Source organism: Wyeomyia smithii, chromosome 1, assembly GCF_029784165.1.
Source record: "Wyeomyia smithii strain HCP4-BCI-WySm-NY-G18 chromosome 1, ASM2978416v1, whole genome shotgun sequence".
NCBI classification, from domain to species: Eukaryota; Metazoa; Arthropoda; class Insecta; order Diptera; family Culicidae; genus Wyeomyia; species Wyeomyia smithii.
In genome coordinates, this window is record NC_073694.1 from 74,403,879 (window position 1) to 74,548,057 (window position 144,179).

At 39.5% G+C, this 144,179-nt stretch overlaps 3 protein-coding genes across 6 annotated transcripts; 2 read left to right on the forward strand and 1 right to left on the reverse strand.

Annotated features, from left to right (window-relative positions):
* Positions 1-19,891: 19,891 nt before the first annotated feature.
* On the forward strand, positions 19,892-117,394 carry LOC129722133 (obg-like ATPase 1). 2 transcript variants are annotated; one of them, XM_055675385.1, is made up of 6 exons: positions 19,892-20,051; positions 31,014-31,203; positions 32,242-32,298; positions 95,766-95,893; positions 109,956-110,131; positions 116,487-117,394. In XM_055675385.1, exons 2-6 carry the CDS (start codon positions 31,019-31,021, stop codon positions 117,138-117,140), a joined length of 1,200 nt encoding a protein of 399 aa, XP_055531360.1. In that variant the 5' UTR covers positions 19,892-20,051; positions 31,014-31,018; the 3' UTR covers positions 117,141-117,394. The 2 variants fall into 2 exon arrangements, with proteins under 2 accessions (XP_055531360.1, XP_055531364.1); XM_055675389.1 differs by having other exon boundaries at positions 19,892-20,047; positions 31,013-31,203.
* Positions 104,878-106,085, reverse strand: LOC129722145 (uncharacterized). Of its 2 annotated transcripts, XM_055675407.1 has the most exons (3): positions 105,679-106,085; positions 105,320-105,445; positions 104,878-105,262 (listed from the first exon to the last, which is right to left on the reverse strand). In XM_055675407.1, the coding sequence occupies exons 1-3, from the start codon at positions 105,827-105,829 to the stop codon at positions 105,126-105,128; spliced, it is 414 nt and encodes a 137-aa protein (XP_055531382.1). In that variant the 5' UTR covers positions 105,830-106,085; the 3' UTR covers positions 104,878-105,125. The 2 variants fall into 2 exon arrangements, with proteins under 2 accessions (XP_055531382.1, XP_055531372.1); XM_055675397.1 differs by having other exon boundaries at positions 105,320-106,085.
* A 20,590-nt stretch (positions 117,395-137,984) lies between the features above and the next one.
* On the forward strand, positions 137,985-141,447 carry LOC129717365 (ras-related protein Rab-10). Of its 2 annotated transcripts, none has more exons than XM_055667241.1 (5): positions 137,985-138,358; positions 138,424-138,584; positions 138,725-138,924; positions 138,984-139,073; positions 139,134-141,447. In XM_055667241.1, exons 2-5 carry the CDS (start codon positions 138,458-138,460, stop codon positions 139,329-139,331), a joined length of 615 nt encoding a protein of 204 aa, XP_055523216.1. In that variant the 5' UTR covers positions 137,985-138,358; positions 138,424-138,457; the 3' UTR covers positions 139,332-141,447. The 2 variants fall into 2 exon arrangements, with proteins under 2 accessions (XP_055523216.1, XP_055523217.1); XM_055667242.1 differs by having other exon boundaries at positions 138,021-138,358; positions 138,411-138,584.
* The last annotated feature ends 2,732 nt before the right edge of the window (positions 141,448-144,179 follow it).

A 144,179-nucleotide genomic window follows, 5' to 3' on the forward strand; every position in this document is an offset into this window, starting at 1 on the left:
GTGCAGGTTACCAAAAGAATTTACTGAGTGACTTAAACAATCCGTTCCACCATTCGATACTGCATAAATCCTTTATGTGATCAATCAAATTATGAAGATCGAAAATTGAGCGGCTCTAAAAAATAACAGGAGAGTTGTGTGCAAAGCCACGACCGTAAGGTTGAAGTAGAATACTTTTACAAGAAAGATAACCCGGTTGCTTGCGTGTCAGTCATTTTTTCTAGTAAATAAACGTTGACTAATCAGATCAATCGACTTCCGCGCTTCAACAAGGATTGAACATTTTCAATAATAGTTGCTTGTCATGGTTGGGGCTTGACAATTTTTAAATTTTGAGATGAATTTTTTTTGATGTCGTGCTCATGACTGAAAGAAAAGATAATTCAGTACGTTCTGAGACACGTAGATAAAATAAAATTTATAACTTTTACAAATTTAAAATATGAATTAACTCATTAGAAAATATTAACGCTTCAATCAAGTTTTTATTTCATCCTGAAAAAGACAATTTGTTGTTCATTTTAGTACCGGATAAGATGCCGATCACATCTTTGCGTTATCACTGACAGTGTGAATAGAATATTCATTGTGATAAAATAAACAGTGAAAACCTGATATAACACTCAAAACTAGACGGCTCACGTGTTGTCAAAAATGAGTCAACTTTTCATTGAATGCATTTACTAGTGCCCACTATCGCACAGAGACTGCATTTCACTAAAGTGCCTCACTGCATCAGCCTGCTATCGATGCTGAGATTCGCTGCAACTATTGCGCTATCCATAGCCATGCCACAGTTGTGGCCGCTATACGCTGCCATCGGTATCCACTGTCCCTGCATCAGCTGGCTCAGCTGCTATCGTTGCTGGAATCCGCTGCAACTAGTGCGCTATCCATTGCTACGCCACAGCTGTGGCCGCTTTCCGCTATCGCTGGTATCCACTACACTGCTGGTGCTGCTGCTAAGGGAGGACGACTGCTGTTGTCGCTGTCTAGAACTATTATGAGCGGCTTCGGCTGAAACAGGCTCTTATATAGGCCAAATAGCATGTTTGAAATTGCAAGGTATATGATTCTGTCGACCGTGCTTGGGAAGCAATCATATAACGACTAATCAGAGGTCGAATTTTACGTTTTGACAAGGCTTGACTATTTTCAATATTTCAATAGTGTGAATAACAAAATTACAATTATCTTCTTTTGGGAAGAATCTTAGAAGATTTTCCAATCTATTGCCGCAAGAACGAAGGAAATCCATCGAATACTAACCGATTTATTAACATTTGAAATTGGACATATTTTTCACTTTTTTCGGTTTTAGATTTCCATTTCCATCCCTATGTAGCCGAACTTCCTGAAAGAAGTATTCTACTTCAAAAATAGAATTGAAATGTATGAGCTAGTCCACACTGGGGTCTTTTTTACGCTGGTTACTTTTATGCGTTTTTTATACGTGACTTTTTTACGCGATTTCTTTTAAATAACGTGCGAATTAGTTTTCGGGTTTGTTTTTTAACAAAGAATTAAGTTTGTATTTGTATAAAATAGGCTATAGCTTATATCCAAATATTTTAGACTCATGCTAGGGGCAAGACACTATTGATATATTGCGAAATATTTTCAATATTCGATATTTCAAAATATTTATCGTTGCATTTTCAGGCAGCGTCTACCTATATCGCAACTCCTTGACAGCACATTTTTGTCGGAATCTGTCGGAGTGTTATGAATGAGACAGATGAACGATAAATATCGAAATATATCCACCAATATCTTTTAATATCACCGAAATATTTCTCTTAAAAATAAAGCCCTTAGGACTCAAAAGTAATTCTCTAAGGTTATACACTGGATTCCTTTTTACGCGATTGTTTCTTACGTGATTTTATTTTACACGATTTTTTTCACACTTGGCAGATACTTTTGTTAAAAAGACGCGATCTTTTTTGACACGATTGGTTCAAAATTACGCGACTTTTTTAACGGGATTCCTCTTTTGCGAAGGCGCATCAATCGCGTAAAAAAAGAATCCAGTATGCTCAAAGCATTATGGGTCAGAAACCTTCGGTTGTGCAGAAAAACTATTTAACAATAAAACTTCGCCAAACATGTGAAAAGGGCCCATAAAATTCATATGTAAACCACAATTTTATGTTTTTTAATGCATACAAGCTTAATCTACCCAAATAAGATTATTTGATTAAAAAACATTTCTTAACTCAGCAAGTCTTATTGGTGATGGTAGATTACGCTTGAATTAATTCAAACTCATGAAATTGTGGCTTGTTTACATATGGCACATGGGTTCTATAGAGATAAGTGACTTTTCACCTACGCACACTAGTAAACGTATAAACCCGTATAAAGTTGCTTTTGTTTCTTCCAACCTGTAAATCATCGTATCTCGTTGCTTCGACTTTTATCACTTTTTCATCATTTTTGGTCGATTATATTTAGCAGCTTCTTCCGATTTCTGATCACGAATTAGAAAATTTCTTCAAAAATAAGTTTAAAACATATAATGAGTGTTCAACTGAATTTTGTCCAGCTGCTAAAAACATAGCATTGCAAACAAAACAGCTATTTATAAATATTTTCCCCAACTAGTGGCACTACGTACGTACGTAAAAAGGTCTATTCAAATGTTTCGCGAGAAATGTAAGGATCTGATGATATCGATGATATCATAAAAAAATACCCTGGAAAAAAAGAAAAAAAGTAAAATGTTTTTTTTTAAGAAGCATGAATTTATAACAAAACATTTACTAAGAACGCCAGAATGGAGCAATTAGAAACAAATAACTTTCGAATCTAGAAAATGTTTCCACTCGCAGGATATACAGTCCCTCCACAATTATGGGTCAGCTACAATTATGGGTTTCTTTTACGAAAATACGTCTATTCTTACGAAACTAAGCAACTTCCATTACCCATGATATTTTTTTTTCAAACTCAGTTGTAACCTTATTTATACGATTGAAGTGATTTAAAGTTGAAATTTTCACAAAAAGTAGTAATTCTACTCGCTGCATTAAACGAAGTTACCAATAATTGAAATAATGTTACATTTTGCGGTGCACAATTGTGGGTCAATTCATATTTTGGCTATTTTTATTACTACTGAATAAAATAACTTATCAAGCTTTTACAATAATTAATTAACTTTTGTGATGTATTTTGACGATTTTATAGACTAAATGGTTTTGAATACCAAAAGTGACCCATGAATGTGTCTTTTGCTATGTAAGTGATATTTTTCTTCCCAATCGTTTCACACACATCAGCTGCAGTGAAACTAATTCTCGCGTAATTTTTCAACAGGACCCAAGTAACAATGACAGATTCTCTCCTCTCTCCCTTGTTTCGTTAATTACGTCGTCATTATAAATATTTGCCAAGCTTTCTTCCCCTTAATCGAGAGATTGTTATACTGTCTTGCTTACTATACATTGAGTGTTATGAAATATGGAAAATATAAAATAGTTATTGATCAAAGAGAAAGTAAACAAAGAGAGTATCCCAATGTTAGTCCTTTTGAAAAATTACGCGAGAATTGTTGATGGTAAAACATAGTAAAACATTGGTAGTTGATAATTTTTCTAATTTCGTATTCATTTTTGAAAATTCAGACAACACGTTGAATGACCCATAATTGTAGAGGGACTGTACACAGTTTGCTACGTCAATAAAATTAAAACAAGCTTTTGCTTAATAAAAAATGTCAAAGATGTTTACATTCATTGTGATTTCAAATAAATTGCAACGGCTAACAAAAATCTTTTTTCCAGTTACAATCGTTACAATCAAAGTGTAAATGTAGAAGCATCGAATGTATGTGCGTCACTGAACGGACAAGGAAGGCGAACCGTAAAATTTAGGTGCGCCTCGTCTATCGTACCGTAATATGCGTTTGGGCATAACAAGCAGCTCACATAACCTGAGTTTTCACCCATCATAATAATTACTAGTGCGATATCCCTCTATATGCGTAAAATTGAAAAAAAAATCGTGGTTGCAGAAGGGGAAGCCTGTTGACTAGCCTTTCTCGTCATTCTAACATAATTCACTCAATAGGGCGAGGACTATTAGTGTGGCACCCATCATGAAACAAGCCTTCGATAATCCCTTCTTATTACGACGAATGTTTATTGTAGAGAGGGGTTCGCATCAAGGTGCGCATCAAATATTTTGTTGCTTTTTTCCGTTGTGTTGCCGATTTCATAATTCTTTACAATTGATTACTATTGTTGTTATTCGTTGCCTTTGGTACCACGAACGGTGCGTCGCGCTAAAGGGCGAAAAGGGGCGTTCCCGGGAGCTGTTAATCATTTCGGTTGTTCTTGTTGCTCAGGCAGAAGCATATGGCGGATTGAACAATGAATGGAGAAATTACAGTTTTCATGATTTTTTGACGAAAGAAAATTTGAAAATTTTAGAAATTTTGTACTTAGTTACAGGGCGATAAACTCTATCTCATCGTATCCTTTTTTACGGTAACAAAAAATGCAAATGTAGTACCAGCTTTGTGTTTTTTTACCTTTAGCTTCTTTAATTAAAAAAAGCACTATTCTATGTTAATGAGTAACATTTGACAGCAAAGTTTGTTTATTGTTGTTGTGATATATTCCGACATTCTCTAACATTCGTTTCAAGCTATGTAATTATTTCTAGAACAGAGTCACACTGGGCCAAAGTTTTGTTTCAACGTTGATCACTAAATTCAACCACCCGGTGTTCCTTAATTGTATTACCAGCTGATGGCGCCGTTGCCGAAATACATTTTTTAACCTTTGAGCAAAACTTCCGATAAAGTATACTCAACAAGCATCAAGCAAATTAGAAAAAAATACAAGACTCTTACTCTTTCTGCTGCTTTGGCTTGTCAGCCCAATTTACTTTTGTTTAATAATACCAAACAAAATCCTACATTTAAAGAGGTGTTTAATTTCCTATTCATAAGCGAGCACACTTTCCCATAATGCACATGCCTTCCGGTTATTCTCATTCAAGCCTATTTGCCAACTCTGTGGGTGGATCCGGTGGGAGTTTCCACCCGAAATCTCTTTCCATAGGCGAAGGCCGGAGAATGCGTAGTGTGGCTTTACGGTCCACGAGTCTCTCGATAGGCCATTCGTGATCGCACACGTGATTAGATTTCCCCGAAGGTTCATTAAAAATAACAATTCTTGCTCCCTTGCTATCGAAAGCCAACTGTCGGCAGCTGCCAAACAGCAGTCGTCATGAATGCCTAATGAGACTCCGCCGGACTCATAGATCGTGCCCGCCGGCCTCATTTGTGTGCGCAGTGTTTTGACCCAAAGGGGGTTATTTTCCTACGCTACTGTAGCGCTCGCAAGAAACTCTAGTAAAAATAATCACCGGATGATAAGCGGTTACGAGCACGGAGATGTTTACAACCGCATGAAGCAACGAGAAATTACACTCGGTAGTCACTGGCGAATCACGATATTTGCAGCTCTCTAATTTGGCGATCAATGCACGCCGTCAAACGAGCGTTGTGGTGCGTATTGATTTCACGACAGCCGAGTCCGCGTGCTTTGGTTGTGTTACGCAAGAACTGATCAATTGACACGAAAAACAACTTAAATTAACGGATCTTGACTGCGAAACAACACTGCTGGTAGTTATACAGTTGAAGCTTTTTACTGCTGAAATTGTTTCAGTAACGAGGAGAGAATGAATTAATTATTAAACTAAATCCGGCCGGCTATGCTGATTTTTAGGCTAGCATTCGAAACAACTGGATTAATGTACTCTCTATACCCGATCAAACGGTTATAACAAACGGGTATTTCTGAACTTGAAAGAAATAACAAAGCCTGCAATATACTTGATATGCCAGAATAATAAAAAGTACAGAATTATATCAAATTCTGTTGTCATATTTATATTTATAACAAAATTTTTTATTCAATTAACAAAATATAGTACATTTTAACTAATTCTGATCTTTTTCTGCCAAAAACCTCACAAAACTTGCTATAATTTGTAATTATCAGTAGGTAATTTTGATAGGAATTTTGATATTTTAACTCTTAAAGAGCCCAAGTTTAGAACACAAGTTTATGCATAAAGTTCGTAACAAAGCCTGATGGAATCGTACTTGCATGGACGAAAGCAGACAGTTTTTTGCGGTGATCGTTTCTCTAGCTGTGTTGATGTGCCATCTGGCGTTCCTCAAGGCTCCGTTCTTGGCCTTCTTCTTTTTTGCTGTCATATCAACGATCTACCGACGATGCTGAAGTACTGCTCTATACAAATTTACGCTGATGACGTACAACTCTACATCGGGCGACTCGGCCCTTGTGTGCGCGAGTTAGTCAGGATGATGAATGCAGATCTCGAAAGAGTTTCAGCTTGGTCTCGACGAAATGAACTACATGTGAATCCAGTAAAGAGTAAAGCACTGTTAATCACAAGCCGACATCGCAGAACCTCTGTTTTGCCAACATCTGAAGTGACAATGAATGGAGAAACCATCAAATGGTCTAACAGTGCCAGCAACTTAGGATTTATTTTCCAGAGTGACCTGCAGTGGGAAGAACTGATTGCTCAACAATGTGGAAAAATCTATGCAAGTTTTAGAACGCTGTACTGCTGTACTTCCTCGGCGCCAACAGCCACCAAACTAACTCTGTTCAAGGCTTCGATCTTACCGCATTTCTTATTTGGTGATGTCCTCCATGTTCAGCCTAGCGCAAGCTCCTTTGACCGGTTACGTGTGGCATTAAACTGTTGTGTGAGGTACGTCTACGGTTTAGGTCGCTACGATCACGTGAGTCACCTGCAAAAAAACCTCGTTGGATGTCCCTTGGAGAGTTTCTATGCGCATCGATCATGTGTTTTCCTGTGGAATCTTTTGCGAACGGAATCTCCTGTTATACTGTTCCGTAAGCTTATCCACAGCCGTGGACGTCGGTTGCAAAACCTAGTGATCCCAATCAACAACACGGCTTGTTACGCCAGTTCGATGTTCGTTCGAGGTGTGGTAAACTGGAATTCGTTGCCTACCGCTGTGAAGCGTTCTTCGTCGGAAGCAAATTTCAAGAGTGGCTGCATCAACTTTTGGAAGCGTGTAATCTAAAGTTTTTACATATTATTAGATTGAGTAGGCTAAGAACAAGTTATGAATAAGTTTTTTATGATTAGTTCATACGCATGGTGAAAACGGAGGAAGCAAATTTCTAAAAGCTGTATAATCTTACGCTACTGGCAATAAACAAACAAACAAACAAAACATCAAGATTTGTTAATATCTTGATATTTTATACTGATCCGGTATATATTTAAATTGAGATTTTTATCCATCCCATTGTGCACTACAACACGTTCATATAAATTCCTGGTTCATTAATATTCAGAAACCTTAGTTCAACTTATTCATTTTTCTTGTTTTAAAAAGAATTTAACAATATCATAATGTAAATTGATACTTTTTCCTGTATGTAAATATTACTAAAATTATTGTCTCTGATGGACATTGATTAAAAAGAAATCTATCCACCTAACTTTTAAAAAGTGATCTTAACAACGGTTGAAAAATGTTTGCTGAAAACATATTACAAACAAAAAAAATACGCCCAGAAACCTTCAGAAATCAATCAACACCGTTTATTTGGTAAATTGATTTCCACACTAAAAAACGAATAAGGTAATGTATCATGATCGGAACAATCCGGAAATGTTTTGTAAGCAAAATTTCTCCATAATTAAATAAAAAAATATATCAAACATTCAGCAAAGACATCAAGCAACTTTTCCTGATTCTGTTCGGGAAGTTTCATTAAGATTGTTTAAGTATTACATTTAGTAAAACAGTTTTAATAACTTATCCACTTTCAAACACAATTTTCCCTTAAAATCGCTATCATGCCTCGTTTGCAAGCAGTGATAATTAAATCAAATGTTCCAAGGATTGCAGTATATCTATCTTCTTATCTTCTATACATATAAAAATGCAGTCCGGTCTGTCTGTCTGTCTGATCCATATAGGCTCGGAAACTACCGAACCGATCGACGTGAAAATGTGTATGTAGGGGTTTTTGGTGCCGAGAAAGGTTCTTATGATGGTTTGAGACCCCTCCCTCTTTTGGAAGAGAGGGGTCCCATACAAATGAAACACAAATTTCTGCACATCTCCAAAACTAACCAAGTAAATGGAACCAAATTTGGCATGTGAATGTTTTTAGGATTAACAAATATGTCAATAATGGTTTGACACCCCTCCCTCTTCTGCAAAGGAGGTGTCCCATTCAAATGAAACACAAATTTCACACAACTCGTGAACCAATCAAGCAAATGCAACCAAATTTTGCATGTGGATGGTTTTGGGGGTAGCAAATAAGACCATTATGGTTCAACATCCCTCCCTCTTCTGGAAGGGAGGGGTTCCATACAAATGAAACAAAAATTTCTACACATCTCGAGAACTAACCAAGTAAATGAAAACAAATTTGGCAGGTGAATGTTTTCAGGGATAACAAATATGTCCATAATATTTCGACACCCCTCCTTTTTCGGTAAGGGAGGGGTCCCATACAAATGAAACACAAATTTGGCACAAGTCGAAAACCAGTCAAGCAAATGTAACCAAATTTTGCATGTGGATGGTTTTAGGGGTAACAAATAAGTCCATGATGATTCGACACCCCTCTCTCTCCTGGAAGGGAAGGGTCCCGTACAAATTAAACACAAATTTCTGCACATCGCGAGAAATAATCAAGTAAATGAAACCAAATTCGGCATGTGGAGGTTTTTGGAAGCAAGCAATATTTTCATGGTGGTTTGACAGCTCTCCCACTTCTGGATGGGAGGGCTCTTATACCAATCACACTCAAATTGCTATGGTGGTTTGACACTCCTTCGTATTCTGGAAGGGGAGAGATATTTCAACCTGTTTTCCGAAAAACAGCTGAAATGATCGGGATGATGCGCAGGAGCCAAAAATCGACTTCAGACGCCATTTTTAAATTTAGGATGAAAAATTCTGGTTTTCAGGAAAACATCCGAACATGACCGAATACCTCCCAATATGGGTGTTTCCGGAACCACTTTGTCTCTAAATGCCATTTTAAAATCCAAGAGGGCGACTTCCGATTTCGGAAAAATAGCCTGAAGTGACCAAATACCACTCAAACTGAGTATCTACGGAACCAGAATGATGCAAGCAGCTAAAAATCGACCTCACACACCATTTTGTATTGTTAGATGACAGCTTCTGGGAAACAGCCTAATATGAATGAATACTACTCAATATGAATATATCTAAATCAAGATGATGCGTAGAATCCAAACTTGACCCTAGACAAAGTATTGTGCCGTGTCAAATAAATGTTGTGTGAACGAAAAAAATCGACCGTGGACATCATTTTGAATCCAAAGATGACCTTTTCCAGTTTCTGGAAAACATCCAAAATATTTGAATACCACCCAATATGGGTATTTCTGGAATCAGATTGATGCCAGAAAAACAGCTGAATATGACCGAATACCACTCAATGTGTATATTCCCAGATTCGAGGTGATGTACAGAAGCCAAAAGGATGTTGTCATTCCGATAAAATCAATCAATTCAAACGATTTGTCTCTTGATTTCAATCATATTCTATGGCCGATTCGTCGTGCATTTATTGCTTTTGGCAGCTTAACATAAAGAGATAGATGCTTAGTGTCAAAGAACAAAGAACAACTTGTAGAGTAGACTTCATTGTTCAATTTGGTTAACAACAAAACTCATGTTTATCACACATTTCAGAGAGAAAATTGCAGTTTAGCTCTCAAAAAACATTTGATTTCACATTTGTTTCTTTCTATATGCTTCTTATACTCTCTAATTCGACGTTTTTACGACATTGATGAATACAAAATTTTCTCAGCTTTTCAACAGCATCTTGTGCTAAACCTAGCTAAAGGCAAACATAACCGAAAACTGAAAAAAAGTGAATAACTCTGCAGTAGTTTAGTTTCGACCATATGCGTAGAAGGATTTTTTTTCATCAAACAGGGTCCTCTATTACCCCTTGAAGGATTTTGAGTGAGCTCCCTAACAGGCTGTATTTAAGGTGAAATATAATTTCGAATATTTCGTCTCAGTACACAGAAGGCACCATAGGCTGCTTAAAATAGGTTCCCTACCCTTACTTTACTTTTACTTTTAAGGCCACAGACCGATTATCGATCCAGTGCCGAATCCAGAATACGTCGCCATGTCCCTCGGTCTTGAGCTGCTATCCTCCACTCGCCCCTAACACCTATTTCGCGTACATCCTCGTCGACAGCACACATCCAACGAGTGCTATTCTACCTCGAAGTCGACGACCTCTATCGGGATTCCTGCTAAATATAGCATTCGCTTGACGCTCATCCGGCATTCTCGTTACATGCCTAGCCCACTGAAGCGTGCCGTGTTCTATCCGCTTGACTATATCGCCGATTTGTATGCCTGGTACACTTCATGGTTCATGCGTCTGCGCCAAACACCATTTTCTAGTTTGCCGCCAAGGATTGAACGCAAAATCCTGCGCTCGAAAACACCAAGAGCTCGCCGATCAGCCTCTTTCAGCGTCCATGATTCATGGCCGTAAAGAGCCACCGGAAGAATCTGTGTTTTATAGAGTGCAAGTTTAGTACGGACTAGCAGACTGCGGGACCTTAGCTGGTTACGTAATCCGTAAAAGGCCCTGTTTGCGGCTGCTATCCGCCTCTTTATCTTACGCCTAACCTCGTTGTCACATGTCACTAATGTTCCCAGGTAAATAATTTCGTCGACTACTTTGAATGTTTCCCCATCTAGCACCACCGCAGCACAAACCTCCGACGGACTACCACGCACTCTGCCATGCACCATGTATTTCGTTTTGGCAGAGTTTATGACAAGCCCTAATCTCGCAGCTTCCCTCCTGAGAGGTCCGAAGGCCTCTTCCGCAGCTCTACGATTGATACTAATGATGTCGATATCGTCCGCAAAATCGAGAAGCATGTGCGACTTTGTAATGATGGTGCCGCTTCTCTGCACACCAGCCCTCCGTATAGCACCTTCCAATGCGATGTTGAACAATAAGTTCGACAGCCCGTCACCCTGCTTCAAAACATCTAACGTCACGAACGAGTCCGATATATCACCGGCTATACTGACGCTTGATGTAGAACCTTCAAGGGTGGCACGTATCAGCCTAATCAGCTTTGTTGGGAAGCCATGCTCGATCATAATCTGCCATAACTCATTTCTCTTAACTGAATCGTACGCTGCCCTGAAGTCTATGAACAGATGGTGCGTCCGCAAGTTGAATTCTCGAAATTTATCGAGAATTTGTCGCAAGGTAAACATTTGGTCCGTCGTGGAGCGTCCCCCTCGAAAACCGCATTGGTACTCGCCAACAAAGGTCTCCTGCAACGGCCTCAGTCTGTGGAACAGGATGCGGGAGAGAATTTTGTACACGGTATTGAGAAGAATTATGCCCCGATAATTGCTACAGTCCAGGCGATGACCTTTTTTGTAGATCGGGCATATGAGACCCTCCAACCAGTCCGAGGGCAATTCTTTATCAGACCACACTCTCAGCATGATCCGATGGATGGCACGATACAGCTGTTCGCTCCCGATTTTGAAGAGTTCGGCGGGAATGCCGTCCTTCCCGGCTGCCTTGCAGTTTCTCAGCTCTTTTACTGCTTTCTTCACCTCGTCCATGGATGGTGGATCCACAGCTTGATCATCATTCTCAATAGTCATCCTGCTCCTTTCGACTCCACTGTTTCCCTCACCGTTCAACAGCACACTGAAGTGTTCCTTCCAACGCCTGGCCGCCTCTGCTTTATCGGTTATCAGGTTCCCCTCCCTATCGTTGCACATGACAGGGGCTGACACGTTTCGATTCCTGATTCCGTTGACCTTCTTGTAGAAGCTCCTCGCATCGTGCCTGGAGAAGCAACCCTACCCTAGGTTCCCTACCCTAACTGCTACAAAATTCTCGGGGCATCGATTTCGCCAATTTAAATGTTGAAGACAAACACAGCCTGTGTGCCAAAACGTTTTCGCTGCAAGATTTCCATTCCTAAAAGCTGGCAGCGAATAGAATACGCCGGCAACTGCTGAGAATCTCAGCACAAAAGAAAACGTAGGGCGTACCGTACAAATTTCCGTTGCACGGATTCAATTCTTGCAATCCAGTTTGCGTTAAATAGACTCTACACTACGTGGTTTGTTTCAAACACAGATCTAACCAGAATCGAAGGCACAGTAGATCATGAAAATCCGAGGCTACCTCGAAAATCGAACCGTCGATTCACCTCCTCTCATTGTAGTGTGACCAAAGGACAGAGCTGCATCGAACGTAACACCCGAACTTCGTATCTGGTTACCCCTTGTGAGAGGTTGAACAACCATAGTATAGCTGACCATCAATCACACAGTATTTCTGGATGCTAACTGTCAATAGATAATTGAAGCCCTACTTGAGAAAAGATCGACTAGTGGCTGGTGTTCAAGATAGTCTGCAGCATTTCTTTTTATCTCAAATAAATAAACATAGTCTGCAAAAAACATACGGCAGAAGTCTGTCAACATAAGAGATTCGTCATTTATGTACAACTCAAAGGACAGTGGTCCTAAATTACAGCCTTGCGGAACGTCTGATACACTCGAAAAATGGTTAAAGTACTGTGATGCAATCCTTACCTAGAGTGTTCGATTTATCAAATAGGACCTTAGCTATTGTATGAGAGCAGAGGCTATTCCAAGATACTTCGGTCATATTCTGTAGACATTTTGCAGTGAAATGCACGAGATTAGTAGCGGTAAAACGTTTTGGATGAGAACCATGCCGATCGATCGAGATATAGTGCTTACAGCTTACAAAAATGCATTACAAATAATTATCTCAAATACTTTTGAGCAAGCGCAAGTTATGATGAAACATTATCGATAATTGCCAGCTGGTAAAAAAAATACATCGTCTAAACCTAGAAATATTTCCAATATTCGATATTACAAAATATTTATTGTAGCATTTCCAGGTACCCGTCTACCTGTATTACGACTCCTTGACAGCACATTATTGCCGGAGTCTGTCGGAGTGATATGAATGTGACAGATAAACGATAAATATCAAAATATATCTACCAATATCGCATAATATTATCGAAATATTTCTCATAAAATAAAGTGGGGGCTAAAATAAAGTGGGGGCTAGGTCGAAACATCATATTAGATAGCAAATTCAGTAAGCGTATGAGTGATGTTACATTTTTTCAGGATGCAAGAAGGAAATCCATCAGACCTAAGAGCGAAAGAAGAAGAAATTTTGTCGATTGCAGCTTCCACTTGGCGCTTAGTTACCGTGCATGAGCCGCAATCAACGACGTTCCTGGGACACCGTCTAAACCTAAGCCAATCTCTGCAGTTGTAGCAGTAGAGCTTCAAAAAATCGATTGAAAGTGCTAAGCAAACAAGGCGCATTTCTCGTTTGTCGTGTTGACTATCACCCAAAAACATTTTTTTACTGTGTCCGTTATGATGCGCGATAAAGCAAATTCGGGAAGTCATAGCAAAGCGGTTTTTGAACGGTGACCGTGCTTGCACAATATTCAAATCATCAAGGAGATATCCTCTTAGAAGGATCGTATAAAATCCGGGCGGCAAAGACCTGCAAGGACACTGCAAGTCATCAAACTTTTGAGCAAGCATGTCTGACGAAAAAGGTAGGAAATATCTGTTGGATCTGTCCACAATAGCTCTATTGCTCCACCTACATGAATATTTTTGAATTCTTCTGAAACCGAAACATAGTCTTGGAGCCGTTTTCGTTCAAAAATGAATTCGTCTCTATCGATTTCTCCTGGATTCTTCTCAAGATCCAGCTCCTCAACAGGATCCAAAAGAATGTCGGGTGTTGAAAAAGTGTATTCCTTTGCGAGTTCATTAATCTGTTGAGATCTTGTGGCAATTTCCTGGATAGTTCTGTCAACTGATTATACCATTTCTCGTCTTAATTCTTTCTAATAGCTTAGTAAAGCGTCTGTAGCTCCTTTACCTGGCATTCTCTTCCTCCGACGAATACGTTATTGGGGTTCTGCGTTAATTTCTAGTTTAATACACTTTTCTTCTGCATACTTTAGACCACATTCCAACATATCTTCTCGCTTATCGGTCAAAAATTTATGTAATGCCTGTATATTCAGACCCTTTTTCAGCAAGTATTTCTGAGTATCGTTGATTTCAACTAGAATTGGAGCCCAAAAACCAAGAAACACAATGAACGTGTAAGACCGTATGACTAACAAAAGACTCCTGCATCTGATTTAGTGTTGATGTTCTCGCCAATATCAGTTGTTCTAGAACATCTGAAATCTCAATGAAAAAATGCGGTCTTTCCATGAATATATGTGCGGTCTTTCCACTGTCGAGATTCTTAATTCGGGAAAACCGAAGCCAACTATTTTCGCAAAAAATCGCTCCTTCATTGCGTGTTCCCACGTTGCATCGAATGTTTTCTGCGATCGAGAAACATTCAACTTCGACGTCAGTTGAATCACGAATCATGGTAAAATTGAAAATCGGTATTACGTTTACTCTGTCCGTGTGGATCACAAGAGCAGAGTGACGAGCACAACTACATGAGGTTGAGTTCAGATGGGTATGTTGACCGGTTCGGTGTTCGCAAGATTTTGGGGCCCCTTTTAGTGGTGGGCCTGGTGCGTACCGCACCAACCGCACCCCCCTAGCTACGCTACTGCTTGGATGTAAGACTTACAAGAAACGTGAAAATCACGGTGTTTCCGAGTCCCCTTTGAAAAAGTGGCTTGATAGAGCGAAAATTATACGTTTACGATACGCTGGTCACCAGTTCATTTTTTCTGATGGGAAACTATTTGACCTGAATAGGGTAACTCCGTAGCTGCAAGGTTGCAGAATCCGCTCAGACGAGCAAGTGGTCGTGGTGGGTTCGAGTCCTTGTAGAATCAGGCCAATTGGTTGTCAAAGGACTTCAACATCCCTAAAACCCTCACTTCAAGCTGAATACTACAGTACCCCTGTTGACTTTCCTCCTACCAAAGACAAGTCTCCCTTTTTAATAAACTGGTCCTAATAACGTATAACTAGTTCAGTTATACGTTATTTAGACCAGTTTATTTAAAAAAAATATTAAAATATTTTAAAAAATTTTAAAAAATTTTAGTGTCTTTTCAGGGAATTGTAATTATGGCGCGATATTAACCGTAGAATGGGACAACCGACCAGATGTTTACCTTGCGACAGATCCTCGACAAGTTTCGAGAACACAACTTGCAGTCACATCACTGTTTATTGACTTTAAGGCGGCGTACGATACAGTGAAACGCAACGAGCTGTGTCAAATAATGCTTGAACATGGTTTTCCAACCAAACTAATTAACTAATTAACTAATTAAACTGTTACGTGTGACTCTTGATGGTTTCACATCATGCGTCAGGACAGCGGGCAAATTTTCGGACGCGTTTGTGACGTTAGATGGTCTGAAGCAAGGTGACGGGCTTTCGAACTTACTGTTCGATATAGCTTTAGAATGTGAAATATGAAGGGTAGGCGTGCAGGGGAGCGGCATCATCATCACAAAGTCCCACATGCTTCTAGGCTTCGTGGACAACATTGATAAAATTGGTGTTAACCGTTGAGCAGTTGAGGAGGCCTTTACGGCTCTCTAATAGGAAATTACGAATTGGTCTCACCATAAACACTGCCAACCGGAGTACATGTACATCCTCCTGGTGGCGCTCTACGGTATGATTCGTGGACGTGGAAGGAGGACGATCGACGAGCGCTTGGGGTCTTCGCACGCGCTGGATGTATGCTGTCGACGAGGATGTCAGAGCAGCGGGTGTAAGGGAAGGCTGGAGAGGAGCAACCCAAGACCGAGTTTTGTGTAGATGTATTCTGGATTCGGCATAGGATCTTATCGATTTGTCGCCATAAAAGTCAAAGTAAGTAAGTATATTTTTCTTGTGTACCTTATATCACCTGAATGCTGTTCCCTGTATTTTTTCTTTGCCAAGAAGATGCTACGTATGTTTGAAGGATCTACGACTCTATTTCACAGATACACAACTGTGTTATCAAGTTTTAAACATAATACGTGCAACTAAACTCCGATTCAAACAGGAGCCGTACCTTGAGCCGTCGTCTACTTATTTAACCTACAGAAAGAAAATTTGTCTTACTTATGTACCTCTGCTTACCTGAGGCGATATAAATTAAACATTTAAATCCTTTGCTGTTATTTCTGGCTCGACACGGTGAAACGTTCCGTTAACGCCAACGTATAGTGGCAAATCATTAAAAATTTCACCATTTGTCACCACTCGCAGATGTATTTACCATTGCCGATCGGTTTGCCGCCGAGTCCAGCAAACGGTAGATCAAAAAGGTCCGACCGGAAAAACAAGCCGGCAGACTAAACCCGTGAAACCATATAATTAAGTGACAGATGCATTAACATTTTGCTACAGAAATGCTCTAACGGTGCACGCTTTTGCTGTCCTTTCCACGAGAGGGTGCCAATTCAATAATAGACCTCGGTTCTATACTGAATGGTAGCAGAAAAAAACAACCGCCTCTCTCTGTCTCTCTGCTATTGGGGAGGGGCAGTCGGGCCTGCCCATCGCAACTGCATGAGCAGAGCATACACGTAAGTTGCGGGATGACGAAAAAAGGAATCGTTAGGAAATTCATTGCCAAACACGAGCCGAGCAGAGTCCATCCGCGTGAATGCACGTTTTGGGAGTAATTATTCACGATCATTACCGTTGTCAAAAAGATTAACTAATTTATGGATATTTTGTTCCGCGTGTTTTCTTTGGCATTTAATTTTCCCTCATTGCACATGGAACTTTTATTCAGGAAAAGAAAAGTTTTTGTTGCAGTGGAAACCATTTGCCAGAACTAATGCATGGAAAATCAATTATAATATTGTATAACTTGGATAATTTTCACAATAGGTTAGTGAATTATTTATACTAGGAAAATGGTAATTTTATCTTAGGAAGCAAAACAAGTTTACAATTTACTAATATTTCCCACATTTAGTGTATGCCTAATAACAGTGAAAAAAAAGTATTTTCAGTACGCAGATCTTTGTCAAACTATCCAGCTTTTTACGCACCGCTTACGTCAGATTTGCGATTTCTGAAAAATTGGCAACACAAATGTTGCCAGAAATATTTTTCTTTTGATAAATTGTATGAAGACTTCAAACTGACGTAAGCAGAGTTGTCAAAAGGGTGGTTAATTTATAACGAACTTCGCATTATAGCGTCCGCCATTATGGCGCGTAAAAAGCTGGATAGTATACGCTGTCAACTATAAGAACACTCTCATCATCGCTTTCTCAGGCATGTATGAGTTCTATGCGTCTATTGGTGAGGTACTAGTACACTTATAAAATGTGCAGGATTTCCATTAAGCACACGATTGCTCCACCAGAAAAAAGCACTGAGTCCAAAACGTAAACAAAGTTACCACTAAGGCACTAACTGTCAAAAAAGTGAGATGAAAGAAATTCGGTGATGGTTCATACCTCGATAACTTCCCCTTGACAAAATTAGTCACAAGAATTTAAATTTGTCTTCTGTAGGAAATTGTAATTAACTTTTTTGGCAGAAGAAACGAGGCTCGGTGTGCTCATTTCGTCAACCCCCCAGCCCCCGTGCGTGGTCTTTCGTGGTGTTTTGGCTAAGCCCCCCCCCCCCCCCCCCACTGTATGACCACGTGGTTTAGGAACGGCCCCTGAGGATATTTAAAGTCGCAGCGAAAAGTCACGCGCAACAAAAGTTAATACTTTCCCTCTTAATCTTTCACCTCTTTTGCTCGAATTGACCATGTGGCGTTTTCACTAAGCTCTGCTTTTTTTTATTCTCGCTCATTTACCGTCTTGTTCCGCCACTGTTATTGTGCCAATCACCGACGCCCGGGGAGGCGACTCCACCCAGGACCCTAACTCACGACCCGTTGATTAAAGCTCTGCTTTGTTTAACGAAAATTAAAAAAAAAGCAATTCTAACTTAATTATTCCTTCATCATCTACATTTCATGAGGACAAATCAGTGACGATTCAAATCGCTCCCTCCCCCCTCTTCCCCTTCATGGACAATCGATCATATACATACAAAAAAAAGCTGTATGTTACTGGAGAATCACGAATAACTCACAAAAAAAGCATATTTTCATAAAAATCCCTAATTTTCCAAGGTAATATTGAAATATATTTTAAAAACGGATGCATGCGGTTAGTTGTCAAGAACTTTATAATTTAAATTTACTATTAAAATCTACAGCATCATTGTAATTTGATTCTTCTCGGAGGTGTTGAAATTTAAAAAAACTTTAAAACTTAACATATAAGTAACAAAATTACTTTCAATTCTCTTTTCCAATAACATAAATAACGTCAAAATTCAACAAAAAATTCAATTGAGAGGCAATTTTTTTTATTTGATGAATAACTTATAGTTTATTTTGTAATTTTCCTAACTTAAATTCAAAATAACCTCAAAACGGGTGCATTCACGAAGTTAATTATCATGAGCTCTTCGATTTGAAGTGACCCAAATGGTTTAGAATCATGAGAGCACACATGTTTTGAAAATTGAGGCAATAATTTTTTTTTAATTTAACCTTTCATAAAAATTTGCGTTTATTATCCATCCTGACCTTTCTATCAGAAGCTGCGTCATAACTTCATGTTTTTTTGAAAAAATTAAAAAAATTAACTCTGATGTTTATATTGTGTTAATTTTCAATTTATTTTTTGTGGTTTATGTATTTCAAGAGGCATTAGTTATTCCCTGCAACTCATTAAGTTTGCTAAGCATCATGTGCAAAGTACGCAAAATAACATCGCGAAGCTTATTTTGGCGGGGGAACCCGCCGTTTTGGTGTGACAGTTACCATAACGGTGAGTTCTACGTCTTCTCTCTATCCTTTAGGCTGACTAAGAATTAGCGAACCTATACATTAGAGAAATGACAAGGCACTCACCGTTAAGGAAATTGTCACACCATAACGATTAATGACAATGCAAAATTATACAGCTCTAACATACAGGTTCACTATTCACATGGCCCGCATGATTATATTCGCGATTATTCAGTTTATTCGCGTTGAAAAAGATTTTGAAGGCTGTTCGCACTTATGTTAACTCTCATATGTAATTGTCAAAATGTGCGTGATGACAAAAGCAAAAATTCCTTCTTTTTCGCACGCAAAAACCAAACAAATATCAGCAACACCGTCAACGCGAAAATTTAGCAGCAACTCTAAGGCTCGTAATCATATCATTTACTTACCCCCTGCTAGAAGACGTTTTCAAAAGCACACAAAGCACGCAGCCACCCAAGCACACAGCAGTGAAACCAGTGAACACATAACAGCGTTCATTTAACAGATGCTTCAACAACTACCGAGGTGAAACATATAAAAGGTACGGTTATGCTGTACGCTCAAAGATGGTTTATTATCTTTTGTTGTTTCGAAAACCGGAACTTTTCACATACATTGCTTGATAAAAACAAAATGTAGAATTTTTTGATCGCAAATGAATTTTATTTGTTGAATTGAAACAATATATATTGTGTTGTCACATGTCACCTTATAGAGGTCTCTTTCTCAAAACTCCATATGATGAACATTCTCTGAATGCCATTTTTGTACAACATACACAATGTTCTGTAAAAAAGCATAACAAATAAGAGCTGAACATATTGCAACTTTGTTTATTCAGCCACCAAACGGCGTAACCTCACCGTGTTAACGAATACGACATAAGTTGCTCCGCACCTTTCATATGTCGGGCAATGTTCAACGGCCAGGCGGTGACGACAAATGAACACCTCTAAACAAAATGTCAAAACTATCTCTCGTCGATCAAAAATAGACCGTCCACGTTTGTTTCCTTTTCTTTGCGGCTAGTTGAAAATCGTGCGAAAAAATATACCGGTTGCTGTTAGTCAAAGTTTTGTCTTCTGGTTAACTTTTAAAGGTGAAAAACAAGTCGTTTCGAAGGTGAGTGTCATCACGGATTTGCAGGTTTAACCAGGTTTGAACAACACGCGAAAAGGAAGGCAAAAATGAGTTATTTAGCATGCAACCAGAAGGGTCTGAGCTGGACCGAGCATTGTTTTGATTTGTTTGGTTAATGTGCTGGAAATGTGTGTTGAACGTTTTCTAACCTTTAGTAATTTAATTGTAGGCTATTGAGGATTTTACAATGCGAATATCATGAAAATGAGCCTTTAACATTTATCTATGGAATATTCTCATTTCTTTTAAATAAAATTATTCTAACAAATGTCTTCGGAAAGACTTGTACAATTGAATGAGCGAATGTATACAAAGTAGATAGGACTATTTTAATTTCTAATTGAATTTATTCAACGCTTCTATGTTTAAGATAAATTGGATTATTTGAGCTTAACAAAGCTTTCAAATTGATATGATACTCAAAAACTATATCAATTATCTGACCTAAAACATTGCATATTTTACTTTTCATGTCCACTCTACTTCTTCAAAAAAACATCAATCTAATGAATGGTTTTAATTTATACACTTGTTTTCATTTGTTCAATTATAAGTACAAATTTTCTACATATCTCTTTTTCACGAAAATAATAGATTCTAGGCTCAAATTATATTTCGACAGACTTTTTTGACATAGATATGAAACATTTTTCAAAACTGATAAACTTGATAAAATTGACTGTAGGCTGAGGAGTTTTTCAAATATCTGGTCTTTTAAATGAATGTTGCCCCTTGAAATTATTAAAACCAGCTTACTTACAAAAGATAAATGTTTAAGAGAATAATTCTTAGGAAGATGATTTTACACATCGATGGAAATTTAATTTTTGGAAAAGCCCTGTTCGGATTTCGTCGTGTGCATGAATGCATTCACCATTAATTGCTCATGATTCAAGCTAACAAAAAATAATTCACTGGTCCTGCTCGTCAAATTTCACATATTTGTATTTTATCTATAATCAAAGCAGGTTCAAAAAGTAATCAAATTAATGTCATGAAGAAAACAGGATTTCCGGATCATCGCTACTGTGCGTTATAATTAATTTAAATCAATTACTTGGCGTGGAAATGTACTAAAACATTCACAAAAATAAAGATGGTGTTAGCTGTAACTTTTACAAATTGTTTATAGTTTCAAAAAAAATGGTTTCACAAAAAAAAGCATATGCTTTCTTCGCTGGTTTAAGTTTGCATCATGAAATGTATCGTACCTTGAATTGCATATACTTTGTTCGAGTTTTTTGTCAATGTGCACCTCTCAGCTGGGCTTGAGATACGATGCTGGCCTAACAAAATCCGATCGAGCTGAAATTTGGCATGGGGACTCTATTCGAGAAGCCGAAACTTTTGAGCCTTACCGTTAAACGAAATTCGAAAGTTGATTTTTTCATATATATGCCATTTGCCCTAAGCTCGAAAATTTTCTAAGACCCAGAAAGTTGATTTTTTAGAAAAAAATTTTGTTCGATTTAACACCAAATCTCGACGTTTCATGCATTTCTAACACATATGGCATTAATAAAATAAACTTTGATATCGACATTGGCATTATTTTGAAGTAGAATACTTCTCTCAGAAAGTTCGGCTACATAGGGATGTGAAATGAAAATCTAAAACCGAAAAAAGTGAAAAATATGTACAATGCTAATAAATCGGCCAGTATTGGATAGCTTTATTTCGTTCTTGCAGCAATAGATTGGAAAATCTTCTAAGATTCTTCCCAAAAGAAGATAATTGTAATTTTATTATTCACACTATTGTACTATTGAAAACAGTCAAGCCTTGTCAAAACGAAAAATTCGACCTCTGATTGGTCGTTATATGATTGCTTCCCAAGCACGGTCGACAGAATCATATACCTTGCAATTTAAAACATGCTATTTGGCCTAAATAAGAGCTTGTTTTAGTCGAAGCCGCTCATAATAGTTCTAGACAGCGACAACAGCAGTCGTCTTCCCTTAGCAGCAGCACTAGCAGTGCAGTGGATACCAGCGATGGCGGAAAGTGGCCACAGCTGTGGCGTAGCAATGGATAGCGCACTATTTGCAGCGGATTCCAGCAACGATAGCAGCTGGGCCAGCTGATGCAGGGACAGTGGATACCTATGGCAGCGTATAGCGGCCACAACTGTGGCATGGTTATGGATAGCGCACTAGTTGCGCGGATCTTAGCATCGATAGCGGCTGATACAGTGAGGCGCTTTAGTGAAATGCAGTCTCTGTGCGAAAGTGGGCACTAGTAAATGCTTTCAATGAAAAGTTGACTCATTTTGACAACACGTGAGCCGTCTAGTTTTGAGTGTTATTTCATCATTTCACTGTTTACTTTATCACAACGAATACTTTGTTCGCACTGTCAGTGATAACGCAAAGATGTAATCGGATAAGAATCCGATATTAAATTGAACAACAAATTGTCCTTTCCAGGATGGAATAAAAACCTGGTGAATAAAGCGTTAATGTTTTCTCTTGAGTTAATTTACATTTTTAAATTTGTAAAACACATAAATTTTACTTTGTTTCCGTGTCTCAGAACGTACTGAATTGTCTTTTCCTTCAGTCATGAGCACGACATGCGAAAAAATTTCATCTCAAAATTTGAAAATTGTCAAACCCAAACCATGACAAGCTACCTACTATATTATTGAAAATGGTCAATCCTTGTTGAAGCGCAAAATTCGATTGATCTGATTAGTCAACGTTTATTTACTAGAAAAAATGACTGACACGCAAGCAGCCGGGTTATCTTTCTTGTTAAAGTATTCTACTTCAACCTTGCGGTCGTGGCTTTGCACACAACCCTCCTGTTATTTTTTCTTTCTCAAGTGTCTTTGCCGGTAGTGCGCCGTACAGTAGAGATGGTCGGGTTTGATGTTTTTCAAACCCGTACCCGACCCGGGCCCGATTTTTTTTTTCGGTCAAAACCCGAACCCGATCCGAACCCGAAACTTATTTATTCGTTCAAACCCGACCCGAACCCGAAAATTTTTTTTCATTGAAACCCGAACCCGACCCGAACCCGAAATTGTGAAACCCGAACCCGAGATTTCATAGATTTTATAATCGGGTTTCGGGTTTTAATACCCAAACCCGACCTGAACCCGACATTTTCAAACCCGAAGCCGACCCGAACCCGAAAATATTTTTTTCACAAAACCCGAACCCGACCCGTACCCGACACTTTTAAAAATTTTCAAACCCGAACCCGACCCGAACCCGTCGGGTACGGGTCGGGTTTGGGTTTCGGGTTTGAAAACCCGAACCCGACCATCTATACCGTACAGCTGTGGGTAAAATGGGATGTGCAAAGTGTAGTCAAACGGTTGTGATCAACGATGTTGTTTACTGTTGTAACTGCAAACAGATAGCGAATTTCTTTATTCCACTGTGTGCGGGCAAAACTACCGAGGAATAATAAAACGTCATCGCCATATAAGACGCAAGTAAGAAAGAGATGCCAGATAATTGTTTACGAACTTAGCACGTGCGGTGGTGGGTTGAAGCTGACAAATTTTACAGTGCGGTTCGGGCAGCACGGCAGGTCAAAACTGGGTCAAAATCGAGCGAATAAAGAAGGGTTTTGACAGCAGTTTCTGCGCTTCCAGGTCAAAACGAGGTGAGCTGGTGGAATAAAGAAATTCGCTAAGAGATTTCACTCTCGCTGTATAGGCATCAGTCCAAGTATGATGACAGTTCTACAAGGTATGCTACATTTTTGTCTATCCACGCACACAAACAAACCTCGTTATGAAAAATTTCGCGTTTTGTATGGAATTCAAAACATTTTTGGAAATTTCTCGTTTTATGTTGTTTTATATCTGATTTGTTTAGTTGGAGAGTGAATCTCCAGTTGAAACACACTAGAAATTGATATTAATTTAGATTTAGTGTGAAAAGTTGCGACAATTAGTCGAAATAAAATATATAAAAATGCTGCATTTCTAATAGTTGGAGTATAATCTTAGTCATTGTCATAGCTCATGACTTTTGTTACTGTATGAAACATAAGCGACTCTATTTAGAAGCGCTATTGGACTACAATAAAAAAACGAAAAGTGCAAAAAGGTTACCAGCAAATTGATGAAAAACAGCATATTTTACCTAAACCGCAGCATGTTTATGTATTCCCCACAAATAAAACATGTTTCAACATCATTTCTATAACTTTTCAGGAAAGGATGTTTCATAAGTTTAGTTTAAAATGCAAAATCATTTCAAATTTCATACAAAGTTGGAAAAAGTTCATAACGATCACTAATACTAATGCATCGACGTGAATAGCATACCTTTTAGAACTGTCATCTATACTTGGGGCATCGGTAATGCGGCTATGAAGTTGATTAATGCGAATGACAATCTACTGTTCAAGTGTGATAATTGTCTATCGGTTCTGTGTTGTGAGGCGCAGAATGTATCGGTTTTGGAGATCAAGCTAATAAAAGACGAGATGAACAAAACTTCTGCCTCTTAGGGAACATCAATAAATGACGTAGGTTTTTTTAGGTTTTTTTGAACCCCCCCTCCCCCATCTAGCATTTCGTCACAAAGTCAGGACCCTCCTCTAGATAAATACGTAGCTTTTAACAATCCCCCCCACCCCCTCACATTTTATTTGTAAATTTTATTATCAAAAACATACCTTGTGTCATAAATGAACAAGAAAAGACAAGGAAGTAATAAAAATGATCCTGAACAGACAAAACAATGATAAAAAAGGGCAATTAGAAAAAATCCAAAAAGACAACGTGTTCAAGATCGGGGTGGAAGAAATGAGATTAAATGTAAATGGTACTCTAAAGGAAAGAGTTGCGGACTATGAAAAATTAATGCATGAGAAAATGAATAATATGACTCGATCATTGTTTGAAAATAAACGTGATAGGGATTCAGTTGCGATGAATAGTGTGATAACTGAACCGGCTGATTTCAGCTGAAATTCCGCTAAAAAGGTTAAAAAAAATCAAATGAAGATGAAAAACAAAGTTTTAGCGATGAACCAATGACCTATGCAAACGTTTTGAGCGGTAGTAAGAAACGTAAAGTTTATCTGGTCATCGTGATAAAACCAAAAGAATCCACCCAAAGTAGCGCAGCTACGCGGAAGTCTTTAAAATCAGAATTAAATCCGAAAACACACAAGATTAGTAACTTTAAAACCGGGAAAGACGGCTCTGTTATTGTTGAGTGTGCAACAAAAGAAAATGTGGAGGTTGTGAAAAATGGCATTGAAGGTAATCTGGGTGAAAGCTATACAGCTGTTGTTCCCACACCTCCGGTGCCAAAGTTGTTGGGCATGAACGATCAATATTCCTTAGATGACTTCATCGACTTTTCGAAAATTCAAAATAAAGACGTTTCACGTATAACAAGTACAACGTTGTGATTGAAGTCGATAAAAAGCCGCAAGGTTACAGAGTCCGCCTTGGTAAGCGGGTGGTCGTGGGTTCGAATCTTAGTAGAATCAGGCCATTTGGTTGCCAAAGGACTTTTTTTTTATGTAAGATTTGGACCACTGCGACCATTGTTTTGATCTTTTGTGGTATTGCCAAAGGACTTTAGCATGGGTTTATTTTCAGGCTACCCACCAAGTACCCTTCCTTTAATCTGACAGAGGCTCGGTATAGTAGAGTAGTAAGCTTGAAACGAAAGGTAAAACTTACACACAAGCACGGAATGATAAGCGTATCCCTTACTTCAATAGTGATACTGCCAGTAATATGAAGTGCGGAGTATAGAAAACACCTGGGCAATATCACAATAGATCTAATCTCTGGTCGTAGTGATGAGTCCACACAGGAAAAAAAATATGATTGTTTATTATCCGCGAAAAAAATAAGTGTTGGGTGGGATCGGTGCCCTATAGTTCCAGTAATAAATGTCCTTAGATGCTTCAAATGTGGAGAATTCGGCCACAAGAATACAGATTGCAAAAACCATGAAACGTGCTCTTTGTGTAGTGAGCATCATAGAACAGCGGAATGCACGTTCACTGTATCGAAATGCGTTAATTGTTCTAAATACAATAAAGATGGTAAATTTTTTTTTTAAGGAGGGGATTTGTTAGTAGCTTAAGTATTTATGATAAATATTAGTAAATAATGAGTATGTGTGTCAAATCACAAATGGTGACTTCTCAACACTGTTAGAAATTTGTAATTTTAATTGTTAGGATTTGTTTGCTTTCGCAATTAGGACTTATCATTCGTAGGGATTTAAACCTACTTGTCAGAAAAGGGAAAGTAAACTTACAACTAACTTAATTGCTAACTTATTGGCTATAAAGAGAGCTTATCGTAGCAATTGAGGATTGCAACGATTTTTGTCGAAAATTGTTAATAATTTTATTTGACATAGCTTCTAATGGTTCAACACCAGTAAGTCTATGTAATTCGAGTGTACCAAACCAAGGAGAACGCTTCAAAATCATTTCAGGATTGTATTCTGAATCCTTTGGAGCGTTTTCTTCCTTGTTGAACAGCAACTTGACCAGATCGGTACAGCATAAAGCATTGCTGGTCTAAAAATTTGTTTGTAAATCAAAAGTTTGTACTTTAAACAAAGTTTAGAATTCCTGTTAATGAGAGGATATAAACATCTCGTATATTTGATGCACTTGGCTTGTATACTCTCAATGTGCTCTTTGAAAATAAGTTTTTTATCATAAGCTAGTCCCAAGCAGTGATGGAAACGAAACGAATATGATTCAATCGTCGTTCATTCATCACTTGTGCACTTCACGAAGTGTACAGGCCGGGACTAAACTTGAATCCTCTCAACCCATAATGAAATGATGATATGGTGCATAGGTTTCTGGGAGAAAACAAACACATGACTAGACTACATCAGCTCTGAGAAGCGATTCGATCGTTGCGTTTGTCTCTCCATAGGCCGGTAGTTAGGGGAAGAAAGGATAGCAACAGGAGAATATCATGTCGCCTGAACAGCAGCAGTGGTTGGGTGCCGTGAGAGGGAATGTGTGGGGAAGGGACTACTTCGGCAGCGGTTGAGTTTAAGCGAGAGTAGGAGGGCATACACTGTCATTTTCTTTCTTTTTCTGACAAAAAATCATATTCATGAGTCAAATGAATAAGGATATAACAAGTTCTGATCCCTCTGTGTAACAGAGACGAATAACTTCATATACCGAGTTGTGCACATTGAGAACCACGTGTTGTGGTGTACACTAATGAATAGGAATACATCGTAAAGAGGAAAGCAAAGAGAGTGCACCAGCACCGATACTTTGTTTTTCGCATACTGACGACGATTTCAACGCATCTTAGGCTTGTTTTATGTCTATTCATTAATCGCTAGAGGTGATTTTTTTCCTTCGCTGGTCCCAAGTACTTAACCTTGTCAGACCAACTTAAAATAACCCCATTCATCTTGACAACGTGATTATTGTTTGGTTTAAGGAAAGAAGCCCTAGGCTTATGCGGAAAAATTATCATTTGAGTTTTAGAAGCATTGGGAGAGATTTTCCACTTTTGCAAGTAGGATGAAAAAATATCTAAACTTTTCTGCAATCGACTGCATATGACACGAAGACTTTTTCCTTTTGCGGAAATGCTTGTGTCATCGCAGAACAATGACTTTGTGCATCCTGGAGGCAAATCAGGAAGATCTGAAGTGAATATGTTGTACAGGACTGGACCCAAGACTGAACCTTGAGGTACACCTGCTCTGACAGAAAATCTACCAGATTTTGAATTCTGATAGACAACCTGCAGAGTTCGATCAGTAAGATAATTTTTTAAAATTTTGATTAGGAAAATTGGAAAATCAAAAGTTTGCAATTTCGCAATCAAACCTTTATGCCAAACACTGTCGAATGCTTTTTCTATGCCTAAAAGAGCAGCTCCAGTGGAATAACCTTCAGATTTGTTAGCTCGTATCATATTAGTAACTCTGAGCAATTGATGAGTTGTGGAATGCCCATGGCGAAATCCAAACTGTTCATTTGCAAAAATTGAATTTTCGTTGATGTGTGACATCATTCGGTTAGGAATAATTTTCTCAAACAGTTTACTTATTGAAGAAAGCAAACTGATTGGTCGGTAACTTGAAACTTCAGCTGGATTCTTATCCGGCTTTAAAATTGGAGTAATTTTTGCATTTTTCCATAATTTGGGAAAATATGCAATTTTGAAGCAGCAATTGAAAATTTTCACTAAAAATTCCATTGTGCTCTCAGGGAGATGTTTGATTAGTATATTAAAGATTCCATCGTCACCAGGTGCTTTCATATTTTTGAAATTTTCAATAATTGATTTAATCTCATTCAAGTTAGTTTCAATTATTTCTGCAGGTAAAAAATTCTGGGAAGAAATTAAATCAAATTGACGTGTGACTTCTTTTTCAATTGGACTCACAAAATTCAAATTTGAGTTATGAACACTCTCAAACTGCTGAGCAAGTCTTTGAGCCTTTTGTTCATTGGATACAAGAAAACGTTCACCATCTTTTAAAACTGGAATAGGCTTTGAAGGTTTCTTAAGAATCTTTGACAGCTTCCAAAAAGGTTTTGAATATGGTTTCAATTTTTCAACTTTAGTCTCAAAATTTTGATTTCTCAGAAGAGTAAATCTATGTTTAATCTCTCTCTGTAAATCTTTATAAATAGTTTTAAAAACAGGGTCACGAGAACGTTGATATTGACGTCTGCGGACATTTTTCAAACGAATTAGAAGTTGAAGATTTTCGTCAATTATTGGTGAATCAAATTTCACTTGAGCCTTTGGAACAGAATAATTCCTGGCATCAACAACTGCACATTTCAGTGCTTCCAAAGCGGAATCAATATTCACTTCGCTTTGCAAATCAAGCTCATTATTGAAATTTCTCTCAATATGAGTTTTGTATGATGGTAAAATGAATCTTAACATTAACCATGCGGCATCTAGTTCAGAGTGCCTAGTTTATAAAAAATTGTATGATAAAAAAGGCAGCCTGCATTTCAATAAATAGCAATCAGGTTCCAGGAATGTGTGTAGCTTAGATATTATATATTTGAATATTGCTGGTATCTCTACAAACAAAGCAGATTTATGTCGGATTGTAGAGTTGAATCATCCATTTTTAATTTTTTTTGTCAGACACACATAGAAGATATCGATGCATTTGATCAATATTCTGTTCCGGGATACAATATTGCTGCCTTTTTGTCACATTCTCCAACAAACTAGTTTGAGTTATTTGTGGATAGCCGCAAATTTAACGTGATTGCTGTTGACTTTAACAAAAACTGGCGTGAGCTTTAATTCGAACCATTGGAAGAGATTAATAGAGTTTTGCAATTTAAAACAAGTTCTAGACACAGTAAAACTTTAATTGATCATGTTTATACAAACTTTGATTCTGTTTGCGCTGTAGTAACTTCCGAATTGAAAATAACCGATCATGAGACTCTTGTTATTAATGTAAATTAGAGTATGAACAGTGATGATAATTTAGTTAAACTAAAGTGTTGGAAAAATTACTCGAAACGAAAGGTTTCGGATCTTGTCGCGGGAAACGTGAATTTTCCATTATCGGGGTGCCTTGATCATAACACCGATGTTCTCAATAACGTCAAGTTTGTTGTTGTGAAGAACAAGTGGTACTTTTGGATCTTTTACGTCTTAAAAATGTTGTAGAATAAATAGAAATGATTACTTGCGTAATTATACGGTGGCGCGTAATATATATCCTCAAACTCTGTTAAAACCAGGCGATTGCAAATCGCGGTCCAGAATCTTTAATGGCACAGAAGAACGATCAGAACGAGCAACCGCTGCTAAGTTCAATACTTATTTTATCGATAGTGTTTCAGATATCAACCGATCTATTGACTTAGTGGATGAACCTGATGGAATAAAACAGCCAATCAATGTTAACTGTACTATGATCGTTTTTCGCCCTTTTTATACGTAGAACTGAAAAACATTCGTTTTTCCATGCAAAAACGGTTGGAATCGATAACGATAATGCAAAAGTGATTCAAGATTGTTTTCATGTCATCGGACACGACCTCCTTGGCCTAATCAATGAATCGTTACTAACTGGGCACGTGCCACAGGTTTGAAAGGAATCTTTAGTAGTTTCTATACAAAAGATTGCTAGTACAAGTAAAGCCGAAGAGCTTCGTCCCACCAACATGTTGCACACATTGAAAAAAAAATAGAACTTGTTATCAAAGGCCAACTTTTAAATTGTCTTAATATGAACGGTTTGTTAATACCGGAACAATCAGGCTATCGAGAAGGTCATTCTTGTAAAACTGCGTTGAATTTGGTGTTAGCAAAATAGAAAGAAAATATTGAGCGTAAAGAAACTATTATTGCAGAGTTCTTGGATTTAAAACGCGCTTTCGGAACAATTTCTAGACCCTTATTGTTACGAACTATAAAGCACTTTCGTATTACAGGTACTGCATACAAGTGGTTCGAGAGCTACTTGTGTGACAGAACTCAACGGACTTTTTCAATTAATTAACATCTTTTCCAAATGTGAATAATGTCCAATTGATTGAAAGTAGTAAAATAATTAGAACTTGGTAATCTTGGTCGTTGGACGACTTAGAAATTTGTGTTTATTTTTTTTTATTCAGTAATACTGCCGTTCAAGCATTGGAATATTATGGAGGATGTTATATCTGTATTGACAAAACCATTCCTTTTTGTTTTGCTTTCTGGTTTAATTGAAGTAATTACTAATTATCTAATAGATAAATCGTCTACCTCAAATCTTTGTAGGGGTAAGAGGCAGGACCATCATCATCATCATTTAATTTCATGTATCACTGCTTTTTTTCCATCCATATTTTTCGTGAAACTTTGACCGGTTCGAGGCACGTATTCCCGATGACCGATCGAGCTGAAATTTTGCATGGAGACTTTTTTTGAAAAGACGAAACTTTTGAGCCCTACCGCTAAAACGAATCAATTTAAAATCTCTCTCCCAACAGCAAACATGCCACCGAAGAAGATTCTTGAACCGGAAGTAAAACCATTGATTGGCCGCATCGGTACAAATCTACGGATCGGCATCGTCGGAGTGCCAAATGTCGGCAAATCGACTTTTTTCAACGTGCTGACAAAGAGTGCGGCACCGGCGGAAAATTTCCCCTTCTGCACCATTGATCCGAACGAAAACAGGTAAGTTGCCTTGCAATGGCTAGATAAATGTTTTTTTTTGTCACCCGCATGTGCACATCCGGCAGTGCTCGTCATTCGCCCTTTTAATTAAAACGCGCGAGTAAAATTGACTGATGAAGCTAATTTAACGTTTTTGGACGTCCCATTTGCATATCAAAGGTGAAAACTTTAACATTCTGATGGTTGGTACGTCGCCAAAGAAATTAGCATCGTTTCGATCGATTTGCCAAACAAAGACTGATAGCGAAGTCAAAGGGCGGATGGCGACTTTTAATTAAAGACTTCGGACAGATTGCCTTCAAAATTGCTGATGAAAACGGAATTAATTAGACACTCAGGATCCTGCAATTAGTTAGCTTTACGAATGGAGCCTAATTTACGAAATTTTGTTATATTTTTCCTCTGATAGTGAATATGTATGAATCTATGCATTATGAAATAAATTACAATCAATTTGTAAATTATGGATGAGAAAATTAGTAAACGCATGCCATGTATTAGTTTCAGCCGAAACGACATGCTTTTACAGAATGGCCGACATAATACTATCGTACCATGCAAAATTCACCACTTCACACTCCGTTCCTGCCGGCTTCGTACCGAAACGACAACATCGCGCATCCAACGGTTATACTTATGCCATGCTACCGGAATACGCAAATTAGTGGCGGTAGTCATTGTCCGAACGCTGCCGGTCCAATGGTCCGTTCTTGCCTCGGGCTATGAAAATGCACTCAGTTCCGCAGTTGCTAAGAATTTAACCAAATTCGCGAAAGCTCTTCACCGCCAAAGTTGGTACATTTACGAAACTGATGGTTTTTTTGTTTGCAAGTTCACAAGCCACCGGCAGCTAACAGCAATGTTTGAGACGTTAATGATTTCGGTCGTCTTTTCTCAGCTCGGTGCGCACGTGATGGCATGAAAAAGATCCCTTTATTATTACGTATTTTTTTTTTAAACCTGAACAAGGCAACATCAGATCTTAATTTTTTAACTAGTCTGCTGTACTCTTAATTTGCTTTTTTTCTTTGTTTTCAGAGTTCCTGTACCTGATGCGCGTTTCGATTTTCTATGCGAGTATCATAAACCGGCAAGGTAAGTACTGCTTATAAAAAAATTAACCACAGGCAAATTCTCCGAATTTTAGTAATTTGCTTATTTTCCGCTGGGAAAATTTGACCGACATAACAAATTTTTGATCGAATGTAACAATTGAGAATGTGAACTGTTTTAAACAAATCCAAGTTTCTATTACAGTGAATTCTCACTGCATGTTTCAATTTGATGGGTTATATCCTCATAATTTTCTTTTACACTAAGGTCGCTTTTCACGCGGGTTTTTTTACGCGGATTTCGGAATTTACGTGGTATTTTTTCGCGCGGATTTCGGTTTCCCTTCACTCGAAATGCAGAATTGACGCTGGTTTTTTACGCGGATTCCGAAATTTACGTGTTTTTTACGCGGATTCCGGAATTTACGCGTTTTTTTACGCGGCACGTATCCCCCGCGTAAAAAGCGACTTAAGTGTACTTTTGTTTGCATTCTGCAGTGAAAAGTGTGCCTAATATTTTCATTTTTTTTAACCTCTTCCAACTGGTGTGGTCCTGATGTACAATTGTTGAAACCCAAAAATTGGGACTTATGCAAATTCAGTTTTATCTTTGAATAAATACTGAAATAGTTAAGAGAGAGAGAGCAAGCACTGTATCAAATTCGTTATCATTGAGTATAAAAATATTATTTCAATGAATGTGTTGTCAATGAAACAACCTTTAATATTGCTGTAAATTTCTCGAATCACCGGTTCGATGTAATCAATGGTAAAACCCTAACTTTTCTTTCTCGAATAGAGTGCTCGGTTGATGTTTTTGACGGTAATTTTGTAAGCGTTTATTTTCTATGTCCATCAGTTTAGGTTTGACGAGTTCCATTTTATCTCAATACAATCGTCTTGGTACAAACCGATCACTTCTGAAGTGTCCATCAGAATCGGATTTACTTTCCAGTAGCCCCTCCTGAAAACGGTTGTTCGGCTTGAATCAGGTAACTTGTATTTCGTGATCACCGAATGGTGGTCAGAAAAGGTGCTGGAATAGTATCTATGGATATTACTTGGGCTAAAAACTGCGTTGACAAGTGTATTAAGAGTATATTCTGTCAAGTCTGAACTTGAAAAAAGTATATGAAGTTTTCTCATTTTTCGATTTTTCAACATCTTGCAGTCCTATGGACAGTGCTAAATTATTCAATTCAAACACAAACATTTTTGACAGTTGAGTTAGAATCGTTGGAATCTATAAAGCAGTTGAAATCGCCTATTAGGACATTAGGATAATCATTTTACAAGTGGGGTATTATTTCCTCATTGAAAAAGTTGTCTCTGTCTCTCCTAAACTTTGCACCAGGGTGTGCGTAAATAGTGAACTTCAAGTAAACCTGTTTTCATTTGCGTCCCGGTAAATGGAGTGTAGATTTGTCGGTGAAATCTTCAGGTGTTGAAGCGCGAATTTCAGCATTTTTAAGTGAGTGGTAGTCCTGCTTACAGACGAACGCACTAGTTTAGCCGTGTTCTTTCGAACTCTGGTTTCAATTTTGATTCTTTGCTTACAAAGGTGCCAACTATTGTTTTTAGAGCACAATAAGTGCCAATGTGACTATTGTCACGCACAATATTCTCACACTTTTTGCTATACGTCCGATCTGGCCGAGTTGTTGTTCGAGTATGGTTATTGAATGGTGGTATATTAAACGCTAAACTCACATTTCTGATCCACTCAATTTACATTCGTGAATCTGGTACCTTGAGTTTATTGTTCACTGTTGCGTTCTAAATGTGTGAAAAACATGTTTATTTGTTTAACCCTAGAAAGATAATCATATTTTGATGTGCATGAAAAAAGAGAATCATGTGTCACATTGATGCATGACTTTTAAATAATTGAAATGCAAAAATTCCTTCATAAAATAATGATGAATGGTCGTAACGATGTTAACACATCTAAAATAAAAGAATTTGGTTTTTGATATTTCTTTAGTGAATGAAAAAGAAAAAAAAAACAACACACTATTGAAAAAAAGTGGGCAATATTACTAAAAGCAAGGAGTCAAATTAACGCAAACTTTTCATGGTTAATATCAACAAACCTAAACTGGCACAAATAAATGGATCTTAGGGCCGGTTTCAGTCTTATCTTGCGAGTTGCCACATCTCTTAAAATTAGAGATGACAGACCGAAAGAATTCATGCTGCTTCTAAAATACCACAAGGTAGTCACCTCGGACCTTTGATATTCTTTTCGTACTTCAACGATATCAAGTGCTTGTTTTTCTTCTTGTTGGTTTGTTCACAATAACAGGAACACATTTTTTTACAAAAATGCATTTCAACTCTAGCATACTGCAAGATATTGCATACTGCATATTGCATACATTCCTATTAAATATTATTTTTTACTGGTTTCACTCACGAAAAACCGTAAATCAATATTTTTCAATAAGTAATTTGTATTACCCACACGTCACGATATATAGTTTACTTTACACCTATTATTTTTTCCACTTAAATTTTGATCAATAAAAATTTATTTTCGCTCGCGGTCAAAATACCATAAATTTTGACAGCATTGCTCTGATCATCTCCATAATATAAGAAATCTTACACAGCAATATGCCTTATACATGATAGGTTAAATTTCAAATGACTTCATAGGTAATGCTCACACCCATTATTTTTTCCACCACTTTACTTTTTTTTTCTCTGTTTGGACTCATCACTGCGACCAGAGACATTTGATCTATTGTGATATTGCCCAGGTGTTTTCTGTATTCCGCACTTCATATTATTGGCCAGTATCACTATTGAAATGAATGATACGCTTTTTTCATTTATATCCGTGCTTGTGTGTGAGATTTTACCCTTCCGTGTCAAGCCTATTGCTCTACAATACCGAGCCTCTTTCTATCCTACAAATATCGCCAAATTATAATTCCCTGAGTGAGACTTCACCTAACGTTCCTCTCTGGCCAGGTTTATTCTAAGAGGGACTTATTATATCAAGAAGAAGGAGTCTTATCGAAACCCCGTTCCCCGCCAATATCGTCAATTACAATTCCCTGGAGAGGATAAATATTCCTATAATCAGTTTTATTATAGGACGGACTTATTTTGTCAAGAGGAAGGAGTCTTATCGAAACCTCGTTCTTCCTACCAACCCCGCGTCACATTTACAATTTCCCTGAAGAGACACTTAGTGCTTTACCTCTGGTCAGTTTTATTATGAGTAGAACTTTTTTTTGTCATGAGGAAGAAGTCTTATCGAACCTCGTTCCTCCAGCCAAGATCGTGCCTTAATCACAATTCCCTGAAGAGAACTATTATAGGTACTCAGACCAGTCTTATTATAAGAGGGACTTATTTTTGTTAGGATGAAAGTCAGCAGGGATACAACAGAATTCAGCTTGAAGGAAGGGTATGTATTGGGGAGCCTGAGAATAAACCCATGTTAAAGTCCTTTGACAACCAAATGGCCTGATTCTACTAAGATTCGAACCCACGATGTCATCGGAGCCTCCATTATCTGTAAGCACCTCCCCATAGAACATCACAAATGCCGAGAAGACGTCATAATGACAGTGCAGTACGCCAAAAGAAAAAGAGAAGAAGACAAAACGTCAGCGTATCTGATATACAAGTCGTAAACATTAGGTAAGTCTAAAGTGAAGAGCTAATTAATTGGAAGATTTATAATTAAAATTGTGCTAAAATTATCAGTCAGGTGAAGGGAAAAATTTATATTCGTTACAACTATTCGCTTAACACTACATTTCTCAAAATAAACCTAACTACTAGTGGAAATGAGTGTAATAGTACGGCAGATTGATTAACGGTGAGAATCGAGGTTAAATTACACACATGGATTTTCTTACCAATTAACTTAATATATAGATAGCGAGCAAAGTGGAAGAAATTACCGACAGAAGAAACGACCTACAGAGACAGAAAATAGATTCGAAGCACTAAAACGTAAGATAATTGTAATTCTAGTTGAAACTTAACCCTAAAATTAAACTTAATCCTACACATGCAGGAATTAAAAACGGATCATACTTCGTGCGAATAAAGTGATCGTTAAGGATTCGGAAAAGCCGAATTCATTTATCTATTTCTTGTTGCACGCGCCACGCAAGCAACGAATTTTTAATTCGTTTAGTTCGTGTTTTGGATCGGAAAAGAATGTCTGATTCCACTAGCGTCGCAGGTGCTGCTACTGCCCCAGGTACGAGCTTAGCCAGTAGTTCCTCTATCGTGCATGAAGTTAACCCCCATCTTGATCCCCGAATTAAGAGTCCTGATTTGAATAAAGCATCTTATCTCAACCCCGATATGGTTAAAAGTAAAAAGAAAGGTTCCTCCGTCAAAGGTTCGAAAGCTCCCACTAATAGCCAAACTTCCGTTGCGAATTCGGTGAAAAAAGTCGGTCATAGTTGTCGGTCTTGTGATTCCGCGGATAACAGCCGTATGGTGCAGTGCGATGACTGTGATGAGTGGCACCATTTCAACTTCGTAGGTGTCGACAGTCAGATAGAAACGAAACCGTGGCGGTGTATTAAATGTGAGAAGAGAGTTCTAATTAACCGTAATTCTAAGAAACCGAAGGCGCCAAAACCGATGTCGGTGTACCGAAACAAATTTCTGAAAAAAAATCCCAGCGGAAAACAACTCATGATGCAAAAAAGTGTCGGAAGTAGCATCGGCATCGTCAGTAGCATCAAAACGGTCATCTAAAGCTTATTTAGCATTACAGCTTGAGAAGCTCGAAGCAGAACAGACACTTCTGGATGTAAAAAGCGGTTGATTGACCAGCGTTTCAGTATTTTACAGGATATGATTTTTTACTAGCCGATATTGACGATAGACAATCGAATGCGTCGAGCGAAAGAGACGGCGCTTCCAAAGTGAACGAATGGTTGAGTGACAACTGTAAATCATTGCGAGAAGGGTGTGATGTGAACATGTAAGTACGAGTAACAAAGAAAACGATGAAGTTGATTCAGAAGATAGCTACGATGACTCCACTGAGGATGAGGAAGAAAGCGAATGCAGATTCAACTGTGAGCAGTTTCATCCAAAAGACCGCTCAACACCGAGATTGCACAGAACGAACCAGCAACTGAGAAACACAAATAATCAGTTGAGCCTGACGCGAAACCGCTCGCCAGGTCGTTGCGAAAGACTTACCCGTGTTTTCGGGTCATCCAGAAGAGTGGCCAATCTTTAATTCTACCTTCGAAACTACAACTCGTATGTGTGGTTTTACAGACAACGAAAATATGATTCGTTTGAGACATTGTTTGAAGGGCGATGCTTTGGTTACAGTGCGAAGTTTTTTTTTGCACGCATCCATGGTGGGAAAATCAATAGATGCCCTGAAGTTGAGGTTCGGACAACCGCAGTTTATCATCCATTCGTTGAAGAACAGAGTTTTAGCAATTGCCCCGCTGAAAGCTGACTCTATGAATAAGCTAATTGATCTAACTGCTACGATCGACGCATTCGGACGAAAAGAATACATGCGGCATATTACGTTACTGGGCTAGATTGTTGGAAAGCTTCCTGCCGCAATGAAGCTGGAATGGGCGCGGTATACCAGGTGCTTGCGAAAAGTAAATATGGCCACATTCAGTGAATGGATATACGCTATGGCTGAAGACGCCTGTCTAGTTTCGGAGCCACGAAAAATCCAAGACTACCACCAGGATCAGGAGCCGCGTAAGAAACCCAAAGCCTTCGTGAACACACACGTTGAACAGCAAAACTCACGTAAGGATTCAAACAACTATTCTGACACACCACACCACACACCACAGCCGACGTTTCAGAAAAAAGCTCACGTAACTACCTGTGTTATCTGCAAGGGCGCTTGTGCGACGTTGCCGAAATGTAGGCGTTTTTTGGAGTTATCCTACGACGGGCGATGGGCGATGATACGTGAGGCAAGAGTATGCCGCAGGTGTTTGAAAAGGCACGAAGGAGGATGTGAATCGAAAGAATGTGGAGTAAACGGTTGCACCTTTAAGCATCATCCACTGTTGCATAAAGAGCTCAACGCAGAGTCACCCGCTTCAGCTAGACCATCACGAGATGCACAGTCATGCAACACACATCAAACCGAATCAAGTGCCACATTATTCCGTTATGTGCCAGTTACAGTATATGGCAACGGCGTCGTGGTACACTGCTATGCTTTCCTGGATGATGGATCCTCATTGACTCTAATGGATCAAGACTTGGCAGTTGAGCTCAATCTCACCGGAAAGCTGCGCCCATTATGTCTCAAATGGACCGGTGGAACACATCGTATGGAACATGACTCACGAAGCGTTGATTTCGAGGTCTCCGGCCTGAAGGGAAAGCGTTTCAAACTCAAGGATGTTCGAACGGTTAAGGAACTACAGTTACCTCATCAAACACTCAACGTGAAACAACTCAAAAACGAAAATGAGTATTTGAAATATACCTGTAGAGTCATATGAAAACGTCAGACCACGCCTGCTGATTGGAGTACAGCACGCATCCGCGACCCTCGTGAGAAAGAGCCGAGAAGGAAAACCAGGGCAACCGATCGCAATAAAAACCAACCTAGGTTGGACGATTTACGGTGGCCATCCAGCAGGTCAATCATTGAGTATGGTTCATTATACTTACCATGTTTGTTCCTGTAACCATGATGCAGAAGATGCCGACAATAACATAGAACGTGCGGTGCGGGAGCATTTCTCTCTTGAGTGCTTAGGTATAACGTCCCCGGCTAAGCAGATTCGCTCAAACGATGATGAGAGAGCGATGGAACTTTTGCGTGACTTGACGCGCCATACTGGTGAAAGGTATGAATCCGGTTTGCTGTGGCGACACAACGACGTGAGGATGCCTGATAGTAAACCCATGGCACTAAAACGGTTCGACTGTCTAGAACGACGCATGGCGAAAGACCCGGAGTTAGCACAGGTGTTAAAGACAAAATAGCAGATTATGTTACGAAAGGTTATGTTCGTGAGATGTCTGTTGAGAAATTGGCGGAAAACCATGAACGTATTCGGTATTTACCGTTATTCCCAGTCACCAACCCAAACAAGCCCGGCAAAATCAGAATCGTCTGGGATGCGGCTGCTACAACAAACGGTGTTTCGCTTATTTCTTGTCTACTACCTGGACCTGATCTACTCACTCCACTAGTAAATGTGCTTTACAAGTTTCGGGAATACCGTTTTGCACTGTGTAGTGACATTCGTGAAATGTTTCACCAGGTCGGCATCTGCGACGAGGATCAGCACAGCCAGCGATTCCTGTGGCGAAACAATAAAGGTGACCTAAAGGTGTATGTCATGCAGGTGATGACGTTTGGAGCGTGCTGTTCTCCAGCGAGCGCGCAGTTCGTGAAAAATCTGAATGCAGAGCGATTTAGCAAACAGTTTCCGGCTGCTACAAGAGCAATAATAAAATGCACATATGTGGACGATATGCTGTGTAGCGCGGAAACAGTGAAAGAAGCATTGGAGTTAGCGAAATCGGTATGGCACATACACAATCAAGGCGGGTTTGAAATCCGTAACTGGATGTCCAATTCTGTCGCTGTTCTCTCAGCGCTTCGTGGTGAATCACAACTGGAGAAAAATCTCGACTTGTCATCTGGCTTAGCTACCGAAAAAGTGCTCGGCATGTGGTGGTGTACCAAAAGTGACACTTTCACGTACAAAATCAACTGGGACAGACTGGGGAGGGATTTACTGAAAGGTTCTTGTTATCCTTCTAAACGGGAGGTTCTACGCATTTTGATAACCATATACGATCCGTTGGGTCTAATCGCACATTACCTCATGCACCTCAAGGTTCTCTTGCAGGAGATCTGGCGCACCGGCATCACGTGGGATGAGAACATCGACCAAAAGTGCTTCGAGAAGTGGCAAGCCTGGTTGAAACTGCTGCCAGAAATAGAGGACTTACGTATTCCACGGTGCTACAGATTCCAAACATCGGCTGGTTCTACACGGAAGTACAAATGCACATTTTTGTGAATGCTAGCGAGAAAGGGATGGCAGCTTTAATATATCTTCGGTACGCGGAGAGAGAAACCATAGAGTGCTCGCTTGTCACCGCTAAGACTCGAGTATCACCTCTTAAGTACCTCACAATCCCAAGGGCGGAGCTTGAAGCAGCGAAGATTGGAGCGAGACTAGCTGCCTCCGTGAAACAAGCGCTATCCTTGAATATTTCGAAGCGTATCTTTTGGTCAGATTCCAGAAATGTGCTGGCATGAATACGCGCTGACCACCGCAATTACAATGCATATGTAGCCACGAGAGTGAGTGAAATCTTGGAGCTTACTAACGTCTCGTAATGGAAGTGGGTTCCAACAAAATGGAATGTTGCTGATGAGGGCACAAAATGGCAGAATCGCCTATCACTAACAAGTGACTGCAGATGGTTTAAGGGTCCGGAGTTTCTTTGGCAACGTGAGGAAAAGTGGCCGATAACATCAGTTGAACTAACGAAAACCATAAAAAAGAGATACGTGCCAGTGTCAACACGCATTCAGAAATAGCAAGTGAGGTGATCTTTACTAGAAGCTTTCGAACCTGGGGATTCCTAGTTCGTGTGACGGCATATGTCTTCAGATTCGCACAAAACATTCTCTCAAAGAAAACCGCACGAACTAATGGCGGCCTAAGCAGCGAGGAGGTCCGCCACTCAGAAGAATTTAACCTCCGCGCTGCGCAGCGAAATAAATTCACCGAAGAGCTTTCGATACTAGAACGTGACCGCGATTATGCGAACATTCCTAAGCGAAGTGCGCTGTACAAGCTTAACCCGTACATTGATGAGCGAGGGCTGCTGCGAATGCACGGTAGAACAGGAGCATGCAAATTCTTGGTAGCGGAGACCGTCAACCCCATCATTCTTCCCCGTGACCACCCGGTTACGCACCTACTAGTGGAAAACTATCACGCAAAGTTCCACCACCGAAATCACGAGTCTGTAATAAACGAGATTCGTCAAAAATATTGCATAAGCCGACTCTGTAGGTTGTATGCTCAAATTAGGGCGGGTTGTCAAAGGTGTAATTTGCGTGACGCACGTCCGAATCCTCCAGCAATGGCAAATCTGCCTAACTGCAGGCTAGCAGCGTTTGTTCGACCGTTTACGCACACCGGTATTGATTATTTCGGACCGATGGAAGTGGCTATTGGGAGAAGGGTTGAGAAAAGACGGGGGGTCCTTCTAACTTGTCTCACGATTCGTGCAGTCTATTTGGAACTGGCAAGCTCTCTAACTACTAACTCATGTATAATGGCGATACGCAACTTTATCGTGCGCCGAGGCACACCAGCCGTGTTTTATAGTGATAGGGGAACGAACTTCATTGGTGCCGAGCGGAAACTAAAGCAAGCACTATTAGCGTTAGACCAACATCGAATGGCTCAGGAGTTCGTGACGTCAACTACCACCTGGCCTTTCAATCCGCCGGCAGCACCCCACATTTGTGGAAGTTGGGAACGACTCGTGCAGTCCGTCAAACGCACCTTGTCGGAGCTCAGTTTGCCCCGCCGTCCGTCAGAGGAAGAGCTGAGAAACGCGTTAACCGAAGTCGAGGGCGTCCTGAATGCACGGCCGCTTAACCACGTACCTATAGAGGATGACGCGGCCCCGGCACTGACTCCAAACCACTGGCTACTGGGGAGTTCAGACGGATCCAAACCATGGACTGATTTGAACGTGAGTTCATTAGCTTCACATCGTGGCTGGCATCGATCCCAGCAAATAAGAAACCACTTCTGGAAAAGATGGCTCCGGGAGTATCTTCCGGAAATTACCAGGCGTACCATGTGGCATCGAGCTGTGCCTCCGATCAAACGTAACGACATCGTGCTTATCGCAGACCCGGATCTCCCGAGGAACTGCTGGCCGAAAGGACGGGTCATTGGTGTAGTCAATCGCAATGGACAGGTACGAACCGTAACCATTAAAACGGCAACTGGTGTGTATGAGAGACCAGCCGTGAAGGTGGCAGTGCTTGACGTGAAAGGAAACGAGGAGTTAGCTGACTCAGAGGCGGAACAGAGGCGGAATAACGAGCTGCAACGGTTACGCAACCGTCTTCGCAAAGTGAGAAAACGTTTTTCAGGCTGAGAAATGAGCAACACAAAGCTGATCTGCGTGTCATTGGGAGCGAATATAACTCACTGCATGCACATTGCTTTAGGTGCTACATTCATCGTATGGAGGACAACTTCAAGCAGGATCCAAAATCGTTTTGGACTTTTGTGAAAAAACGCAAACAGCTTTCTAGAGTTCCCGAACGTGTCACTTACAACGACAACGTGGCTGAATCAACGCTCGAGTCAGCAAACCTATTCTCATCCTTTTTTCGGAGTGTGCAAAGTAATAACCGACCACCTTCGTCTGAAGCGTATCTGAATAGTTTTCCGCAGTTCGACTTAGGTTTGGCACCTTTCAACTTTTCGCTTCGTGATGTGATGATGCAACTTCAATCTATCGATGGTTCCAAAGACGCTGGTCCTGACTGTCTACCACCTATCTTCTTCAAAAACTGTGCGGAGTCGCTTGCATTGCCTGCAAGGATCATTTTCAACAGATCAATATCAGAGGGAAGCTTTCCCAGCGCATGGAAATCAGCGGCAATTGTTCCCGTTCATAAAGCAGGTAGTATTCACGACGTTAAAAATTATCGGGCTATTTCCACACTGAGCTGCTTACCGAAAGTGTTCGAAAGCCTGGTTCACGATTCGCTCTACCCAAAAGTTCACCACATTATATCCGAATGGCAGCATGGCTTTGTCAAAAAACGATCGACGACTACTAACCTGATGGCATATGTTTCGTTGCTTATTAGCGCATTGGATAAGCGCCAACAAGTCGATGCTATTTACGTTGACTTTGTCAAAGCGTTCGATAAAGTGCCCCACAATCTGCTGGTAACAAAGCTACGGAAAATGGGTCTGCCGGACTGGCTCACGAAGTGGATATCGTCGAACCTCAACGAGCGCAGTACATACGTACGTATCGGTGGAACGTGTTCTTTGCCGTTTACGTTACACTCGGGTGTGCCTCAAGGAAGCCACCTTGGACCTCTATTGTTCATTCTTTTTGTGAACGACTTATGTTCAACCATACAATCTCCCAAATACATGTTTGCCGATGATCTCAAATTTTTTCGAGTAGTAACATCTGCTCTTGACTGCTGTGCTATTCAAGCTGATATCGACACCTCTTTAGGCTGGTGCACTCTTAATGGAATGGAAGTAAACGTGCGAAAGTGTAATGTGGTTTCGTTCTGCAGAAAAAGGCATGTCATGATGTACGACTACAGGATGTCACAAGCCAGTATCAACCGAGTCAATACTGTGAAGGATTTAGGCATTCTTCTTGATGCCAAGTTAAGTTTTGCTCAGCATATTTCAGCTACAACCGCAAAGGCCTATGCTGTACTTGGGTTCATCAAGAGAAACACGCAACAATTCAACGATATATACTGTTTGAAACCACTGTACAGTGCTCTTGTGCGCAGCATTCTGGAGTATGGGGCGATTGTGTGGGCACCTTATCATGCTGTACATATCAACCGAATTGAACGTATTCAGCGTCAGTTTCTTCGATTCGCTTTACGTATGCTGCCGTGGAATGATCCAGTACGACTGCCACGCTATGAACATCGTTGCTCTCTTATACAACTACAAACTCTAACAAGTAGGAGGACCATGCTTCAACGTCTCTTCGTTTTTGACCTGTTAGAAAACAACTTAGACAGCCCAGAACTGCTCAGTAAATTTCAGTTCAACGCACCACAAAGGCTTACTCGACGAAGCGATTTTTTCCGGATTTCCAGATACCGCACTAACTTTGCTCAAAACAATCCATTCGAAGTGTGTTGTCGTAAGTTTAATATTGTTTCTGACGTGTACGATTTTAATATGACCAAATCAATGTTTAGACTTAGAATAAGTAGTTATTAGAAATGTCTGTACGATTTTCTTTTTCGAAGACTTATGAATAAACATAAATATAATATAAATTAGTAGGAACGAGTATATTTTCGCAATTTTTTTTTCTCCTTACTACTGACCAATTACACCAAATGAAGCTTGAAATGAAATTGGGTTTACCAAAAATCAGTAAGTTTGAAAATTTTGTTAAATGGTGGAACATAAAACAGATTTGATTACAAGTTCCTTTCCCGTCTGGTGTTCATTGCGTCATTTCAAATCAAACTGATGACTGTCTCAATCAACGAAGACACTGACGCGTATTATAACACTTTCCATTCCTTCAATGTGTCATTTGATATTAGCACCGCAACATGTCACTTGATGATACCATCTAATAATTACGTCACGCAAATTCCGATCAATATTTCGGAGATTTTTTTATCTTGCTGTTGGTCACTGACACCCCGTAGCAACTTGGGGTTGTGAAAGTGGTGTTGGTGTCCTTTGTTTCATATCGTCATGATTTTCATTTCTTCCCCTTTCCTCTATGTGCGTGATGTACTGTTTAGAGGCCCCCTGTCTCCGTCAGCCCTCATTGTCATTTTCAATCGTCAGTTGATAGTGACGCTGTTTATCTCCGCTTTTAATAAAAAATCAAAGATGACTAGAACAAGATACCTGACTCTTGCAGAATTTATCGGACATGATTGTCGCTGCGCGTGAGCAAAAGTCGAACTAATTGATACACTGTTAATATGATGTATACTTCACAATTTTTTTAGTATCCATGAGGACGACTGTACGGTGCTGCCATCCGAAAAATGATAATAATGTTTAGTTCTCAAATAGGGTTTGCAATCCCGGGAACGATTTCCCGGGAAATAGCTTTTCCCGGATCCCGGGAACAAAAATATTGATTCCCGGAATTCCCGAGTTCCGCGAAAAATTTTGTATGATTCACTATAGTTTCTTATGCAATATTGCAATAAAATTAAATACGTCAAACTGGTGCGACCTGAAATAAATCATTTTGTAAAACTTAAAGTCAGTATAGTATTCAACGTAAAGTTCATCTTTGCATGTAAGCCTTCAAATTCTCTAAGACTGACTTATTTTGACTCGTATTGAACTAATTATTTAGTATTCTATCATTTCCTTCCGGTTTGTCTCGGTCACAGAAAACCACCGAACGGCGAAATAACGGAATAACGTAGTTAATTAACCAAAATTCTTCCTCGAAATTTTACGTTCTAATCAATAATGATATAAACTCCAAAAGGGTTTGAACATAGCAAATATATTTAAATTAAAAAAAATATAACGAATAGGGTTGCCACCGCTCAAGTAAACAGTAAATATTTGCTGTAGTGTAAAGAAGCATTTTACTAAAAAAGTCCGTACCGAATATAGCAAATATTTTCCGCGCCCAATGCCTGCATAACACTGAGTTTTCCCTTCAACAAACTGAAAGAATGGACACCAGTTTTCAATTAAGTGTAGCAAAAGCTGTAATCGGTGATTTGAAAGTATTCTAGAAATCGAACTTCAGCGGTAATTCGGCAGACTTGAGCAAAGTTTTACAGAAGGAAATAAAATGTTTGAGCTTAACGGAAAATTGTCAGCGGATCTGAGGCGATTGTTTGACGACATGAAGCCCTTTAATTTTCCTCTTCTGCAAAAATATGCTACAAAAATCGAATTTTGGATGTTAACTTGCATATGTTTTGTATTTCATTTGTTTTTCATGCGAATTGAGAATGAAATTTAAACAATTTTTTGTTACCTTTTACTGATCAACTTCATTAAAAATCTCATTTTGCTAAAAAATTTGTCTGTTCCCGGTTCCCGGGAATTCCCGGGAAAAGCGATTTTTTATTCCCGTTTCCCGGGAAATCGATTCCCAGAAATATTGCAAACCATATTCTCAAACACGATACTTTCCGGAAGAATCAAGAATTATCGGCGCATCATTTGAAATCAAGCGTACCATCAGAAATTCCTAATAACCGCTATGAATTTCATTCCGTCATACAAACTATGGGGCAAACGGAGCTCTCATCGGCCTTCAGCATGTTTTCAACAATTTTTCGTACCAGTTTCTACCATCATCTTTCTCGCAATAGGATAAGGAGTATTTTTGAAGTAGAATACTTCTCTCAGGAAGTTCGGCTACATAGGGATGTGAAATGAAAATCTAAAACCGAAAAAAGTGAAAAATATGTCCAATTTCGAATGCTAATGAATCGGTTAGTATTCGATGGATTTCCTTCGTTCTTGCAGCAATAGATTGGAAAATCTTCTAAGATTCTTCCCAAAATAAAATAATTGTAATTTTATTATTCACACTATTGTACTATTGAAAATAGTCAAGCCTTGTCAAAACGAAAAATTCGACCTCTGATTGGTCGTTATATGCTTGCTTCGCAAGCACGGTCGATTATTTCGGACCGATGGAAGTGGCTATTGGGAGAAGGGTTGAGAAAAGACGGGGGGTCCTTCTAACTTGTCTCACGATTCGTGCAGTCTATTTGGAACTGGCAAGCTCTCTAACTACTAACTCATGTATAATGGCGATACGCAACTTTATCGTGCGCCGAGGCACACCAGCCGTGTTTTATAGTGATAGGGGAACGAACTTCATTGGTGCCGAGCGGAAACTAAAGCAAGCACTATTAGCGTTAGACCAACATCGAATGGCTCAGGAGTTCGTGACGTCAACTACCACCTGGCCTTTCAATCCGCCGGCAGCACCCCACATTTGTGGAAGTTGGGAACGACTCGTGCAGTCCGTCAAACGCACCTTGTCGGAGCTCAGTTTGCCCCGCCGTCCGTCAGAGGAAGAGCTGAGAAACGCGTTAACCGAAGTCGAGGGCGTCCTGAATGCACGGCCGCTTAACCACGTACCTATAGAGGATGACGCGGCCCCGGCACTGACTCCAAACCACTGGCTACTGGGGAGTTCAGACGGATCCAAACCATGGACTGATTTGAACGTGAGTTCATTAGCTTCACATCGTGGCTGGCATCGATCCCAGCAAATAAGAAACCACTTCTGGAAAAGATGGCTCCGGGAGTATCTTCCGGAAATTACCAGGCGTACCATGTGGCATCGAGCTGTGCCTCCGATCAAACGTAACGACATCGTGCTTATCGCAGACCCGGATCTCCCGAGGAACTGCTGGCCGAAAGGACGGGTCATTGGTGTAGTCAATCGCAATGGACAGGTACGAACCGTAACCATTAAAACGGCAACTGGTGTGTATGAGAGACCAGCCGTGAAGGTGGCAGTGCTTGACGTGAAAGGAAACGAGGAGTTAGCTGACTCAGAGGCGGAACAGAGGCGGAATAACGAGCTGCAACGGTTACGCAACCGTCTTCGCAAAGTGAGAAAACGTTTTTCAGGCTGAGAAATGAGCAACACAAAGCTGATCTGCGTGTCATTGGGAGCGAATATAACTCACTGCATGCACATTGCTTTAGGTGCTACATTCATCGTATGGAGGACAACTTCAAGCAGGATCCAAAATCGTTTTGGACTTTTGTGAAAAAACGCAAACAGCTTTCTAGAGTTCCCGAACGTGTCACTTACAACGACAACGTGGCTGAATCAACGCTCGAGTCAGCAAACCTATTCTCATCCTTTTTTCGGAGTGTGCAAAGTAATAACCGACCACCTTCGTCTGAAGCGTATCTGAATAGTTTTCCGCAGTTCGACTTAGGTTTGGCACCTTTCAACTTTTCGCTTCGTGATGTGATGATGCAACTTCAATCTATCGATGGTTCCAAAGACGCTGGTCCTGACTGTCTACCACCTATCTTCTTCAAAAACTGTGCGGAGTCGCTTGCATTGCCTGCAAGGATCATTTTCAACAGATCAATATCAGAGGGAAGCTTTCCCAGCGCATGGAAATCAGCGGCAATTGTTCCCGTTCATAAAGCAGGTAGTATTCACGACGTTAAAAATTATCGGGCTATTTCCACACTGAGCTGCTTACCGAAAGTGTTCGAAAGCCTGGTTCACGATTCGCTCTACCCAAAAGTTCACCACATTATATCCGAATGGCAGCATGGCTTTGTCAAAAAACGATCGACGACTACTAACCTGATGGCATATGTTTCGTTGCTTATTAGCGCATTGGATAAGCGCCAACAAGTCGATGCTATTTACGTTGACTTTGTCAAAGCGTTCGATAAAGTGCCCCACAATCTGCTGGTAACAAAGCTACGGAAAATGGGTCTGCCGGACTGGCTCACGAAGTGGATATCGTCGAACCTCAACGAGCGCAGTACATACGTACGTATCGGTGGAACGTGTTCTTTGCCGTTTACGTTACACTCGGGTGTGCCTCAAGGAAGCCACCTTGGACCTCTATTGTTCATTCTTTTTGTGAACGACTTATGTTCAACCATACAATCTCCCAAATACATGTTTGCCGATGATCTCAAATTTTTTCGAGTAGTAACATCTGCTCTTGACTGCTGTGCTATTCAAGCTGATATCGACACCTTGTTAGGCTGGTGCACTCTTAATGGAATGGAAGTAAACGTGCGAAAGTGTAATGTGGTTTCGTTCTGCAGAAAAAGGCATGTCATGATGTACGACTACAGGATGTCACAAGCCAGTATCAACCGAGTCAATACTGTGAAGGATTTAGGCATTCTTCTTGATGCCAAGTTAAGTTTTGCTCAGCATATTTCAGCTACAACCGCAAAGGCCTATGCTGTACTTGGGTTCATCAAGAGAAACACGCAACAATTCAACGATATATACTGTTTGAAACCACTGTACAGTGCTCTTGTGCGCAGCATTCTGGAGTATGGGGCGATTGTGTGGGCACCTTATCATGCTGTACATATCAACCGAATTGAACGTATTCAGCGTCAGTTTCTTCGATTCGCTTTACGTATGCTGCCGTGGAATGATCCAGTACGACTGCCACGCTATGAACATCGTTGCTCTCTTATACAACTACAAACTCTAACAAGTAGGAGGACCATGCTTCAACGTCTCTTCGTTTTTGACCTGTTAGAAAACAACTTAGACAGCCCAGAACTGCTCAGTAAATTTCAGTTCAACGCACCACAAAGGCTTACTCGACGAAGCGATTTTTTCCGGATTTCCAGATACCGCACTAACTTTGCTCAAAACAATCCATTCGAAGTGTGTTGTCGTAAGTTTAATATTGTTTCTGACGTGTACGATTTTAATATGACCAAATCAATGTTTAGACTTAGAATAAGTAGTTATTAGAAATGTCTGTACGATTTTCTTTCTCGAAGACTTATGAATAAACATAAATATAATATAAATTAGTAGGAACGAGTATATTTTCGCAATTTTTTTTTCTCTCCTTACTACTGACCAATTACACCAAATGAAGCTTGAAATGAAATTGGGTTTACCAAAAATCAGTAAGTTTGAAAATTTTGTTAAATGGTGGAACATAAAACAGATTTGATTACAAGTTCCTTTCCCGTCTGGTGTTCATTGCGTCATTTCAAATCAAACTGATGACTGTCTCAATCAACGAAGACACTGACGCGTATTATAACACTTTCCATTCCTTCAATGTGTCATTTGATATTAGCACCGCAACATGTCACTTGATGATACGATCTAATAATTACGTCACGCAAATTCCGATCAATATTTCGGAGATTTTTTTATCTTGCTGTTGGTCACTGACACCCCGTAGCAACTTGGGGTTGTGAAAGTGGTGTTGGTGTCCTTTGTTTCATATCGTCACGATTTTCATTTCTTCCCCTTTCCTCTATGTGCGTGATGTACTGTTTAGAGGCCCCCTGTCTCCGTCAGCCCTCATTGTCATTTTCAATCGTCAGTTGATAGTGACGCTGTTTATCTCCGCTTTTAATAAAAAATCAAAGATGACTAGAACAAGATACCTGACTCTTGCAGAATTTATCGGACATGATTGTCGCTGCGCGTGAGCAAAAGTCGAACTAATTGATACACTGTTAATATGATGTATACTTCACAATTTTTTTAGTATCCATGAGGACGACTGTACGGTGCTGCCATCCGAAAAATGATAATAATGTTTAGTTCTCAAATAGGGTTTGCAATCCCGGGAACGATTTCCCGGGAAATAGCTTTTCCCGGATCCCGGGAACAAAAATATTGATTCCCGGAATTCCCGAGTTCCGCGAAAAATTTTGTATGATTCACTATAGTTTCTTATGCAATATTGCAATAAAATTAAATACGTCAAACTGGTGCGACCTGAAATAAATCATTTTATAAAACTTAAAGTCAGTATAGTATTCAACGTAAAGTTCATCTTTGCATGTAAGCCTTCAAATTCTCTAAGACTGACTTATTTTGACTCGTATTGAACTAATTATTTAGTATTCTATCATTTCCTTCCGGTTTGTCTCGGTCACAGAAAACCACCGAACGGCGAAATAACGGAATAACGTAGTTAATTAACCAAAATTCTTCCTCGAAATTTTACGTTCTAATCAATAATGATATAAACTCCAAAAGGGTTTGAACATAGCAAATATATTTAAATTAAAAAAAATATAACGAATAGGGTTGCCACCGCTCAAGTAAACAGTAAATATTTGCTGTAGTGTAAAGAAGCATTTTACTAAAAAAGTCCGTACCGAATATAGCAAATATTTTCCGCGCCCAATGCCTGCATAACACTTAGTTTTCCCTTCAACAAACTGAAAGAATGGACACCAGTTTTCAATTAAGTGTAGCAAAAGCTGTAATCGGTGATTTGAAAGTATTCTAGAAATCGAACTTCAGCGGTAATTCAGCAGACTTGAGCAAAGTTTTACAGAAGGAAATAAAATGTTTGAGCTTAACGGAAAATTGTCAGCGGATCTGAAGCGATTGTTTGACGACATGAAGCCCTTTAATTTTCCTCTTCTGCAAAAATATGCTACAAAAATCGAATTTTGGATGTTAACTTGCATATGTTTTGTATTTCATTTGTTTTTCATGCGAATTGAGAATGAAATTTAAACAATTTTTTGTTACCTTTTACTGATCAACTTCATTAAAAATCTCATTTTGCTAAAAAATTTGTCTGTTCCCGGTTCCCGGGAATTCCCGGGAAAAGCGATTTTTTATTCCCGTTTCCCGGGAAATCGATTCCCAGAAATATTGCAAACCATATTCTCAAACACGATACTTTCCGGAAGAATCAAGAATTATCGGCGCATCATTTGAAATCAAGCGTACCATCAGAAATTCCTAATAACCGCTATGAATTTCATTCCGTCATACAAACTATGGGGCAAACGGAGCTCTCATCGGCCTTCAGCATGTTTTCAACAATTTTTCGTACCAGTTTCTACCATCATCTTTCTCGCAATAGGATAAGGAGTATTTTTGAAGTAGAATACTTCTCTCAGGAAGTTCGGCTACATAGGGATGTGAAATGAAAATCTAAAACCGAAAAAAGTGAAAAATATGTCCAATTTCGAATGCTAATGAATCGGTTAGTATTCGATGGATTTCCTTCGTTCTTGCAGCAATAGATTGGAAAATCTTCTAAGATTCTTCCCAAAATAAAATAATTGTAATTTTATTATTCACACTATTGTACTATTGAAAATAGTCAAGCCTTGTCAAAACGAAAAATTCGACCTCTGATTGGTCGTTATATGCTTGCTTCGCAAGCACGGTCGACAGGATCATATACCTTGCAATTGAAAACATGCTATTTGGCCTATATAAGAGCCTGTTTCAGCCGGAGCCGCTCATTATTCGTCTCACGCTTGGTGTATACAGACGTGTTTGTTACAACAACTGAAAGTTTTAGTTTACCTATCGCATTCGTTTATTTTACCTATCGCATTCGTTATACAACAGTACGTTGTCGTGTCCCAACGAAATGGGAAAAACGGGTTCCAGTAAGGAGCAAAACAATAAGCGTCCTCGTGACCCTGCTGAAAAGGATGATGGAATCGCCAAGAAGATACTAGCTGCTAACAAGTTTGCATCGCTGGCTGACCAAACTACCGAGAAAACGGAAAAAAAGGAGAAAATGCCGCCTTTCTACGTAAAAGGTTTCCCGCCTGGACTAAGGCAACACTTCAATGAACTTATCAGCAAAGGGCTGATAGCTACCCTGAGGCTATGCACGGACGGCTACAAAATCGTCGTTCCATCCACCCCACATTACAAGGCAGTAGAGGCTTACCTGAAGCAAACAAAAGCGGAGTATTTTACTCACGATATTGCAGCTACAAAACCATTCAAAGTTGTACTGCGTGGTTTACCGGAATTGGAACTGGACGAGTTAAAAACGGAGCTTGTCGCTTGCGGCCTAGAAGTGGAAGCAGTATACAAAATGATAAGACACAACAAAGCCATCAAGTATCGTGATCAGTTATACCTGATCCACCTGACCAGGGGTTCAACTACACTGAGCACAGTGAAAACAATCACCGCCCTATTCAACATCATCGTGCAATGGGAGCGATACAAACCGATTCATCGCGATGTCACGCAGTGTTCCAATTGCTTGAACTATGGACATGGCACAAAGAATTGCCACATCAAGAGTCGCTGCATGAAATGTGCAGGTCCGCATCGAACAGTGGATTGTCTTGTTGAGGGAGCCGAACAAATCAAGTGTCTCAACTGTGACAAAGAGCATGCTACGAACAGCCGTTCCTGTCCAAAACGAGCAGAATTTATCAAAATTCGAAGTGAAATTGCCAATCGCCAGCGACCGTCGAATAGAAAAAGTGTACAACCTAGCGTTACACCAACCCCGCCAGCGACTTCAAGTACGTTGCCGTTTCCACCTCCTCCAACTGGTGGCGTTCCTAGCCGGGACCCCCCCGGATTTTTGAGTTATGCACAGGCTGCCAGCATGCCCCCAGCAAGTAGCAATTTGTACTCGATGGAACAGCTAGCTACGCTGTTTCTTAAACTCGATCAGCAAACAAAGGCTTGTCGCACCAATCAGTAACAGATTGCGGTCATGATGACTTTTTACTACCGTCATGGATCCATTCTTTCGAATCCTCAACTGGAATGCCCGCTCTGTGGCCAACAAGAAGTTAGAACTTCTACATTTTCTGAACACACACCACATCGATGTCGCTGCAATAACCGAAACACATTTGAAGCCGAACATAAACTTCTGCCTGCCGGAACACTCGGTAGTCAGACTGGACCGCACAACCTCAGCTGGGGGCGGGGTTGCAATCGCCATAAGGAGAGGACTACCATACAAATCACTACCGAGTTTCAACACAACCTTTGTCGAAGCTGTAGGAATCGAAATTACCACCACTGATGGACCACTCACATTTATTGCGGTCTATTGTCCGAAGCAGTCTCGACGGGCAAATGGAACCACGGTGAAATTGAAGAACGACATCCAAAAGCTGTCTAGAAGAGGAGGCAATTTCGTCATCACAGGTGATCTCAATGCTCGCCACTCCGCTTGGGGTGACTCCAGGTGCAACTCAAATGGTAACATCATCGTAGAAGATTCCGAAGCTGGATATTACTATCCCGCTCATCCGGAATTGCCAACTTACATCGCTCCTGGTGGTGTAGGCTCTAAGCTTGACATTTTTCTGACCAACATCACCGATCGATTTTCGATTCCGAAAACCATAACAGAGCTCTCCTCGGATCATCTTCCGGTCATCGCTGAGATTGGTGCTAACGTAGAGCGGCGTCAAGTTCAACAAAGAAGAAATTACCATCGTGCAAATTGGGTTCAGCTGCAGCGGTATGTTGAAAACCATCTTGATGCGGACATCACTTTGAACAGCACTGGAGACATCGATCGTACTCTACAGTCCATGATAGACGTCATCCAGGAAGCAGAATGCCGCTACATCCCATCTGTTCCAGTGACACGTCAGTTTGCGCAAATCGACGATAACACCAAGCGCATAATTTCCTTGCGAAACTCGCTGAGAAGGCAATATCAACGTACCCGCAACCCTAGGCACCGATTCTACGCTAGGCAGCTGACAAAAATCGTTCAAGAACGTCTGGAGAAAGTGAAAAACAGACAGTTTGCAACCGAATTACGTAATTTGCCCAACAGCTCACGGCCATTTTGGCGTGTGGCTAAAGTGTTGAAAAACAAACCAAAACCCATTCCGCCATTAATAGTGAATAGTGAAACTTTGCTAACTTCCCGCGAAAAGGCTTGTGCTATCTCTCAGCATTTTGCCGCTTCCCACAATCTTGGTCGTGATATTGTGAGTGGAATCGAACCAGCTGTACACCAGCTGCACACCGAATATCTTACCACCTGATCAGCGGATAACAGTGGACGAGGTACAAAACAACATTAAATTCTCTCGGAACATGAAGGCTCCCGGATTTGACGGAGTGTTCAACCTTGTGCTCAAAAACCTTGGACCAACAGCCTTGTCTGTGGTGGAAAAAGTGTTCAACCTATGCCTTGAATTGGCGTACTTTCCAACAAAGTGGAAACTGGCGAAAGTGATTCCCATTTTGAAACCAGGAAAGGATCCCACATGCCTCAAAAGCTACCGTCCCATTCAGTCTGTATTCGAACGATGCATCTACAGCCGTATTCTGTGCCACGCAGAAGTGAACAACATATTACTGGACGAACAGTTCGGGTTTCGCAGAGGCCATTCAACAACATATCAACTGCAGAGAGTAACAAAACTCATCAATCGGAACAAGGAGCTATCTAAAACAACTGCCATGGCCTGCCTGGACATAGAAAAAGCATTCGACAACGTGTGGCACGACGGGCTTATCTACAAGCTACAGCGCTACAACTATCCCGTTTATATAGTGAAGATTGTGCAAAACTATCTTACGCTGCGCAAATCTCAGGTCTGTGTGCTGGGTGGCCTGTCTGGCCCATACGACGTAGGAGCTGGTGTTCCACAGGGACGCATCCTTGGTCCTGTTCTGTACAACTTATTCACTTCAGATATTCCTGAACTACCCAATGGAGGCATCCTGTCGCTGTTTGCTGATGATACCGCCATTATGTACGAGGGCAGACAGATCAACCAAGTAGTTAAAAAGCTGCAAACTGGGCTTAACGTCTTTGTGAATTACCTCACCTCATGGAAAATTTGTGTGAATGCAGCAAAAACTCAGACCATAGTCTTCCCACATCGGAATAGTCAACGTTTGGTGCCGACAACAAAGATTCGGTTGAACAATGTGGATATTCCCTGGTCGTCAAATGTTCGCTACCTTGGTTTGACCTATGATCATAAGCTACTTTATCGCCCCCACATTGAACAAACAGTAACGAAAAGCTTAGTGCTAATGAAGAAGTTGTACCCGCTAATCAACCGAAAATCGAAATTATCCGTCGTGAATAAATTGACGGTATACAAACAGGTCATCCTGCCGATGCTTCTATACGCCTCGTCGATCTGGAGAACCTGCGCGAGAACCCACCTGCAAAAGATTCAACGGATCCAGAACAAGTTCCTGAAAATGATCTTGAACGTGCCCTTCGGAACCCGAACATCAGAAGTGCATCAAATAGCTGGTATCGATATGACCGAAAACATAATCTCTGCACACGCTGAAAACACTAAAAACAATGCACTTAACTCTAGTGCGGTGCTCATTCGTGAGCTTTATTTATAAGTAGCTAGGTATATTTATTTAATAATTAAAACTCTAATGCCGAGCATTAAAATGTAAATCATGTACGTAGAAAAGGAAAAAGTAGTAACACTTATAGTACATTAAAAACATCAGAGTTGAAAAGTTGATGAAATTGAATCTCTCACAATGTTCAAAAAACAAATGTATAATGAAAATACCGTAAGAAAAATAAAGAATATTGAATCCAAAAAAAAAATCCGGAGCCGCTCATAATAGTTCTAGACAGCGACAACAGCAGTCGTCCTTCCTTAGCAGCAGCACTAGCCCTGTGGTTGGTCACCACGTCTCAGGAGCAGCGCGGTTTTTCTCAGCGTGTGTCGCCAGACAGCCATTATTCCCCCCGTGTTGGGGCAGCATGAAGATTGCCATCAGGAAATCCAATTTTGGAAATCAAAATGCCTTTTTGAAGGCAAATAAACAAGTCATTGAAAGTTAATAATTTTTGTCAACGCAAGCAAGTATTCTGTGTTGCATCCTAGCAATTTAAATTTGTCGCACCCGTCTAATTTACTGAATGTGAAATAGCTTCCACAGTGCATGTTGTCCGTGTATCTTAATTCCCCCAATGTTAGGGCAGCTCAAAGGTTGTAATTAGCAACCGATTTTGAACAGCAAAATGCTTTTTTCAAGGCAAATAAAAAAATAATTGAAGGTTAATAATTTTCTGGCATCAACACAAGCAGACATTCTGTGCGGGATGCAATCAAATTCTGTTGTAGTTGTCTAATTTTTACTTCATTTAGTAAACTCCCCACTGTAGGGGCAGCGCATACGCTGCGATCAGCATAACCGACATTGAATAATAAACTGCCCTGTTAGAACGCATTCACAAAAGCAGTTAGTTCGACTATGCAGAGCTAATATGAAGACGATTCAATCAATCAGCGTAAACAGAATTTCGTCGTCTCCCAGCTGCCAAGTTGTCACATGATGCAACACGCAACAGCGAGCAAACGAAATCGCTTGATGTTACAAACCGCAATAAGATACGGGTTAAAACCGTTGCGTGTGTGAGAGCACCATCGTTGTTTATTCGCTGGATACACTATCTACTGTCTACTGAACGCAATAATCTGCTTACATGCGACACGGGGACGGGAACATTTCCTTCAACGAAGCTGCGCAACACGACACAAACATGTTATTTTGTTGCTTCAATGAGAGTGCTATCGGTCCGGCTCGACAAGAAATCATTTTTGTGCATCCGTGCTACGAAACTGAGGAAAAACTTTAGAAACTGAAAAAAGAGGTGGAGCTTATCAAATGATCGCTCTGAGCCGGAATGAAGTCACACATATTTTTCAAGTTATGTCATTCCACCACCTACGAAAAATAATTCATTCCTATTTTCATCCCTATATAAGAGCCTGTTTCAGCCGGAGCTGCTTATAATAGTTCTAGACAGCGACAAGCAGGGATGCCACATGTACAGATTAATCTGTATTTTACAGATTTTTGGCCGAAGTAACGATACAGAATCTATATATACAGATATACAGATTTTTGGCGAAAAGTACAGATTTACAGATTTTTCGAAATTGACATTAATTTTTAAAAACAATCCAAATTTTATTTCATTAAATATTAAGCAAATTGAACATATTTTCAACTCCTCACACGTTTTAAGCTAAAAATTTTGTTTATGTACCATAAAAACTTAAAAATACAAAGTTCTTTATGTGTAAACAATACAGATTTTTTTTACAGATATTTTTGTTCAAGATACAGATGCTCAGATTTTTTCAAGGGAAAACACAGATTTAAATGTGGCAACCCTGGCGACAAGTCGTCCTTCCTTAGCAGCAGCACTAGCCCTGTGGTTGGTCACCACGTCTCAGGAGCAGCGCGGTTTTTCTCAGCGTGTGTACAGCGACAACAGCAGTCGTCCTTACTTAGCAGCAGCACTAGCCCTGTGGTTGGTCACCACGTCTCAGGAGCAGCGCGGTTTTTCTTAGCGTGTGTCGCCAGACAGCCATTATTCCCCCCGTGTTGGGGCAGCATGAAGATTGCCATCAGGAAATCCAATTTTGGAAATCAAAATGCCTTTTTGAAGGCAAATAAACAAGTCATTGAAAGTTAATAATTTTTGTCAACGCAAGCAAGCATTCTGTGTTGCATCCTAACAATTTAAATTTGTCGCACCCGTCTAATTTACTGAATGTGAAATAGCTTCCACAGTGCATGTTGTCCGTGTATCTTAATTCCCCCAATGTTAGGGCAGCTCAAAGGTTGTAATTAGCAACCGATTTTGAACCGCAACATGCTTTTTTCAAGGCAAATAAAAAAATAATTGAAGGTTAATAATTTTCTGGCATCAACACAAGCAGACATTCTGTGCGGGATGCAATCAAATTCTGTTGTAGTTGTCTAATTTTCACTTTATTTAGTAAACCCCCCACTGTAGGGGCAGCGCAAAGGCTGCGATCAGCATAACCGACATTGAATAATAAACTGCCCTGTTAGTACGCATTCACGAAAGCAGTTAGTTCGACTATCCAGAGCTAATATGAAGTCGATTCAATCAATCAGCATAAACAGAATTTCGTCGTCTCCCAGCTGCCAAGTTGTCACATGATGCAACACGCAACAGCGAGCAAACGAAATCGCTTGATGTTACAAACCGCAATAAGATACGGGTTAAAACCGTTGCGTGTGTGAGAGCACCATCGGTGTTTATTCGCTGGATACACTATCTACTGTCTACTGAACGCAATAATCTGCTTACATGCGACATGGGGACGGGAACATTTTCTTCAACCAAGCTGCACAGCACGACACAAAACATGTTATTTTGTTGCTTCAATGAGAGTGCTATCGGTCCGGCTCGACAGAATGTTCACAAGAAATCATTTTTGTGCATCCGTGCTATGAAACTGAGGAAAAACTTTAAAAACTGAAAAAAGAGGTGGAGCTTATCAAATGATCGCTCTGAACCAGAATGAAGTCACACATATTTTTCAAGTTATATCATTCCACCTCGTACGTAAAATAATTCATTCCTATTTTCATCCCTATATAAGAGCCTGTTTGAGTCGAAGCCGCTCATAGTAGTTCTGAACAGCGACGACAGCAGTCCTCCCTTAGCAGCAGCGGGAGCGAGCAGTGGGTACCATCGATAGCGGATAGCGGCCACAACTGTGGCATGGCTGCGAATAAGCGTAGCAGTTTCAGCGGATCTCACCATCGATAGCAGCAGGGTCAGCAGATGCAGGTACAGCGGATACCAATGGCGGCCACAACTGTGGCATGGCTACGGATAGTAGGGATATATCAGCATCGATAGTAGCAGGGTCAGATGATGCAACGACACTCCCTTCACTAAAATGCTGTTTCAGTGTGGTAGCGGGAAGCATCAGCAGCAGGCTTGCATGAAGTGAATACATCAGCCAGCAACTTTCTCTAAGGCCTCTGCCATAGTAGACGCGAAAAGCGGCGCTCTACTGATGGCTGTACATTAACCTACAGCTGAGCGAATCGGTTCGCGTCTATTATGGCAGAGGCCTAATGGGAAAGTTGTATCAGTTTGTTCAGAAGAATATTATTGTCGGTAATATTACAGTGATGCGATTGCGTAAATCCGATTTTGAATTGAACAATTGTTCTTTTGAGAACAAATAACACACTTATTTGAAGAGTTAATAGCTTTTGGTACCAATAGCAGTATAGTGACAGCCTCAGCGGTAGATGCAGCTGCAGCCGGTTCTTCCCTGAGGCCGATGTAAAGGTAAATGGGAGCAGCACGGCGAAACAGTTCGGGTTATGCTTAGACGCGCGTCATTTTTCGTTGTTGATATTCCCCACATGAAACGACGCGCTTTCGTATGATAGCGGTGGTATTAGCGGTAGATGCATTTGCCAACACTTCCTCCAGTAAAGCCGTGTCTAGTTTTCAATGTGAAAACACCTTTCTCATTGTGTTGACCGTGCCTTAGTCCTCACTGTCAAGGTAACACAGAGATGTAAGATAAACACTACATCCTATGATAAATTGAACAATTGTCCTTATAAGGACAACAAATGAATTTATGAAGATTTAATTTTGAATTAGAATACTTCTCTCAGGAAGTTCGGCTACATAGGGATGTAAAATGAAAATCTAAAACTGAAAAAAGTGAGAAAAATTTCAAATGCTAATAAATCGGTTAATTTTCGATAAATTTCCTTCGTTTTTGCAGCAATCGATTAGAAAATCTTCTAAGATTCCTACCAAATGCATGAAATTGCAATTTCATCATTCGAACTATTGTACTATTGAAAACTCTTAAGCCTTGTCAAAACACAAAATTCGACCTCTGATTGGTCGTTATACCGCGCTTTCCCAAGCACGGTCGGCAGAGTTATGGACCTAGTAAATTGGGAATGCATCATTTGGCCTATATAAGAGCTTCATCAGATAATAAACAAACATTTCATCGGATATTAAATTGAACAACTGAAATTTGAAGAACACAAATGATTATTTGAAGAGTTAATATTTTCTCGTTTTGCGCTATAATCCAAAGTTAATTATCTTCATCTACATGCATACTCTGACTATAATTACGTGTTTGCGTCGCTTAGTGTTTGGCTACGGTCATGCAGAACGCAAATAACGGCGCGATGCGATTCGGCAAGACGAAATCTGTTGAAATGTATAGCTCTACTTCGCCTTAAAAAGAGCTGTACATTTCACCGCGGTAAGGCGAATCGCATCGCGCCGGCATTTGCGTTCTGCATAACCGTAGCCTTTGTTCCGTTCCCGTTTAATGATGTCGTATTAAATGTGCATATTACAATTCGGCAGCACTTCAACTTCTCATTTGCACAAAATTTAAAAATATCCAATGAACTTCATTCAAAATATCAGACAAAAAGAAATTACAATGCTGCCAATGAACGGTCAACGTTTATTTACTAGAAAAAATGACTGACACGCAAGCAGCCAGGTTATCTTTCTTGTAAAAGTATTCTACTTCAACCTTGCGGTCGTGGCTTTGCATACAACCTTCTTGTGATTTTTTTATATTTTAGGACCAGACTGAGTCTGTTGATGTTAACCCATTCCCGGCGGGTGACGCCGTATGGCATCACCTGACATCTAAACTTTGATTGAAGCTTAACAATTACATTTGCAGTTTTAAACGATGAAATTATTTCATACGGTTAGAGAACAGATCGATGTACAATATGCAAACCAGTTTGTGTTAATTTTGGATGTAGTTGCTGAGTAATGCGATTTTGAAAGCCATTTTTCGAGGTAAAATCTGATTTCTCTCCGCCGGGAATGGGTTAAATAAATAAATGTTTTTGGAAGGGTTGGTTGCATCTTGCTCTGGAGCAACTTCGATATGTTGCCGTCCTACAAGGATCTCGGTTCGCTATTGGGTATAGCACCTTTAGAACGGCGACGAAACGACATCATTGTCAAAACCGCACATACGATTATTGTCGGTATAAATCTATCCGTCATCTCGGTATTCGATCTCAGTACAATCGAAATGAACAAAATTTCCAGCTTAATTCGAACATATTAGTTAATTATTGTACAGAAAATTATTGTTACCCCTGTTTGTAATGCTCTTGAACTGAAGATACTTGGATTTCATGCCGCTTCGAAAATTGTCATGTGCTTTTTAAAAGCGGCTTTGCCTAGCCACTCATTCACCAAAACCTTGTGTCGGTTGAATCAAATAAATATGCAAATAAGTGACAATTTTGAAAACGTAGTAACTCTTTATAATACTAACCTGAAGCTTCATAATAGCGGCAGGTGTAAATTTCCGGACGTTTCTCGTTTTCTCCTAATCACAGCAGAATGTTTTAATTCTCTAAAACATAGGAGGTATATTAAAAAAAAAATTATGCAATAAAGTTAGAACCGATACACTGGATTTACGGAGAAGAACTTAGAAACTATCTTGTACAGAAAGCAAAAATTGACAACTTTGAAATCATTTTGCTTGTTTGTTTGATTACAGGTAAGTTCTGTTTTTGACAACTAGAACAACTTTTTGTACTTTGTACAACTAACTCGAGCTTACTATTTAAAAAATCCTACAATGGCGAACCATCATTTGACTGAAAACCACCCTACCCTAAATAAAAACCCCGTTATTTTTATTTTGCTGCGGTGAAGGTGGAATGCTGTGACTCATTTTTAGCATATAAAACAATCAAAAAACAAAATATAACGAAAATAAAAAGTATGTTGCCAAAAACGGTATCGAAAGTTTCCAAAGTCGCAACTAATTTGTATATTAGACCACATATAACCTGAAACCTTGTAAGTTTGCACGATCAATTTCTCCGCGAATAACACAAACATTCAAAACAATTCACGTTTATATCGCTTGAATCGCCATCTTGTTTCTTAATGTATAGCCCTCAGAGTTCAGTTGAAGCACCTCGTTTGCCAAAAACTCCAACCCGCAGGCAATTTTGCACCGAGAATGATGGAGAATAAAACAAAGTAGCGAAAACATACATAAGTAACGAAAACTAACTCCAGCGGCTCTCTACAGCAGCCGATGCATTAATTTATGTGTGTATAAACACGCGAATAAAACAGACAAAGGTAAAACATAGGAACCGGCCATCAGCCGCGAACGGCAGCCCAGTCATCAACGTTCTCATTAGGACTTGTTGTTGCCCGGTTAGGTTGCAGTTGCCTGCTACTGTGACTGTCGAATGGAAGCAGCAAAAAATGAACGGCATGAGGGAAAAAAGATGGCGGCCAGCGTTATCACACGCGATATCGATGTACGCTTTGATTGTGATGCGAATAATTTCGCGCGCATTGCCAAAAATAATTACCGACCACAGTTGCTGTACCAAAGATGATTCGAAGATACTATTAATGAGAAACAAATGATAAAAAACTTACTCATTTCGATAGTATTTGATAACGTTGCACTGTTCGACTCGCTCGCTTTGCTTAATTATAAATGATTTCATTTGTTCTTTTTTATGCGCCTAGGTAACTCAAAACACAACAAATGTAGTTTGTCGGTAAACAAAATCAAGATTATCAAGAATATTTCAACGTATTCATATAAAGATAAACAGGTGCGATCATTTTCAAGGAAAACTCGACCTTTTGTTGAACAACCGTTGTAGTACAAAATAATTACTGGATGCGGTTCTGCACCAACATTCCAAGTCGAAGCAATACAGAAGTTGTGAGTAATAAGTTCATGATTCTGCGTGGTCTACGTTTCAACGGTCCGACGAATAAACTCAACATTTTATATAGCTGACCTACATCGGTGGCAATCTCATCTATTTTTTTGCGTCACCAAATGAATTTAACGTTTAAACCGTAAATAGCAAGTGCTCGCTTGTCAGAAGGCCAGCAATTAGTTCCGATATCGGCTACTCGTGTTTGATACGTACACGGTACAAATCACTAAGCGCTTACTGCCGTGGTTTTATGGTTCTGGAATACGAAACATGATCATCACGTTGCCCGTAGCTACCTGGTATACTCCCTGGAATGCGCGGCCGGTGATCTGCGAGGTGTATACTTTAAAGGTAGCCCACGGTACACCCTGCAATTGCGCACTTGATGCTCTCACTCACTCTCTTTCTGAATGCTCCCTACATTTTTTTCATGCACGCGGTGCAGAGTGATGTTAATAATGATCGTCATTCAGCAGGATCACGCAGAATGTATTAAAACGTTAAGCGGTCCTTCGGTGCAGTGCGAACGAACATAGAGATGAGAATAGCAGTTCGCGAAAGAATACCTGCTGGCAGTCCAGACTATCATTATCATTATTGGGAATTATTACGATAATCAAAGTTATTAAGTATTTAAATTCGCCATCAATATCTGGTCTATAAACACGGCCAGCCAGAACCGATTTGCGGATACTCCCGTGGCGAATGTCTTACCCTTCTAACGAGCGGTTCTTAGAGTTGGTCTTTCAATTTTTCCTTCACCGAAACTCCACAGGACGAACTCACAGGAGTCGAGGACGATGCATATGATGATGATAGCGAAATCGTTTACTTAGAAGTTGAGAGAAAATTCACCATTGCTTGCGGTTAAGACGATTTTGGTTGTGCAGTTATATGCAAATTCGCTCTCCCCTCACAGGCGTCAGAGCCGAGGATGGGAACGGCCTACGAAAAGGGGGGAAAAGGACCCCTTATTACCGATAACGGTGAGTTTGATGGCTGGATGCAGTGCAGATATTTTTCGCTTGTATTCGAATTCGACAGAGCAATTTGGATTGTGTTTTATTTTTCTTCGGATTGGGATGATAGATCTGAACACGTCGTGTGAAGCAAGAAGCAGATTGGCTGGTATAGTCTTTGTGTAGAAACTTTTGCATACTAAATTAACTTCTAAATGTTTTTCTGCTATACATTTATACAGACAAGTAAGATTATAAACACTACTTGGAAAGGTTTCAACAGATGACTGCATCGTTTTCGGTGCCGCATATGAGTCAAATAAATTTTTAGATCACACTTAATGCGTGCATTAGTTATGATTATGTGAGTGCCTAAATATAGGAGGGTGGCGCAAAGCTGCAAAATCAAGAAGTACCTGGGACTTTCGGAAAATTTTTAACACAGGACGCGTTTTTTGCAAACGAGCCTTAAGCCCTAAAACGGATTTTTCAGCATAAAAGGCTAATGCGGGACCTGTACTCTTTGGTTTCAGATCCGATCGAATACTCAACTGGAATTTCAGAGTTGCGTTCATCTACGTTTCATTCTTTTGTGCTAAATGCTGAAACATATCAGAGAAATTAATGTAACAATAATTCAGAGAATATTAGGGAATTTCATTTTGAAAACTTATTTGCTACCCTGTGTATCATGAACATTCGACATTCAAATGAATTTATAGTCGTGAGCGTTACGCCACTAAAACTTTAAAAAGAATTTTTTATGGGCCAAAGATGTCATTTTGTGCTATGTATTGGTAATTTTTTCTTGAATACGTCTAATTTGTAAAAAGGTTTTGTGAAAAAGGGTTTTTGATGATTACAAATATTTTAAGAGCCAGAACGGTTTGTTTGATCGTCTTCAGTTCATTTCAACTCATTTTATAGAGTTAGTTTTTTTTTTATAATAACTACAGAAGATTAGCTAAACATTGATGATTCATCATCTGATCATGGAGAAATAAAAAACAAAAAAAGTTAAATCTTTCAAAGAAAAAGCGAAAAAATTGTAGCTAGAAGGGTTTGTTTAATCGGTATACGTTTCAGCGAACATGTAGAACATGTAGTCATTTTGTCCGTCCAGAAATAATGTACAAAGTGAGACAAAAAGTTTTCTTATAGAAAAAAAAACAAAAATATTGTAAATCAAATGTCTCAAACAACTAACTTTTTGAGAATCTGATTTTATACCAACACTATGCATTTTAAGCTAACCAATATTATTGAACTGAGCTTGTAAAAATAAAATATAAAAAAATTAGCATTTGTCAAAAAATATGTTTCATTTAACGGCGTATACTTTTTTTAGAAAGACAAAATTACTATCTAAAATTTCGTGGAAGATACTATACCGAACAAACAATTCGTTTAGATGCTAAAAATATTTTTTATCAATAATATCTAAAAATCTTTTGGTGTTTCTATCAAAATGAATAAAATTTTTGTAAGCTTGTTGAGTTAATTAACTTAAAATTATGATTTTTGATTTTATTTTTTGGCTCAGCTTAGTTTGGGTAGACTACCCGTAATTGCACTCCGTGATTAGTTGAATCTTTACATCTCAACATCTCTACGAGTATCTCAGGATACGAATTTCACGGCTTGGAGCATCGCGTCCATTTGTTGAATAGTTAAGTTCGTATTTTTGTGGAAGGATACTACGTGCAAAGCTTCGTTCTTGTGTTTCGTCTCAATTCACAAATAAATCGGGCGTCCCGCAAGTAGTACTATGGAGGCTTTACTTTTCGCGCTATTCTTTGACGGTGCAATGCTACGGGTAAAAGTTGGCTATAAGTTATACGCGGATGATCTGAAGCTGTGTCTGGTAGTCCGTACAATTGACGATTGTCGTCGTTTGCAGGATATGTTGAATGTTTTGGTTGGTGCCATAGAAATTGGCAGGTAATTTAGTATTGAAAAATGTGAGGTCACGACATTCCATCGTATTTTAGACCCGATTATATTCAGAAACCGCATTGATGGACTTGATGAGAAGAGTTGACCGTGTTTGCGACCTTGGTATTCTGCTTGACGTTAAGCTTATTTTCCACCTACATCATACCAGCTTAATTTCTAAAGCGACTCGACAGCTAGGATTTATTGCAAAAAAACGGCAGTGACTTCAAATACCCTTACTGCTTCAAAGCCTTGTATTGTTCTCTAGTACGACCACTACTTGAAAATTGTAGCTTGATTTATGACCCTCATCAGTTAACTTGGTGTCTGCGGATCGAACGTGTTCAGAAAAGATTTGTCCGACTTGCTTTACATACCCTGGCGTGATCCGGAAAATCTCCCAACGTATTCTGACCGCTGTCGATTACTTGGCCTTGACAAGCTAGAGCGTCGTCGCAAAATCCAGCAAGCTGCATCTGTTGCAAAAATATTGAATGGCGAAATAGATTCACCGACGCTCCGGTTCAGCTGAACTTCCGTGCCTCTCAACGTTCCTTAGGATCAACTGGGCTTCTACACACCGCGTTCCATCGAATATCGTTTGGATCAAACAAACTTATTACCGCTGCAATCTGGACCTTCTCGAGCGTAGAACCATCTCACAAGTTTGTGAGTATGTTGAACAAATCAAATATTTTGTAGACTTGACTCCACTGTAAGATAAATTATTGTAAATAAATAAAAAAAAAATTATTAGATTATAGGCGAGAAGCTCATTCGTTGTTTTGCTTTCGTCTCGATTAGACGCAAATTGTTTATCTCCGTTTGAGTTCGCAAAATAACAATACACGAGTTATCGTACGGGTGTTTTTTTGTCGATTAGTTCTTGTGCTGCGCGATAACAATAGCCTGTTATATATCGGCAGAAACATCTGCACACTGGTAGGGGCAGGCTACCCCGCCAGTGATTCGATACGCAGCTGATATATCAGCAAGAATAATTCTCCCGCACCGCTGTTACCCCGCTAGCAGCACGGACCATCATACGATCGAGCGAGTAGAAGTCAACTACAAGTGGCATCTACAAGGTCGCGTGTAGGACACGGCCACTGCGTCTCAACACGAAGCTGGATCGTCATTGTTTGTTCTGCGGAGACGCTCGATTAATTCTACTATCAGCCGTGAGGTCGTGACTTAGACGTTCGGTGAAGTATTACCTTTAGAATTTTCACTATTATTATCAATATTATTACTATGTTATAATATTATTATTGATATTATTATTGTTATTATTAATATTATTACTATAATTATTATTATTATTATTATTACTATTGTTATTAGAATTAGTATTACTGTCTTTTTTTTATTTTTTATTTGATCCATTGTAGATTGAAAAATTGTTTTTAAAATTTAACATCAACTACTTGAACCCCCCCCCCCCCCCCCATATTCGAATATTTATCGTTTGTGTGCGGTAGAGCGTAACGCTCCCGCAAAATGGACGACATGCAGGTGCAACTTTTCCTGGAGGTGGAAACAAACGGGGAAGAAATTGAAATTTCTCCCATCAGCTCACCCCTACCTTCCCCTGTGCCCTCCCCTTTGCCAAGTCCTGTACCAAGAGTACCGGAAGTACGGGTAAAAGCTTACCCAGATGCCGCTGGCGGTCCCTACGTTGTTTTTTTCCGGCCCATAAAGAAGCCATTGAATATTATTCAAATTGGCAAAGACCTGGCAAAACATTTTTCGGCCGTAACCGAGATTACGAAGGCGAGGCCGAACAAACTGCGAGTTGTCGTGAGTAGCTTGAAGCAAGCACACGAAATTGCTGGCTACGAGCTCTTCACGAGAGAGTATCGCGTGTACATCCCTGCCAAGGATGTAGAAATCGACGGTGTGGTTACCGAGGGGAATCTCACTGTCGATGACATTTTGCGTCATGGAGTTGGCTGTTTTAAAAACCCCTTGATGCAAAGTGTAAAGATACTGGATTGCAAGCAATTGCATTCAGTATCCATCGAAGAAGGGAAGAAGAAATTCCTCCCTTCGGATTCCTTCCGAGTAACATTCGCCGGATCCGCGCTGCCGAACTACGTCCGCTTGGACAGGGTTCGTCTACCTGTACGCCTGTTCGTACCGCGGGTCATGCATTGCCGAAACTGTAAGCAGTTAGGTCACACAGCCACCTACTGCTGCAACAAGGCACGCTGTAGCAAGTGCGGAGGCAATCATGCTGAGAACGCTTGCAGTGGGGATACTGAAAAGTGTCTTTATTGCGAGGGAACTCGGCATGACCTTCCGGCATGTCCCGCGTACAAACAGCGCGAGGAAAAAATTAAGCGTTCCCTTAAGGAACGATCAAAGCGCTCTTTTGCAGAAATGCTTAAGAGGGCTGAGCCACCCTTGACAGGAAACATCTTTTCCTTCTTGCCAACTGATGAGGGTACATCTGACGATCCCGTCGAAGGGTGTTCCTATGCCTTGCCAGAGGGATCTAGGAAGAGGAGAATGCTCAACTCTCCTAATCTTTCTCGTAAAGGTCGTAAGATAACCCCTAGCGGAATGACCAATAAGACAACACAAAAAGGAAGCGGTGAAGAAAAACCGAAGCAAGTACCCCCCGGTTTTAATTTCAAATCAAACCAGGAGTACCCACCGCTTCCTGGGGCACCAAAAACCCCTCGTGCACCCATTTCTCGATCAGAAGACATAAAAGAAACAGGGTTCATAAAATTCTCTGATATTGTGGACTGGATATTTAAAACATTCAACATACCAGATCCCCTTCAAAACATTCTTCTTGCCCTTCTCCCAACAGTGAAAACCTTTTTGAAGCAACTCACAGCAACTTGGCCCCTCATTTCAGCTATCGTATCTTTCGATGACTAATACGTTGAAAGAGGTTAGGAATTTTGTCACTGTGTTACAGTGGAACTGCAGAAGTATCATCCCCAAATTTGATTTATTTTCACATTTGATAAACACATACAATTGTGATGCGTTCGCGCTTTGTGAAACTTTTCTTAATTCAAATGACCAACTTAATTTCCACGATTTTAACATCATTCATCGAGATCGAGACTCACACGGTGGAGGGGTACTTTTAGGGATCAAAAAGTGCTATTCTTTTTTCAGAATCGACCTCCCCTCGATCTCGAATATTGAAGTTGTTGCCATTCAAACGAATATGAATGGAAAAGACCTTTGCCTTGTTTCGTTATATATTCCCCCATCCGCGCGGATTGAACAGAAGCAACTCCTTGATATAGCAGAATTGCTTCCCGCACCTTTTTTGATTTTGGGAGATTTTAACTCTCACTGTTCGCTATGGGGGTCGCTGTACGACGACAACCGATCTTCTTTAATTTGTAACTTGATCGACGACTTCAATATGACACTTTTGAATACTGGGGAAGCGACACGTGTACCTAATCCTCCAGCACGTGAAAGCGTGCTTGACCTATCCCTCTGCTCGACATCACTTGCGTTAGATTGCCAGTGGAAAGTAATCAACGATCCCCACGGTAGTGATCATCTTCCAATCGTTATATCAATTGCTAATGGTTCAACTCCCCCGAACCCAATCAATATTTCCTACGACCTCACACGTAATATTGATTGGAAGCGTTATGAGTCTATTACAGCGGAATCTATCGAGACTCACGAGGAACTTCCTCCGGAGGAAGAATACGCGTTCTTAGCTGGCTTGATAATCGACGCCGCGACGCAAGCTCAGACGAAACCGATACCCGGGGTAACGATTAGACAACGCCCTCCCAACAAATGGTGGGACAAAGAGTGCTCTGAGCTGTACGCGCGAAGGTCCGCGGCGTATAAGGACTACCGGGAGTACGGCACTGTCAACCTACTACGAAAGTACGAGGCACTGGGCAGGCAGATGAAGAGCTTAGTAAAGGCGAAAAAACGCGGGTACTGGCGGCGGTTCGTAAACGCGTTGTCGAGGGAAACAGCGATGAGCACTCTTTGGGATACCGCCAGGCGCATGCGGAACCGTGACGTTTCGAATGAGAGTGAGGAGTATTCAGATCGCTGGATACTCGATTTTGCCAAAAAGGTCTGTCCGGACTCTGTACCGGAACAGAAAACCTTTCGCGACGCGTTTATAGTAACTACGGAAGAGCCTCCATTTTCGATGTTGGAATTTTCAATGGCTCTCCTGTCGTGCAACAATAAGGCTCCAGGGTTAGATAGAATAAAATTCAACCTGTTGAAGAATCTACCTGACTCTGCAAAAAGACGCTTGTTGGACTTGTTCAACAAGTTTCTTGAGCTAAATATTGTTCCGCATGACTGGAGGGAGGTAAAAGTCATTGCTATTCGGAAACCCGGGAAACCTGCCTCTGATCACAATTCATATAGGCCGATTGCGATGCTCTCTTGCCTCCGGAAATTAATGGAGAAAATGATCCTCTTACGGTTAGACAAATGGGTCGAAACAAACGGTTTACTTTCAGATACTCAATTTGGCTTTCGCCGGGGCAAAGGGACGAACGATTTCCTAGCGTTGCTTTCTACTGAAATTCAACTCACATTTGCTCGAAAAGAGCAAATGGCTTCTGCGTTCTTGGATATTAAGGGGGCTTTTGACTCTGTCTCTGTAGAAGTTTTAAGCGCGAAACTTCATTCGCAGGGACTTTCACTAAATCTGAATAACTTTTTGCTCAATTTGTTGTCAGAAAAGCATATGTATTTCTCACATGGCGATTCGACAACTTCCCGAATTAGTTACATGGGCCTTCCCCAGGGCTCACGTTTAAGTCCTCTCTTATATAATTTTCACGTCAATGACATCGATGAATGTCTTGTCAATGACATCGATGAATGTCTTGCTTTACCAAACAACGATATTGTCAGTTCTTGAGTACGGCTGTTTCTGCTTTCGCTCCGCCGCGAACACGCACATTATAAAATTAGAGAGAATACAATATCGTTGTTTGCGTATTGCCTTGGGTTGCATGCAGTCGACCCATACGATGAGTCTTGAAGTGTTAGCGGGTATTCTTCCGTTGAAACATCGTTTTTGGAATCTCTCTTACCGGTTGCTAATTCGATGCACAGTTATGAACCCATTAGTAATTGAAAATTTCGAGAGGTTGGTCGACCTTCAATCTCAATCCGGATTTATGACTTTATATTTTGACTATATGGCTCAAGATATTAATCCTTCTTCATACGATTCCTCCAATGTCGCACTTTTAGATACTTCTAATAATGCTATATTCTTCGACACCACCATGAAACAAGACATTTCTGGTATCCCGGATCAATTGCGACCCCAAGAGATCCCTAAGATTTTTTCGAATAAGTTTAAACATGTTAGTTATGATAAAAGGTTTTACACTGACGGATCTAATCTAGATGAGTCCACTGGCTTCGGTGTTTTCCACGAAAATTTTACCGCCTCCTACAAACTCGATGCTCCTGCTTCCGTGTACGTCGCAGAACTTGCTGCTATTCAGTACTCTCTTGGAATCATCGAAACCCTACCCACAGACCACTACTTCATCTTCACAGATAGTCTCAGTGCCATTGAGGCTCTGCGATCGATGAAGCCTGTGAAGCACACCCCGTATTTCCTGGGGAAAATACGGGGGTTTTTAAGTGCTTTAACAGATAAAAATTACCGGGTTACCTTAGCGTGGGTCCCTTCTCATTGCTCGATTCCGGGTAATGAAAAGGCTGACTCTTTTTTGCTAAGGTGGGTGCTATTGATGGCGATATTTATGAAAGACCAATTGCTTATGATGAATTTTATAGCATTTTGCGTCAGAAAACACTCAACAGTTGGCAATCATCATGGAACTCAGATGAACTGGGACGGTGGCTACATTCCTTTTTTCCTAAGGTATCGACGAAAGCATGGTTCAAGGGGTTGGATGTCGGTCGGGACTTCATTCGCGTGATGTCCAGACTTATGTCCAATCACTACACGTTAAACACGCATCTCTTTCGTATAGGGCTTGTAGACAATAATCACTGCGTTTGTGGCGATGGCTACCATGACATCGAGCATGTTGTTTGGTCGTGTACCGAATACTGTGGTGTTAGGTCCGAGCTTATAGATTCCCTTCGGGCCCGAGGAAAACAACCGAACGTACCCGTTAGAGACATTCTGGGAAGCGGTGATCTCCAGTACATGACACAGCTATACTGCTTTCTGAAAAACGCTGACATTAAAATTTAAAATTTTCTTTGTCTATTTGTCAGATTAAGGATACAAATATGCTATGCTGAAGACACGGAAACGAAGAGCCCGCATCTATGCTTACACAAATATTTTGAACCCACAACAAACAAGAATACAATTGCTCTACCAGTTGAAAAACAAAGTTCCAAAATAGTTTTAAGTCAAAATTGTATCTCCCCTCCTCTCACCTTAAATCCCCACTAGCTCGTAGTCGGCCGCGAGAATGAAGAAAAGGCCTCCCTCTTTTCCCTGCTAACGTAGAATTAATACGAATTGTACTTGGCTCAGTAAAACAGAAAATGTATCGTGCCGTGTCAAATAAACTAATTTAAACCTGAGGCGAGAAGCTCTGGTCACTTTTTATTGAATAACGATATATTTATATAAACAATATTATTATAACTCATGTTGAACTAAACTAATTTGCAAGCTCAATGTAATGCACGAAATATTTGGGTTCACCTCTATATTTTAAGATAAATTTGGAGATACTCCATGCTTATAATATAAAAAATATTTCGGTGAATACTGTATAAAGCGAAATATTTGGACATCCGAATATAAATCGTTTTTCCTATTTTTGATTTTTTTTTTGTTGAAAAAACATTCTTAGAAATAGCAAAATAATAGTGAACATCAACATCGTTGAAAGCCCCCAGGCAAGTGTTAAATGGATTGTTCTTGTCGTACGCAGTTCGGTGTATAAAAACAGCAAAAAGAGGAGATCTTCTTAACTATCGGGGTGGAACATAGAGTGAAATTTCCTGAAGTAATTGAGGGCAATCGATGTTTCCGTTAAGTATACCGAAAATAAGCATTATCTGGATCCTCTTTCGCGTTGCTTCTAACGTTTGCAAATTGAGTAATGCGCAGCGAGCTGAATATTCCAAGAGATGAAGAGAATCTTTTCGTGGTAAATGGCGTAGTGCAAACCTAATGAACAGCCCATCCTCTGTATCCTTTCAATTTTGATAACGAGCAAAATAAGTAATAGAAGCAGCGTATTCGAGAAGGCTACAAACAAGAGTGCAGTAACTTGATACATAGATATCCGTAAAATGCCAAACGTATCGCCGCCAAGATCCACGAATTTTGGATTCTGGCGTAACCCCTAGGTCGGTGATGGAGTGATGGAATGATTGAGTTGGTGGTACAGCGACAGAAGAATGAGATTATTTTACATTTCTTGACATTGATTCTCCTCATTCCAATTCCCAATTCGTCTGCATACAAATGGTTGAAACATGATTTACGAGTACACAACCCTAGTAACAACATTGGTTTTATCAATGTTTTATAGCGCTTAATACAGCCAAAACAGCGCTTTAAAACTTTGATAAAACCAATATTGTTACGAACAATATGAAGATCAGCGGCCTTAGGAAACTGCCTTGTGGAACGCGATATGATCGAAAAATACTCCGAACAAGTTAAATGTAACTTCACGAAAGCGAAGAGTGCTACGACTGCCTTGGACTTAGACTTAACGTTTTTCTTGCGGGTCTTGTGTAGCTTATTGCGTAGAGTACGTATTTCAACGCTCCACCAAGGCTTCCACACAGTGCCGCTGAAGCAAGAGCGGCGAAGAGGGACTTGGCCACAAGAGATTTTATTATGTTTTTCGTAGAATCTATTAGTTATGACATCCACTGAATCACGTTTCATTAAGCCGATTCCAATCTACCGCGCTGAGAAGGTCGTTCAAGATGATAACATAGCAGTTCTTGAAGCTGTATCGAGAGTGGTTAACGAAACCGATGTGTGAGGTTATGGATGACGAAACCTACATCAAGGCAGACGCAGAGCAAATACTGGGGCTGGAGTTCTACTTTGACAAATCTAGATAAACATTTCAAAAGGTCCTATCTGGTTTCATCGTTTTTCCGGAGCGTCTTTTTATTTCGGAAATGATTTAGCTTTGGCAACTCTCCTAAGCGTGGTTTTCGTTCAGAAGGCTAGAGTGATTCTTCCGTTATCAACTTGTGCAAATAACGTGTCATAAAAGGTGTTTAATAAGTTGTGGGGATTGAATGAAAGTGTTCGATCAAAAAATCGATCAAAGCAGATAGGACCTATTGAAATGTTTCTCTAGAAATCACAGTTTGGTGTTCCGAAAGACATAAGGAAGAAGAAAGTTGACAAATTCTGCAATAAATACTTCCTCTGGCAGGCCAGATGCCAATGCGGTAAACTGAGTAAACCGTACATCACGACGGGTATCATCAACAGCGAAATTAACCACACCGAGTGCCTCCAGAAGCATCTGTTACATTTCCTAGGATCCCTCGGAGTCAAGACATTATTTTTGCCGGACCTGGTCTCATGCCATTACGCGCGATCGATGTTGGATTGGTACAGAGACAATAACGTCCCTTAACCAGAGACAATAACCCCTTAAATTTACCAGAGATTCGTCCGGTGGAAAGATTTTAGGCCATAGGGAGGGCCAAAATTCGGAAATCGTCCAAGGTGTTTAATAACGAGTTGGAGTTGTAGAAAGAATGGAAAGAAAGTGACCAAAAAGGTCGGCTCCAAGGCTGCAAATTTTCACTGTCAGCAGCAGAATTACAGTTGAAATTGTAAGCTGTGAATATCAATTTCAGTACGAACGAGCTGAAAATGAAATTACTTTCAGTTTCAATCAGTTGATAATGGTAACACAGATTACTGCGGCTTCGAATGCGCTGTGTTGTTTTAGTTATTTTATGGTCTCCATGTTATGGATCGGCTCATATCAAATAATTTTAACATTTTCTCGGCCAATTTTTTTTTTTCACAGACATGATTTTCAATGAGATTCAATCGACACGGGTCAATATCAGTTTCGAATTGAGAGAATGAAATTGTTGTTCTATGAAGTTGTTCTATCTTTTTGAAGTATCTGAAGAAAAAGAAAACGATTAAATTTTTGCTACTTGGTTGTTGGGGAAATTGTCGAGGACTCCAATGGAAATTTATAATGGTTGCAACCTATTCCCGGCGATGGAGATTACTCGTTCGGCGCACTCGTGCATGGAATTTTTGGATTTGCTCCGGACAATTCTTTGTTTAAGTCTTATAGTTTACAACTCAGAAAAGCTGCTATTCAAGAGATCAGGCATAGCTTCGAATTTTATTATTTTTATCATACCGCCGCGGAACTTTTATCAGGAGATTTATCTGATTCTGAGAAACACGAAAACTATTTGCAACAATTAGAATCAACAGGTTATTGGGGCGGCGAAGATTCTCTTAACGCAATTGCAAATATTCACCAAACACAAATCACTGTTATACAAACTGATGCCCAGATACAATTTACTCGCCGTTCTACCGACAGACTTTCGGCTTATTGTACGGTTTTCTATCATGGGGCTAATGGTTTGAAAAATCACTATGACAGCGTGGTATGCACCTGCCCAAAGATGGCTTCATTTCGTTCATCAGTCGATGCCTATGACCCAAATAATACGCTCTATATACCTTTATGGTCGTGAAAAATGAGGGAAGTTTGAATTTATTTTTAAGTGCATAGCACCATTTTCATTGCATCAAAGTGGTATTTTTCTGAAAGTACAGTTTATCAACAACAACAAAAATACGTTTGATTTTGAAATATACCAATTATTACTGGAGTAATGGCCGTTTCCTCGAAACGCTATTTTTTTTGCAGAGGCTTGCGGTGATCCTGATAGACTCTCAGCGGGTCAGCCGAAATAAAAAAACTCATATTATTTCATTAGTTTAGAAGTGTGCCGTGTCCTTGAACGATCGCTTTTATGAGTATTTTGTTTTCAGTGCAAACTGGAACGTTTTTCCCAAAAAATTCACGTTTTGAGCGCTAAAAATTGCAATACAAATTTTTTTGCGGCAAAATGTAACTGTATGTTTCAAAACGCGATCGTTCAAGGACTGACGAATTTAATAACGAAAATTTAAAAAAAAGATGAAGGAAATCGGTTCAGTAGTTTTCCCGCAATCACGATCACGGCAAAGTCATTTTTCGGAAAACACTATTCCGAGATAATCGCGTGCAAAGTTTCAAGTTTAGCTTATGCGGCCGTGGCGAGGCGCGCTGCAAATCGCTCTAACTTTCTTCCTATTACTCAGATCTTTATGAAAATTTGTGAAAATGTTTTCAAGATGTTGTATTCGAAGATAATGCAATAATTTTTTTTTTCGGTTTTTTGAAACCTAAAAAGGTATATAACCCCTTAAGAAAGCAAAAAGTGGGAAAGGAAAACAAAATGGGATATTAGAAAATTAGAGTTACAAGTTCTGCCGTGACAAAGTAGGGTACCATTCATATAATATTCATGTATAAAAATGATAAAAATTACCATTACTACGAAACAAGCTCGTGGCCAAGACGCACCACAACAAAGGCCAATATGCTCCAAATCAAAAGGTTAATATGCCCCTAGTAGTAATCAGCACGTGAAGTAAGAAGCACTTGAAGTTTCGGAAGTAAAATCAACAGCAATGGAACATACTCTAACTTGTCAAGCAATCTACTGCAGCGCTTCATAGAGCAATCTACCCCATTCAAAGTTTTGATCGTTTTTAGGTAAAAGGTGATGAAAAACAGTGTAACAAATTGAAATATTCATAGTATCTGAATTCAAAATTGCGTCTAAGGTCGATTTTCGGTTGCTGGATATCATTTCAGTTTCGATTAACCATTCTGAAGTGCAATACACCTCAGAAACGAAGCGAACAATATTAATAAGATCAACTATGTTACTGAGTTTCGCATTCTTATATTGCCTAGGCGGTAAAAAAATAAATTCAGTCGGCAGTGGTAGATCCGCAAATGACAACCGCAGCTGCCAAATTCATTATGACTGGAAGAAATCGTGCTGTTGGTTACAGAAACAGGCGATCGATTTTTAAATTAATGGTGATATTTAATCGATGATTTTTTTGTATAAGAACTTTTTCAACGCCTAAGCAGCAAAAAACAGTTATTTAGAATGTAACAGGAACAAACGAATAGATTTGTATTATGCAATAGTATTTGATATACATTTCAACTTAGCGTCATATTTTTCAACTTGGATATCACAAGATGTCATTCAGTTTGGGTTATGAACGGAACACGCATTTATTTCCATTGATCAGTTGTGGAATAATTGCGTAGTTTGGAAATACATGTTGTGTTTCCGCCTGCGTATGCTTCATTCTATAACCCGGTTGAATAACTTTTTGGTTATATAAAGGAGTATCTAAAACGCTCCTATTTCGGAAGCAGTTCAAATGAGTTATCAATTGAATCTTGAACATTTCAACCAATATGATTTTACAAAGGTGTACAAAAAGTGTGGTTATAAATCAGGTGGTGTGTTTGATGCCAGTATCGGATTGAACGCAAATAATAGATGATTATGGTAAACACACAATAATTATTCTAAATTGTAAATTAATCATTGCTTTTTTAATTTATATTTATCTCAAATATTCTTTGTAAACATGAATATGAGATGTTTCAGGGAAAAGATGAAACTCATCGAATTACTGTGTGAGGTTTTCCATCAGTGTTCTCAATTCAGGAGCTGCGGTTGTCATTTTCATTCTCCGCAGTAATCTAGATTTTAATTTGACCAGTAATATTAGATACATACTACAGTTGCGCTGTTGGGTGTCTAATAATTGTTATTTTGAACAAAAAGGACTAGAGATTAACAGACTAGTTTAAATTTCTAAGTATCGAAATGGTAGTGTTAACCTAGTTTTAAAAATAATATATTTCGCATGAGAGTTCAGACTTTGCTCTCTTTCCGGCTTCCATTTCGGGTTTCCTCTGTACTTCTTGTTTCACAGACCAAAATGCTGTCCAAAATATATTATTTCACGTTTTTATAAAATACAGTTTGAACAGTACTAATTTAAAAGTTTTAAATGATCTTCTAAGAATAGTAAAATGTGCCTTGACTTAATATGAGAACGGTAAGCCAACTAGTTCGATGGTGTTGCTTTTCTTTTAAGGTCTCTAGCTTTTTGAAGTGAGGTCGGTTTTTCTCTGTTCCTCTTGATTGCGACTGAAAAATGGAAGTCAAGTGGCAACAATTTTTAATTTATGATATTTTTCTGTAGTTATGAAACATTTCGTCCAGATTACTATACAGGCTTAAGAACTGTTATTCTTTCAGAATACTGAATTCTGTAAATTCTGTTATTCTTTCAGAATACTGGTATGGAAATTATAAGCTTTAGTTATGTAACAAAAGCTGAGAATACACCCAGCCTGTCCAAAATATATTATCTACCTTATTGCCTGAAAAAAAAATTATAACAGAAATCGCAGAATGACAATTCAGCCTTCAAATCATTGATGTGTAGAAACATCAACGAATCTGTGTTTCAGAAAATTCATAAAAAAAATACAATGTGATACAAATAAAATGCCTAAATATGCATAATGTTTCCGCAAGCATTCGAATCTGCATAGCATTTTGCATATTGCAGAGCACATTCACTCATTAAGTTAAATTATGCAATTCTGAGCAAAAAAGAGCTACCAAAAAAGGCAATATGCAGGAGGCATCCTTCGCGATGCCTTGAATCGTCTTGTTGTGTCTCTCTCGCACCTTGGCCGGCTCTGATTCGTCCTTATAGTGCCCATATCACGTATCAGGTCTTCGCGACTGTTGATGCTTGCCGGTGCATAGCGCTGCCATGGTTATTGTCCTTTTCCACGAGGCGGCATCGTAATCGCGACCCTGCAGACGTTTTCATCGAAAAAATTTGAAGCAATTTGACGTAATTTTGACCAATTTTCTATAATTATGCTTCCCCTGTTTCCCGCACTCGTGGCTGTCGGGGAGAGTCGCACATCACGTACACCGACTGTGAAAGGCGTTTTCCACTCTACAGTTTATTTTTCAGTCGTCGGCTGGGAGTATATCGAGCTGATTTGGCCGATTTCGACTTTCCGCAAAGCACGGCAGAACGAGGCAACAATAAAAATGTATGCGCTAGTGCTGATTGCAGGTTACAATCACCGTCTTTCGGTATTATAAATTTTTCAACGTACGCAAAAAAAGAAAGATCTGGCGCAATATAAGAAAAAAAACAACAATCGAGTAGCAATTTTCTTAGAATATTTGCGATTTGAATAAAAATACCATCGAGACTGCCGCTAGCTGTGTGTCACGAATACAGAAAGGCGTCTGAACGAAAGACGTTGGATTTGCACACTGCGCTCGAGATACTATTTTGCAATACACGGTTGCACGGAATGCACGTTTTGCCCCACAATTAGCCGTCACTTAATAAAAAACTTCCGAGTTTCTCGTTATAACTCTTTTCTAACAAATCAAGCTTTTGCTCAATTTTTAGACAACAAAACAAAAACTCAAAGATAAATTAGGAAGTCGTCCTTTTAGCGCTTTTATTATTTTGATTTAAATTACCGTGCATTACTCTGTTACTCGAGATAAATTCAACTGCTTTCTTTTATGATTCGTGACTTTGTTAATGTTTTTTTTTTCAAAGTAAGCGAAACAGTTCCAGGCAAGCAGAGTGTCCTTTTTCATCCAAAAACCGAATGTAATTTTACTTCATTTATATTCAACATTATATGAATAATTAACACAGGGCAATTGACGATCAGGTCGCATGTGTTATCGGTCGGTTCAATTCGATTCGCTCATCGGTTTGTATTTTAGTTAGAATTTAAATATAATTAATCTTATCTTAACTTGATATACTTTTACTTCAAATATCTTAAATACCAATATAGTTCACTTACGTGAAATTATGAAGACAAATTGAAAATGACAGAAGCGTTGGTCACCTTTTCGACCGCTAGGTGCGCCACTTCTGATTTTGTTCTACACGACATGTGAAAAAAAATAACTTTTGACAATAATATTACCCTAATGGATACACTGAAAAAAATGTACATTTTATTGTAAAGTGGACTTGGCCGAATATTTTATAATAATAAAGTTCGCCTATGTATGAGGCAATCCATGGGTAGTGTTCCACGGTTTTTACGTTTGTCGACCTCCGACAATATTTTGAGTTGTAAAATGGCGACTTCCAGTGATTGTAAAAGATACGAAAATGACCAAATACCACCTAATATGGATGTTTCTTTAACTAGAATGACGCTCAGAGGCCAGAAATTGTCTCTAAATACCATTTTGAAATCCAAGATGGCGACTTCCGGTTTCTGAGAAACAGCGAGATATGACCAAATACCACCCAATATGGGTATTTCCGAAATCGTGATGATGCACTGAAACCACAAATCGACCTCAGACAACATTTTGAGTTATAAATTGCGACTTTTGGTGACTGGAAAACAGCCGAAAATGACCCAAAAACAACTAAATATGGGTGTTACTTTAACCAGAATGATGCTAAGAGGCCAGAAATTGTCTCCAATTGCCGTTTTGAAATCCAATATGGCGACTTCCGGTTCCTAAACAACAGTGGCAAAAGACCAAATAACACTCATTATGGGTATTTCCGGGATTGTTATGATGCACTGAAGCTACAAATCGACCTCAGACAACATTATGAATTGTAAAATGACGACTTCCGGTGAATGGGAAACTGCCGAAAATGACTAAATACCACCCAATATGGGTATTTCTTCAACCGGCCGATCTCCATCCAATATGAGATGCTTCGATACCAGAATGATACACAGGAGCTAGAATCGACCACAGACACCATTTTGAATTCTAAGATGGTGACTTCCGGTTTCTGTAAAACAGCCGAAAATGACTAAATAACACCTATTATTGGTGTTTCTTAAACCAGAATGACGCTCAGGGGCCATAAATTGTCTCCAAATGTCATTTTAAAATCCAGGGTGGTGACTTCCGGTTTCTGGAAAATAGCCTAAAGGGACCAAATACCACCCAATATGAGAGTTTAACCAGAATGATGCATGGAGCTAAAAATTGACCTCAGACACCATTTTGAATTGTAAGATGGCAACTTCTGGGAAACAGCCGAATACTACTGCATATGAATGTTTCCGTAATCAAAATAATGTATAGAAGCCAAGCATTGACCCTGGACACCATCTTGAATTCGAAGATGACCATTTTCAATTTCTGGAAAACAACCTAAATAACTGAATACCACCCAATATGGGTGTTTTTGGAATAGAGGTGATGTACTAAAGGCAAAAGTCGAGGATGTTGTCATTCCGATAAAACCAATAATTTCAAACGATATAAACAAATCGCAAGAAATCAATGAATTTGGAATGTTGAAAATTAATAAATTAAACACAAAAATAGGCGGGACGAAGTTTGCCGGGTAAGCTAGTAAACACATAAACATGCTGGTTAAAGCAAAGCTGCAAGTGATGAATACGAAGATTAGAACTCGAGAGCAAAAAATTCGGAGGGATAAAAAAAAAACAAAAAGTAGGAGGGTGGTATTCAAGACACGACCGCATGACGTTGGACTACGGTATTCTTATATTCCATTAAAACAAATAATAGAGAGAATTGCAACTCTAGTATTTGCTGCAATTTTATCTAATAGTGCATTTCTGGATGCTGAGACGTTGAAACGTTATAAATAATAATATATACTAAAAGAATGGATATCTTTCATTTAATCGCTGTCATTTCATACATATTCGAATCAACCCTTTGTTTGCTGCACTACCAAGACAATCATTTAATTGAGCGAATTGGTAAAATTTTCCTATCTAAGCAAAAAGCAAACTTTACGAAACTATCTGAAATTGGAGCCCAGAACGATTCAACCGAAAATTTTAAATTTGAAAATTGTTTGACATTTAATCGATAAAACTCATGCTAGGTTAGTTCCAGCCCAGCATATAACTTCATGTATTTGAAAAAAAAAACGTTTGGTTCAATAACTCAATATAGCAAGAGCTCAATCACACGTTTCCGGTAGTTGTTATCAAGGTTTGGGCGAGTGACAGGAGAATATCTTAACTTCTTCAGTTGTGATTTAGAGCATTTCTAATTGTTTTGTTATTTTTCACGATAGCGACAAGTTTGTTTCTTTCTCTGTGTGCGAGAAACAAAATCAAAACCGCGCACCGAGAAACAAAAACGAAAATTTAATGAATGCTCATTGAGAAAACTTGCAACTCTTTTTACCAATAATTTATGATACTCAAAAGAACCCGTTTTGATCTAAATCAAATTTCTAGTAAATAAGTGTTGATCATTCATAGGTAGTAATTTTTCCTCGATGAATAAAGACTGGCTGAAGAAGTTAAAATCGCTGCTGTAAAATCAAATTCACAACTGTGTTCGTTAAGACGTTTCAATATTTTCAATGACAATAATAATCTTCGATAAACTCCCGCTATAGTTATTCACACACATGCTATAACTATCTAAACACGCGTTAAAACTATTCATACACACGCTGTAGCTATAGCTATCCATACACACGCTATTCCTTTCCATACATTCGATACAACTATCTATACACACGCATAAGCTATCCAACCATGTGCTATTACTATCCATACATACGCTATAACTAATCATTACACACGCAGCAGCTATCCACATACAAGCTATAACTATCCGTACACACGCTGAAGATATACACGCAATAGCCATAATATGCTACACATGCTAGTGTCTTACACACGCTATAGCTAGCCATACACACGCAACAGCGCCATCCCTATCATCGCAAATGTCATAGCAATACAGATGCACATACGCTATATGTGCACACTGCACACACACTAAATGGGGGTAGCTTTCCTAGTGGCGGTGCTGGCTCGTGCAGTTTCTGGCTGTTTCCACCCAACTCAGATCGAAGGAGAACCGAACTGAATGAAGAAATGCAGCTTCCCACTACCTCCGCCGCTGCTGCCTGATACCACCGCTCTGGTTCTGCTGCAGCTCAGTTTGGCCGCTGGAATCAGCCACCGCTGCTGATTATACAAGACCCTTTCACTTGTTAACTGATGACTGCTATGAGACGACACAGGCTATTATATAGCCCAAAGCAAAAATCCATCCGCGAGCAAACAAGAAGCGAGCTTGTGATTGGTTGAATGTGCACGACTTTTAACACAACTTTTAACTAGTTTAGTATCGAAAACATATTTAAATTATTATATGTCAATCTTGCGCAATATTTCCCCTATCAATCAAGCCATTGGTGTTTAGAATCTGTTCAGTGGTAATGATAAAAGAAGCATTTTAAAACGGTGTTGAAACACCTGTTGCAGCTACCGAAAGCGAGCTCGTTATTGGTTGAAAGCTGTGAGACTGTTTACAAAGTCAGATCGGTTGTATCCGTTAGTGTCGACTGTGCTTGTGAAGAGAGGTGGTGATTGGTTGCTCGGTATGATTTAGACAATCGATGTGATTTTTAAATTTTTCAATAGTGTATCTCGAACAATAGGTTATTTTTGTTACATAAATTCAACCGTAAAAGAATTTCTGATCGGTTGATGCCAAAACCTCGAAATTCTGAAAAGAAATGACTGATGTATAAGCGCTCAAAACCTGACCACTTTTCCCTGGTTTTCCCCGGTTGAATTACTAGATTTTCAAATTCAGGTGCCTAACTTCGATATAGACGTTAGTCCAACGTCAAAAAATACTTTCAAAACGAAGAAAACTTAACATTAAATAAGGGTTCATTCATATAATACATAACGCACTCAGGGGTGGGGGGTATTCAGCGAAGCGTTACTTTGCGTGTGTAGAACATGTAAAATTGCGTTACGTGGGGGTGGGTGGGTATTGAAAATTGCCAATTCCGCGTTATGTAATATTTGAATGGTTCCTGATAGTTTTTGCATAACAGTTGTTATCACCAATTATGTTTGTTTTGTTGAATATCTTTTATATATTGTATAATATAGCTTTTAAACCAATTACAACATGATATGTATCCATACTTAAATTGTTAAATTGATAGAACATTCAAGTGCGGTTTCTCCTTTTATCTTTTCCTCGAGGTAATTGAAACATTCATTTAATTGTACACTTCGTGGCCTAGTTATTGAGCTTGAGCTTGACGGCCACACATTTCGTAGTTGCTTCCCGTGATGGATCTGAGCTAGTGAAGTTACACAGGGAACCACGTCTATAGCCACTTGGGATTAGTTTACCATTTACACGTCGTGGCCTGATTATTTGAATATTTCTTCTTCGTGCCTCGATAAGCTACATCTATTATATTATCAATATTTAACTCCCGGAATGGCGTTAGTTTTACATACAAACAATATACGCACGAAATCTACAACATATTTTTTTTCTGTGAAAGTATGAAATTGAGTCAACTAAAGCTAAAAATGAGTAAATTCAGTTTCGTGTGTGAGAATGTCACACGCTCACAGAAATTCAACAACAATGTACAGTGGTACAGTAAGGCAATGTAGGCGGACATGAGTTTTTCGATGCGATTTTGTGGTTTTAGAGTAAATTTTTTTTCTAAGAACTTGTTTCTTATATTTAGTCTATTTTTTATGTGCAAATGAAAATTAGGGTGGTCCTGAAATCGAATAATTAAAAAAACTAACTTTTTTATTTGCAGAAATAAATGTATACATTCATCGGCACAGTTGTAGATCCACTAATTTTAGGCAACTTTCGGTATTTCTTCACAGTATTTATACAATATTTGTTCTTTCAAATGATACCAAAAAATATTATTTATGTTTGCCCTAAACGGAGACGTCAATATTTTAAAAGGGCCTATTTTTAAAATAGAAATAGTGAAAACTCTTCATCTGTACAATATATCGACAATGTTTTTTCGTCAAAATTGGCGTATTTTTGATTAAAGTTACTGAAGAAAACTTTGTTTTGAAATTTGAATTGAAAAATAGAGCGAAAAGACTGTTTTTGGAAACCAAATTTAATGTCTACAAAAAAGTTTTTCACAAAGTTACTTAGAATTAGTTGATCTACAAGTTTGCCAGAGAATGTTTACAATTAATTATGCAAATAAAAACAAATTAGTTTGTTTTTATTTCGTTGATTTTAGAACCACCCTAATTTTCATTTTCACATAAATAGAGGAGTATGTATAAGAAACAACTTTTTACAAAAACTATGGCCTTAAACCGCAAACCACTGTGCAATGAGTTTAGTTACCTTTTTCACCACAAGAGGGGGTGTTCCCTGTCTGTCTTCACGGAAATATATGGGAAATTCGAGAGTGAACTATATTGTTATTTTAAGATATTTGCTTACTTGCTTGAATAAATCACTTCTTTGAAAACTCAACATTCACACTATTTCTCAACCAAAAATACATTTCAATCGTGATTCATTCAGAATTGTTATTTTTTCAAATTTGTTACGATTTTTCAAATTTTTCAAGCGAAATTGTTCTGAAAACGCTGAAATCTGAAACGAAAATTTCTGAAGGTAATGGAATTTTCTATAGGTTTTCAACTAGACTTGATTTTTCCATAGGCATTCAAACAAAGGCTTATTTCTGAAAACGGCGCAGGTATACAATGTAGTAAATATCTTCGAAAAAATTTACCTCAATATGTTGTCAATGGACGGGTTGCAGAAAATAGTGACACTACTCTCTGACCACATCCCGCACTAAGGCACTTTTACTGGTATAAGCACGCAAGATTTTCCGGTTCAAAGTCCCGCCCACTTTTCGGCTTGTTCTGAAAGCTGCAATCTTCACCATACTTCCGAAGCGCGTTTCAAACCGATCCAATGCTTACACCTTTCATTTTCGCCAATTGACTCAGCGAAACGTCAGAGATAGTACACCATTTGTGCACGATTACTTTACGGTTTTCCGGGGAAATGCTTCGCATTGTCACGAAAGTGATGAGAACCGGCGCTCACAATACACAGAATTCTAAGTTGAATTGTAAACAATAACAAACAAAGGAGATCAGCTGCCTGAACGTCATACAGACTAAGCAGGGGCATGCCAAAATCGTGCTTAGGCGACATTCATAAATTACGTAACGGAAAAAAATATTTTTTTAGGCCCTCCCCCATATGTGACAAAACGTAACGCTACCACCAACCTCCCTCTCCATAAAAATTACGTAACGCCGAAGAAGAAATTTTTTAATTAACCCTTTCCCGCTCATGGTGACTCTAGAGCACCATGAATTGTATTGACCATATTTTGGCAGAAAATAGTTTTGACTTCTTTTTTCTACAAAATGTTGCATTTTTAATACACTTTCAACTTGGCATATCGAATGACAGCTTAATTCAATGTTTGGATTGTTATCAAGAAAACTGTAGAAAAAAGTCTGGATTTTTCGATAAAAAAATAATGTGTGTTTTTGACAACCGTTTTTATGTAACAATAATCAATCGATTTCATAATAAAAATAAATTTTACGTAGATCTATTGTCTATTAAGTGTAACAATACACCAAATTAGCATTTTTCATTCTAATTCGCTTGTCCCATAAATTTGAATATGGTGCCTCAGAGCACCACTGGGCATACAGAAGACAAATAATTTCCAACGTATGCTGGCTTAAAATATCCGTTACGATGGAATATCATATTGGCCAGCATTTAGAGATGCGCAGAGATGTTTCTAACGCAATCATCGTGATCACTTTACACTCTTTTGGTGTTCGAAGTGTAATGTTCGTCTTTGCATAATGAAAGCGAGTTTTTTTTTCTTCATTTTCCATCATAAAAAATCAATCAAATGGTCGTAAACGTATTCTTTTTTTTTCGAAAACTACATTGTTTCTCTTTTATTTTTGTTAATTTTTAAATAACTGCTTTCAATAGTTAAATTTTACCAAAAAAAAAATTTTCTCGTGTATTAAAAATAAGTCCCTTCTATGCTCATAGGTGCTCTGGGGCACCATTTCAAATTTAACTTTTTACTTCAAAATATAACATTTCCCAGTAATTTAAATGAGTCTACGAAGTATTTTGCCCAAATTAACCCGTTAAGTATTTTTAAATCATGAAAAACCTCGTGAGCGGGAGAGGGTTAAAATGCTCGTTTTTGGAGAGTCTCTCCAGAGATTTTTTGATACGTAACGCTGATCTTACCGCCCTCCTTCCCCTATATAACAAATCGTAACGTTCTAGGTTACCTCCCCTTCCCCCTATGAGCGTTACGTAATTTATTGATGCCGCCTTAGACATAATAAAACACCCTATAACAATCATTCGCCGACTATTACTCTATCAAGGAGACTGGGTGTTATTCGCGTTACGCCTTTCCCGTTTCCTGCTAGTTGCCTTACTACAGCGAAGGCCTATGCGTCTGGAAGGGGGAAATAGGTTACGTTCTAAAGGATTTCCTGTATACCAGTAAGGATCACTCTGGCCTGATTAAGTCTTCTAGCTAGTGTCCTCGCTAATGTGGAGGTCTATGCTTCTTGAAGAGAAATCAAAGAGTAATCACTTAGTAATATAGGAAGGTTCGGTCCGTCCAATGAAACGACCAAATTCAGACTAACCATAAACTTCGATTTTATTCAATCAAAATTTCCTTATATACTAATTTTACGCTTACAATTCAATATTTACAAATCAATGTATAATACAGTCTTTAAAGTACGGCAGCGCGAGCCACCTGCCTCAAAACGCTGACCCTACGTAATTACTATTTTGTTGCCAATCGTTCTACCTGTGAGTGCATGGCTACTACATGCTACCTGCGGGAGCATTCGATTGAAATTTGATCTTCTGTTTATTTACGTTTTGAGTTTATTGGCGCTGCTCGCGCGGGTTATGGAATTTAATTTTTTCGCGGCAGTAACACTGGGCGAATTCGGTTTCCTGGTGTATGCCGATGTGTGATATATGCTTCGAAAGGTCACGATGAGACAAAAAAAACTTTCTTTGGGGCCAATAAAATCTGCCAACCTATTAAGTGCACGAATTCTATGGCGCCAAATAATGTTCAATTCATGCTGAGTATTTTTTGGTTTTTGTAGGAACTATATTCTAGAGATGGTCGGGTATGGGAAATTTGTTACCCGTACACGACTCATCGAGAATTTTCAAACCAGTACCCGACCCGTACCCGAAGTCTGGTTTGTTTAAAATACCCGTAACCGAGCCGAACCCGGAATTTTTTTGCAACTACTTGTACCTGAATGAAAAAACACCAAAAATGCCGGTACCTGCCCGTCCTGGATTTTTTTGTTATTTTATTGTTTTTTTATTTTTTTAAATACTTAGTTACCTCGCACATTTAGTGCACTGATTGTCATATGACATATTTCAAGCTCTTCTTCGCCAAGACATAAAAATTTCAAACTTCATATTTAATCCAGAACTGTTGTGTGTGTGTTTCATTTGAATTTACATGCAAATCTCAATTAAATGATTGAACAAAAAACACTCATAAAAGATTAATAAAATCATAGCTTTGACACTATTTTTAAACAAAAATATGCTTAGTACCATTTATTTTGGAGCTATGAGCATGTGATACTTTAGAAAGTAAAGGGTTTTCATGGACGTATTTATGGCCTAAACGCAGTTAATACTGCTATTTGGTAGATTCAATTGGTAGGTCATTGAAAAGAAGAAAGTTGTTTTTTCCTATTGTACTACTGTTTGCACACTGTAGAAATGTAGAATTCAGGATTTTCTTAGTACATATAGACTGTTCCGAAAATTATAAATACATCTTCTTTCTTGAATAAAACAAAAAATACAGGATTTTTCGGGTCATTTTATTCTGAAATATAGATAATAAGTGTTTTCTTTCCAGTTTCAATTCAAGTTGGGATTATTTTTCGTAGGATACGCGAGTTCTCTAACTTTTCTCTTAACACTACTCATAAGCTTTTGCACAGTGTGTTCTCCGACCATTTTAACCACTTTAAGCCAATCTTTTTTAAATTTTTCAACATTGTCCGCTGGTTTGACATATTTCCTCAGCTTTGCCTTGGTCAAAGCCCAAAAAGTTCCAATAGGGCGAATTTCAGGGCAGTTTGGAGGATTCATCTCCTTTGGGACACCTGTGACATTATTTGTTTTATGCCACCCTAGTGCATCCTTAGAGAAATGGCAGGAAGCAAGATCGGGCCAAAAGATTGGAGGATTGTTATGCTACTTAACCATGGGTAACAACTTTTTCTGCAAACACTCTTTCACGTAAATTTTACCATTCATTGTGTCATTCGTAATGAATGGACGAGATATTTTCCCACATTCACAAATGGCCTGCCAAACCATTACCTTCTTGCCGAATTTTTCGGTGTGAGTGGCTTTCACTGGTCCAGGGACATCCTTTCCCTTCGGTGATGTATAAAATTGCGGTCCTGGCAGAGTCTTATAGTCCAGTTTTATGTAGGTTTCGTCATCCATGATAACACACCCCATTTTTTTGATCAGAAGTTTGTCATAAAGCTTCCGAGCTCTAGGTTTCACAGATTCAGCTTGTTTTGGATTTCGTTTTGGCTGCTTCTGCTTCCGACGGGTCTGCAGACCCATTCTTCCCTTGGCACGCATAACGTTACTCGTCGAGGTTCCAAGCTTTCTCGCCACATCTCGTACTGGTACTGAAGGATGCCGCTTTTAGTATTCCTTAACCTTTTTGTCCATTGTGGGATCAACAGGCCCGGGTTTTCTACCACGTCTTGGGGCATCAGTAAATGTGCACTCTTAACAATACTTCCGCAATGCGGTTTGAACTGCTTCGACACTTATACCTTCTTCTCTGGCTAATTTTCTTATAGAAAGACCACTCACGGTGCCCCATTTGTGCACAATTCGCTTTCTTTGCTCAGGAGAAAGGCCACGCTTTTTAAAAATTTTGCACTAAATGTTAGAAAAAATGACAGCATCTGTTTCTTTTGGATGTGAACAACAGGACGCAGCCAACGTTTGGTTGAATACTGCACGTTATTTGAAATGACGGTTGGATTAAAATTAGTTTATTTGACACGGCACGATACATTTTCTGTTTTACTGAGCCAAGTACAATTCGTATTAATTCTACGTTAGCAGGGAAAAGAGGGAGGCCTTTTTTTATTCTCGCGGCCGACTACGAGCTAGTGGGGATTTAAGGTGAGAGGAGGGGAGATACAATTTTGACTTAAAACTATTTTGGAACTTTGTTTTTCAACTGGTAGAGCAATTGTATTCTTGTTTGTTGTGGGTTCAAAATATTTGTGTAAGCATAGATGCGGGCTCTTCGTTTCCGTGTTTTCAGCATAGCATATTTGTATCCTTAATCTGACAAATAGACAAAGAAAATTTTAAATCTTAATGTCAGCGTTTTTTAGAAAGCAGTATAGCTGTGTCATGTACTGGAGATCACCGCTTCCCAGAATGTCTCTAACGGGTACGTTCGGTTGTTTTCCTCGGGCCCGAAGGGAATCTATAAGCTCAGACCTAACACCACAGTATTCGGTACACGACCAAACAACATCCTCGATGTCATGGTAGCCATCGCCACAAACGCAGTGATTACTGTCTGCAAGCCCTATACGAAAGAGATGCGTGTTTAACGTGTAGTGATTGGTCATAAGTCTGGACATCACGCGAATGAAGTCCCGACCGACATCCAACCCCTTGAACCATGCTTTCGTCGATACCTTAGAAAGAATGGAATGTAGCCACCGTCCCAGTTCATCTGAGTTCCATGATGATTGCCAACTGTTGAGTGTTCTCTGACGCAAAATGCTATAAAATTCATCATAAGCAATTGGTCTTTCATAAATATCGCCATCAATAGCACCCACCTTAGCTAAAGAGTCAGCCCTTCCATTACCCGGAATCGAGCAATGAGAAGGGATCCACGCTAAGGTAATCCGGTAATTTTTATCTGTTAAAGCACTTAAAAACCGCCGTATTTTCCCCAGGAAATACGGGGTGTGCTTCACAGGCTTCATCGATCGCAGAGCCTCAATGGCACTGAGACTATCTGTGAAGATGAAGTAGTGGTCTTTGGGTAGGGTTTCGATGATTCCAAGAGAGTACTGAATAGCAGCAAGTTCTGCGACGTACACGGAAGCAGGAGCATCGAGTTTGTAGGAGGCGGTAAAATTTTCGTGGAAAACACCGAAGCCAGTGGACTCATCTAGATTAGATCCGTCAGTGTAAAACCTTTTATCATAACTAACATGTTTAAATTTATTGGAAAAAATCTTAGGGATCTCTTGGGGTCGCAATTGATCCGGGATACCAGAAATGTCTTGTTTCATGGTGGTGTCGAAGAATATAGCATTATTAGAAGTATCTAAAAGTGCGACATTGGAGGAATCGTATGAAGAAGGATTAATATCTTGAGCCATATAGTCAAAATATAAAGTCATAAATCTGGACTGAGATTGAAGGTCGACCAACCTCTCGAAATTTTCAATTACTAATGGGTTCATAACTGTGCATCGAATTAGCAACCGGTAAGAGAGATTCCAAAAACGATGTTTCAACGGAAGAATACCCGCTAACACTTCAAGACTCCTCGTATGAGTCGACTGCATGCAACCCAAGGCAATACGCAAACAACGATATTGTATTCTCTCTAATTTTATAATGTGCGTGTTCGCGGCGGAGCGAAAGCAGAAACAGCCGTACTCAAGAACTGACAATATCGTTGTTTGGTATAACCTTAGAATGTCTCCTGGGTGAGCACCCCACCAAGTTCCGGTAATCGTACGAAGAAAATTAATCCTCTGTTGGCATTTTTGTGTCAGATACCTAATATGACAAGCCCAGGTGCATTTAGAGTCGAACCAGACCCCGAGATATTTAGCGACTAAAACCTGAGAGATCGTTTTACCCGTTAGTAGGAGCTGCAGCTGAGCTGGGTTATGCTTCCTAGAAAAAACGACCAGCTCAGTTTTCTCCGGAGAGAATTCGATACCCAGCTTAAGAGCCCATTCAGACAAATTGTCTAAGGTATCTTGCAATGGTCCTTGCAGATCGCTAGCCTCGCTACCAGTAATGGATACAACGCTATCGTCTGCAAGTTGCCTTAGCGTGCATGAATTTGCAAGACATTCATCGATGTCATTGACGTAAAAATCATATAAGAGAGGACTTAAACATGAGCCCTGGGGGAGGCCCATGTAACTAATTCGGGAAGTTGTCGAATCGCCATGTGAGAAATACATATGCTTTTCTGACAACAAATTGAGCAAAAAGTCATTCAAGTTTGGTGAAAGTCCCTGCGAATGAAGTTTCGCGCTTAAAACTTCTACAGAGACAGAGTCAAAAGCCCCCTTAATATCCAAGAACGCAGAAGCCATTTGCTCTTTTCGAGCAAATGTGAGTTGAATTTCAGTAGAAAGCAACGCTAGGCAATCGTTCGTCCCTTCGCCCCGGCGAAAGCCAAATTGAGTATCTGAAAGTAAACCGTTTGTTTCGACCCATTTGTCTAACCGTAAGAGGATCATTTTCTCCATTAATTTCTGGAGGCAAGAGAGCATCGCAATCGGCCTATATGAATTGTGATCAGAGGCAGGTTTCCCGGGTTTCCGAATAGCAATGACTTTTACCTCCCTCCAGTCGTGCGGAACAATATTCAGCTCGAGAAACTTGTTGAACAAATTCAACAAGCGTCTTTTTGCAGAGTCGGGTAGATTCTTCAACAGGTTGAATTTTATTCTATCTAACCCTGGAGCCTTATTGTTGCACGACAGGAGAGCCATTGAAAATTCCAACATCGAAAATGGAGGCTCTTCCGTAGTTGCTATAAACGCGTCGCGAAAGGTTTTCTGTTCCGGTACAGATTCCGGACAGACCTTTTTGGCAAAATCGAGTATCCAGCGATCTGAGTACTCCTCACTCTCATTCGAAACGTCACGGTTCCGCATGCGCCTGGCGGTATCCCAAAGAGTGCTCATCGCTGTTTCCCTCGACAACGTGTTTACGAACCGCCGCCAGTACCCGCGTGTTTTCGCCTTTACTAAGCTCTTCATCTGCCTGCCCAGTGCCTCGTACTTTCGAAGTAGGTTGACAGTGCCGTACTCCCGGTAGTCCTTATACGCCGCGGACCTTCGCGCGTACAGCTCAGAGCACTCTTTGTCCCACCATTTGTTGGGAGGGCGCTGTCTAATCGTTACCCCGGGTATCGGTTTCGTCTGAGCTTGAGTCGCGGCGCCGATTATCAAGCCAGCTAAGAACGCGTATTTTTCCTCCGGAGGAAGTTCCTCGTCAGTCTCGATAGATTCCGCTATAATAGACTCATAACGCTTCCAATCAATATTACGTGTAAGGTCGTAGAAAATATTGATTGGGTTCGGGGGAGTTGAACCATTAGCAATTGATATAACGATTGGAAGATGATCATGATCACATCGTACCTCTAGACCAGCTGGAATAGTGTATGATTTAACTATAAGCGTCCAAAATTCAACAGGCTCTGAAAAATATATCGCCCAGTTTTGTTTTGTAAAAAAATGCTGCTTGCGTGCATTTCTGAAATATGCCTTCTCTTTGCACTGATTACCAGTTAACAGTGAAAAACCACAAAATGCATACTTTTTCATTGCGAAACATTTAATTGAAGTCTCAAACACGATGGATACTTATTGATCAGAGATGGTGTGGTGATGATAGCATGTGAACACACTACCGCAACAAATGCCTGGAAAACCTGAACGGATTCCGGCAGCTGTTGGAAATTCGAACAACATTGTGCTCCAAGGAACGTAACCATCGTTGTCTCCGATTCTCTATTCATAATAACTAGATCAGCTTCTGACTGAACGCTTCGTCAACCGCTGTTAAGTCATTGGCGATCTAGTGATCTCGCGCATCCTTCCGTCGCAGCGTATGATTATTTTTTCATTATAAGGTCGTCATCAGCAGCATCGTTTTCGTCGAGATACAGCAGGAGGAGTACGGTGAAACAGTTGTTAACAGACAGACGATGTTCACCGGAATGTGTTTGGATGCTTATTTCTCGAAAGGTGGAGAAATGGAGAAAAAAGAGCTAATAATGATCATTATATATTTCGGTCGGAGATGTGCTACAAAAGGTGAGTTCGATCGGTTTTATCGGCAGTCGATCGATTTACTCCCATTGAAGGAATGATTTCTGGCTGAAGGCAGTTACAGTCTAACACCGCTTTGTGGGATGCAAATTTTCGATACGACAGCGATGGAGGCGCTTGATCTTTCATAGCCGTACACTCTCAATATGATTACCATTGCACTTTCGATGAAAAAAAACTGAGCCATGTATTATGCAACGAATGACTGTACACAACCCCACTGGATGATGATAATGATGATGCAGCAAATGTAAAGATCTGGAGATTTTCCATAGAAACCCACCACGAAGAACTTGTACCGCTTCTGCCAGACTATTTGTCATACTTTAATCACCTCAAGATGTCTTTCATCGCGCGATTAAAATAATCAACGGCGCACCTTCATCCGCGGGCAACATTCTACTCCATAATAATGAGCATGACTTTGCATCGGCGAAGATTCCGCTTGATGTAGGGTCGTTGCATCAAATTAAGCAGATTAAAGGACGGATATCGATGGTAGTTTCGATCCCAAGGACGAACCCTACTTGACTGACGGCAGCGAAAGTAGCAACAGCAGTTACTTCAGCCAAGTTGCAAATTTATTATTATCATTATCGTGGATCGTATAAATAAGGAAAACAGTAATTCTATATAATATTGATTCAATTACAGTCGCACTGTTCGGTCGTTTCCGATGGTGTAACAAGAGACATTACCCAAGGAAGGTGGAGAAGTCGCACATAGGGCGTTGAATGGGTAAGAGCCAATGGTTACGCCGGGAACTGGCTGGATTTTTAACCCTTTCCATCGTCAGTGTAGTTATTATAATTGCGAAGCGTGAAATTTGCGACAACTCCTGGACTTGATAGTCTGCTGTATTGTCTGTTGTAATTAAAATGTTTTTCGAGTACATAATTATTTCGCGGCATTTTACTTCAGTGAGAAAAATGTCCACAGCTTGCTTCCACGAAAAATAGTTTTTTCACATCATCGTGGCGCAAAATAACAAGCTGAAAATACTTCGAATTAAATCAACTTTCTTATCGATAAATTTACCGTCATTAAGTCCGAAATCTGAAGGCCAGCAAACACAAATGGAATGGTGAAATCGCGATTGGCTACAGAATAAATTCATGCATATGCATGCACACAGAGGAACGGCAACGCGGCCACCCAGAATAAAACACAAAGAATGGGTCACTTCGCGAAAGAAGTCAACTCAAGGTTGGCCACGCCTATTCATGGCACATTGCGCACGTCATAGTTGAAATGAAAAAACAAAAACGGTACTTTGGAACAAGCTTTCCAGTGGTGCAAGGTACGTGGGGGTAAGTGTCAAAAGAGAATTTACATGGTTTCTTATTTGTTTTCCAATATATTTCAAAGACACCAACAAGAGGATTTATTGTTTATTATTTTTATTGTTTCATTTTGTCCGAGATATTAATCGAGCACTAAAATTGAACAATTATGATTTACTTCTATCTGTCTATTGTACCCCTATGTACCCTATTTCTCTCTAACAACATTTTATGCTATGATATTATGATGGAAAGCCCCGGTTCCTCGGGACGAAACGGGTCGTTTTCATAGAGATGGTGCCTCTGGGGGTAGCTAATGTAATTATTATGATTGGTAAATTGTCAGATTTGTTTCTCCGAGGGTGATTATTTTATCGAGCAATGGAAAATCTGCCAACCGGCGCCATATTTCGTATTTCGATGACAAAATGCTTTGCATAGGAGGTTGCTATAAACTATCGCGTTTTCGTTCTCCACATAGCTCAAAAATTACCTTCTTTTCTGTTACAGTAAAGTGCCAGCTTACCTCAACGTTGTGGACATCGCCGGTCTAGTAAAGGGAGCAGCCGAAGGACAGGGCCTGGGCAATGCGTTCCTGTCACATATAAATGCCTGCGATGCAATTTTTCATTTGTGCCGTGAGTATTGTTATTTTCTAGTACTCATCTGCTGTTTTGTTATTTTCATTTTATATTTCATACATATTATCTTCATATCTTTTTCAGTCAAGTAGTAGTGTATCATTATGTTTTAATTTTATTGACGTAGAACTACGTTTTACTTTAGCATACCACACAGGGATGCAAACTGAAAAACTGGGACGAAATTTGTCCCTTTTCAAATGCTTATAGGTCGGTTTGTTTTCAACCGATTTTCTTCATTCTTGCAGCAATCGATTCGAAAATTATACACGCATCTGCCCAAATGCAGAAAAATGTTGTTTGAATCTATGAACTATTGAACTATTGAAAATTGTCAAGCCTTGTTGAAATAAAAATACTACAAGGTATACAGGCATAGGGTTGTATAAAATGGTGACGTGGGACTAAACACTCTAATCAGGGGATTTTTTGTTACAAAATATACAGAGTCTGCAGACAGAATCAATGTGTTTGCTCAGCACAACACTCGAAATAATATCGTTTATATCTGACGATATTATGCCTGTAGTATTTTTTTGTGCAAACCACATATATTTGACAAGGCACAAGCATATCGTAATGCGTCACATTCAGAATTAACTCTACATCCTCAAAAACCAAATTCAATAATATTTACGTTACCATAATGAATTGTTTTGTCTTTTTTAACTCTGATTAAATCAAATCTATAATATGGACCTTACTTTCAATATAATATGGAAGCCCTCAAAAAGGTTCATTAATTGGCAAACATAAGAAGATATTTTAAACAAAATTATTAACAAGTTCCAGCAAAAAATCGTAGCAATCAACAATTCCATTTTTGTTTTTTGCTTGAGAATTTTTTTCATTTGCCTACAACGTTTATTAGGTTAAGGCTTTGAATAGTAATATATCATCTAACAATTTGAAATGTAAAAAGAGATTCTGAATGAATCTTAGTAAATAAACAAAAAATTCACAAGAATCCGCAGGCTCTTACTCTTCTATAAATGTGTATATTTAGGAATTTACTCTTTCGATACTATCCGGTCACGATTATTGAGTGGATATCGAAGATAAAATTAAATAAATATCCGTTGCAAAAATTTACAATTCTTGTTGAGTAATTGATGATAATCATATTTATGAGATAAACTTTCAATCACCATCAACAGCAGCATTTCAGTTTTTCCTCGATTGCACACGAATAGAAATGTACGAACAAAAGTGTACCACTGCAATACGAATAGTACCACTGCAGTACGAACAGTACCGCTGCAGTACGAATAGAAGTGTACCGCTGAAATGTACGGATGGAAGAGTACCGCTGCAATCATAGACGACGAGAGACCTGCGGTTCTTTACTCCACTGGTACTGTTGCTTTTACCGGCATGTTTTCTTTCAAGACATCAGTTTTTATTAGGTTTTGGAAGCAGGTTTAGAAATTGTTCAAGAATGAGGTTTGTTTCGAACTTTCCGGAAAACTTTTACCTTCGAGACATCATATTAGTCTATGCTCAAGAAAGCGAAAATAAATCGACCAATTTTCATTTCGATATTGATACAGAGAATATCACAGGGAACGGATGGTGTCCATTCACGTCGTCTGTGCTAGGATTGCTCGCATGTAATTGGTTCATTATTCGCGTAAATTTGTCATTGAAACTTTTTATCAATTTTACCGCTTAGCAATGAAATTAGAGTGATAACTATCATATTACAAAATTGTTATACATTTTATCTATCCAACAACATATTGGTAATTGTTATCCAGCTTGTGGTTATGCTGTCATTAACGTTTGAAATCTGACGCAACATTTGCCAATTTCATTTCCAATTTTACAAAATGCATTCCAGTATAGTAAACAAAGACGTAGCCCCACGTCAATAACGTCCTCTGATTGGTCGCTTGCTTGCTGTGTGTGTATGATATGGTATGACGTGTGTATGATATGGTGTGATGTGTGTATGATATGGTATGATGTGTGTATGGTATGATGATATGGTATGATGTGTGTGTGTGTATGATATGATATAATGTGTGTGTGTGTCTGTATGATATGGTATGATGTGTATGTGTTTGTATGATATGGTATGATGTGTGTGTGTCTATGATATGGTATGATTTGTGTGTTTGTGCTGTGTATGGTTTTTAACTCGGCACGTTCTGCTAACTGCTGAATCCGGTTCACAACCCTTCGTTAGTAGACATTATAACTCATTACCCAAGTAAAAATATTGGTTTTATCAAAGTTTTATAGCACTCGATACAGCCAAAAAAGCGCTATAAAACTTTGATAAAACCAGTTGTGTTACTAGGGTAATGAAACACTCAATGCATTTGTTAATAGTGTACGTAGTTCAACGTCATTTATGCGGTCGTGTCTTGGATACAACCTCCTACTTTTTTTACAGTACAATTAGTACCAAACCGAGGCCTGAAATGTATTAATTGTTTCCTTTGGACTTGCTGTCTGCAAACGATTTATATTCGTTGCCAGAGAAAACCTCAATGTTTTTCGAATTCGAACTTCGACTATCGTTGTGAACACTTTGGTGATTATTGGAAACTTCAAAATTTAAAATATTTTTAAAACAATGTTAAAATCGCGAAATTTTCAATTGTTCAAAGCATGTTACAGGGTGGCCAGCAAACCGGGAAAAAGCCGGGAATTCGAAAATTAACCGGGAAAAACCCGGGAATTTCAATAATAAACCGGGAAATATATCATGTTTATTTTAAACATTATTTTCCATTTACTACATGCTTGGGATCTGTTGTATTAGTTCAACGCGCTATACATTTTCTGTCATCTCACAAACACTGGAAGACTCAAGGGCTAAAATGCTGGAGTAACAAGCCAGTCGTCATATGTTAGAATCTCGGCTAAGAAAGACGACCGTTAGAGTCAATAAGAACCTAGCGCTAGCCTCGCAATTGTTCTGTACACTAACAGTTGGCTGCGATTGTTTTTCTCTTATTTGTCGTCCTTCTCATTCGCACTGATTAGGGCTTTAACAGTAAGTGGCGATCAAACATCAAAACAATCACCACTTTACAGGACCAATATCTAATGTCATTTATGTCTGAGTTTGTTTCAAAGTTATGCACCATGGAATGGGGTGAAATTGATCACTTTTCACAATAATATGGATATATTATTAGATAGGAAAGTATTTAAGCTGGTAATCGAATTTTAAAACAAGTACTGCTCTTCAAGTTAAGCATCAGTAACGGTATCATCTTCAATAAACATCTGTATGTCAAGAATCGCTTAATTGTTTGTCAAGAAAAAAATTTCTGTTTTAGGGGTGAAATTGATCGCCCAGAAATCAAGACAACATTATCGGGAAACCAACGTTTCATCCGAAGCTGCAATTTGACAGCTCTCGATTTAGATAATTTTAATTCATTTACAAACTAGATGTGAAAAAAATTTTCGATTGGAGAATTATTTAATTAATATTCACTTTCTTTAAACAAAAAGTTGAGGGCTGAATTAAAATTTTCTTTTGTACCTTATCAGACAACTCAACGTTTAATTCAATGACTAATTATAATTAAACATCAATCAGATCAAGTAACAATGGTCATTCCGTCCCGAACGCTCGACGACAACGGACGCATTAAGTGATTGTCTCGCTATAAAGTCGCTACTGTGTGAAGAAGAAAAGAAGCATTGCTTACTCGGTCGTGTTTCAAAGAGTGCGAAGTGCGGTGTAAAGACAAACTGATAATCCGAAGGTCATCCTGCTATTGTGCTATAGCTGTGCCGCTGCGAAGCTGCCCGTTCCAGCACCGAAAGACTCGGTGATTGTGCTATTGAAGACAACAAAGAAGAAGAGGTACGTGATTCTTTGCCACTGTACTGTTGCGCTAGTTTGAGCGCAATGGATGTGGATCCCTTAGCCCCCGATCCCCCGTCTCCAAACCCACCCGACCCTATCCCTCCTGTTCACCCCCCTCTGTCCCTGCTTTAGTCAATCCTCGTTTCAGGCTCTACCCAGACGGATCAACGGGTCCACTGGTTCTCTACATGAGGCCCAAACCAGGAGGAAAATCACTGAACACGTTACAAATCGCGAAAGATCTGACGTCACGATACAAGGCCGTGACCGAAATCGCAAAAGTCAGACCACACAAGCTCCGTGTCGTGGTCAATGATCTGGATCAGGCCAACGATATAGCTCGCTCTGAGCTCTTTACACGCGAGTATCGCGTGTATGTACCTGCACGAGACGTGGAGATCGACGGTGTAATAACCGATTCGAGTCTGACTGTTGAGTGTATTCTGGGAAGCGGCGTCGGCTGCTTCAAAAAATCCACTACCGAGGCGAAAGTATTGGATGTTAAGCAATTACGGTCCATGTCGCTCGTCTCCGGTAAAAAAGTATACACTCCGTCACACTCGTTTCGCGTTACGTTTGCCGGATCTGCACTCCCTAGCCACGTTTCTATCAACCAGGTTCGTCTGCCTGTGCGTTTGTATGTGCCCCGTGTTATGAATTGCACCAATTGCAAGCAGTTAGGCCATACAGCTGCCTACTGCTGCAATAAGGCACGGTGTGGCAAGTGTGGGGAGACTCATGCGGAAGATTCTTGCAGTGTAAACGCTGAAAAGTGTATTCACTGCGGGGAAAATCTGCATGAGCTTTCCGCATGCCCGGTGTACATGCAACGCAGAGATAAAATTAAACGGTCTCTTAAGGAGCGCTCAAAGCGTTCTTACGCTGAGATTCTTAAGAAGACCGTGACCACTTCTACCATAACATCGAACCCCTTTGATCTGTTGTCTTCAGATGAAACCGACTCTGACGAACCACTAGAGGGAACTTCTTTTGCCTGTCTTGGGGAGACTAGAAAGAGGAAAAATCTTTCCTCTCCTAAGCTTCCCAGGAAAGGACCTAAGGTTTCTCAAGATAGAATGAATAATACGAACAAATCTAAAAGTGCTGCGGAAAAGCCGAAGCAAACTTCTCCTGGGCTTGCAAATTTAAAGTCCCAAAAGGAGTTCCCAGCACTTCCTGGAACATCTAAAACCCCAGTTTTTCCATTTGCACACCCAGATAATCAAATAAACTCTGGATTAGTGAATTTTTCTAACATCGTGGACTGGATTTTTGAAAACTTCAATATACCTGATCCAATTAAAAATTTCCTCACAGTACTTCTCCCAACAGTTAGATCATTTTTGAAGCAGTTGACTGCCCAATGGCCCCTCCTTGCAGCGATTGTATCCTTCGATGCCTAATTCATCTGCGTATATGAAGGATCCTATCTCTGTCTTACAGTGGAATTGTAGAAGTATTTTACCAAAAATTGATTCACTTAAAGTTTTGATAAATAGAAACAAATGCGATGCATTTTCCCTTTGTGAAACTTGGCTTACTTCAAATATTGATCTCAACTTCCATGATTTTAATATTATTCGCCTTGATCGAGACACCCCATATGGAGGAGTACTTTTAGGGATTAAAAAGTGCTATTCTTTCTATCGTATTAACCTCCCCTCGATTCCAGGCATTGAAGTTGTCGCATGTCAAATGACAATACAAGGTAAAGAGCTTTGTATTGCCTCAATATATATTCCTCCTAGAACACAGGTTGGGCAACGGTTGCTCTTTGATTTAATAGAACTTCTTCCCTCGCCACGTTTGATTTTGGGAGACTCCAACTCTCATTGTGTGGCTTGGGGTTCCCCTTACAATGACAACCGCTCCTCTTTGATCTATAACCTTTGCGATGACTTCGACATGACTATTTTGAACAACGGTGAAATGACACGTATCCCGAAACCTCCAGCGCGCCCAAGCGCTTTGGATCTATCCTTATGTTCGACGTCGCTACGGTTGGATTGCACATGGAAGGTAATCCTCGATCCTCACGGTAGCGACCATTTGCCTATTCTTATTTCAATTACTAACGGTTCAACTCGCATGCGACCAATTGATATTCCGTATGACCTCACACGGAATGTCGATTAGAAGTTATACGAGGAAATGATTTCAAAAACGGTCGATTCGATTCAACATCATCCACCGCTTGAAGAATACAACCTCCTCGCGGGCTTGATTCTCGACGCCGCGTTGCAAGCCCAAACGAAGAAATACCCTGGCGTAACGATCAAAGAACCGCCTCCCACTCCGTGGTGGGACAAAGAGTGCTCCGATGCCTACACGCAAAGATCCGACGCGTATCTGACCTTCCGGGATACAGACGATGCCGACGACTTTAAACGTTATTCGGAGCTTGATACCAAGTTTAAAAGCTTGACTAAGGCAAAGAAACGCGGATATTGGCGTCGGTTCGTAGACGTCGAGGGAGACATCAATGAGCACTCTTTGGAACACAGCCCGAAGAATGCGAAATCGCGTAACGGTCAACAAAAGCGAGGAGTCTTCAAGTAGGTGGATATTTGATTTTGCCAGGAAAGTATGTCCGGACTCTGTTCCTGAGCAAAACCTTGTTCGCGATACGTCTCCGGGCCACGACGCGATAGAATCACCTTTTACGATGGCAGAATTTTCAGTTGCCCTCCTGTCCTGTAACAATAACGCGCCTGGGTTAGATAGAATCAAATTCAACTTGTTGAAGAATCTACCCGGCAATGCCAAGAGGCGCTTGTTGAACTTGTTCAATAAGTTCCTGGTGCAAAACATTGTACCGCAGGATTGGAGGCAAGTGAAGGTGATCGCCATCCAAAAACCAGGGAAACCAGCTTCTGATCACAACTCTTATAGGCCGATTGCAATGCTATCCTGTATCCGGAAATTGATGGAAAAAATGATACTCCGTCGCTTAGACCACTGGGTCGAATCAAATGGTCTGCTATCAGATACTCAGTTTTGCTTCCGCCGTGCCAAAGGGACGAATGATTGTCTTGCGTTGCTTTCAACAGATATTCAGCTGGCGTATGCTCGCAAAGAACAAATGGCGTCTGCGTTCTTGGACATTAAGGGGGCTTTTGATTCCGTTTCTATTGACATTCTTTCGGGTAAACTTCACCGACAAGGATTTTCTCCAATTTTAAACAATTTTTTGCACAATTTGTTGTCCGAAAAGCACATGCATTTTACGCACGGCGATTTGGCAACTTTTCGAATTAGCTACATGGGTCTTCCCCAGGGCTCATGTTTAAGCCCCCTTCTTTACAATTTTTATGTAAATGACATCGACGAATGTCTGGCAAATTCATGCACGATAAGACAACTTGCCGACGACAGCGTGGTCTCTGTTACAGGAGCCAAAGCTGCCGATTTGCAAGGACCATTGCAAGATACCTTGGACAATTTGTCTGCTTGGGCTCTACAGCTAGGTACCGAATTCTCTCCGGAGAAGACTGAGATAGTAGTTTTTTCTAGAAGCATGAACCTGCTCAGCTCCAAGCACAATTAATGGGTAAAACGATCCCTCACGTTTTGGTGCATAAGTATCTTGGTGTCTGGTTCGACTTTAAGGGCACCTGGGGTTGCCATGTTAGGTATCTGAAGAAGAAAAGTCAGCAAAGAGTAAATTTTCTTCGTACAATAACCGGATCATGGTGGGGAGCCCACCCAGGAGACCTTATAAGGCTTTACCAAACAACGATATTGTCTGTAATTGAGTACGGGTGTTTCTGCTTCCGCTCCGCAGCAAACACACATTTGATCAAACTGGAGCAAATACAATATCGTTGTTTGCGTATCGCCTTAGGTTGCATGCAATCGACCCATACGATGAGTTTGGAGGTCTTAGCCGGAGTTCTACCGTTGAAAAACCGCTTCTGGAGCCTGTCTTCTCGTATTCTTATCAAATGTGAGGTCTTGAACCGTCCTGTGATTGAAAATTTTGAAAGGTTAATCGAACTCAATTCTCAAACCCGTTTTATGACATTGTATTTCAATCACATGTCCCAAAATATTAACCCTTCTTTGAATATTCCAAATCGTGTCAACTTATCAAATACTTCTGATTCTACTGTGTTTTTCGATACATCAATGATAGAAGAAACTCGTGGAATCCCGGATCATTTACGCGTGCAGCAGATCCCTAAAATTTTTTCCAATAAATATCGAAACATCAACTGCAACAATATGTTCTACACTGACGGATCACTTCTCGATGGGTCCACTGGCTTCGGTGTCTTCAATAACAATTGAACCGTCTCCCATAAGCTCGATAATCCTGCTTCTGTTTACGTCGCAGAATTAGCTGCTATTCAGTACACCCTAGGGATTATCGAAAAAATGCCCACGGACCATTATTTCATCTTTACGGACAGTCTCAGTTCTATTGAGGCTCTTGGTTCGATGAAAGATGTTAAGCACTCTCCGTATTTCCTGGGGAAAATACGGGAACATCTGAGTGCTTTATCCGAAAAATCGTTTCAGATTACCTTAGCGTGGGTCCCTTTTCACTGCTCGATACCGGGCAATGAGAAAGCGGACTCTTTGGCCAAGGTGGGTGTCATAAACGGCGATATTTATGAAAGTTCCAATTGCTTACAATAAATTTTTCGCATTTGTACGTCAGAATACGATCATCAGTTGGCAAAATTTATGGACCAGAGGGGAACTGGGAAGGTGGTTACATTCCATTATACCCAAGGTATCGACGAATCCGTGGTTCAAGGGGTTGGACGTGGGTCGAGATTTCATTTGCGTGATGTCTCGGCTTATGTCCAATTACTATAGATTTGATGCGCATCTCCGTCGTATTGGGCTCGGGGAAAGTGGTATCTGTGCCTGTGGTGAAGCTTAACACGACATAGAGCACGTTGTTTGGTCGTAGACCTCGATTTTGGAACCAGCAATTGAACCCCACACGAACTCGCCAGGAAAACCCGAGGCCTTTCTTTATATCTTGGCTCAGCGGCACACACCATATGGCAACTTGAACACCAGCGAACAACAACAACGAACCAAAACCAGCAACTAGACCCCGCACAATACCCTCAGAACCCGAGGATTACAAGCCCCTTTCCCAGCTCATGACATCGTGGCTTAGCAGAACAAATCCATACATGCTGCATATTCATTCGATGATCATCAGACGACCATTCAACTACAAAACACTGATTGAATAATACATGCTAGTTTTAAGATAGACTTAATTTCAGCTCGTAGTCGGCAGCGAGGATAAAAAATTTGCTTATAGATTTTAAGTCATCCGATATAATTGGCGCCGTTAAACATTGAATTGTATTTGTGCCGTGTCAAATAAATGATTTGTGAAGAAAAAAAAATGTTGTTGTTCTCTAAACAGCTTTACATCACTTTATATGACAAGTGGGAGGCTACGTTATCCCCGATGATCACTTTCGGCAAGTCATTGTCCAGATTCATGAAATAGGGCAACGCCATAGAAGTAAACCAGTCCTCGAAAATAACTTTATCAAACCAGCCTGAAAATTTATAAGAAGTTAGAGATCTATGGCTTCCGGAAAATTTCATACTATTACCGGATTTGGAACGGTTATATCTGGTACCCTTTGGCCCTCCTTCGGTCCATGTGCTGTAGAGGTGAACGGAAGCATAGACAATATAAGGTGGAAGAACGAAACCGTCCGCGGCAGCAGCAAACATAACTGAAAAAGAGCTTTTCGAGTGGTCCATAATTTGTCCGCATGGTTTTCTCCTTTTCTGATGACGGCCTTTTTGGATTTAGGGTCATCCACAAAATTTGTTTCAGTAAGTTTGTCGAAGTATGAATTTATCGTTTCTGGACAAACTTTAGCTCGGCTCCTTTTTATATTCTGCGATTGTCGTACTGACAAGACATCTTTGCTTCGTTTAATGTATCCGTAACACCAATCCTTACCGGGAGAATTTGGTTTGATTTTCGCGATGTTCTGACTCTCCATGTGATAACGCACTAGCGATTGAATGTTGTTTTTGGTCAGCGGAAAGCCCCACTCTCCAGCAATTTTGATGGTCTCCGTTAGATCATTCTCGACGCCTTCACTAAGCATAGTCTGGCCGCCGTTTTTCGATGAGTGCAATCCATTTTTTTTTTGTTAAAAATGGTTCCGTAGGGAACACCAAATTTCTTTGACGCTTGACGCATGGAAAGTTTCCCGTTATTCACTGCTTCAACAGCTTTTTCCACACTTCCCGGTGCATAATTTCGATACGTCCTTTTTCCGGGGGTTTTCTTATACTTTCGTGGCATATGCGTTGAAATTAAAATACAAGTTCAGAAAATTTCGCGCACCTCACGAATCGTGTTGAAATCAAAACAAAAACAAATCAATTAACCGACGCAAGGGTCGGCCATGGTTGCTAGTATTAAAATCTGGCAAAATGCAAATAGAGAGCCAATAATCTGAAAGTCATTTTCTCGAAAAATATGTATTTCTACTTCGAATTCCTAAGATTTACAAAAATTTTTGCAACATTCCACGAAATTTTGACGTGATGACCTTTTTACGAGATAGTGCGACAAAAATCTGATGCGTTAGCTGTAATCTTCCAAATCAGAATTATCTGGCATCCTTAACCGAGTTGAAAGCCATACAGTCAGATCTCTGCTAGTCCGGAAAGTACGTTTCACGACTTCACAAACAAAATGATAAATGTGAAACTTAGATTCTAGCGTCAATGTGTTCACGTGTATTCTACGTGTGCATATGTAAAGCTTGGGCTTAGTTTAAAACCTTTTAGTAAACGGTTTTTTATGTTAAGGCGAAGGATGCTCCGTGCCTAGAAGAGACTGACTGTAGGTTTCGTGGTACATAGTTGGTTGTCGACGATGTGTGTTGTCTTTGATATGAATATGAATGGAAAAGTGTATTTTTATTCAAAAAAAACTCTTTTCCTAACGTTTTACAGCATTTTTTTATACTCATTACTGGTCAACATATGGACAAATATATTACGAAATATAACAGTCCCATAGAATTTTCCTTCAACATTTCCATACGCGTTAACTGATAGAAGTTTCTTAAGTAAGTTGAAGACACGAACATATATATAGATGAAAATTTTAATAAAATAGTTAAATAACTGGAATTGTCAAGCATAATGTAACTCAACTATCATCATTAAATACATTTTTATATGTGACACAATATTATAGTTTCTAAATGCCTTTAATTACGTGATAAAAAGCTTTCCTTTTTAATGGTCGCAAGTGATCAATTTCACCCCACTGATCAATTTCACCCCATTCCATGGTACCCAATTATTCATAACACTGTGCTACAGCGATTTAGAACTTCTGAAGTGACCAAGTGTAGGTTGTAGGTCTTGTTGAGTATAACATTCGCTCATACTAGAAATTTTCCAAACACCCCCAAAATCTGAAGTTATGGTCAAAATACGGTTTTTTGGACCACAGCGCATATAATATTTTTTTATTTATCTTATCTTATTTATTTTAACACTATTCATCACAAATAGGTAAACTTTCCAAACATATTTATATGTTTCAAAAGCTCTATTTTTCGTCTTTCCAAAACAGCCAAAATATAAAAAATCGGTTGAAAAATAACCATATTAAGCATAACAATGTGAGCTAAGGTAAAAAACAGGGTTTTGACCATAACTTATAATTTTCGGGGTATTTGAAAAACTTCACACTAAGTCACATCGAAAGTTCTTGCATTTTTTCATCATTTGTAGCTCCGTGAAATAATTGTGCGATAGAAGCCAAAAATTCTGGTTTTCTTAAAAAATATATAACTTAGCCAAATATCAACCGATTTCAACAAAACTACTTTCGTTTGATTCAAAATTGAATATACTATCAAAATTATAATTTGTGGTATGTTTCTTACAAAAATAGACGGCAAATTTCATATTAAATTGAAAAATTGCGTGAAAATATCTAAAAAATTAGATTTAAACTCAAATAACTCAACATGCTAATAAACGGGTCGTGAGTTAGGGTCCTGGGTGTGGAGTCGCCTCCCTGGGCGTCAGTGATTGGCCACAACAGTGACGGAACAAGACCGACGGAAAATAAGCGAGAATAAAAAAAAAACATGTTTTATTGATATTAGTGAAAATCTGTATATATTTCGAAAGCTTTATTTGTCCCCTTTCTAAAACTGCTTAAATATTGAAAATCGGTTGATAAATGACTGAGTTAAAAAATATATTCGCTGAGGTCCAAAAAACCGTATTTTGACCATAACTTCAGATTTTGGGGGTGTTTGGAAAATTTCTAGTATGAGCGAATGTTACACTCAACAAGACCTACAACCTACACTAGGTCACTTCAGAAGTTCTTGCATTTTTTTTTTCATTTGTAGCACAGTGTAATTGATGTAAAAATATTCTTTAAAAAGAAACAAGATTTGAATGTTAGGTTACAAATCGCCAACAAAAACCTACAAAGCCCAGGGAAGGTTGAAACTTCAAATTACTAAAATTATTTTGAAGGCCAGAGAAGTCAAGAGTCCAATCAAGCTTTATATGTTAACTTGAAACAGGCAAAAACTAAACTATGATAAAAAAATATCTAAAAGAGAGAAAGAGAGAAATTTCTCTCGTCGCTTGAGAAAAAAACGCGTGCACAGAATGACAAATAATAATTATTCACAATTTACAAGTGTTGCCATAAAAAATCAGCAACGCTTTTGTGGCTTTGTGGAATGGAGGGTTTTGATAGTTTTGCGGTGAAGGTTCATTACAAAATGTTGTGAACAGAATTTTGTTTCGTTTTTTTTTTTTGCAAATCATTCAATGGTACTTTTTAATGACCAAATCCATCGAGATAAATCGATCGAGTATTATAGCTTTTTAAATCTAGTGAGTTCACAAGTTGTTGTTTGTTGCTTGCACTGCTCCATGAGTAGCAGTTTCGGTATATGATACATATTCTGATTTCATTCTATGTCAATGTATTCGCAGTACAACTGTTGCGTTATGCGTTTCACACATTTATTGTGCGATTTCTGTGCAACATTTGTGCGAATCGGGAAGACACAATGATTGTACAAGACTTCAACTTTTGCGTGTGGATTCGAATCCCAACGCTTCGTTGACTATCTCAGACTTTAGTCCAATGATAAATCATGCTTTTATAAAAAAAACATGTGCAACGATTTTTATTAACTTAATCAAGGTTACTCACATTTTGGCATTTTTCGCCAATGCTTCCAAAACTATCATTGTAAGAAGAACTTTACAGTACTTCTTAGCACTTCGGGAATAGTGAACAGCGTTAGCGTTTAGTGGGATGAATTGAAATATAACATCAATAATGACGCACAAAACAGATTTGTTTTTTTTAATGCAGACTTGGTATTGTTTTTGAACATTTTTAGAATAAACAATGTTTTTTTCTTCAATAGTTTTTAAAAACTTTGCATGAAAATAGACTGTTTGGTGATTAAAAATGGAAATCAATTAAAGTTACATGAAACAACTGTGCGTATGGCAGTGAACCAAATAATGAAAATGGTGGTCAAATGTTTTATCATTTTTCTCGCACCTTTGCTGTTTGCAAAAACCACAGCTATAGTTATGAAGAAAAAACTGAGGCTATCTCGACAAGGCTTAATAAAGAAAAGCCATGCCCATTCCAAGCAGCCACTCGCAAACGACAATTTTCTTCAGTAGATTATACAACAGTTCTCACGCAAAACGTTGTTGTTTTTTCATCTCTGTTTATGCAAACTGATGCATTTGAACGCGATCGTATAAATCTGTCATTCACAGATTTTATGACGTGAAAATTATGCCTTCACAGAAGAATCCCAGCACCGCCAAACAGCCGCGGAAGTCACCCACAAAGGCTGACAAAACCGCGCTTTCTCACAATCATCACCGGTGTGGGTGACCCACGAGCCCAACGAATTAACTCCGGTTGGCGGCGGCATTTCGAATATTATTTTATTTTGTTTCATTTCACGAATACAAAGTTGGACGATGTTGCATTAACCCGCCGGCCTGGCTGGTCACTGATGATAGTAATTTTAGCGTAAGAAATTTCTATCGTCACAAATTGATTACAAATGTAATGGTATCATTCGTAGACAGGGAAAAAAGTGTACGATTTCTCGCGCCTCTGGTTGTCGGCTGCATGAGTCTTTGATCTCTCTGTGAAACTTTATCGAGTTATGCTTAATATCCACTATTTCTCACTTACAGGTGCTTTTGATGATCCAGACGTGACGCACGTCGAAGGCGAAGTTGACCCGGTGCGAGATCTGTCTATCATCGCCGAGGAACTGCGACTGAAGGACGAAGAAAAATTAATGGTTTATTTAGACAAGCTGGAGAAACTGGTGACCCGCGGCGGAGACAAGAAGAGCAAGCCGGAATACGTAAGTAGAATTTTGGATGGAAAACGACAAGAAAGAAATCAATTTTCTTTACTGTGTCTATATTCTGGAACGAAAAAGCCAAACAATTTTCATTTTCTAAAACTTACCATACACATCACTGTGCAGAGTGAAAATCGAAACACTCAAGATTCTTATCATATTTCACAATGGCTGTTAACATGTGATAACACAATACAAGGGTTTTTTGTAGTTGCTTACTTCTCTTCTGGATTGGCAACACAGTGACAGTGACTAGCAGTTAGTTAAACGGTATCTTTGAAAAGTTGAGCTATGCTGTTGGGTGAATATCAATCGATACAAAGATTCACCCAACAGTTTTGTTGAAATTATTCTAATGATTCAAGTCTCTTATAGTGAACGGGAAGTGAGCGCGACAGTGAAAATTTCTCTTATAAATATTATTCGGTACAGTGACCTTGATTACTCAACTCGGGAAATATGTAACTACAGTCAACTACATATATACTTGTTCTCATCTGAAAGTGGTTATATTTAAATTAAAAATTTGAACTGTTCTCGTACGTTCCTGGATAATTTCAAAAATTAATGTAACCTAAACTTTGAATATAGACTAATGAGCTTGGGAATTGTGCCGCTGTTTTCTGTACAATTGCCAACAATTCGAGTTCGCGGTGCCTGTTTAGAATGCGCTTTTTCAAACAAATGAAAAATGCTAACTAGGTAAAACGAATTGTTTTGTGCGATACAGATAGTTTATGAAAGTTATGTGAGTAAGCCGAAAACAAAGACCTTTTTCAATTTTCTGTTTGCATATCGATCTTGTCTGTCTGTCTGTCTCTTGGTAACCGAATGTCTGAGCTCCTATCTCGAGTTCTTATAGCTCTACGAAATTCTAAGATGGAGCCACAAAGCTATTGTATGAGAGTTTTGATAGCCTCAGGGCGCGTGCTCCCGGGTGGCGGATGTGACTTAAGGGAGATGATGGGAGCAAGCAGTGCTGCAAACCTTCACTTTCATGAAAGGATTTCCAGTCTAAATTGAAATCTTCAAATTTCAATTTTCAACGAACGAACTGAAAATGAAAGAGACTTTCAGATCCAGTCAGTTGACGGTGATAGCAGCATTTCTGTAATTTGGCACACGCCGTGTTGCATTAGCGATGTTCATGCGGTTGAGAATGTAGATGCTTATATAGTTCATCGACTTCATGCAATGAATTGGCTCACATCAAATAATTTCGATATTAAATCAGATTTTCATCAGAATTTCGTTCAATGACCGGACTTTTATTGAAAATTGACGCCGCTGACGCCGAAGGTCGTCTCAACTTAAGACAGTGAAAATGCAGTTTTTGTCACTTTCCTTTGCAGTGTCGAAAATTTGCAGCACTGGATGGGGGTCATATACCTATTGTTGTAGTCTTTCTTACTCTGATCTCGGCAATCTCCTATGTGAGAAAGTTTCTTAACAATATCAATTAACACTAAAGAATTTTTCTCACACGTGGATTAGACCACTTAGTGCAAGCTCTTTTCTTGTCTATATCCATGAATGCATTACAGTCTCACATGATACTTCGTATTTTTCGTTATTCGATAAAATGAATAATTCTTTTTTCTTTGTATGTTATTGCGCTTTATTCAGAATGGACGATTTAGTGATTAATTCACCTAGAAGTGATATGAAAAATTTATTTTTTCAGGACTTGAGATAGACACCCAGTGTCTTCGAGAAAGTTGTGGCAAATATTTCTGCTAGCAACTTTGTCGAATTTGTGGAATTTCTATCGCTTATGTTAAATAAGATATAAAAAGTTTTATATACAAAGTTCACTCAAATCATAATTTTTAATATAACTTTTTTTCTTGAATTTCCTGCATATTTTTTGTCTTTTACAAAATTATTAGCCAAACAGAAATACATATTTCTATCAAACATTGCAACCAACCAATGTTCGACAGAAATATGTATTTCAATACAAAAGTTATTCAACTAGTAATGGTTTTTCAAGTGTTAGTTCAACATTAATTTACTCATTCGTACACGAAAATACGCAGATAACTATTTAATATTTTGAAAACACGTTTATTCTACTTTCAAAAAAATATAAAATCATTCGTCTAATAGAGCTGTTTGAATGAATAAATTCTTTGGCATGAAAATTCGTACTTTTTCAAATAACTTTGCTATTTCTAAATAAAGCGTTTTACAATCTTCTGCAAAAATATAAACCCATAAAAATTGCACAATTTTGTAGAAGGTTATAATCATGGGAAAGAGTTATAAAAAAATATGAATTTTTAGTCACAGTTTCACACATGGCGTCACCTAAAGTGTCAAAAAAAAATTCAGGAAAAAAGTTAATAAGATTCCTAAGTCAGTGACGACTTCGCTGCTGCAATCCTCATGTGTTCCAATAAGGTGAAAAATCTTGGTATCATCCGCATAGAGCAGTCGTGTGCCAGGTGGTAAAATCCGAGTGACATCATTGATGAATAGTGAGAAGAGCAGCGGCCCCAATCGCTGCCTTGAGGTACACCGGAACTGTTACTAAACCAACTGGATTGCGATGTACCCAACTTAACAGCATACGCAGTTGGTGAGAAGGAGCGGCTGTATCACAACTGCCTGGATGGGACCCATTTAATCTCTAGCTGTCCATGTGGTCTCTAATGAAGGAAGTGTACCCAGCATCTTCACACTCCTTTGCATGCAGACCAATCCGCTAGCATTCGGCATTCCGGTAATGACTCGTCGTCCCACTCACTAAATCTTACTCGCTATAAACTATTTTCAATTTTGATGGGTTTTGGAATAATCTTGCATTTAAAACTAAACTTTCAAGACATACTTTCCCGAAAAGTTTTAGGAATTATTTATTTATTTATTTATTATTCTATTTCCATCTGACCTTATAGGTCTCCATGAAAGTTAGTGGATGGGGAAAAGCCTATTTGAGGCCGTCCTCATGTAGGCCTAAAAACCCCATCATCTTTTGATAAATATACATGAAATTTTAAGTTACAATTAGTCAATAACAAAACGACAAACAGTTCATATCTAACATAGAATTAAATGAATAATACATTGGGTCCAACTTAGTCATTACATAAAACATTAATCCTGTACTTAAACAATATGGTCAATTATAAAATATTCGACATGTACACTCTCTGAAGAAATTATGTTAAAACGTGTTTTCTGTATGAGAAACATACAAACATGTTGTGATTTAGGTAAATTCATCGTCACACTGGTATTGGGATATAATCAACGGGTTTACAGTGCGCTACCAAAGCCAACGATCATAAATTTGTACTCATTTTAGAGTAGGATATTTTCAATATTTCATTTTCTTTTGTTCGTAAATGATAAATTAACGCAAAAATCCCTTATTGTAGTTTGAATCATTACAGTCGGTATATCGTATAGCTCAGTGGTTCCCAACCGAGGGTCCGCAGCCGCCAGGGGGGCCGCGAAGCCCATCTAGAGGGTCCGCGAAGGCCCTGGTAAATTCAATCAAAATTACTCTTTACAATTCATATAATCTTGAAACCAGATGAAGAATATCGAGAGAAAAACCAATACTTCGAAGATTACATAAATATGAATTTACAGACTTAACCATCAATTGAATCAATAAACCACTATGTGTTCTGTGCAATGTTGTGTTGAGCGTGGAGGTTATGAAACCATCAAAGTTAAAATGACATTTGGTTACGCACCATGTGGAGCATAGCGCTAAGGATATGTCATTTTTCCGTCGTTATAAAGCTGGTCTTAAACGGTGGATTCTTTGGGTACCATCCAATTGCACAGTAATGCAGTATCGCAGGACTTACATGCATGAGACTGCCTTTGGAATTGCGAGGAACAAGAAAACACATACGATTCGTGAAACTCTTATCAAACCCACGATGGCAAAAATGATGAGTTTAGTTCTTGGTGAAGCAAGTGCTGCAAAAATGCGACAAATCGCGTTGCTAAACAACACCGTACAACGACGATTTGCTGATAGGTATGTCCAATGACGTGAAAGCGCAAATTTTGAATGAAATTAAGCTATTCACTTTGTTTGCAGTTCAACTCGACGAATCTACAGACGTCAGTTCGTATGCGCAACTAATCGTATTTGTAAAACTCTGGTAAATTGAAGTTATATTTCCTATTTTGCAGTGAATTGGAAACTACTACCAAAAACGACGATATATTTACTAAAATCAAATTATTTTTTGAATATGGTGGTTTATAGTGGGATAAGCTTTGTGGAGTTTGTACTGATGGTGCTCTAGTGATGCTTGGTAGTAAATCAGGATTCCAGAAAAAGATCAGAGAGTTTTCATCACTAGTCAAAGGTGTTTCTTGCATGTCCTTGCCAGCAAGACTCTGCCAGAGTAATTACAAAAAGTTCTCGATACACGTATCGAGATCGTCAACTACATCAAGTCTACCGACTTGATACCGACGGCTCTGAATACTCGTTTATTCAGAGAACTCTGCAAAGTCATGAACTCAGATCACGAAGCTCTCCTGTTTTATACTGCTGTGCGCTGGTTGTCGAAAGGAAATGTCCTCAATCGTGTTTATGAGCTGAAAAATGAAACTGGGGTGTTTTTGGAAAGTCAAGGAAAAAAGGATTTTCTCGCTGACTTGAATGCAACAGGCTGACAGCAACGACTTGCGTATTTGGCAGACATTTTTGAATAGCTGAGTTCGTCAAATTTAAAACTTCAAGGAAAACAAACAAACTTACTCCAATTTCAGGACAATTTTCACTCTTTCATTGCAAAAATGAAAAATTGACGTCGGAAAGTTTGTTTGAGAAATGTTGCTATGTTTGAAAGCCTTTGTGATACGATTTCGAAAGAAAACGGATTCGGAATTGGAAATTACTACTAATTTTGACTCACTCTCCACGCAGTTCGAACGACACTTTCCTTAGCTTAATCAAGAAGATGCTGCTCTAGCGCGCAATCTATTTTCTACCTCGTTGAATGTGGCTGATCTACAAGATGAATTTTTGAACTTATGTAATGATTCATCAGGTCGTGATTTCTTTAATGAAAAAGATTTGAGACAATTCTGGTTCCTACGAATGGGCATTGCGAGCATTGAGGATTCCCATCCCTTTTGCGTTCACGTACCTCTGTGAGAGCGGTTTTTTTAACACTTCTGCAAATTATAACAATGACAGGAAACAGATTAAACGTCGCACATATTACCTCGAATAACAAAACTTGTATCAGAAATGCAGGTACAATCATCGCACTGAACAATTTGTTCTCAAGATACTATGTTTTAATAATAAAACAAATAACAAAATCGAAGGAGTTTTCTTTATCAGTGTGAATAATCCGTGAAATTCGTTTGGGGGTCCGCGGAGCACTTTATGCTTCGCCAAGGGAGCCGCGACATCAAAAAAGGTTGGGAACCACTGGTATAGCCTATAACATCATTCTTCTCTCCATCTCTCCCGCCAACAGGTTTCTGTTCGCTTAGCTAATGCCAATTTATGGAATCACTTCAACTGAAACGGCCTCGATCACCAAACTAATTCATTCTTTCCACTCATAGCTCACACTTTTACACACAATGATTAACGATACTACGGATTGATTCAATTAAACGCCTTTATAGTACAACAATAGGGAGAACTACAGCCAAAACTTGTCCCCGCTTGCTCAATAAATCATTGACTCAATCAGTATCATTTTTTCTATCTATCGTAATCGATCGAACTCAGCATGAATGAAACGCGCGGACCACGGGATTTTTAAACACGTTCCAAATTGGTGTGAAGCGACTCGCCACGCCACTAATAACAAACCAATTGATTTTCGTTGGTTCGATAGATTATCAACGATTGCCAATGTATCACAAGATGACTTTCGGAAATAGTGACCCTGGTGGGTGGCCCAGCCCAACAAACACCTCCAATCAAAAGTTAAATATCGGATAATTGAAAGTAAATCCCCTGTACCATCGAGGAAGGTGCCATCTCATTTTCAATATTCGAAATCCTTTGACCTGTGCTGAGAAAGCACGTTTCGCCAGACAGATCGCGTAGTGAAGCATCGTTTCGGTCGTGCTATTATTAGACATTAATGATTAATGGGTGAAATGTTTCGTTGAATAGATATTTTTTTTTGCCGTATCACTGCGATTGAGCCATTCAGAAAAACATGGTATCATGAAGGGCAAGCTTGCAGCGTTTCGAGGTGTGAATAAATTATGTTTCTTCGCGTAGGTTGCCCACTATCGAAAAGTTATTTAAATTATAATTGTTCGAATTCGAAACAGATACAAGTGAAATAAACATACATGCACGTTTTACTCTTGTTCATGTTATACTTTTTCTCACTATAATTTCCAGGAAACTCTACTCAAGGTCAAGGAAGTTCTGGTGGAGGAAAAAAAGCACATCAGATTCGCTGACTGGAGCGCACATGATATTGAAGTGTTGAACAAATACCTCTTTTTGACGTCCAAACCGTGCATCTATCTGGTCAACCTATCGGAAAAGGACTTTATTCGGAAGAAGAATAAGTGGTTGCCAAAGATCAAGGAGTGGATCGATAAGCACGACCCGGGTGCATCATTGATTCCGTTTTCCGGTCTGTTTGAGCACAAGTTAACCGAGTTTGAATCTGACACCGAACGTAAAGCGTACGAAGAGGAAACCAAGTGTACCTCGATGCTGGATCGGATTATTACAACTGGTTACAAGGCGCTGCATCTGGAGTACTTCTTTACTGCTGGTCCCGATGAGGTTAAGGCTTGGACGATCCAGAAAGGAACCAAGGCTCCGCAGGCAGCCGGCCGTATTCATACCGATTTTGAGAAAGGATTTATTATGGCGGAAGTGATGCATTACAATGACTTCAAGGAAGAAGGAAGTGAGGCAGGTGCCAAGGCGGCCGGCAAGTATCGGCAACAGGGCCGAAACTATGTTGTTGAAGACGGGGACATTATCTTTTTCAAATTCAACGCCGGTGCCGGTTTGAAGGACGCAGGAAAGAAAAAGTGATACCCGCAGTACGCTACGGTCATCATTGTTTTTCTCTATCTGAACATGATACTGTACTCGCAGGTGTTTCTACCGCAGCGGCAGTAGATAAAATGACAGGTTCTAAGATCAAGATGGGGAAAACAAACATAAGACATTTTATATCTTCAGCAAACAAGGTAGACCTATCCATTGATTCTTGCAGTACACACCCATGCACTTGTCTTGTTGGAGAATATTAAGCTAATAAATTATTTGTTTTGTGTAACATCTGACATGCGTAGTTTTGATTGTGAGTATGTATTTGAGTGAACCGGCGTTTTTTTTCACAGGGCTAAAAGGAAGTTTTTGTTGAAGACCACAGCAATCGTGGGTAATCCGAGGGTTTTGATTACAGAAATTTTAAAATAAATGTTCATTCCACTGTTAACTGTTACTTAAGACAGACGTGTTTTATTTGTACTCTACAAGTGGTTATGGGCCCAGGGTAGTAAAGGCCCAGAAACGGAAACTAAAACGGAAGATATTGAATTTCAAATTGAAGCAAAAATGTTCACGGGCGGAAATTCAAATCTCGCGCAACCGACTGGAGGTGGAGATGTCAACGGAAGAGACACTGAAGCTGGAAGTATTCGAGTTTGCAAATGTTCCGTGGCACTGCCGGCAATTGAGAAGCTGAAAGGAAGGGAGAATTATTCGACGTGGTCTTTTGCGATACGGATGATTTTAATCCGCGAGGGAAGTTGGTCGGCAGTTCACGGTGATGACGAAAGCGTTCCCGAGGGTGTAAAGCTACAGGCTCTGGCCACGATTTGCTTAAGTCTGGAGAGCTACAACTAGAGCCTAGTGCAAGATGCAGCAAACGCTAAGGAAGCTTGGAAGAAGCTGGCATCTGCTTTCCAGGACAGCGGATTGACCATGAAAATCGGATTGCTTCGGAAGTTCACGTCGGTTCGGCTGATCAACTGTACTAGTGTTGAGGCGTATGTAGACGAACTTATGACCACGAGCCACAAGCTCGCATCTGTTGGGTTCAAGGTGGATGACTCCTGGCTTGCGGCAATTTTGCTGATGGGCCTTCCTGAACAGTATGAGCCTATGGTCATGGGTCTCGAAGCTTCTGGAACGGTCTTGACGGCGGACGCGATAAAGGCAAAAATTCTACAGGATGTAAAATTTGATCGGGGTCCGGTCAGCAGCAGCACAGAAGGTGCTTTGTACAGCAAGGTAAGCCGCAAGAAGCTGATTGAACAAAAGAATGGCGGAAAAAGTGAGAAACTGCTGCAATTGTGAAAAACCGGGGCATTTTGCAGCCACGAAGTCAACGATGAAGGCTAGTAAGTCGAAAGGGCTTTGCAGTATCTTTGCTATAGGAAACGTAAGGACCGACGAGTGGTATCTCGATTCCGGCGCCACTATTCACATGGCGCGGGCAGATCAAAATTTTATTAATAAGGTTGCCATGGATCATGAGGTCGGAACAGCAAATAACAGTAACATGATAGCCGCTGCGAAGGGAACGGTTTCGATAGAAACTTTGGAAGGAAGTGTTGATGTTGCTAATGTGTTAAAAATTCCGGACCTGGCAACCAACCTACTCTCTGATAGCACTATTTGTAAACGTGGAAACAAGGTGGTATTCACGGCAAACAAATTTGAAATCTGGGATGAAACTGGTGGGCTTGTCATCACCGGAGTAGAAGAAGGAGGTCTATATCGTGTCAACCGGCCGGAAAAATCGTTTCTGGTCAGCAACATGGATTTATGGCACAGACGTCTCGGCCATTTGAATATTGAAAGCTTAAAAAAGCTCAAGGAAGTAGCAAACGGAATCGACTTCAAGAATGAAGCCCTCGCTAATTGCGAGTCGTGTCTTATCGGTAAGCAGACACGATTTCCATTTCCTTCCAGTGATTCACGAGCAAAGGAACTGCTTGAGCTGGTGCACTCCGATCTGTGCGGCCCTGTAGAGGTGCCATCGCTTGGAGGAAGTCGTTACTTCGTTACGTTCGTGGATGATGCCAGCAAGAAGGTAGACGTGTACTTCCTCGAGCGGAAAAACCAGGCCCTGGAAGCATTCCGAAAGTTCAAAGCTAAAGCTGAAAGACAAAGCGGAAAGAAATTGAAGATTTTACGTACTGATAACGGGACAGAGTACGTCAACAGAGGTTTCGACGAGCTACTAGAATTTGAAGGTATCCGGCATCAAACCCCGTATTCGTATACACCTGAGCAAAATGGTGTTGCGGAACGTATGAAGCGAACATTGGTGGAGAAAGCACGGTGCATGCTCAACGACGCGAGGCTTGGTAAGCAATTTTGGGCGGGAGCAATTTCGACTGCTGCCTATCTGGTCAATCGCAGTCCGACATGATGGTTGGGAAACAAAACGCCAGAGGAAGCATGGTCGGGAAACAAGCCAAATCTGCAGCATCTCAAAATATTTGGATCACAGGTAATGGAGCACGTGCTGAATATAAAGAGGAAGAAGTTTGACTCTAAGGCAAGAAAGGCTATCTTTGTCGGCTATTGTGAGAATACCAAAGGGTACCGTTTCTATGATCCAGAGAGAGGGGAGTTTGAAACCAGTCGAGATGTAGTCGTCCTTGCTGAAGGTGCAATGAATGCAAAAGCAATGTGTGACCAAAATGTACAACCGGTAGAGTTCATGGAGCTTCAGTTAGAAGAATTGCTAGTACCAAGCATTGCGGATATGATCAATTAAAAATCAGCAAAATATAGCAGTTGACGTAATCTCAGATGATGAAAACCAGAGCGCAGACGACACTCTATGTAACGACGATGAAGTTGCAGATGTAGTCGACAATGCGCTCCCCCCGCAATTCGAGAGGTCAGTTGATTTGCAACAAGAACCAAGGCGCAGCGGTCGGGAGCGCTGTTATCTAGGCAAGTATAAAGATTTTATCGGCCATGGGGCATATTCTGGTGATAGCTTCTCCCCCCAGTTATCTCCTGATCCAACCAACGGAGATCTTGCGATGGACGATCCAAAAACTTACGAAGAAGTTTTGCAAACACCTGATAAGGATTATTGGATTCAAGCAATGAACGATGAGTTGGTGTCACTGAGCGAGAACAACACGTGGGTGCTGACAGATCTACCAGAAGGAAGAAAAGCTATTCGGAACAAATAGGTGTTCAAAACGGAGCGGGATCCTGGACCATTCAACGATACAAAGCTCGTCTCGTCGTGAAAGGATGCTCGCAGAGGCCAGGTCTCGATTACGATGAGGTGTACTCTCCTGTGGTGCGATATGCAACGGTTCGTTACCTCATGGCACTGGCAGTCCAATACGATCTGGAAATCGACCAGATGGATGCCGTAACGGCATTTCTAGAAGGAGAGCTGAAAGATGAGGAGATCTACATGCTGCAGCCGCAGGGTATCGACCAACGAAATGGGAAGGTGTGCAGATTGAAGAAAGCGCTCTATGGCTTGAAGCAGTCAAGCAGAGTATGGAATGCGCAGTTGGATAGTGTTCTCCAGAAGTTTGGTCTGGTTCGTTCATCAGCAGATCGTTGCTTGTACTGGATGATTAATGAAAGTAAACTGATGTTCGTCACGATTTACGTTGATGATTTTTTGATTTTTACCAACGATCAAGACTTGAAACAAAAATTGAAAATGTACTTAAGCCAGCAGGTTGAAATGGAGGATCTCGGTAAAACCGAATTCTGTTTGGGTATCAGGATTACAAGAGATCGGACAGAAGGAAAACTCTGGCTAGATCAACCAGCTTACATCGAAGAAATTATTGAACGTTTTGGTATGACCAAAGCACACCCTGTATCAACGCCCGCAGAACCAAATGTACGGTTAGATAAATCAATGGGACCAAAGGATCAGAAAGAAGTCGAGGAAATGAAGAAAATTCCTTTCAAGGAGGCCGTTGGATGTCTGTCTTTCGTGGCTCAGGTGACTCGTCCGGACATTGCATTTGCAGTAAATGCTGTTAGTCAGTCCAGGTCGCCAACATTGGGAAGCCATAAAGAAAATAATTCGCTATTTGAAGGGAACGTCGACAAAGAAGTTGGGGTACTCCTAACAAGGATCCACTGAGCTAGTTGGCTACAGCGATGCCGATTGGGGAGGAGATCCAGATACTCGGAAATCAACGACGGGATACGTTTTCTCGCTACAAGGAGGAGCCATATCGTGGAATGTTAAAAAGCAGCCAACAGTCGCGTTATCCTCCTGTAAAGCCGAATATATGGCCCTGTCCCGTACGATTCAAGGAGCTATGTGGTGAAACAACTTGCGGTCGCAGATATTCCAGGAACATCGTCCTGTAGCTCTCAACCAACATCTGCAATCAGTATCGCGACGAATGGATCATACAATCCTCGCACAAAGCATGTGAGTATTCGCTACCATTTTGTGCATGATAGCCTACAGCAAGAGGTGGTGCAGTTGTTTTCCGTACCAACTACCGAGCAGCCGACTGATGGTTTTACAAAGCCCTTAGCCGTCCAGAAGCAACATCGCTTTTGCGAATTAGTAGGTGTCTCGGATTAGGGAGGAGTGTTGAAGATCACAGCAATCCGAGGGTTTTGAGTACAGAAATTTTAAAATAAATGTTCATTCCACTGTTAACCGTTACTTAAGACAGACGTGTTTTATTTGTACTTTACAGGGGTTTTCAATTGAGCTTATAACTACGCCATAGTAATATTAAAAAAGTTTTATTGCAGTTTACCAACAATACTTGTTTATCACAGATAAACAGAGACGTGGCAAGGGGAACGCTGTTTGCAGTGGTTGCACCCAGCCCCTAGATTGCTTGAGATATCGGAATCGCTCGTTGCGATACAAAGCATTTAAAATTCAAAAAAGAAGACGAGCACGCATTTACTAATATGTGAATAATTTCGTCGCTAGACAGTTTATTTATCACTGGTTGAACGGTCCTGGTATTACTAAAAATCACAGGTTTCAAAATTAGAAATCATTTCTCATATTCTACTGTCTCTCTGGCATAACTCGCATCACAAATATTACATCACTTTTCACTTCTTCATCACTTTAAATATATATTCTTAGAAGCTACAGAGCGAAAATACCTATGTTGAATGTATTTGGCAATTTTTGGATTTCCAGAAACTGGTTGTTTACGCCAATCATTGTAGATCTATTATCTCAAAACTATAACATTACATTATATCCCTAGTTATGTGTTTCTAGTGTTTAGTTTTGAAGTAGAATACTTCTCTTTGCTAATAAATCGATTAGTATTCGATGGATTTCCTTCGTTCTTGCAGCAATAGATTGGAAAATCTTCTTAGATTCTTCCCAAATGAAGATAGTTGTAAATTTATTATTCAAACTATTGTACTATTGAAAATAGTCAAGCCTTGTCAAAACGAAAAATTCGACCTCTGATTGGTCGTTATATGATTGCTTCCCAAGCACGGTCGACAGAATCATATACCTTGCAATTTAAAATATGCTATTTGGCCTATATAAGAGCCTGTTTCAGCCGAAGCCGCTCATTATAATTCTAGACTGCAACAGGAGCAGTCCTCCCTTAGCAGCAGCAGTGGATACAACAGCAGTAGCAGTGCAGCGGATAACGACCACAGCTGTGGTATGGCAACGGATATCGAAGCGCGTCTCAGCATCGATAGAGCAGGACCACGTGATGCAGGGCAGCGGATACCAATGGCAACGGAAGCGTCCACTACTGTGGCAACGGGGATAGCGCAGCGGTTGACGTTGGTCTCAGCATCTATTTAAGCAGGGCCAGCTGATGCAGTGTGGCATTTTAGTGAAATGCTGTCTCTGAGCGATAGCAGGCACACTAGCAAATGCACCCAATGAAAAGAATGTTCTGAAAAGCTTTTCAGTGTTTATGTTCCCCCAACGAATACTTTATTCGCACTGCCAGTGATAACGCAACGATGTGATCGGCATCTTATCAAACATTGAATTAAAAAACAAATTGTCCTTTTCGGGATGAAATAAAAACCTAATTGAAGAGTTAATATTTTCTCTTAAATCAATTTACACTTTTAAGAAATTCGGAACGGATATATATTTGGTTTCATCTCCGTGTCTCAGAACGCACTGAATTATCTTTTCCTTCAGTCATGAGCACAACATCCGAAAAGCTTTCATTATCAGCATAAAAAATAATTTTTCGCATAATCAAAATTCAAAAATTATCAAGTCCAAATCATGACGAGCAACTATATCGTCAGTTGAATTCAATACTGGCACAACTCAAAATTTTGCAGTTTGGAGTTATTGATGGCAAACGATGCCAAATACTATAAAGTTTCATCTCACAAAGACCCGTTTCAAAATTCACAATATTTCTAGAAATATAAGTAGATGTGCCTTTATTGCACAAAGCAAAAATATCCTTAAAAAGACGGAAAAATGAGGTTCCAACTTTTATCACTTGCTTATTACATGCACATGATAGACCCGAACAAGTTCAATTAAAATGGGAAATCATAAAATTGGAATTTTTCACGAAAATGAAAAAAGAAATTTTCGGCGCAAATTTTCGAAACTATGAATTTTGAGTTGTGCCTGTATTGAATTCAACTGACGATATTATTGAGAATGGTCAATCCTTGTTGAAGCGCGAAATTCGACTGATCTGATTAGTCGTTAATATGATTGCTTCCCGAGCACGGTCGACAGAGTCATAGACCTTGCCATTTTAAATTTGCCATTTGTCTGTATAAGAGTAAGGATGGGAAATATCGACTGAAATGGCTATCGATAGTTATCGATGATTTCCTACTACTATCGGTAACTATCGATAGGTTTTTCATTCCTATATAAAAGCCTGTTTCACCCGAAGCCGCTCATTATAATTCTAGACTGCGACATCAGCAGTCCTCCCTTAGCACCCTTAGGTACCAGGCGGATAGCGGCCACAGCTGTGGCATGGCAATGGATGGTGCACTAGTTGCAGCGGATCTCAGCATCGATAGCAGTTGGGCCAGCTGATGCAGGGACAGAGGATACCAATAGCAGCGTATAGCGGCCAAAATATTAGCATGGCTACGGATAGCGGGTTTAGCATCGATAGCAGCTGATGCAGTGAGGCACTTTAGTGAAATGCAGTCTCTGTGCGATAGCGGACACTAGTAAATGCATTCAATGAAAAGTTGACTCATTTTTACAACACATGAGCCGTCTAGTTTTTAGTGTTAAATCAGTTTTTCACTGTTTATTTTATCACAAAAAATACTTTATTCGCACTGTCAGTGATAAAGCCAAGATGTGATCGATATCTTATCCGATATTGAATTGAACAACAAATTAAAAAATGACTGACACGCAAGCAGCCGGGTTTTCTTGTAAAAGTATTATACATCATCCTTGCGGTCGTGGCTTTGCACACAACCCTCCTTTGATTTTTTCTCTTAGAAGATTTCGTGACATCGTTAAATCAATAACTTCACAATATTTATTCAAAAGACTCATCATTCTATTATCTGACCCTGTCATAGCACATTCTGTTCTATAAATAGTAGGAGGGTGGTATTCAAGACACGACCGCATGACGTTGACTACCGTATTCTTATATTCCATTGAAACAAATAGTAGAGGGAATTGCAACGTTTCTTTTACAAAACTTCTGTAACAAAATTTCGAGGCACCAAAAGGTACCAGTTGCCGATTATTCTCGTTTACTGGTAGTCCGTCCAGAATTCCAGCCATTTAAATGTTTTGCAGTAGCCATTTACTACTAAAAGCCACCAGCATTACGGGTGAAACCGGCACGAGATGACCGGTACTATTTTGTCTTTCCTCCTTTCAGCTGCTAACACCTAGCGCCGTCGTGAAATTAACATCAACACAAACATGCATTTTTGCAACGTTTTTTCCGCTAGCAGCAGCATTTTGTAAAACAGAAAATTCAACTAACCGCTTCTATTATAAAACTGCGAGGCACCAAAAGGTACCAGTTGTCGATTATTATCGTTTATTGGTAGTCCGTCCAGAATTCCAGCCATTTTAGTATTTTGCAGTAGCTATTTATTACTTACAGCCACCAGCATAACGGGTGAAACCGGCACGAGATGACCGGTACTATTTTGTTTTTCCTCCGTTTAGCTGCTAACACCTAGCGTCCGTATGTAACCGGTGCGGTTTAGTAATGAAACTGATGGGGTGAAATGTTCGAATGATACGTTTTATACCAAGGCTTCGTCAGATAATTAGAAAGAAGGAGGGGCTACATAGATGATGAAATGGTAGAGACAAATGTTTATTGAAAGCTGCGCCGGCCGCTATCGTAATATTAACATCAACACAAACATGCATTTTTGCAACGTTTTTTCCGCTAGCAGCAGCATTTGGTAAAACAGAAAATTCAATTAGCCGCTTCTGTACCAAAATTTCGAGGCACCAAAAGGTGCCAGTTGCCGATTATATTGTTGTTTTCTGGTTAGTCCGTCCAGAATTCCAGCCATTTAAGTGTTTTGCAGTAGCCATTTACTACTAAAAGCCACCAGCATAACGGGTGAAACCGGCACGAGATGACCGGTACTATTTTGTTTTTCCTCCGTTTAGCTGCTAACACCTAGCGTCCGTATGTAACCGGTACGGTTTGGTAATGAAACTGATGGGGTGAAATGTTCGAACGGTACGTTTTATACCAAGGCTTCGTCAGATAATTAGAAAGAAGGAGGGGCTACATAGATGATGGAATGTTAAGGAAAATTTTTTCTTGAAAGCTGCGCCGGCCGCTGTCGTAATATTAACACCAACACAAACATGCATTTTTGCATGGTTTTTTCCGCTAGCAGCAGCATTTGGTAAAACAGAAAATTCAATTAGCCGCTTCTGTAACAAAATTTCGAGGCACCAAAAGGTACCAGTTGCTGATTATTCTCGTTTACTGGTAGTCCGTCCAGAATTCCAGCCATTTTAGTATTTTGCAGTGCCATTTATTACTAACAGCCACCAGCATAACGGGTAAAACCGGCACGAGATGACCGGTACTCTCTTGTCTTTCCTCCTTGCAGCTGCTATCACCTAGTGTCCGCATGTTACTGGTGCAGTTTTGGAATCAATATGATGGGGCGCCGGCCGCTGTCGTAAAATTAACACCAACAAAAAGATGCATATTTGCAAGGTTTTATCCGCCAGCAGCAGCATTTTGTAAAACAGAATATTCAATTAGCCGCTTCTGTAACAAAATTTCGAGGCACCAAAAGGGGCCAGGTGCCGAATATATCCTTGTTTTTGGTTAGTCCGTCCAGAATTCTTTCAAGATAGCGTCCGTATGTAGCCGGTACGGTTTAGTAATGGAACTGATGGGATGAAATGTTCGAACGATACGTTTTATACCAAGGCTTCGTCAGATAATTAGAAAGAAGGAGGGGCTACATAGATGATGAAATGGTAAGGAAAAATTTTTCTTGAAAGCTGCGCCGGCCGCTGTCGTAATATTAACACCAACACAAACATGCATTTTTGCAAGGTTTTTTCCGCTAGCAGCAGCATTTGGTAAAACAGAAAATTCAATTAGCCGCTTCTGTAACAAAATTTCGAGGCACCAAGAAGTACCAGTTACCGATTATATTGTTGTTTTCTGGTTAGTCCGTCCAGAATTCCAGCCATTTAAGTGTTTTTCAGTAGCCATTTACTACTAAAAGCCACCAGCATAACGGGTGAAACCGGCACGAGATGACCGATACTTGTCTTTCCTCCTTTCAGCTGCTATCACCTAGCGTCCGCATGTCACTGGTGTGGTTTTGGAATCAAAATGATGGGGCACCGGCCTCTGTCGTAAAATTAACACCAACAAAAAGATGCATATTTGCAAGGTTTTTTTCCGCTAGTAGCAGCATAAACATCGGAAACAGAAAGTGACAACAACAATAACAACAAAGTCAGATCGATTGTATCCGTTAGTGTCGACTGTGCTTGGGAAGAGAGGTAGTGATTGGCTGCGCGGTATGATTTAGACAATCGATATTAATTACCAATTTTTCAATAGTGTATCTCAAACAATAGTTTGTTTTTGTTACATAAATTTAACCGTAAAAGAATTTCTGATCTATTGATGCTAAAACCTCGAAAACCTGATTATAGATGGCTGCAAAATAAGCGCTCAAAACCTGACCACTTTTCCCTGGTTTTCCCTGGTTGAATTACTAGATTTTTAAATTCAGGGGCCTAACTTCGATACAGACGTTAGTCAACGTCAAAATTTAACACAAAAATTTTTCGCGTTCTTAAAGGGTATGTCGGAGCATAGACCAGATCTCCACGTTTTATTGATTCCTGAGATATTTGGCATTAAAAAAAAACAACTTTCGATATCGACAATTGCCTGTGCCTTTCGTCATCAGTCGAAAAAGTGATGTTTGACTGCTATGAGGTACAACTTCCCTGAGTCCTATTGAGTTGAGTGAGGATGTTGTATGAGGACGTTTTTCGAGAAGACGAAATATTTGAGCCCTAACGCTAAACGAAATTCGAAGGTCAATTTTTTCCATACGTTTCATTGGCCGCAGCTCAAAAATTTGTAAGTCTTAAGGTAGGTAGGTGAACGGCTGTGACATGTCACTTGAGACCCTATTGTGGTCATCCACCTCTGTCTAGCAACTCCTACCCCAACCTCCACGAGGTGCCGACCGGTATACGAGTAACCTTAGCGGAGATCGGATTACCAACCCCCGGTGGAAACTCTGGTCGCTGACTGGGAAAGGGGATCGTACGCGGCTGTATCCCCATGTTAGGGGCGGCGTACAACAGCGTCTGACCTGGAGCATGCGGCTGAATCACGAAGAAAGTAGAGAGGGGAGTCGGTTCCGTACTCATAGGGAAACAGATGGAGCGTGTCATCAGATGGAGGCCGATCAGTAACCGTATATGCGTATTGAGAATTTAGGGGCATATTTTTCAACTACAGCCTGATAAATGCGTACGTACGGACCAACAATAAACCCGATGAAGAGAAGGAGGAGTTCTATGAGCTCCTGGAAAAGACGTATAACGAGTGCCCAGGACACGACATCAAAGATCGTCAACGGGGCTGCAAATGCGCTGGTCGTGCAGGAGAACTTCTTCCGCCCCGTGATTGGTAGAGAAAGCCTCCACTCTACCACGAACGACAGCGACCTGAGGCTTGTCAATTGGCTATGATCCGATGGGCGGATGGAAGCTGGTGCCTGAGGGAAACATGGTTCCCTTGAACTAACTGGTTAACCAGCAAATTGATTTATGCTTTGCTGAATGTACAACAAATTGTCTCAGCTGACAACAAGCAAGTTGTACACTAAGGTCGCTTTTTACGCGGATTCCGGAATTTACGCGGTATTTTTTTTGCCCGGATTTCGGTTTCCCTTCACTCGGAATGCAAAATTACCAATAGTTTTTTTACGCGGATTCCGGAATTTACGCGATTTTCTTTTTTACGCTGATTCCGGAATTTACGCGGTTTTTTTACGCGGCACGTATCCCCCGCGTAAAAAGCGACTTCAGTGTATTTGTTTTACATGCAGCAAACGATCTGTCACTTTTATGCAATTGAGCATTACTGAATAATCAGAGAATTTCATTTTGCTAAACAGATTGCTTGAAACACAGCACACCAAAAATCAGCAAAATTTTTACTGGATTATTATTACATTACTGGAAAAATTAAAATATCTGCTGCTATCTGGGGAATGGAGGACGGATGGCGAATGTGAGGTTCCGTAAATGGTGAGCGGCTTCATGGAGTTCCGCTTATATGTTCTATCATCCCAATTGCTGTGTACGGCAGACACGGCCGTGCGGTAGATTGCCCAGCAGTAAGGCTGGTGTCGTACAGTGAGGCACGAGAGGCGCCCCACTTGACCTGTGCCAGCAGAGAAATTTTACTGAAGCGAGTCCGACAACACCAATACAAGAATACCCGTCGCGCTCACACACATCGTCGTAGTGAGTAATAATGAGTGTGTGTGAGACGAGTGAATGCATTTATTGCGTGAGTCAAGAGTATGAAAGGATGTGTGATAGTAGACGAAGGTGATTACGAAGGTAAGTTACCTAAGTTTCCATATATCAAAATATTCTTAAACATGTTCACATCACTCTATCTTGTCAAAATAGAGATTCTTGGAAAGGTAATATTCCTACTAACACAACATCCTGATTCCTGTAACCAGAGCCGGATTTAAGGGGGGCCCAGGGGGCCCGAGCCCCGGGCCCCCACAAAACGAGAAAAGTACTTTTCTCTATCAAAAATTAGATTCAATCAAAAATTTGAACAGACCATTTCAATTTGAAACTTTTCTTCAGTGTTATTTTTTATGCGAGCGCCAATATCACAACTACATCCATAAGATCCTTCGATTCTCTTGGAATGACACACATTAACACACCATTTGAATCGAACCAGCGCGCATGGGAGATCAAGCAGGAAAGAAAATACATAATCCACAAGTTTTTTTTTATGCATTGCTGTTGACTCCGAAAATAAGTTTACTTGTCCGAATCAGGGATACCAGATTTGCGTTGTAAAATGCAGATTTTCAGAGTCCGTGTGCAGATTTTATCGACCTGCAGATGTGTGTAGTTTTTTCCTAGTTTCTGTAGATTATTGCAAGCGTAGCCTTATATTTGCGCAGTCTTATTCAAATTTTGTGCAAATTTTTGCCTGCGGATCGCATTTTTTTTTTTCAAATTGCGGTAGGGTTTTTTCCGATATCAAGAAAAAATTTCCGGATTTCGAGCAGTTGCAGACATCTTTCGAAAACATCTGGCACCTCTGGTCCAAATCATTCAACAGTTAGATCTGTCTATAAACAGTGAGCAAGAACCGAATTTATTATTACATTTATTCAAAATGAGCTGTCACCACAAAACCCCGCGTATATCAAAGTGGAGCTCAAAAAAGATGATTACATGAAGAAAAAAATCACAAACTCGTTAGTGCCTTGCAAAAATCATTTTATTTAAGGATTTATTTGTGCCTAATGATCTCGAACGCAACTGGAGAAAGGTCTTTTTCGAAGATGAAACTGATTGAAAATAGGTTGCGTACGACTATGAAGAGTGAAAGGCTGTCAAACTTAGCATTGTTAAGTTGAGAGTACAATATTCTGAAGGAGCAGAATGTTGATTATTCAATCAATAAGTTCTCTGCAAAAAAAAACTCGTAAAAAAATTCTATCAAATTTTTGGTAACTTTTTAATAACAAATAAATGTTTATAACTCGTACGATGAAAAAACGGGTTTGTTTTATTTTGGGGCCCCCACTGTAAACTGGGCCCCGGGCCCCCACAATCGTAAATCCGGCTCTGCCTGTAACGTATATGAAGGTAGTATGGGTTCCCTGCACCTTCTTAAGTAGACGTTGAACTAACATTCCTACTTTCTTTCCCCGGCGATTGTAAGGACGTAGTCAGGTATCTAATGAGAGGCTTAGTTTGCAACTAACATCATCTGTAAGGAGGATACTAATCCTAAGTTTCTTTCCTGTGACAACAGATGATGTGTTTGTGAAGTTTTTATTATTATCACTGCATTAATCCTGTGCTGATCATTGTATAGCCACCTACGATGTGTGCAATCCCTTTTGCTATGCTATGCTTGCTATTTTCAAACAGAAATATTGCCCCTTGCATGACTATTTGGACTTCTGTGATAATCATTCATTGCTCAATTTCTTATTTCGCTCTATCAAATTGACATCTCAGTAGCGCAGTAGCAGTTTTTTTTGCGTTCATTGTTTGTTTTGTTTTTCATTCGCAACATTAAGTATATATTTTTAAGCAGCTTTAGTTGAAAATTAGGTTGAATATCAAAACAAAACTAAAGCCTGTAGTACACTCTTTGACCGAGCGTCAAATATTTGTCACTTTTTGACAGATAAAATTTGGTCAAAGATAATTATTTGTCACTCTCCAATTTTAACATGGGGCAAACACGGGCAAACAACAACCATGATGTCAAATAAGTTTGACCATTATGTCAGAAGGTCAAATATTTGACCACTAGACAAAGAGTGTACCACAGGCTTAAAGCCTGTATTACACTCTTTGACCAAGCGTCAAATATTTGGCACTTTTTGACAGATAAAAATTTGGTCAAAGATAATTGTTTGTCACTCTCCAATTTCAACATGGGGCAAACACGGGCAAACAACAACCATGATGTCAAATAAATTTGACCATTATGTCAGAAGGTCAAATATTTGACCATTAGACAAAGAGTGTACTACAGGCTTAAAGCCTAAATCTTTGACCAAATTTTTATCTGTCAAAAAGAGACAAATATTCGACGCTCGGTCAAAGAGTGTACTAAAGGCTTAAGTCAAAAACATCACATCAAGAAGACTGGCATCTCTGGATCTATCCCATATAAACGACAAGCGTCAAATCAAACAGCGCACTCCATCTATTAAAGGTGGAAGGTTGCTATGAAAGTGCTGGTAATTACATCGCTGCGAAGACAGAGTGTGCGTATGTGGTGGTCCAGTTCGGCTTGCGCTCGCATCGCCAGCACACACTGGCATGCGTCAGTTCCACTTTTACTCAACAGACTGCACTGCCGAAACTGTCGCTCAATCTCAGACAGAGTTCCCAGTCTTCTTGATATGATGTTTTTGCTTAAGTGTTATATGATTGATTGGGTGATACTGAGTATCGATACTTTCTCAATTGTCATTGTATCGATACCAGACCTCACGGTTTCAAGTATACTTTATTAATATATATAGGTATCAAGCACTGACCATTGCTGGAGTGATTTTTTTTAAAACCTACCAAGGTAGCAGTCATGATAGAGATTTTTTTTGTCTATATAATAAAATATTTCTGTCAAGCGTTTCGATAACGCTAGTATCGATACCCATCACCCAAACTGCGAAATCGGGGGCGAGATTCGACTGTGATAATCGTGTATTTCGGGGTAGTCCAATTTGGTGTAAAAGTCGCAATAGTCCAATTTAGCGTAAAAGTCGCAATACGTTTAAAAACACTTGTGCACGAACACCGCATGGTTAGGGATACCATCTGGTCGGAGGAAAAAATCAGGCCACTTTTTTGGCACAAACTTGAACTATTTTTATTCTACGAAGTATTTATAAATTAAACTGGTATGTGATTTGCACTTCAAAATACTATTCGGTTGTTTATTTATTCAATATGTTCCTCGGACGACCTAATTTCATCAAGCAGCTTTGAATTTTCAGGCATTCCTAAGTACCCATAGAATTCAGCATCCGCAAACTGTTAAAAGTTAACCTAATAATTGTCAGTTGTGTAGTAAGGAACCATTCAAATATTACATAACGCGGAAATTGGCAGTTTTCAATACCCACCCACCCCCACGTAACGCAATTTTACATGTTTTACACACGCAAAATAACGCTTCGCTGAATACCCCCCCACCCCTGAGCGCGTTATGTTTTATGTGAATGATCCCTAATAGAGACGATTCCCCAAATAAAATTGATATTCGAACGCTTTCTTTTGTATTGAAGAGTTATTTCCCTAACACGAACATCAGAAAGGAAGAGCAAAGGCTGCAAATATATTTTCTCTGGTATAAACATGATAACGATTGAGCTCTCGAACTCATTCCGGTTTCGAACGTCGGCAAGGACAGTTGGTTGCAACAAAGAGATCCATCAGCAGTACGAACCAGTGGCAACAAGGAGCCCTACTTAGTGAGGAGCTCAAAAAATCTTATCACCTTGGTAAAATTTGAAAAAATCGGTAAAATAAAATCTGCATATGTACACGTTTGTGCCTAGCATATCTATTTATATAAAAGAGAAGTTTTGTATGTATGTATGTATGTTCCAGCGTAACTCTCGAAGGCCTGAACCGATTTCAACCAAACTTGGCATACGTGTTCTTTGTACAAAGGAAGTGGTCATAGAAATATTGGATAGGGGGAGGGGTTACCCTTAAAGAAGAAGGGGGTCGAAAGTAATAAATTTTCATACATAATGGAAACCTTTCGTTGAAATTTGATGATTTTCGGGTTCTTGGTCATATTTGGAGGCCGGAAGTTTATGTCCAGAGACCGAAACATGTTGTTCAATGCCATTTGTAATCCAAGATGGCGACTTCCGTTTCCTGGGAAGTCACTTAAAACTGTAGAGAACGCTCACAAACCCCCCAATATTGGTATTTTCGGAACAAAAATGACTCTTAAGAACCAGTTATCGGTGTCTGACGATACTTTGAAACATGGGTTGCCGACTTCCGTTTCTGGAAATCTGCGAAAATTAATAATTGAATTATATACTTGGCAATATGGGTATTTTCGGAATCGGAATGACGTCTTCATACGAAAACCGATCATATATTTCCAAATATTGACCTTTTTTGAAACGTAGTGACGTCTGTTTGCAGCCGATAATCGGCTTTCGTGCAAATGTTTCTAGAGAAGTGTTTCAAAAAATCCAACCTGCTTTGGTCCGTTTTTGGAAGGATTTCTTGACATATTTCTTGCATAATTTGATAACGGAGAAAGATAGCGACTTTTGGTTTCTGGGAACCTGTATACAACTGTATAAAACGTTCACAAACCTCCAAACATTAGTATTTCCGGAACCAGGATGACCTTTAAAAACCAGAAATAAAAGTCCTACGACATCGATAAGGCGACTTCCGGTTTTAGAATTTTATATAAGCTATATGAATATATACTCTGCAATATGTATATTTTCGATATCAAGACGACGTCCCGAATCCAAATACTCATGTCCGGCGCAAATTTTTAAATCGTACATGGCGGATTACATTTTCTGGAAAGGTTACTAGAATACAGAAGAAGGCTTGGACGTAATATTGAAACATTGTTTTGAAATCAATTCCGCGATTTCTGCTTTCTGTCAAGCAGTGTAAAACTGGGTAAAATGGTCAACTAATGTCAATATTTATAGAAAGAGAACTATGTTCAAAAAATGGCAACGGGCGTCCAACGCTATTTTCAAATTCAAGAAGATATAAGGTTCATAGGTCAAAGCTGACTCCCCAAAACCGAAAATTGGTGTCCGAACGTTTGGTATAGTGAGGGTTGTTTTTCTGCATTGGAAGTTATTCAAAACTTGAGGAAAATGTCCCCGTCTGGAAGGGAGAAACGGATACGAAGCTGTGTAAGTGTCAAAATGAACCAGAATGCACGCTCGTAAATAATAACTCTAAAATGAGTAACATTTGACGCATTTTCGTAAAAAGTGGAACAACTCCTAAATTGAGTAACTCCACAAATACTCAAAACAGTAACAGTAGGCGTATTTAAAATGAGTCATTATTACTCAAAATTTGAGTACGACATTACTCATTTTTTGGGTACAGTTCAGTTTCATTACTGGCTAGAAATCCGCCACGGCCAATAAACGACACCACATGTTCCTCAATAATTACCTTGTAATAAAAGTAAACAGTTATAATGCCATCTGAGGCGCACACAATTAAAAAACATTTGTCACAAACTGAAGCACATCGTAATCATCTTTCAAAATGGACGTCGTTACGTGCGACGTTACTCAGAAAGAAGTTATTTGAAGGGAAAAGTGAGTCAAAGTTACTCAAAATCAAAAAGGACTTCTACTCATTTTTTGACGTCTACGAACATCGTTCTAAACTGAGTCAGAGTTGCTCAGCTCATGCGTTATTATTTACGCGCGTGTGAGCTGTCATCGACTGTCAATTTGAACTTAGGAAAAAAAAAGCATTTTTTGCGATGAGTATTGTTATAACTGATACCTTTCAGTTGCTCGAAAAAATATTCATCGCTAACAGTTTTTGCATTCATTGTCGTTTCACCAAATATTTTGGTTTGTTTCTACGTAAAATAATAAATTTCATAAGCTTTAAGTAATAATAATGCTAGCTTACTTCGATTATTAAACTTGCGCTGTATTTAAGGCAATTTCGAACATACTTCACTACGGTCGAATTCAAAACTCTGAAAAAACTTTTATACAACGGTAAATTGAAAAAAATACAGACTCGAAAAATTAGTCTGTAAAATTTGCACATTATTCGCGTTGGAAAAGATTTTGAAGGCTGTTGGCACTTATGTGAGCTCTCATATGTAATTGTCAACATGATGATGACAAAAACAAAAATATTTCCTTCCTTCTTTTTCGCACGCAAAAACCAAACAAATATCAGCCTCCGCATCGATTGTTAATCAACGAAAAAGGTGGTATATAATCGAGTTTGTAACTGAAATAGAAATATTATTTGAAATGATGGGTTGGAAAATATATATGGAATTTTAGAAAATTATAGAAAAGCAGAAGTTTTTACACGAGCAAGGCCGGGTACATTCAGCTATTGAATATAATAAAACCTCCGACACGCTCCACCGCATTTGAGTTAATTTATATTTTTCAACTATATAAAGAAGTTTAATTTACGACCCCATGAAAACCAAAAAAATCTGTATGAATCTGTATTATTTCCAGAAAATCTGTAATCTGTATATGCAGATATCTGTATGAAAAATACGCAAAAAATCTGTATAAATGCAGATAAATCTGTATATGTGGCATCACTGCCTACCAGCGATACGAATAGGTGGCATCCAGGAGTCCCCGGCAATATGAAGCATCCCCAAATCGTCACGCCCGTCGATCGCAACAAGAAGCGATCGATGGAATTAAAAAAAAAAGGAAACAGCACGTGGGCTACTAAAGGCCTGTCAGCATCTACAAAACATAAAACGATAACGTCAAAGGATAAACAAATCACCGAAAACACGACAAGTTGTTCAACGGATTTAACGATAGGACGAATTCTTTCGTCACTATGATAGGCCCAATAAGTTACTCGTAGTGGGCGTTGTGTAGTCAGGTATTCAAGATTTATTTAGATTTTAGAACATGTATCCTGATGGGCAGATTGTCTATTCTTCCAGATTTTTCATAAATAATCCATATCTTATTTTCTTTGTCCTGCAAACAGGTTATCACTTCTAATTTTGCAATTTTGTCAATGTAACCTCAAGAATTTGATCTCAAAAACGGACATTTTGTCACACGAAATGAATTTTTTTTCTAGATTTCTTTATTTTTTTTTTCAAATATCGATGGAATTGAAGTGACAGAAATGAAAAAAGTACTAAACAATTTTCAACAAATCATGTCTGCTAACATTAACGTTGCTATTAAAAAACTTGGTGTTTTGCTTTGCAATTACACGATGATTGAACAAAAATGAATATTTTATAAAAATCAGGACAAATGCTAGAATATGAAAAATAAATCAGGACGCCCCTATAGGATCTCAAAATCAGGACATGTCCTGTTAAATCAGAACGGATGGTATACACACTTATATTAAATCACCGATTTCGTCTTTTTTCGCCGACTTTTCAACAGCTGAGCGCTCGGTAAAACGTTCGGTAAGATAAACCACTACCGATCGATCAGTAATCAAATTTTTGTTGCTTTCTGTCACTATTACCGATCTAATTTGCGAAAACGGCAAATGCAACTAGTTGTCAAAACCACCGATCAAATCTGTAAGTTGTGATATTTGTTATTTGTTCACATTCAATTATTTAAGTAAACCAGAAATATGATGTAACATTGTTTTGACAAAACAATATTTTTATTCAAATATTATTAAAAATTTTACCTATTGAAAATAAAAAAAAATCAAAAATCGACGCTCGCCGCACCAAATTTGTCAGGGTGAAAATCAATTAACCGTCATGCCAGTTGTGCTCATAGTTTCAAAGCCGAAGATCTTCCGGATGTGTCCATTAACAAGGCGGTGTAAACTATTTACGTAGCATGCAAAGGATGCTCGGTAGTAGAGGCAAATGATTTGATGGTTTGATGCCTAAAATATTTTCAAATTTTGCTATTATATACTTACGAAAAATTTGTACTATGCGATCATCCTTAAGCTGAAGTCGTTGGAGAAAGTCCTCCATTTTTTCGTAGGAACTTCAATGTTCAAACGGAACTGAGAATGTGACTTGACAACCAGAACGAGAACAACGAATAGAAAAAATTTGACAGCTCTGTAGTTGGTCCAGTAGTTTTTTACCAATATTCGGTAAAAGTTTAATTTACCGAACAGTTCAGTAGAAAATATAGCAGTATTCAGTAAAATCATCAGACCGATGTCCTGAAGTCGCCGCCGATGATGATGACGCTAGTGTTAAAAATGTGATCATAAGCTCCGTTCATTGTGCCGCATGTGTTACTGTACAGATTTTTATCGTGCTTCTAAATATATTGAATGTAGGACTATCCAGAACGTGTTGAAACATGTTTAAACATGACCATTTATGTCCTGCACAAAATCTATAGAACGTTCTAAACAAAACAGTCATTGTTCGCTTTTTGCATTCCTACACACCACTTGCAGCATCAGTTGATCTCGCATGGACGGAGCTTATTCGGCTGTTTCGCAAGCACTGACAGCCTTTTGACGTGTAATCGAGCCAGAGAGCCAGAAAAAAACGGCTTCAAGCAAAATATATGGGGATGACGTTCGTGACAGGGATGTGAAAATCATTTGCTGAATACAGAAAATATGCAAAGTTATACGCCGCATGGTGACCTTAATGCTACAATATTTTTTGTTCGCAATTGTACAAGGCTGGCGTCACTGGTAGCGCTATCTGGTTACGTATTGTTAGTACTATAGAGCTTTAGACAAGATTGGAACTTAGCTTGGACGTCTGTCTGCGATGCGCCTAATTAACTATCCGACGCTACTGTTTGTGGAAAACTTAACTCTGACATCTATTAGCGAATGGATGCAACCACTTCAATTCAGTTTCTTTGACTCACTTTTTACTCTTTGGCCAATATGGCAAACGCAGTTCATTTTGTTCATTTTTGTCACTGGAGTTTTTCTTGTGTTTATCTCGTGTGTCTTCTTTCTCTTCATTGCTGCTTATGCGATGATTCATCAACAGATTGTCAGAGTTTGACAGTTTCTCCTGGTGCAGTATGTGTAAATCGTGCGAGTATTCGAGAGCAGATCGAGCAAACACCCAAAAAAGAAAATCAAAGTGACAAGGAAAGCTAAGAAAAAAGCAGTTTCGAATTGTGACATTTTTTTGCGTTTTAAATAAGGAACGGAGCAACCGATAACTCGGGAATCGACGTAGTGTATTTCACAAAAACCCTCAGCAGCCGATAATTGTGAAATTTTTAGCAAAATTTCGGCCGCTCCTGAGACAGGTAATTCGTCGGAAAAATCGTCTCAGCAAAAGAAGAAGCAGCGCTCTGCGGTCGGCTCCTGATCCCGCTGGTTTACTTCCTTATAACAGGTAAGGTAACATCGTTTTAACAAAGCAGACATTATAAAATTCTAATAACTAGTTTCTACCGCTAGCTGATCACATTTCGACTTTAGTTCCGAGAAGACAATGGCCAAAAAAACTTACGACTTGTTGTTCAAACTGTTGCTAATCGGTGACTCAGGTGTAGGAAAGACCTGCATACTCTTTCGATTTTCGGACGATGCGTTCACTTCAACCTTTATCTCCACTATTGGTGAGTAACTGTTGCAAGTTTATGTTATTTCCTAGAATGGAACGACAGGGTGTCATCTTGAGTAAACATACAAACTGAATTCATCAAAAGCAGAATATTCCAATAGTTCCAGCATTAATAATTTCTGTTATCCAATATAGGAATCGATTTTAAAATCAAAACTATTGAACTACGCGGAAAGAAGATAAAACTACAGATCTGGGACACAGCCGGACAGGAACGGTTTCACACGATTACTACCTCTTATTATAGAGGAGCGATGGGTATAATGTTGGTGTACGACATCACCAACGAGAAAAGCTTCGACAACATAGTGAAATGGTTACGGAATATAGACGAGGTAACAAATGAATTTTTGCTTCCCTTATTTTCACTGAAACTTTGTTATGTTCATGACAGCATGCCAACGAAGACGTAGAGAAGATGATTCTGGGCAATAAATGTGACATGACAGATAAACGCGTTGTTAGTAAAGAACGGGGAGAAAGCGTAAGTTTCGCGGTAGTCTAATAGGCAGTTTCCACTAATTTTATATTCTTTTCGATTTAGATTGCCAGAGAGCATGACATTCGCTTCATGGAAACTTCGGCCAAAGCGAACGTTAACATTGAGAAAGCTTTCCGCGAGCTGGCAGAAGCCATCCTAGACAAAACTGCCGGCAAAGAAACGACCGATAATCCAGACCGAGTGGTGGTAAATCGTGGTACCGGCGAGAAACCTCCGGCATATAAAGCGTGCTGTGCGTAGGCAACATTAGGCCTTTTGTCGCAGTTATATCCCATTCTTTCCCGCATGGTCCACGGCTCCATATTTTATGTTGTGTTTGTATACGGTGTAGTGAACATTCATTTCACTGGATTTTGTTTGCTATACGTTGGAGTTTATTGTATTATTCGTTTGGTAATCGATCAACACAGATTTCGAGCAATCGAGCTTTGGGTACATAAACAGTAATTTTGTATAAGTTTGAACCACGTTTTGGCCAAAGGAAATATTTTTCCTTTCTCAGGGAAACCTACAATGTATCTGAATACCGCGTAAATGTCTGTCTGTCAGTAAAATTGAGCTCGATTCTACTTTTTCAAAATTTTCTTATTACCAAAGTTCATGTTTTGTAACATTTTCAGAAGTATTAAAAACGCTCAAAAGTATATTGCGTTAGTGTAAACACTGTAAGTTTGCTTTGCGCTTTTGAAACCATTTTAAAGCTTTCCACAAACAATTTAATATTTTCTTCGTTTGGAAATATTCCGAATATGTCTAATTATCGCTCCATTTATTTTAATCTTCGGGTCGGATTTTCACGCAATCACTATCTAGGAACAATTACATAAAAAAAATCATACGTATGTGCTAACAATTGATAACATCGATAGAAATTCTTGGTTAGCTTCTGATTTCAACATCAGCATATCAATATAGAACTTAAAATTGCGGTTATTTTACAACAAAAAAAAAACATTGAATAAATCGGATATTGGAGAACCTATGTATTTGGGCTAAATAATCTTGCAACAAACTTATACTGTTATTCCATTTTGAAAAATCTGTGTAACATTCAAATGTTGCTGGAATAATTTACATTTTTGTGAGGACGCAAAATGTCAACCTTAACAACTCAGTTCAACGATAATAATTAGCAAACATAAAAATACACCCTAAAACTTAATCAAATTAAGGTTAATGCTATTTTCGCGGTTGTTCGCTAGTGTAATGATAACAGTAGAGTCCATTTCATTAAACACAAGGATTTTCGGATCGTCTATGGCCGACACTGCAAATGTAATTTTATTTTTTGGTGATACTCAATGCACTGTATCGCAATCAAATCTATACGTATACATTCACACATAAACCCATAATTAACAATAACGCTACTTTAGTGGACAAAACCAAAAATGTTTATTTCGAAGACTATTGTTTAATCAATGTTAATCATTTGATGTCACGTTACAAGCTTTGAATGGCACGCATCGTAGAGTAAATCATCATCGTTGTAATAAATCCAGTGTACGACGCATTTTAATTTATCTATTCAATCAAACGAAAAACACAAAAAAAAACAATACAAATAAAACAAGACACGAGCCGAAGTAGCACAGTGAAGAGATTTCCGATGGGATAGTAACGGAAGTTACAAAATAATCAACATTAACAAATATCACACCCATCAGCTTTCATTCGTACAGTGCTCATCTATCACGACGAGGAGGTAGAATCCATGCAAATTGAATCACTGCTATTGACATATTCTACACGCTATACATGAGGAAAGCGGCCACAGAAAGCATGGAAACTATGTGTAACGAGTAGAAAAGATGAGGAATGCATGAACATCATCTTTTAGAATTTGTAGATGTTTTAGTCAAAGTACGAAAATCAATTGGAGCAAAAACAGAAAAAAAAAAAACATAACTAACAATTATATATCAAATTACGCCGGCGCGCGTGGGCAACTTAATGCATATAAGAGAAAAAAGTTTAGTTTTTTTTTATTTTTATATATGTATGTATATGATAAATAGCTTTCTTTTTTGGAATGCCGCTAGTTACGTTAATTCTATCCATAGTGACAATGATATGCTTTTTTAACAGTAAAACTAAAGCCGGTAACTGGTTGAAGAACAAGAAAAAGCAAAAAGGTCAATGTACACAAGTTGTGACGTTCTTATTTTTAGAAAAGGGGTTACATTTCAGTGAAATTATCAATATGCCACAGAGCGCTGTCGTTTAATAAGTATTCGACATTTGACACCGGCGACAGTTACTCTCATTTTCGGGGAAATAGTTCAAAACACCTAAACAGAAAAGAGTCAAAATTGTTGAGAATAAAGTATGGAAATAAGTTGATAAACCAATGAAATGGTATTTTGTTTGAAATGTTATTCAGTTATGATCACCAAATTCAGCAGGATGCTACCTGTTTCGTTTCTTCCTACCGTTCTTTGTTTAATCCTCAGTCGTTTTTCAAGGATAATCCTCTTAAGAGGCTTATTGTAGTTATTGTTATTGTTTTTCAGGATTTTTATATGCACAGGGTGGCAACATAGAAGTGATACACATATTCGAGTGCTCCTCGTTGTATTTTCTGTCACAGCATGGCAAACATCTAAGCATGTCTAACAAATACAGTTCGTTTTCAGTTCCGCTTTCAAGAAAATTGCAATGGATTCAAACAGAGAACAAATGGAGGTCTTGCAACTGCAAGGATCATCGAGATCAAGAAGAGACTGTCACATCTGGATCTAAGCAGATTATTCGTCTACAGGACCATCAAGCGTTTCAAGGATACAGGCACGGTTGCTTCAAAGAAGAAACCTGGTAAAAAAATGACAGGAGGGTTGTGTGCAAAGCCACGACCGCAAGGTTGAAGTAGAATACTTTCACAAGAAAGATAGCCCGGCTGCTTACGTGTCAGTCATTTTTTCTAGTAAATAAACGTTGACAAATCAGATCAATCGAATTTTACGCTTCAACAAGGATTGACCATTTTCAATAATATAGTAAATTGCTTTTCATGGTTGGGGCTTGACAATTTTTAAATTTTGAGATGAAATTTTTTTGGATGTCTTGCTCATGACTGAAGGCAAAGATAATTCAGTACGTTCTGAGACACGGAAATAAAGTAAAATTTATAACTTTTACAAAGTTAAAAATGTAAATTAACTCAAAAGAAAACATTAACGCTTTATTCATCAGGTTTTTATTTCATCCTGAAAAGGACAATTTGTTGTTCATTGTAGGATAAGATGCCGATCACATACGTATAAAGTATTCGTTGTGATAAAATAAACAGTGAAAAGCTGACTTAACACTCAAAACTAAACGGCTCACGTGTTGTCAAAAAGAGTCAACTTTTCATTGAATGCATTTACTAGTGCCCACTATCGCACAGAGACTGCATTTCACTAAAGTTCCTCACTGCATCAGCCGATATCGATGCTGAGATCCGCTGCAACTAGTTCGCTATCCATAGCCATGCCACAGTTGTGGCCGCTATACGCTGCCATTGGTATTTACTAACCCTGCATCAGCTGGCCCAGCTGCTATCGTTGCTGGAATCCGCTGCAACTAGTGCGCTATCCATTGCTACGCCACAGCTGTGGCCGCTTTCCGCCATCGCTGGTATCCACTGCACTGCTAGTGCTGCTGCTAAGGGAGGACGACTGCTGTTGTCGCTGTCTAGAACTATTATGAGCGGCTTCGGCTGAAACAGGCTTCTGTCGAGCGTGCTTGGGAAGCAATCATATAACGACCAATCAGAGGTCGAATTTTTCGTTTTGACAAGACTTGACTATTTTCAATAGTACAATAGTGTGAATAAAAAAATTACAATTATCTTCTTTTGGGAAGAATCTTAGAAGATTTTCCAATCTATTGCTGCAAGAACGAAAGAAATCCATCGAAAACTAACCGATTTATTAGCATTTGAAATTGGACATATTGTTCACTTTTTTCGGTTTTAGATTTTCATTTCACATCCCTATGTAGCTGAACTTCCTGAGAGAAGTATTCTGCTTTAAAACGTGGTGTTCGGACTCCAGCGGTCATCAAAGTAATGAAGGAACATGAACGACACTTCTATGCAAAATGTTATCAAGAAGCACCTTTGATATTCAGCTTTTAGAAGCATAAAATTCACGAATTACCCCGGAAAAAGTATTGCGACAGGGTTGCTAGATCTCGGTTACTGCTGAAGACGCACGCATTATTTTTTCGGACAACCAGGTGTTCCCTTTAAAGGCGAATTTGAACAAGCAAAATGACCGTGTTTATGGAGAATGTCTTCGTGATATACCAGCCGATAAAGCGTCGATCAGTCGAGCTATATCAATATGCATCAGCTGTGATAGTTTGGGGAAATACATGCTGGGAAAGTTGGACGACGTTGGGCATTTGAATTTGGACACATTTAAACAACGTTTGGTGAAAGTTTGGGACGAAATACCAAACGACAATGTGCGTGCGGCTTGCAATGACTTCGAAAAGCATCTACGGGTCGTTATTAAACACAAAGGTGAAAGCACAGACAAACAGACGTGCCTCTTCGAAGAAAATCCTGAAAAATATTCGTCCTTATTCGAAACGTTATACTCGTGCGCCACCACGTAAGCTTATTGCCTACTAACTCATTTTTGTAAAACGGTTTTTGTCTTTGCTAATGGGTGTTCACTCTTGCTTAAAATAACGCCAGCGGCATTACTGACGGTTTTTATCTTTGATAATGAATGTGCACGCTTGCTTACAGCGAGACTAGCGGCATTACTGCCCACTAAGCAAAATTTCAAAATAATCGTTATATTTTTGGTCTATAATATCGTCATCGAGTGGCACGTCTGTTTGTCTGTGGTGAAAGATGTGAACTTAACTAAGTACCCTAAAGTCGCTTTTTACACGGGGGATACATGCCTTGTAAAAAAACGCGTAAATTCCAGAATCCGCGTAAAAAAACAACGTTGATTCTGCATTCCGAGTGAAGGAAAACCGAAATTCGCGCAAAAAAACGCGTAAAAAACCGCGTTAATTCCGGAATCCGCGTAAAAAAAACCGCGTCAATTCCAGAATCCGCGCAAAAAACCCGCGTAAAAACTCTGG

What these genes read in the sequence shown, in the direction of transcription:
- LOC129722133 (XM_055675385.1), top strand. Translation starts at nt 31,019, where the DNA reads ATGCCACCGAAGAAGATTCTTGAACCGGAAGTAAAACCATTGATTGGC. An exon ending in GAGTATCATAAACCGGCAAG is followed by an intron (nt 32,299 to 95,765) that starts GTAAGTACTGCT and finishes TTTCTGTTACAG; the next exon opens with TAAAGTGCCAGCTTACCTCA. An exon ending in TGCAATTTTTCATTTGTGCC is followed by an intron (nt 95,894 to 109,955) that starts GTGAGTATTGTT and finishes TCTCACTTACAG; the next exon opens with GTGCTTTTGATGATCCAGAC.
- LOC129722145 (XM_055675397.1), bottom strand. Translation starts at nt 105,829, where the DNA reads ATGCTTAGTGAAGGCGTCGAGAATGATCTAACGGAGACCATCAAAATT. An exon ending in ATATAACCGTTCCAAATCCG is followed by an intron (nt 105,263 to 105,319) that starts GTAATAGTATGA and finishes ATAAATTTTCAG; the next exon opens with GCTGGTTTGATAAAGTTATT.
- LOC129717365 (XM_055667241.1), top strand. Translation starts at nt 138,458, where the DNA reads ATGGCCAAAAAAACTTACGACTTGTTGTTCAAACTGTTGCTAATCGGT. An exon ending in AACCTTTATCTCCACTATTG is followed by an intron (nt 138,585 to 138,724) that starts GTGAGTAACTGT and finishes TATCCAATATAG; the next exon opens with GAATCGATTTTAAAATCAAA. An exon ending in GTAAAGAACGGGGAGAAAGC is followed by an intron (nt 139,074 to 139,133) that starts GTAAGTTTCGCG and finishes TTTTCGATTTAG; the next exon opens with ATTGCCAGAGAGCATGACAT.